The following is a 106,379-nucleotide window of genomic DNA, read 5'->3' on the forward strand; positions in this document are numbered from 1 at the left end:
CGGTTTCACGAAATGATAAAAGAATCATTCGCCCATTTCGCCGAATAGAAGGAAACTGTACAATTAATTACCAATTATTGGATAAAGTCAAATGGATATGAAACTTCGCGGGACGTCATCTAAATCTATATCATGTACATATGTAGAAGTGAGGATTCGTTTTCATGATGTAAACATGGCCAAGTTTCCCTCAATTTGAAGAGTGACACAATCCTTTGTAAGAAATGAACTTTTCACACTAGGAAACACACATGGGCGTGTGCGCAAACTCCATATTAAGGAGAATGGTCATTATGTTTTTTGTCGTCTCAGTGAATTTCTGATGCCCATGAGTGCAAGCGTAAGGGGCAGGAACTACAACTTAAACTTCACTGTTAATCGTTATAGTAGAAACGCTCTCAATCTCTGTATAGTCACATTGTTTTTTAGCACTTATTGGCACGAATTGTTAGAGAACAGGGGAGACACACACACACTCATAATACATAATAATATTTAGAGAGTAATACATGCATGTACAGCTGTACAGATAATCACATGTTGTGCACGGTATATGCATGCAAACGTAATAATTTTTTTTTCCATATTTCATAATTATTGTCATATAATCAAGACGTACATACAGAATATTTTTACTACTTTCACTGAGCGTGACAGGTAGATCTGCCAAGCAAAAGATACTCAGAAAATATACCTTAGTATTTTAACAGAAATTTTAAAAGAAATAAAAAAAAATCTCGCCTACCTTATTCTTCGCGGACAAATGCCGTACCTTGATGTTCCGATGCCGACCTGAGAGAGAATCAACAGGTCTTTCTGTAAGGTGCCTGCAGTATCCGACCGCTGTTTTCCGCCAAACTGATGCGCTCACATTCGATCGTGCCGGTGTATCTTTGCTCGTCTCTCCTCCTCCAGCCACGCCAGGCAGCGTCAAGTTTCAGCAAGGCGCGCCTGCCACGCGCCCGTCTTTCTTCATCTCGTGTAAAGAAATCTAGAGAGGATGATGGCGCGAATTGCTCCAAGCGGGAGAACTATTACACGTCGGGTTTTTAATGAATGCGGAGGCTCCGGGGAAAATTGATGAGTTGTCTACAGAGAGGCATGGAAAGCCGCATGATACTCCTTCTTTTTCTTTCTTCCTTTCTTTCGTTCTTTCTGTCAGTCTTTCTTTCGTTCTTTCCTCTAGCCGTTAGAAAGGGATGGTAGACTTGGGCAATAATCCAGATCATAGTAAGCACTCGTTTGCGATGACCCATGGAACCACAGACTTTACAAAACATTGAATAGCTTTTCAGAAGACCAGTTGAATGCAGCAAAGCAGAGAGTGGTAATTTACATTGTAAGGGCTGCATTCAGAATGTCTTTAATTGATTTGGTTACAAGGAACACGAATTCATCTGTCATGTCTGTACATTCCGATATGCAGTCCTTTATGATTCATGAATGAGTGTTTGACTTACTTTATTATATTGACTTCATGAAAACTAATCCCGTATAAAAATGTCTCTGTTACAAGTTAATTTCTAAAGAAAGTTTGAAATAACCTTTATCTGCACATGCTCAGATTGTAACTGATGTGAATTGGCTTATTTTATACCTCTGCTGCATATAGTCTACGTCTGCTCCTCAAAGCTCATTTGTATAACCCAGAATATTGAATGAAGATAATGATTGCTGAGTATCTCCCATCATGTATATAAATCATTCATTACACAATTACTGACACAATTTTATCGCAGTCATGGGATTTGTGTGACACTCTCTTTGAATGACAAATTTGTATCTTACACATTACTCAATAGTCATGAGACTATTAAGATTAATTTTTATACAGAGTACAGTATGCAAAAAGTAGACATCGGAGACACCAAAGAATGCGCTTTTTTTAATTAATGAGAGTGTGCGTTCAAAGTATTTGTGTTTTTTTAATCACATTATGCAGAAGTACATGTCCGTGACATTTACACGCTACATTCTACAATCTTTGTCTTTTTAGTGGGTCCCTCCATTTTCACACTTTGCGTATTGTTTATTTTCATTCCTATCACATCAGTTTTCATGATAATGTAATAATCACCAAAAGGCTCCACAATATTGCATGCTCTTTTCATTTTACATTGCTTTGCTTATGAAACGTTGTTCTGTGTTATTAAAAAAGGGAAATATATATATTCTCGTCGAAGAATGAAATTAAAAAAAAAAAAACCCGATTTTTTTAATTTGAAGGAACGCTAGGTTTTGGAAATGGCGTATCAAATTACTGTATAATATCATTAATGCGGATTAAAAAGATTCCGAAGCCTTTAACGTGCAAGTCCCCTGACAACGAAATGAGATCAGGAAAAGAAGGCGACATAATCATTTACACACACACACACACACACACACACACACACATGCAAAAAGATATTTACTATATATATATATATATATATATATATATATATATATATACAGATAATATCGTCGTGCGCATGGCAGATTGTCGGTAGGGTGTGGAAGTGGGTTAACAAAAATCTGCAATGCCCAGCAGGGAAGCGCATTAACGACAATCTACCATGCGCACGACGACATAATTATTATGTATATATGTATATATATCATTTTTATATTCATGTTTATATTTATATTTATATTTAGAGAGGTCACTGAGTTGATTGGTTGACTTGGTTGGTTGGTTGATTGGTTGAATAAAGCAATGACCCCACCTTGAATTTTCCCTTGATATTCTGAATAAGAAAACCCGCTAGTAGATCTAGACATCCGGTATTTTTGATAAGGACACACTTTTCTCTAAAAACGATGAGAGCTATCATAAAGCTATCTGACTTCCACCCGTGAATAAAGCTAAAACTTCTTTCTTAATCAAACAAAAATTTTGAGCATTGTCAGGCAAAACAAATCCATGTTATTTGCCGTGTGCATTATAATTTTATGATGAATAATGTCAGTTTGTTTGTTTGTTTGTTTGTTTGTTTGTTTATAAAGTTTATATCACCAAAAGAAAAGAATGATTACCGCGACTCAGTCATAATGGCGTATACCTCTTTTCTAACATTGATATTAGTATTTGACTTGTAAATCGTCATCTTTGGATGAAAAAATGGATGAAAAAAAAAACATTTTTATGAATAGGACATCAATACGCTCGTGTTATCTCACAACATCATGCATTAACAACAGAAATGGATCTTTCTGGTATCGTTTTTGCAGCAAACGAATGTCACGTGATTGGAATGACAACGTAAATGATGCTGTCTCGAGGGCTATGAATGTTAATATGTGTAGATGTTCAGAAAAATTACGTTTTTGGAGAACCTCTCTTTAATCTAATCCTGTTTTCATTATAGTTCCCATTTATCTTGCAGCAGATAAGTGTGGTCATGTTAGAAATAATCATTAGATAAAGATATATATGTAAATATATCATGTATGTATACATATATATATATATATATATATTTATATGTGTGTGTGGTGAATTTTTGAGCAAAGAAAATGGGTTTTCACTGTTTATCATTTATTTACGGTCAGTTTGCCCTATCTTTGTCTCAATATATATAAATATATGTATATATTATAATCTGATGTGGATATAAACACATACACCATTGTATACAAAAAACACCCCGTGAATTTTGCAAACACGTCGAGCGATTCATAGTGAAGAGAGAAAGGAAAAGAAGTCGGAGACAGCTCAAGACGGGGCTCCTGCCGGGCGAAGTGGGGAAAGTGAATGCCGTGGTTTTTGTTGAACTTGTCTGCACTATGCATACAGAACCACCAGCCCTGATCGATACCACGAGAGATTAATATCGCGCCTGATCGACAACGGGTCTCGCCCGCTAGTTCTCTTCTCGCGAGGAAAACATCGACCGCCGTTTAATTTTCCCCGAGTTTCTCTCTCTGCGCGGACAAGAAACGCGGTACACGTTCGAGGTAAATTTCCCCAGGGTAACTTTCCGCGCACTGCCCCGGGATAACGGATTACAGATATCGCGGTTCTCTATCCCCCATCTATTGATGACAGGATAGCAGGAAAAAAGCTATGTATGTGGGCCAATGCTAGGAAACGATTTTTTTTTCGAGCCTTCGTAACCCATGCTGTATTTCGAGCCGACATTACAAAGCAGACACAGGCAGGCACTTTTTTCTGCCGTTGATCCTTCTCGAAAGAGAATGGTCAATCAGAAGTAATGAAGCAGTCTATGATGTGGTACTCAACGATGCTGGCTTTCAAATCACGGGGCAGTTAATGCCTAACGAGTGTATGAGGAAACCTACAAAATGAGCAACGAGGAGAGCTTTATCAGTGAGGGCGCAAGTCCCAAAACGAAGTGCAGGAACCTCCCCGATTAGGGGTTGATTAGATACGTTATAGGTCTCCTGGGTTAAAGGCCGGAGAATTTTATTTCCGAAATTGAAACGTCATCTTTATTAGCATTCCAATGAATAATTGTCAAATTTCAATCAAATTGTCCCACATTTGTTTAGCCGGTTAAAAAAAAAAGGAGAAGAAGCATAGTACACAGTGTATACACGAACCAGTTCCAGTACATAATATGCATACATACCATCCTCCTTGTGGCTCATTTTGTAGGTTTCGTCATATCATGCACCCGTCATGCATTAAATGGGTAGGATCTAAATGGAGGTTTGTCCTTGTTACGTTAGGATCATCTTTTTCAGTCTCTCCTTCGCTCCCTACCACCTCCTTCTCTCCCTCTCTCTCTCTCCCTCTCTCTCTCTCCCTCTTTTTCTCTTTTCTCTGTTTGAGTTTCCTCTCTCTCAATCTCTCTCATTACTCTGTACGTGTGCAAATGAATGAATGAGCAGTGCAGTTTCAATATATCGAAATTGAGATCGCCTTTGTATACCAGCGTGTGATGTTAGCGAGCATACCGTTGTGTGTCTGTGTGTCTGTCTCTCTGTCCGTCACTGCGTAGCGATGCAAGGTGTCGCTGTGCAAAGTGCATGTATTTACATGTTTTCACCACAGGGAAGTAGGGCCACCTCCTTGTTTTCACACAGCAAATAATAGCTACTGTACAATACACCAGCAAAGGTGTATATATAGGTCCTACCTCACAGATCATGCAGTATTGTGTATCAGGTTGTTTACGTAGTGAACGTGCCGATGTTTCGTATTCTCATTTCGTTCCTCCCTTTCTTTCTTTCTTTTTTTTTTCTTTTCTTTTCTTTTCTTTTCTTTTCTTTTCTTTTCTTTTCTTTTCTTTTCTTTTCTTTTCTTTTCTTTTCTTTTCTTTTCTTTTCTTTTCTTTTCTTTCTTTTCTTTTCTTTTCTTTTCTTTCTTTTCTTTTCTTTTCTTTTCTTTTCTTTTCTTTACTTTTCTTTTCTTTTCTTTCCGTTCTTCTATTAAGGTCCCTACAAACAAATAGTTTCGAAGTTCAATCCGCAAATATTCTCCCTCGTGAACACTAATTCCAAACCATTTGACTTTACACAGTGAATTTGGTACACGGCGTTGAGTTACAGACTTACCACGTAAAGAAAAGCTTGACTTGAAAATTAGAAAATACTGGGGGTGAGGGGGAGTATCGCTTGCATGTCCAACGGATAAGTAATTGTCTAATTTCTTAATTCATCAGTTGGTTCAATCAGCTGCAGAATCAATCAAAAGTTCGTAACTATTTTCTTCCATGATTCAGGAAACGCTATGACATCTTCGAATTTGCCAGAATTAACAACAGGTAGACGGGTATATCTCGTCTACCACCACACCGGCCATCTTGCTTGCTGTCAACTGGCGGCTCTCGTTGAGGCTACTGCCCTCTCAGACCATCAAAAAGATGCAATATGCAATGTAGACTCAAAGCTACGTCGCGCGTATACAAGTATATAAACTGTCAATGTATGCATGTGTATGATATATATATATCTTATACAGATATTGACTGGTACGGGGTGGAATATTATACAGATATTGACTTGCCCGAGGTGGAATATAACATTTGAAATGCTCGCGGGAATTATATTTTTGTCGAGGATTATTATATTTTTCCGAAGCGCGTAGCGCTGAGGAAAAATATAGTATTCCGAGACAAAAATATAATTCCCCAAGAGAATGAAAATGTTATATTGCTACCCAAGGAAAAAGTCAATATCTGTTATATCATATGACCTTCACCTTCAAAGAATAAAGGGTTGTAAAAAGCGAATACGAAGCGACTGTCGGGGTTCCGAGCCAGCCCACGCGGCCTGTACGCGCGTAACGCGCAGTAAGTCAGTGAATGCGCAATCGAGCAGGCCACACATCATATAAAGTGTAACTTGAATCTGCAATGTATCAAACATCGTTTAGCTTGCTTGGAAAGAGAGCATCAAGAGATAACTCTACCTGATCGATGAACAGGCTCTGTCCTCCACCATCGTTCCGGAAAAGTAAAGTAAGTAAGATCTAACACGTTACACCTGAGCTCAGATCTAGGGCCTATAAAGTATACTAATGCAAACCAATGTGACAAAAAAAAAATGCAGAAAAATGTACAGAAAATACTTGTGAAAACTTACCATTGGCATTGTAGCTTATGCAGATTGCTGATAGACCTATTGATCATCAGTGTCAGAATACTCGTAACTCAGATGTTAAGAAATCCAACAAGTTTTGCAACGTTTTTCAGCTGGTAAACAAACACTCCAAACGCAGTAGAAGTTTCTGTAAATCCAAATTCCAATGTCAACTTTGCGATGACCGTCGCAGTAAGGTGAAATCTAAGTAGGAAAATAGTCCACTTGAAGTTGACGTCAATTAAATTCCAACTCCACAGTGAAAAAATCGAATTGTAACGTTAATATGAACAGTTGAAACAGGAAAATGCTGATCTGACCACCGTCAAGTAGACCATCAACGTTATGTAACAGTTAGAAGCATAGCGTTGGGATGTGTAGGCCTACAGCTAACGAATAAGTCTCTGTAATTATTAATGCAGACCTAATGTAACGTTAGATGATAGATCTAACAGTTCTGTAACTTCGATCTAACAACGTCAGATCTAACCTTAGATCTAACGTTAGACATATAATATAGGTCTGTCTAGACCTAGATTGACCACCGATATTTTGTCATGACCCTATAAACGTTAATTGTAAAAGTTTACCGTACAATGATAAAAATTGCACTGCCGCTTCTTGTCTAAGGCGAGCTTGTTTGACAGAACATTAATTTGTGGGGATGACTGAGTCTGACTCTGCTGAGATTGAGAGCTCTGCGACAAAGCAGTCTCTTCTGCATGTTGTAACGGTACTGATACGAGAGCTGTTGATCCTTGTCCCGCGCTAGTAGTAGACAGTGTAGAACTAGAACTAGGCTTAGGAGGAATTACAGTAGTCGAAGGTTCCTCATCACTTACTGATGAAAGGCATCTACTCATCCGTCTTTTTTTTTTTTTTTTTTTTTTTTTTTGCTTCATCGACGTAGGCATAGTGTTTGATGCTACTTTCGGACTTGTGTCCGGATACTGACATAATGTGTCTGGCCTCGAATCCACTGGCGTCTAGGACACGAATCGATGTTGCGCGTAGGCAGTGATTCGTGTATATTGTTTATGTTTGTGCTTCAAGGGATATTTTCCTCATTTTGTCACCCAAAGTGTTCTTACCGACGGGAGCATTGCAGTACCACACTTGCTCGTCACTTTCCACGTTCACTTTTGGACGTTGAAAAAAAAATCGTCATTAGCTGGATTGAGATGGGAAACATAAACTTGAAATGCTTCAACTGGACAGTCTGGTTTGTGGGTTTCATACATTCTTCCTTGCTGACTATGGGAGTCATCCAGTGATTCTCCACGATGATTTTTATTCAGTTTGTCACTAGCAAGGTAAACGTATCTCTCATTTGTTGAATCAGTCGCGATGTCAAAATCTGTTTATGAAAAATTGCGTAAGTTTTCTCTACCGCGATTGCAAAGGTGCAACATAATGTCAACGAACACTTTCTTCTGAAGGCCTCTGGGAGTACTCACATCCAGTGCTGATGACGATTTGATTTTCAACATGTCCTCCTGTGTAATAGGATCTTTGTGCACCACAGATCCTTTGCCTTCCTTCTTTAGTTTAACGAGAATTGCATGAAACATTTCATTTGCCTCCTTGAATTGAGGGTCATTTACAACATCGAAAGCACTCACTTTCTTGAAATGTCTCTGTAGTCCATATCGCAGAGTTATCATCGATCTCTTACTGTAGAATTCCCCATTCGATCTGCGAACTTCAGCGTAAAATGAACGGAGAAACTTATTCAGTTCTTGCGCTGTTATCGTCTCGGAAATGCTTAATCCTTTGGCTTCTGTGTAAGCTTTCAATATATTCTCCGCTAAGTTGATGACTCTTTTAGTAGATTTGGAGTCTTTTTCATCTATTAATTGCTCCAGATCATCCTCTCCAAGAGATGCGAAACGATTTGTCGAACACGCCATTTTGGCGAAAACAAATGTAACTAACGTTAGTTAGGTCCCTATTGCAATTTCATATTTCGCGCTACGCGCTTACGCGCTTATTACATTGTACATTATACTATATAGTAATGTGCATGTTACTGTATGGTAAGTTGCAAAGCATCTGCGCGAGAGCAGACGTTTGTTTTTGATTCTATTGTTTACGTCACTTCTCGTGATATAACGCGCCTGTTGTTTACATACGGGGTTATATTTCATGATTGTACGTAATTTACGTCATGTTTTGGAAATATAACGCTTCTCATCCTCGTAACCCTGGTCACGTGACAGCATTTTGACCAATCCCGCATTGGTATCTATATAGGTCATAACATTCTTTGGACCGCCAGGAGTTATATTATCCCAAGGGAAAATATGATCACGAGGGAAAATATAACTCCCTGGCGTTCCAAAGATTGTTACATTCCACCCCCTACCAGTCGATATCTGTTATATTAGATGGCCTTGCACCTGACTGTGCTTTACAGAAGAGCCTACATTAACGACGCATAGCCTAACCGTTCATACGCTCATGTTAGCCCGACCATACGCTGTGTGCGCGCTGTCGCTGTCGCGATTTTGTACAATCTAGCGGCGACTGGACTGTGTAGTTGCTAGTACGGTATCTACTGTGTAGGCTCATGTCCTCTCAAACGACAGTAGGCCCGATAGTAGGCCTACTAACGTTAACGTTAGGCTCAAGTCAAGTACCGACGCTTTAGGGCTCTATTAGGCTCAGGTCCAAAAGATCTAACGTAAGAATCTACACGGTCTAACGTTACGTAAGTCTAAACAAACTCTAATTTATAAGTCTAACGTTAGAGATATAAGTGTCTAGAAGGGCCTAGGACATCACATGCGTCCAAATTCATGCCTCCCCAGTCCAGTGCATCATCTTTTTCTAGGCCTAGGCCCTACCCTGTGATTTTTTAAGTCAATTTGTCTTGTGCCAGGACCGGTATAGACGTACCGAGACCTACCTTTTGTCATCAGGAATCTGCAGCAATTTCAAAATCAGTCTTTTTTCCCCTCTGTTGCAGAGATGAACATTGTAGAAACACAGTGATTTGCAAAGCAGTCTGCACGGTGTCGTAGTCCTCCACTTGTGGTTTGTTCGATGTAACGTTTATAGGCCTGGATCTAACGTTAGTCTAACTCTAAGTTAAGTTGCGTCAATACAAAGATGCATGAATTGTCCTCGTTCTAAGAACTAAACTGAACAAAATGTCTCTAGACTATTAACTCGCTTGTTTTAGGCCTTGTTTTGTGGAGTTAGAATCCTTATCCTCCAAAATCTTATCGAGCTCGTCGCAAAACGGGGTTCCATTTTGACGTGTGAATCCAAACTTCGTGGCCGAATGATACAGTACGTGCATACGTAAAGTACCGCGGGTAGGGCCTACAGTACCTACGTTATTACACTGTATATGTACGGTACGTAACGTTTAGCTTCCCGAATTCCATCCAGGCAGGCCTAGCGCATTACAAACGCTAATTTACTCCGCGCCGCGCCGTGCCGTCTACTCTCTCACGTATCGTGTGTGTGTGTGTGGGGGGGGGGGGGGGGGGGGGGGGGGGGGGAGGGTAAGTGGGAACAGATTACATCGATCCAGACTGCAGTTATCGATAGTAATCGTTTGCTCCACCCGCTCCACCCAGTTACCGACGTGGTCCCACACCCTTATATTGATGTAATTGTTTGTATTTCAACCGTAAGAGGGCGACACAGATGGAAAAATATATTCATTTGACCAGTTGGTCAATATAACGAGCTGGGAAAATATAACATTTGCGATCCTCGCAAACAGCGTCACGTGATGAGCTCTCGACCAATCACATACCAGAAACTGTCTAAGCCATCTAATATATATATATATATATATATATATATGCCTGCTTAAGCATAGTTATTATCTCTCTCTCTCTCTCGTTATTGTATACATTAGCATTGCATACAATATTATATATATATATATATATATACACATATATATATATATATATATATATATTCAATCATGCATGCAACTACAGGTAGATAGCATTTATTGTTGAATTGTAGGGGGCAACGTACGTGTTACCAAAACTATGTTTGCATCCTAAAATCCTAGTAAGTATTGTTCATAGTATCAACATCATTATATCAATTAGTAAAATGTACAATAGTATATAGAAGAATTTAAAATGAATATGTCTTATTGGTATAACAAATTGGTGCTGTTGTTGTTTTGTTCCAGTGTTCCACGTTCTACAAGCGTGGCTTTTTTAGTGGAACACTGTTTTCCATCATTGTGATTATTTACTATTTTTGTTGCCATGACAAGTGCATTGTTTTTTTTTTTACGACATCATTCGTGTATAATATACTTTATATTGTATTGAAAAAATCCTTTATCGGACGAGTGTAAGAGAAATGAAAAAAAAAAGTATCACTTTGGATTATGTCAACTTTTTCTTTTCTTTTCTTTGTGATGATGGAAATAAATAAACTATCGAATTGAATTGAATTGAAAACTCTCACATTACATGTACTATGTGTAATTCGATGAGCAAATGTTGTAAATGAAGTAAATGAAGTAAAATTAAGAGAACGAAAATTCTCATAACACTGTGTGTTTGGAGAGTCGTAAGATTAATTTGCTACTACCTGATAACACTATGCACAAAAAGAACTGCGCGAACGTTAACTCCCTCAGTAAATCAGTACCATGTCAAAACGCCATTCAAAGGGCTTGTATGCCGCATAACATGTATAGTTCCCTGATGGCACTGACAGAGAGAAGCCTGCGATATCCGAGGCGGCACAGTGATGACGGTTGTTCGAATATTTCATGTGGATTCAAAAATACATGTTTTCAATACCGCTCATACCAGAACTTGGATTGACAAGAAAATTTCGAGTGAGAACGGCGGTTGAGTGCGCAACAGAAGTGATGGCAGAAAAAGGGGCCGATGACAGTACGTAGTGTAAACCATATTCAAGTATGAGGAGCGTTCATGCTCTTTTCCATATTGTATTGGTGTTTCCAAAATTATGCGTATGGCTAAGCAGAAAAAAATCACTACGTCAAGGTGACTATGATTTGAATCGTCCATGTATTATCATCATGTGGTTAACCTTGTCAAACATACAAGTCCCTTGATATGAGGATTAGCAATGTGCAGATTACAAGGTCGAGAACCCTGTGCTTCGATCAGCAGAAAGATTTTGCACCAATCAATAAGAGCATACCCTGTCAGACTTTACCCTGTCAGACTTTACCCTCTAGCTCAGTCAATAGCATCCTGACCTCTTGGCAAATAAGGGATGACCCGGCATAATTTAATAAAGAAGACAAGTTTCAGTTTCAGTTTCAGTTTCATTTCAGTGGCACTTCTTTCAAACGAACATAATTATGCATAAGTACAAATGGCAATGCGATATGACGCACATAGTATCGTGGACACCCAAGGGGCACATCGCTTTAAAGAATTTGTGGCGAGTGTGCCCCAAACATGAAAGAATGATATTGTAGCATGTAGTTATATACGGCATTATGAGAGACAAAGATACCGAAACAGAGATAGCAAAAAGGACAGGGACAGACAAAGAGACAAACGAAGACAGAGACGTACATAGCCTTAAACATTGACATAGTCAGGGATGTGAATATGGAATTACGTATCAATAACAAGAAAGACAGGGGACATGGCAGACGTACAACACAAGGGAGAGGAATGGAGAATGGAAACATCCATAAGGCAGGACAACAATGCATAATTGATACAACTAGATTGACAATGAGAAGAAAATAAAACATTCATGCAAAACATCTTAGTGTTATCAATGAAAGGCCCAGTTTACCTTTGGGAGCAGTGATTTAAAATATGTTCAAGATATCACAGTTGATGCATACGTGTAGGTCAGTTATATCACGAAACATCCTACATATGAAATTTGTGCCATAAAGCCAAAAAATATAAGGAGATATCACTATTTTTCTCATTAAACCATAACTGTAAACGGTTTGGTCTGGAAACATTTTTATTGTGACTATTGTTCACATTTTGTATACATGTATTTGACAATACTTAAAATCGACTATACTGGTTCAAATTTTTACATTGGTTGTTTCTATCCCCAACTCACATTTTAGAACTATTTTGAAGCACTAATGCTTTTTTTTTTTTTTTTTGGTTTCATCTACAAATGGTAAATTATGCCTTTAAGAAAGGTACCACGTAATAAGATCATCATGAAGCAGATGTTTCATAACGGACCTATGCAACGCAAATGCATGTTGATTTGTATTCGTTGATGATACCCTGGTCATTATATCATCATGATCATCATATATGATAACTTGCTACTGTTTTTCTTCTGCGTACTAAATCAAGATCAAGTCGATGACATCATCATTGATCACTCTCTCCATATACTTATTATTCGAAAACAAATTAAATAAAATCTTAACTGTTGAAAAAGTATTGATTATCACAGTGAATTCATTTCATACGCATCATACTAATAACCATGCAGACTTTCCTTTTTTTCCCATTCTTTTTCATTTAGGTAGATTGTAATTTAGTTGGCATTATTTTTCTGTATTCTTTTTTTCTTCTTAACTCTGAGTCTAAAGAGGTAGGCCTTATCTAATATGCAAGTTAACTGAACATGACATTTTTACCTTTCTTTTTTTTGTCTTTATTTTTGTTAATTGTCAATATACACAGAAACTGAATATCTTTGTTATACCTAGTTCTGTTTTCTAGCATGTTTTCTATGAAAAGCATCCAACCTTAGGACTAGTATTTACAAACATTGCTTTCAGTTGGTTCCGTCATAATGGACTTACGCCTTGGCTTCATCATTCACTTAAAGATAGCAGATGTATATCTGCTCTTATATCATTGCATTTATTTTTGTAACTACGTGTTTCCATGTTTCGAATAGTAATCTGATGATTTTTATGTTTTTGTCCAGTGATATGTATCGAATTTGACTTTCATTGGCTTTATCGTGAAATGTGAAAATGAATTCATTTCAATTTAATTCAATCCAATTTTGTTTAATTCAATTCAATTTAATCTGTCACTCACAGCCAAAGTATCAATATGATTAACAAAAGGAATGCACCCCCCCCCTCTCTAGCTGTCTACTGAGACTAAGCCTAACGTGCATGTTTCCATGCAATGTAAAGGTGATTGTGAAAAAAAAAAGTTACCTGTATTCAATATCTGAATGTTTTTATTGTCACTATCACATCAAATACATTCCTGCAAACGTCTTCATTTCAGTAGCATTAAAATTACATAATGCGTTCAATGTTGTAACCATGCCCATAATTTGGGTAGTGGTATTTGTCTTGTAATACTGTAGTTTCACTTGAGTTTAATTTCGTTTTGGGATCTTTGGTGAGTAAAGGAATACTTTCTTATTTGTCATATTTGGCACAGCCAACAAATTCAAAAACTCTTTGAAAAGACAATCATTTCCGTTCATGTCTTCTTTTGTTAATCAAAATTCAACTAATCCAAAGTTCATCTTATTAAACATTGAATTACCATAAGTGTTAAAGTTCAGATGTTGTTTATGCCACTAAATTGCGGATGACTTGAAATTGTAGAGGCGAAATTACATCATAAAGAAGAGAAATTCTCTTTCCCATTCCTCCAGTCTGCCTTTCTCTATAGCTTCTTTTTCTAGCTTCATCTCGTGCCTTTTGGCGGCAACAAAACACTTGATGAACTCTTCTCCCAGTGCAGACGTGATCACTTCATCAGCTAACAGAGCTTCCACAGCCTCCTCCATATTGTCTGGCAGTGCTGGTGTCAGTGGTGGAACGTATTCGTCATCATACGCACTGCTCGCCCCGTCTATACCTTTGGGTAAGGGTAGCTTATTGACGATTCCGTCCAGTCCTGCTGCAATTGTGGCCGCCATACTTATATAGGGATTGCATCCAGACGCACCAAGTCGATTTTCGATGTATGTGCCTTTGTCTCCCTGGATCTTGATTCGGATGGCGCAGGTGCGGTTGTCTGGACCCCAGGTAACGTTATAGGGGGCAAAGGAATGACGCTTGAATCTTTTCAAGCAGTTGACCGTAGGTGCCATCAAAACTGATATAGCCCTTGCGTGAGCCAGGAGCCCTGCCACCCAGTACTCTCCAATTTTTGACAGGCCAGTTGAACTCGAAGCATCATACAGCTTGGAGACCTTTCCTGCTGCATCCCACAAAGAATGGCAGTAATGCGCAGAACTACCGTGCTCCTGAGGCCACGGTTTACTCATGAAACTAGCTACATAGCCATGCTTCAACGCTATTTCCTTGATGCCTAGTTTATATGTGTAAGCTGTATCGGCCGCCTTTATCCCAAACTCTGGTCTGTAGGTGACCTCCATGTGACCTGCACACGTCTCGAACGTGACGCACTCGACGTCGACCCCTGCTTTGGGCAGGTCAACCACGATCTGTTGGATAAAGTCTTCATCTGCAGAGAGGCGAAGCGAGGAGAACGCGTACGATTCGTGATCGATGGGCTCCATGGTATCTGCCTTCACCGCGTAAAACTCATGTTCATGTGCAGACCACAGGGAAAGATCATAGTCAGCTAAGCGATCAAGCTGACGCCTTGCAACAACTCGTGGGTATATAGGAACTTTTTTTCCGTTCATCTCACCCTCCACCAACACACGAGCTGTATTTTTCATCCAAGGTAGAATCGCGAACGTGTCCAAGTCGGGAAACACCCGACAGTCTTCGTAATGAATTTCTTCTCCATAGCCACTATTTTCGAAGGGATATCCCCTTGGGTCAAATATGAGTAAACCCTTGGAGAAGTTAACACCATGCTCCGCCGACGTCTTGAAATGTTTGAGGGGAACAGCGCGACACTGTGATATACCATACATATCAATCTGCTCGAAGCGTACAAGAGTAATGTTGTTCTTTTCGAGAAGATTCAAAATGTCATCCATCGTGATAAGGTGACTCCTTTCCGTTTTCCACCTCAGATACTGAAAGATTGAATAGCAATAAAATATGTCTTTATGGTAACATGATTGTCGGTTGAAATATACAGGCTATCAATACATCTCTTCTTCTTAAACGTGCATAACGGCAAGGTGTTTTTCAATGTGGTCAAGCCAGAAAAAAAAAGAATAACTAAAGAAAATAACTGGAATATCCAACTTAGATATTTGCAAGACTATTTCCAAGGATCATCTTATAAAATGAAAAATATACCAGAAACATTTACATTAAATAATTCCATGACATTTGATCTTGCGACAATTGCTCCAATGAAGTATCTGCATCCGTAACCCTAACCCTAGCATCTAAACCAAACAGAAATTCTACTCACTTTAGCCTAACCCTAATCCTAATCCTCACTTCAAACTAAACCTAAAATCCGATCACAACCCTAACCCTAACCCTAACTCTAATCCTAAGTCCTTGAGGAAAATGAGACCGGAGCAATAATTGTTGCAAGAGCAAATGTCACGTCACCCATGAAATTCCTGTTGATTCCAAAGCTGTTCAGGGACTTAAAATATGAACACATGTGATTTAATGTGTTTAGATTTATATCTCTTTTGCGTTTGTTTTGAATCAACAAATGAATTTCTTTTTCCAAAGGAAGTGATGTAGAGTAATGAAAATATCAACGTAGGGCCTGTACAGTGAACCATATACGCTGTAGAAGAAAGAAAGATGCAGTGTAATGATAAACGGTTGAGCGGCCTTGCTCTGTTTCACCCTAATGGGAAGTGCTGTCCCGCAATCTACTTTTGCCCCTTTCATTACCTTTGGCACATTGTGTGTGTGCGTGTGTGTGTGTGTGTGTGTGTGTGTGTGTGTGTACAAGGTCAAGTGCATTCTAAAGGTTATGATCTTGTATGGGTTAATGCCTGTATTTCAAGTTTTCGTTTCATGCAATAATGTCAACCAATATCATTCAAATGCATCCAGTTTTTGTGTGTAGTTATACTTTTGGATACAATTGTGACAATATTTATGGAGAAAACGTAGTCTGAGCCATTTCTAGTGTAAAAATTAGTGCATGGAGAAGCGTCTTCCGTCGTATTGTCGGTTTTTGTTTTGTTTTGTTTTGGTTTGGTTTTTTTTTGGGGGGTGGTGGTTAAATTGTGTCTGTAACCCATTTTCATAGCCACATGACAGCAGTGTCGAGGAAACGTGAGGTTGATCGGAAGTCCGTGTCCGTTACCGCTATCACTATCGTTTCTGATGTCACTATACATTTCGTCATTGTTAAGACTGTCGAAAATCTGTTCTTGTACTTTTCCAAGAGGTAGGGTAGTAGTAGTGGCACATGATATTATATATATATATATATATATATATATATATATATTTACCCTTATGGAACAAACACACGGTCACACAGTGTGGTTTATGTGGAAATGTCCCAATTTCACATTGTAACTATGTGAAATTGGGACATTTCCACATAAACCACACTATGTGACCATGTGTTTGTTCCATAAGGGTATAAACACCTGTACATATATATATATATATATATATATATATATATACATATATATATATATACATACATATATATATACATACATATATATATATATATATATATATATATATATATATATACATATATATATGGCAATAATAGCGTCACAACAGTGGAATGCATTAAATGCCAATCTTGATTTTAACGAATAATCCGAATTTTCGAGGATCCTTCCTCTTCAGGGATGACAGTGCGAATTTTCACAGTGTCATCCCTGATGAAGAGGAAGGATCCTCGAAAATTCGGATTATTCATTACAATCAAGATTGGCATTTAATGCATTCCGCTGTTGTGACATTGTTGTTGCTATTTCTAGCACTGCCAATACGCGGAGCAACTACAATAATATGTACATATACAGTTGTACAGCACTAACCAGTAATAGTTGTTGCATTCAATACGTCTGTATTGTAGGCGGAAAGAAGCTGATAATTACCTACCACGGGGTTCCAAGACGACATTTTCTCATTTGCCTCATGCATGTGAACCAGAACCCCATTATTACAAGGCTATATCACCATCTCTCTCCACACACACGACATACATGAACGTGTATCGCTTGCGATAGCCATTGTACCTCAGCCATTGCCTCGCAGCTGAGACGTTCTACAGTTGCGCCTTCCAAGTGCAAGGCTATATTACTTGTGAGTAACCGACGATACCGGTGTGCCCAATGCAACAAACTGTTTGATTCCAAATCCATACAAAATACCTTCCCATCATTTGTTAAGCATACATTATTATCATTTTAAACCAGCAATAGAGGAGTCTGGAAAGCGATTCAAACTCACCTGCTTTTCGCAATTTTGTACACATACACATTCCCCTGCACGCCAGAAATGCAGCGTGCGAAGCGAGAAACGAACCGGTGGCAAGATTTGTTTGTGCTATTTTTAAATGACACTTGACCTTTGGACTAAACGCTCGAGGAGATTCGCTTTCCCTCTCCGTGACCTCTGTTAAAGCTGTCCAAAACTATGACAGAGAAAAAAATATGACGTTAATTGTTAACTTGTCAATGTTATTGACGAAGTGATAAAGGTGATTATTTATGAGGATTATTTAATCTTCTTAAAAGCAGTTCCTTTGGTAATGACGTTCAGATCAAGGTTCGATTGAAAGCGTAGGATAGTTTCTTTTTTTTTTTATTTGACCTATTGATAGCCAGAAGAATATAGATTTGTGTGTATAGGACGTGTATAGGACGTAGGACGTGGGAAGGATAGTTAGTGTGCTGATATTTGTACATACTAGTATATATCTTTATAATGGATATACATTTCTATGCAACGCATTATCCACTTTTTTATTGCAACTATTCCAAATATTGCACCTAAAAGTGTGTACCAGATTATCAAATTGCAATTATATTTTTGTCACTTTGTTTTGAGATGTAATATAATGGAGAGTTTGATTCTTTAGGTCATTTCTGTTTATGAGCTTCCCTATCCGCATCAATTACCAAGAGTTTGATGATAATTGAAGGTACATGTATTTATAATTCAATTCAATTCAATCTATTTTCATATTTATCAATGAAGGAATCTACATCAAATGTAACAAAGTAAAGTGAAACACAATAGGCTATCCGGCTTGGATGCACAATGAATTACACAAACATAAAGAATATGGCGGTCAATCTTTGTAAGTTTGGCTCTATGTATGAATGCTAAAGAAATAAGATGGAAACTACTTTGAAGCAAGCTTGTCAAGCGTAGGTTCAAATTCTGAACCGAGTGTACAGATCGAGATAAGGAGCACGGATGCAGCAGATTATATTATGACCAAAATATAGAAAACCAAAACAAAAGACAAAAATACCCGGGGATATAGCAAATTGTTCTGAAATACAGATAGGGAAAACAAACAAACCACATGCTTCCGACGTATGAACAATAAATTGTTTAACGGTGTTTGAACAATTAGAAAACTCGACATTTGGGTCCTCAAAAGAGACGATGGAAGTCTTGGTAATGGAAACATATAAATGTACTAACAATTGACGAATGATTTACCAGCCAGTATAGCAATGAAGTGAGTACAACAAAGCCAGCTGTTAAAGCTCCCCGACATCTTTAGAGTAGGAATGAGAATGCTGGTATATTGAGGAATAAAGACAGTGACGCTCAACTGAATTACATGACAACAACCAAGCACAACAGCAAAACGTTCATAAACAAGAAAGAAAGGAATTTCAATGAACTTACGCGATGTAATTATTCAATAAGTACTGTCTTAATTTGTATTTAAAGGCTGACAATGATAAACAACCAGCGATTTCTACGAGGAGATCGTTCCAGTATTTCGGCCCTTTATACATAATTGGGGGTTTTTTTCGCAGAAATGGTTAGGATACGTGGAAGATAATGCCCTTTACCACTCAGTCTGCCCATGCTCAAAAGGCATGAAAAGTCTCTCACACAGCATAAAAGAGAGAAATTAAGAAAAGAAAGAAAGACGGAATTGTAGTCATCACCTAATGAAATGCTTATGAAATAGGTGTGTTCTCAGGAGATATAGTACGAATGTTTAAAAGAAGCTTGTTCCAGAGAGAGGATCCTGTGTGAACTAAAGACCTGTCACCGAACATGGTTTTTGTTTTTGGAACTGATGAGGCCAGTATCATGCAAATTTATACATATGCGCCGTATGTGTGCGTGTGTGTCTGTCTGTCTGTCTGCTTACGTGTGTATGTGATTTTGACAAATCAAATTATGTTACAACTGCTGCTACCTGCTCCACAGTACCATAGTACTGTTGTATCCAAGTGTAAGTGGTAAAAGGAGAAGAGAAATGATGGATGAATGAGTTTCGAGATATAACACGAGGAAACTGGTATGTAGATTACATAAATATCTCGTGACATTTGTTGTCCTCTACTTTTGCACAGAAACGATGTTTCATCATAATCACACCAGAACTTTGTAAGCCAACTATTTGCTGACTTCATCCATATTACTGCATCAAGCAAAAAGGAATATGAAATTATGCTCAGAATTTTTAAACCCTGACAACCTGCCTGAACACACCATGCCCTTATTGTTATGTTATGCGTGGGGTGAGAAATGACATATTACTGATGATAGTCAAATTTTGGTTGATCAATATCACCAGTTACTAGGAGCAACATCTAAAACAGAATATGAAGTGTTTCGTTTGACCATTCTTTTATTTTAAATGAAATAAAAACTTCATTTCGTTTCACTGACGAGAAACTCAATATGGGATACCAATTAACTTCAAGATCACACGATTAGTACCCATGTAAATGAGGTCACCGAACATTATTCTCATACTTCTATCTCCTTGCACATGTGGAATTGAACAAGAAGGGTTTGCACGAAGCAAGTGTTTTGGTGTTTTGTCAGTGTAGTTTCTACAACATTAACATTGCCAAGGCGTTGAGCGATTTATTCAAGCGACATGTACTTATGTATACAAAACAGATAGATCAAGGAGGAAGGCCATCCAGTGTTTTTCTCTTGCTTTACACATTTATATATATATATATATATATATATATATATATATATATATATATATAGGTTTATACATACATACAAAAGAAACTTAAAATTAATGGTGTGAAATCATGTTATGCCTATTACCAATATATTTCATATGTCAGTAGCTTATTACTTCAGTTTCATGATTTGGAAACAAATGAACTTCAAATCGATAACCACTGCACTAATGGTATCTTGTAAATATTTCGGGCGACGGGCGCGTTACACGGATGATGTCTCTGTAACCAACGAAGAATCACCGATAAAACACTAATGAAAGATGACTACCAAAATCCAACCAAATAAATGCACTATATATCTCAAAGGTCTCAAGAATGCATAAGTTATATACATCAGCCAGGTTTGGTTTCAGCATCTTCGAAATAGGCTACACCCATAAATGTATCTTCATTCTCATGACCTGGCGGGGAACCAGGCGGGGTGCTCTGAGTTCTGCTCTTACTTCGAGCAGATTACCAACAATTTTCATTATTCAGTATAACTAAGTATTGCCAGTCAATCAATTTCACTCTTTAGAAGCTGCGGGACGTGTCTTATGGAGGGTTATGTTTGATTCGACCAGATAACCTTGCTTCTGATTTTGCTGTTACTCTTCAAATGACTGGTCTTGGTAGCCATGATACACAGAACAAGGTCTGACATGACATCCCTGAATACCCCTTGACATCAATTGACTTCTTCCCTTTGTGCTTAACAGCTTCTGTTAGTACATTCTCTACCTTATAAAAAACACTCACACAAATAATGGTAAAAAGAAAAAGAAAAAATCAGCGAATTCAGAAATGTGGTGCGAAATAGTGTGCGGAATCACGAAAGAGGGGTTTCAGATATTCGGCAAAATAACTTTCCATCTTATTGGCTTGATGACGGGGAAATGTGCTTTGACAATTAAGGAACGTGAAGTGTGTACCCAAACTAAACTTACGCGATTTAATTACAAAATCAATGGTTCTCAACATGGTGGATACTTAACGGCAGCCTCATTGTCAATAACTCACATTCAGTAACCATATTTCATCACTCAGAAAACTTATCTTCCTGTACTGCTCAAACGGAATGGATTTGATGTTGATCACTGCAATTATTAATGAATTGTCTCATATCAAAATCCAGCAATTTGATTGACAGGAACCGAAACTTTCCAATGCTTTCACAGGTAGTCTTGGTTCTGCTCGTCACTTTCTCATTATTTGTTGTTAGAAACAAAAAAGTAGTAGGTCTATACTACTGGACGAATACACATACATTAAGCCTATGGTTTCATATTTCACTAAAGGCGACAGACAGATTTTTGTTTTTGTTTTTTATTGTTCCATATTCCACATTTCAACAAATACATAAAACATAAACATCACAATACAAACGCCTGGATGAACTGTCACGTACAGCTTATAAGACAATAAAACATGTGAAATATGAGGAATCTACATAGAAGCATTGCTTGTAGGGTGTAGATTCCCAGATGCGGATGTGAGATTATTTCTTACTTGGGTATGTAATTAAAGGAATGACAATTTCTGAATTGGAGAAATATAAACGCCAAAAAGTAAAAAGAAAAAGAAAAAAGAAAACAATGAAAACAATGTCCGCGGCACAGACTTCTTGAGTGTTGCGTGATGATTGTTATATCATTATTAAAGAATGTTAAAGAAAGATGATTGTTATATCATTATTAAAGAATGTTTTCCTTTTCAGCACATCTGCCATGCAAACGTAATATTGCAAAGTTAGTTTAAAATTTGGCTAGCTGACGGGGAAATGTGCTTTGACAATTAAGAAACGTGAAGTGTGTACCCAAACTAAACTTACGCGATTTAATTACAAAATCAATGGTTCTCAACATGGTGGATACTTAACGGCAGCCTCATTGTCAATAACTCACGTTCAGTAACCATATTTCATCACTCAGAAAACTTATCTTCCTGTACTGCTCAAATGGAATGGATTTGACGTTGATCACTGGCAATTATTAATGAATTTCCTCATATCAAAATCCAGCAATTTGATTGATAGAAACCGAAACTTTCTCATGCTTTCACAGGTAGTCTTGGTTCTGCTCGTCACTTTCTCATTGTCTGTTAGGAACAAAAAAAAAAAGTAGTAGGTCTACTACTGGACGAATACACATGCATTAAGCATATGGTTTCATATTTCACTAAAGGCGACAGATAAATGATTTTTATATCATTATTAAAGAATGTTTTCCTTTTCAGCACATCTGCAATGCAAACGTAATAATGCAAAGTGAGTTTAAAGTTCGCGACGTGAACGTGATAAAATAGTTTAACTTTAGAATAGAGTGCATAAGATATGCATTGTTTAAACTTTCACAGATTTTTTAATAGCCCGCTGGTGTGGCATGAATTTATCTAGTGACTTATTCTAAATAGTGTATCTTTAGTCCTGAAATTTTACATTCGATTTACGACACATCAAACTCTATGAAACCATTCATAAAAGAAAATGATCGTGCGATCCCCAATTCCTTCCAATGGATTTGGGATTCTAAAAGCAGATGAATATCAGTAATAGGTCAATAGAACATAGCTAAATATTCTAAATTCGTCGGTTGAGAATGATAAGGGCGTTAAGTTGCCACTAAACCCATAGTGTTCGAGACAACTTAACGCCCTTCTCATTCTCAACAGACGCTATGGTGTCCTTCTGAGAGTGACTTTTGATGATTTTAGCGTTGGAGAACCATAGAGCAGATAATAAAAAAACACATCTGCCAAAGGTAGCTCTACATCATGAAAAAGAAAAAGTCTCTTTCCCATTCTTCCAGTTTGTCCTTCTCTATTGCTTCTTTTTGTAGCTTCATCTCGTGCTTTTTGGCGGCAACAAAACACTTGATGAACTCTTCTCCCAGTGCTGATGTGATCACCTCATCAGCTAGCAGAGCTTCCACAGCCTCCTCCATGTTGTCTGGCGGTGCTGGTGTCAGTGGTGGAACGTATTCGTCATCATAAGCACTGCTCGCCCCGTCTATTCCTTTGGGTAAGGGTAGCTTATTGACGATTCCGTCCAGTCCTGCTGCAATGGTGGCCGCCATACTTATATAGGGATTGCATCCAGACGCACCAAGTCGATTTTCGATGTATGTGCCTTTGTCTCCCTGGATCTTGACTCGGATGGCGCAGGTGCGGTTGTCTGGACCCCAGGTAACGTTATAGGGGGCAAAGGAATGACGCTTGAATCTTTTCAAGCAGTTGACTGTAGGTGCCATCAAAACTGATATAGCCCTCGCGTGAGCCAGGAGCCCTGCCACCCAGTACTCTCCAATTTTTGACAGGCCAGTTGAACTCGAAGCATCATACAGCTTGGAGACCTTTCCTGCTGCATCCCACAGGGAATGACAAAAATGAGCTGAGCTGCCTGTCTTGTCAGGCCATGGTTTGGACATGAAGGATGCAATGTAATTATGTTTCAAAGCAATTTCTTTGATTCCTGATTTGAAAGTATGAGCTGTATCGGCAGCTTTTAACCCAAACTCGGGTCTGTAGGTGATCATTACATGACCCCGGCCGGCTTCACTGGTGACGCATTCGACATCAACCCCTGCTTTGGGTAAGTCGACCACAGCCTGCTGGATAAAGTCCTCATAGGCAGAAAGGCGAAGTGTAGAGTAGGCGTACATTTGATTGTCTACGGGCTCCTTGGTGTCTCTCTTCACCAGGTAGAATTCATGTTCATGGGCTGACCAAAGGGATAGACCAAAGTCAGACAAGCGGTCAACCTGACGTCTTGCTACATCTCGTGGGTACGCTGGGATTTTCTCTCCGTTCTTCTCACCGTCTACCAAAACTCTGGCAGTCTTAGTCAACCAGGGAAGTATTGTAAATGTGTTCAAGTCAGGAAATCCTCGACAGTCCTCTACGTGGATTTCCATGCCGTACCCACTGTTTTCAAATATATCGCCTCTCGGATCAAATGCGAGGAAGCACTGAGAAAAATTGAGACCGTTGAGGGCGGCTTCCTTGAAATGCCTCGCGGGCATTGCCCGGCATACGGGTATGCCGTACTGAGTTGCTTGCTCGAAACGGACGATTGCGACGTCATTTTTCTTGAGCTCAGATATGATGTCATCCATTGCAACTGAGTTTGAAACCTGAGGTGGATATATGAAGACATGATGGCTAATATGGCTTGTCTTATTATCATTCTCTTAAATTAACAATGAGAAGAACTAAACATTATCTTTTTCTTTGCATTTTCTGGTCGTTGATAGAGTAAAGTATTATCATAATGGGAAAATTAATTCCTTCAGTCATTAAATGAATAAGTCACTCACGTAATATCTCGTTTCTTACTCCAGCTCCAAGGGCAGTTACATTTTAAGGGGACTGTACAGTACTGGTTGAGGTAGGGATTCATGTTTTGAACATTCCTAAGTGAGATAATGAAAAGCCTCGTATGAAATATGAAAGAGCATGTAATTTCAAGAAGGATTCAACTTTTATTTGATGGCAATTGGTTTTCAAATGGCTGAGATATCCAAAAAAGTGCTAATAATAAAAGGCGACGTGCCACAAATTTATTAGGATCTCTTTGTTTTTTGGGATATCTCAGCCATTTCAAAACCGATTTTCATCGAATAAACTTTTGATACCCCTTAACACTGCATGTTCTTTGACATCTCAAAGAGTGGTTTCTGCATATCTCGCAAAACGTTAAAAGCTAAATCTACACCTCGACCAGAACTATACACACCCTTTAAGGATTGAAAATACCCCTCTCGACCCCTTTTTTTCCTTTCCCGAAAACTGCTGTATTTCTCCTTTTCTCGTTGTTATTGGTGCGATGCATGAAATTTGCCTGTATTCCATGCTGTATGATTGCAAATATTGTTTATTACATGATTCGTGTACCCATGGTCAACTTATTTTTGGTGATCTATTCATTTAGAATCTATTTTTGGTGAAAGTTAATTACCATGCTATGTCATCAATATCATTACCCTTTCTGGGGGGCATTTCATGAAGGAACTTGTCGGATAAAATATCTGACAAGTCAATTATATCCGACAAGTTTTGAGAAATTCTTTAGTCTGATTGGCTGATTTCTCTGAACTTATCGGATATAGTTGACTTGTCGGACATTTTATCCGACAAGTTCCTTCATGAAATGCCCCCCTGGTCCTCCGTGCGCGCGTGTGTGTGCGTGTGTGTGTGTGTGTGTGGACACGAGCGCGTTTGTTAGTGATTATAATATGTTAGAGTGATGAAAGCAAGGTACAATTCATCATCGTGGAAATTAGTGATGTTATACAATCGTACTTATTTTGTTACGTAATAGAACTTCACAATACATAAAAAATGTAAATGTTGCCATACGGAGAATGAATAAATGATGAAAGCAAGGTACAATTCATCATCGTGGAAATTAGTGATGTTATACAATCGTACTTATTTTGTTACGTAATAGAACTTCACAATACATAAAAAATGTAAATGTTGCCATACGGAGAATGAATAAATCAAATCAAATCAAATCAAATCAAATCTTATTTATTGCTATTATCATTATTATTATATGGGCTCTTGCATGGAGACTCTTTTTTCTTTTCTTCTCCTTCTCTGTGACAATGATAAAGTTTGACCTGTTTATGAGGGTTAATAGGTCCACATATTTTGATAAAAAATATTAACAACAATGCAGACGACAGCATAGTTACAGAAATAATTGCTAGCTCATTTCTGCGTCACAGATCCCGAGTCACAAGAGCTTGGCCGGCGGAACCGGAGGGCCGGGGGGGGGGGGGGGGGGGTCTCGGGCCCCCTCACTCTTCGTGTACCATACAAAGGAATACATAGGGTGTCATCACTTTGGCCCCCCCCCCCCCCCCACTTTTCTTATCCCGGAAGTACGTAAGTGGCACTAAAAAGAAATAGATAGAGATCTTGAAGTGTGAGCGCGATAAGGTTTTATGACATCATTCAGGAATATTTTTATAGGCCTACTTTATATTGTATTTTGAAAAAAAATGCCTTTATCAGACGAATGAGAGACGAATTGAAAAATTGTACCACTTTGGACCATGTTCCTTTTTTTTTTTTTTTTTTTGATGATGGAAATAAAACTATCGAATTGAAAAAAAAAAAAAGGTTATGTTTTTGCGCTGAAGAAACCCGGAAGTGGAAGGGGAATGATGAGCTTAGGACATTTTTTTTTTAATTTGCTTTTCAGCTGAAGAAACCCGGAAGTGGAAGGGGAGAGATGGGCTCCTTTTTTTCTTTTATTTTTCTTTTTTGCTTGTTAGCTCATGAAAGCCGGAAGTGCCCTCCCCCCCCCCTCCACACACACACACACACACACACACACACTTTTGAAAACACTCCGCCGGCCCTGAAGAGTTCCAAACAAAAGCAATAACAGCGATAACATAGTGGTAATATTTGGTAATTGAAGACGATATTCTGACACAATCTTTGTGGTGCCGCAGGAAAACGTTACTACAGTGCTCAGTATAGTCATGGAGCTGTTGCTATCAATGCAACGAAACCACATCGTTCTACGAAGCAGCAGCTTACCATTGTAAAGCTTCAAGGATTTCGGTGAAGCTGAAATTACACATACTGTATGTACAGTAATAAGCCCGTAACTTACAGAATTCAGCGTGCAGAAGGAAGCTTTCCCAAGATGTCTTCACAGCATGCGAGTACAGCGCGTGGTTGCAGCTGTATGTAAAGAAACTGCAATATCCACACTATATGCCTGACCTTTGGAACTGCTTTGACAAAGGATATAATGCTATTATTTCTCAACGCTTTCCTTTGTGCCGTGTTACGGCTTGGCTGGTACGCCCAAAAAAAGCTAGCCAAAAAAAAAAAAAGCAAACGATAAAAATCAATGCAGGAATTGTGAATTCTGTAACAATATGCACTATTCGTGATAGCTCGACATGTATAGAAATCAACGGTTTTCTGTGGGTCGTGATGCGCTCGTAGTTTGGTTTGGTGAAAGAAAAAGTTAGAAAAGTTAGTCAAAAGTAAACAATCTACATATCAGTGCAGAAATTGTGAATCTGTGACAACAACACTATTCGCGATAACGCAACATGTAGAAATATAGTGACATTGCACACCACCAGCGTAAACAAGGGCGAAAACAGGACGGCAGACTGTCAACATACAAGTAGAGCTTGATTTGGATGAGGACTCATATTGTACAGTTTCATAACTATACCGTTATATATCATATATAATCATAAATATTTCATTTCTACTGTCAACGACTTTTCCTGATTAATAACATCCATAATTATCAATAATTGCTCGAAAGCAACGGACACAAACCTGTCTGTCTTGCAGGGGCTGAAGGAATGAGGAGAAAAGGGGATTTAGCTTACGAAAGAAAGAAGTGTGTGTTTCTGTGCTAACGACAGTGATGAGGGACAAAGGTCAAGGTATATTATATAAATGCACATTTCTTTTGTACATTCCTATACATACATATAATTTACGCGTATATGTGTTTGTGTGTATTATATGAAGAGCTTGCTCCCAAAAGGCGCTAAATCCATAATTTTTCATTTAGCGCCTTTCGGAAGCAAGCTATTCATATATAGTGAGTATCTATACCTTTATGGTGTTTTAGAGGAATGTGTTTTTATGCAAAAATGGTTATAGGCCTACATGTGTTTTCCTTACTCTGATAGCTTACATTTGAGGTTGAGTTTACTTTACAACAACGCACTTTTTGACATACGTCATGACGATAGAGTTTGATTCTTTTGGTCATTTGTTTTTTAATCATCCCGAACGCGTATCATGCACTGAGAACGAAATCAACAAGTGCTGATCATGCAGAACATCTATCTAAAACATACGTTACATTTGGCAAATTAATTGATGAGACAGCGACTACTACAAATACTTCAACTTTAAGTATTACTCAGTTATGCTAGAAAACGAGGAATGGTGGAGGAATGAATGTCTACATACGACACGAGAAGTCGTGTAATTAGATTGCATGCATCAAGTGACACTTATCATCATTTATCCTTTATAAAGAAACGATATTATATTTTCATTATAATCATATTCACCTGCTGAATTTTTATAACACGTCTGGAATTCTCATGCACCAAGAGGTTCACGGTTTTGTCTAATACGTCTAATGTAATCTGTGGGGTCAGAAGTCACACATTTTTTATTTCAATCGAATTGACCTTAGCTCAACATTTACTTGTAGAGCAACATTGTTTCAATGGCGCGAAACAAATAGAGAAGAGTATTAAAAGAACTTTAAGATGACACAGCCAAATCTAATACTCATGTAAGTGAGGTAAGTAGACAATCTGTACATGCTATCATATCCTTTCAAATAAGGACTCTACCAAGTCGATGGTTTGCACAATGCAGTGTATCAATGGTAAACATGAATAAGTGTTGAATTTTGCAATATCATCATTTTCTAGGCATATGTACGATTTTTCTGTTGTCTACAAAGCAGATAGATTGAAGAAGGAGAACAAAGACCGTTATTGTCTCTTATATTTGATATCTTTATTATAGACACACATATTTGAATACCCAAATGGTGCGAATTTGTCATCCATATTATCAATCTATTTCATATTTCAATACCTTGTTAATACTTCTCGAGGATTAAAAATGATTGGTCTTCAGAACGTTTAGTTAACCATTGCACCTCATGGTATCTGAAAATATTTAGGGCAAACGGCGAATACGGATGATCGATCTCTTTCTGACAATGATATTAAACGCTGAAATCCCGATAAAACAAATAGAATTTGTGCAAATATGCAATTCTTAAACCCCTATGTTCGACTTCAGCTACCCAATGGAGACGATTATTCAACCCTGATTTAACGTACGATTCCTCTCTGTAAAGTTCCCTTGGTAATTCACCACTGAAACATTGAACAAAGAACGCACTTTTAGAAAACCACTGGTGATAACAAGCAAAAATGCTTCTGTTCAATCACCTCCAGAAAAGGATATGACTGATCGATTGATTGATTGATTGATTGATTGATTGATTGATTGATTGATTGATTGATTTTACTTTCGGAATAAAAGACAACGGCTGGATAGCCAATATTCAACGATGCCAACGTCACATTCCTGGTCTTCCATTGGGTGACCCCAAAATTACAAATACCTCAATATGAAATATGAGATACATGAATTGAAAATATGAAAAAAAACCTGAAATACTTACATTTTGAAAAAGTCGCATATTACAATTGATACAAAAAAACACAAAAGAAACGGATACAAGTGAAAGAATAGGGATAATTCAACAACACTAATTAAAACCATACAGTTCTTTATTATTGACAAATAAAGATTGAAATAACAGGTTAACAACCAATTTTTAAATGCATCAACACTGGGTTAATCTTTATATCCAAATGAAGGTCATTATATTCCTTGGCATATCTGTATTTAAGGGATCTCTTCAAATATTCAGTTCTTCATTTAGGTAGTCTTAATCTATGTCCAAAACGGGAAGAATAAGGATGCATGAGTTACAGCTTTAAATTCATTTCTCAAATAACAAGGGTGTCAGATATGAATATGATTGAACGACGCAACAGAAACTATCTAGTTCACTAAGAATATGACGTGCTACACATGTCGTCAAACGTATACTATTGCTTTACGACATACAGTTTAATTGAGAAAATGTTCAATTGCCTCATTATCGGCCGGCGTGCTTACGGTCTCCGTTTTACATGTTTTAGTAGAGAATTTTTCTGCTCTGCAGATATTATCATCTCATCACCATTGACATGATTGACTTGTCACCACTGACTTTCACTGCCTATCTTATAAAGTTACATTTACTGTTTAAATTCGTTAAACCTGTACAAAGTGAGAGAGAAAGCTAAAAAAAAAAACTTTCATTAAGAAACAAGATTCTTCTCAGTCGCCTTGCCAGTTTATAAATCATTTAGGAATCAAGTAGATAAGTTGCCATTACAGAGAAACTTCCTCAACAAAATAAATGAAACAAAACAAAACAGATAACGTTTGCATAGCAAAAGACACCAATAAAAGATTTTTTTTTTTTGTCTACGAAACACGAATAATGACTAGCTGGAATAGTAATTAAAAGATCACGCACCGGAGCATAGGAATACAATTTTGGAGACTTCATGGGTAAAGTGTCCGTATATGGCTTACGATGTTTGCAATCTTATTGGTTGATCATGTCGCTGACGGGAATTCTTCCATGTGCGTATATCATGTGTGCCGAACCTAACTTACGAAGATTTGATTATGAAATTGAGAAATCTCAACATGTGTATACCTAACTCCAGACTCATTGTCAATTAACTCACCTTTAGTAACAATTTCATCACTCAGAAAAACTTACCTTCCTGCACTGAACAAACAGATTTGATGTGGAGCACAACATTTATTCATGATTTGCCTCATAACTAAATTCCGCATCCTAGAAACAGGAAACCTAAACTTGATGATATGCTTTCAACAATTGTCTTGGATCTGCTCAGTATTTTTTCGATAGCAAACTAACTATCTATCTTTCTAACTAGTAATAGTAAGCTAAACATATCTGCACAGTGCCTCTACGTCATGAAAAAGAAAAAGTCTCTTTCCCATTCCTCCAGTTTGCCTTTCTCTATTGCTTCTTTCTCAAGCTTCATCTCGTGCTTTTTGGCGGCAACAAAGAACTTCATGAACTCTTCTCCCAGTGCAGACGTGATCACTTCATCAGCTAACAGAGCTTCCACAGCCTCCTCCATGTTGTCTGGCAGTGCTGGTGTCAGTGGTGGAACGTATTCGTCATCATAAGCACTGCTCGCCCCGTCTATTCCTTTGGGTAAGGGTAGCTTATTGACGATTCCGTCCAGTCCTGCTGCAATTGTGGCCGCCATACTTATATAGGGATTGCATCCAGACGCACCAAGTCGATTTTCGATGTATGTGCCTTTGTCTCCCTGGATCTTGACTCGGATGGCGCAGGTGCGGTTGTCTGGACCCCAGGTAGCGTTATAGGGGGCAAAGGAATGACGCTTGAATCTTTTCAAGCAGTTTACCGTAGGTGCCATCAAAACTGATATAGCCCTGGCGTGAGCTAGGAGTCCTGCCACCCAGTACTCTCCAATTTCTGACAGGCCAGTTGAACTCGAAGCATCATATAGTTTGGGAATGACTCCCGTTTCATCCCATAGGGAATGACAAAAATGAGCTGAGCTGCCTGTCTTGTCAGGCCATGGTTTGGACATGAAGGATGCAATGTAATTATGTTTCAAAGCAATTTCTTTGATTCCTGATTTGAAAGTATGAGCTGTATCGGCAGCTTTTAAACCAAACTCAGGTCTGTAGGTGATCTCTACATGACCCCGGTTTGCCTCACTGGTGACGCATTCGACATCAACCCCTGCTTTGGGTAAGTCGACCACAGCCTGCTGGATAAAGTCTTCATAGGCAGAGAGGCGAAGCGTGGAGTAGGCGTACATTTGATTGTCTACGGGCTCCTTGGTGTCTCTCTTCACGAGGTAGAATTCGTGTTCATGGGCCGACCAAAGGGACAGACCAAAGTCAGACAAGCGGTCAAGCTGACGTCTTGCCACATCTCGTGGGTACGCTGGAATTTTCTTTCCGTCCTTCTCACTGTCCACCAAGACTCTGGCAGTCTTAGTCAACCAGGGGAGAATCGTAAATGTGTTCAAGTCAGGAGCTACATGACAGTCCGCTATTTGGATTTCCATTCCGTACCCAGTGTTTTCAAATATATCGCCGCTCGGATCGAATGCTAGGAAGCACTTGGCAAAATTGAGACCGTTGCGAGCGACTCCCTTGAAATGCCTCGCGGGCATTGCCCGGCATACGGGTATGCCGTACTGAGTTGCTTGCTCGAATCGAACGATAGTGACGCCATTCTTATCAAGTTGAGATATGATGTCATCCATTGCAAGTGAGTGTGGAACCTGAGGTGGAAATATGAAGACATAATGGCTAATATAGATTTTCTTTTAATCTTCAATCATGTCAATAAGACAGTCGTACGATCTGACCATCTCGTAAGAATTTTTCAACGCTTGTGTAAATGCATGTGGATTGTTTTGGGTTTTATTGCATTTTGTGAACGTTGTATTTGTTATTGTAAATAACGTGACTTTTAATTCCAGCAATATCTCACTGGAATCAACGTGTGCTCTCACTCCAACTCCAGAAACAGTTGCAGTTTTTTCATTGCGAAGTACACCCAAATGTCTCGACCACAATGCAGACTGCAACAATTACATGAATAACTGAAAGCACACGTTTAAGTCACATGATGTTCCAAAAGAACCGAATGTATATAAGCAGTAATAGAAATTACATTAGGGTAATTTTAAAGTTCAATATCTTCACAACATGGTGACTTTAGTTGAAGATTCTGAGACGCATATTCTGGTGCTTCACAAAAAAAAAAAAGTAGAAGTGCACGAGAAAGTTTACAAGTTAGTAATGTTTAGTATGTGCTATTCAGTATTCGTAGTATTGTCAGATCCTCCAGAATTTTGTGCAAGCTCCTCTCCCTCGTCTTGTAGAGTATTGTTAAGAGAAAAAGCATACATGATGTTATATTCAACTTATGTTACCTTCTGATTCGTCGACTGAACAACGTCTCCGAAAATGAATAGATTTTTCCTGTGCCAATGGAGAACTGATCCGACACAGTCCAAAGGAGTACCTCATTCGTTCGTACTGAAAAAACTATCTGCTGCATTGGATTAACCTAACATTCGCCAAGTACAGTGTGTTGCCTTTAGGCATGGACAGCCCCCTCAACGGTCAATAAACATTGTGTGTTGATAAAGGGTTCACAATCTAACGCAAATAACTGAAACGAGCTTGAGTGGTATATTTTACTTTACATGAGACTCTGCTACATTTAGTGCATCGTTGCGCCTTTCCACAGTCGCGCGCGCGTGCACACACACACGCACACACACACACACACACAATTGAAAAATTAAAACTGAAATAACGTTCTGCGGCCAAAGAAAATTGTTTTTGGAAAGGATTTTGACCTTTCGGTGGAGCTGAAATTATACAAGTGTAATAAGTTGATGGCATTATGGCAACTTCCAGAATTGTACGTGCAGAAAGGGTATTTTACGATGGCAGTTGCCCATGAAGAAACGGCGAATATTCATGCACTTGACCTTTGAAACTGCTATCACAAAGCATGCGTTGCTATCTCTCAACGATTTCCTCGGCTCCTAAATTAAACAATACAAGGCAATACAATGTAATCTCTAACGACACTGTTCATGTTCCAACGATCATGCGTTATTAACAAGGGAGGAAACAACATATGAGATATTGTCATCCATAAGCGGAGCTTGATTTGGATGGAGTCCCATTATTACATTTGCATTACTACGTGTATATACGTTTACATACATATATATTTACATACTTTACAGGGCATGTATTTCTAAGGCAACACGACACATTGTGGGAATAAAATTCCTTTCTTTAAATACGTGTGTGCAAATGTAGGCTTCGGGCTGTGTGCTCTGACAGAATAAAATCAATGTATCATCGATTTCATATCAGTGCGTGCGTGTGTGTGTGTGTGTGTGTGTGTGTGTGTGTGTGTATGGGTGTGTGTGTGTGTGTTGTATCATCCCTAAATGCAATAACATACATGTATTTACATCTTACATTTCCCGTCTATAGTCAAGAAGACCGTTGGGGGCGCCACAGAAGACTTCGCAGCCAGTTTCCTCCACCCCTCCCTCTCCTCTTCTTTTCTTTGTGCCTCTCTCAACTTTAGGCCAGTCAAGTCTTCCAGTCTTCCCCTCTTTCCTCTCACCGTGCCTTGTAAGATTGATGTGGCCAGACCTGATGATCTCTCTGCGCCCATACCATTTGCATTAGCGATACATGTAATATCAACCCTAAATGTAATACATTTTAACACTATGCGTAATATCGACCCTAAATGTAATAATCATGTCAACCTTTAATGTATATCAACTTTATCAACATTAACTTTATCAATATCAACTTTAATGTAATATCATCGTAAATTCTGAATGTTGATGTTTGTGGGGTAAAATTTGCGCTTGTGTGGGTGTGATTTTATGCATTTATGCAAAGAGTTACCATTTTTATAAACATTGATAAGGAGAAGAAATACGAGGGTGTGTCAAATCTGATAACATTTCTTTTAAAATCTTATCTAAGTCGACATTTTCACATTTCCCGTTTCAAATAAGTGCCTTATCAAAGTTGTATACGTGACCAGCTGTCATGAATATCGACCACCGTGACCATGATGTACATTTTGCTCAAGTCAGAGGTTACCGTCAACGTAGGTTACCTTATCCTTTACCTTTCCTCGAGTGGAACAGTTCCAAACGACGATAAAGGTGGGATGAAGGGCGACGCAACATATATCAGGGTAAAGGGTGAGGGGTGGGCAGCTATCCCTCCCATATTTTTCAACATGCAGTCTGAGTAACGATACGCGTTGCATTTCCTCTTTTGTTGTTCCTTGACTGTGATTTTCTTTTACTCGTTATGATGCAGTTTTTCCCCCAGACGGGGCACTGCATATTGTGTAGACATAGAGATAGAAACTCCAACGAGGGGGCACATTTTATGCATAAATATATCAATTAACTGTCCTTTCACTTCCGCCCAAGTTTTGTGCCCATACCGAGAAATAGGGCCTATACCACTTTGACTTATTTATGTCCATCTTTCTGTCTTTGTAGTTACTTTCTTTTCTTTTCTTTTCTCTTTTCAACCCTGACATTCGGGAGGAATTAGTGTGGGAAATCATTTAGCGCAGGGATCAGGGACGGATCTAGGTATTAAAGAAGGCTTTTTTTCCTTCTTTTTTTTTTTTTTTTTTGCTAACGTTGGGGGGTTGACACAATGACAATTCTCTCGCAAATTTGGGTGACAAGCAAGAATAATAATTAAAAAATTATGCCAACTCTTGCAACGTTGAGTTGAACCTGCCTGAGACAGAGTGCTATTGAACGCACTGCAGCGTGGGTATATGGACACATGATGGCATTTGTGCACAGCACATTTTCACTTGGCAGTCCAAGGCGAGGGGGGGGGGGGGGAGAGGGGGTATCCCCCTTTTTTTTCTAATTATTCTGAATAGCGTTTCATGAAACATGTCAGTCACTGACAAGTGTTTTACTCTATTTGGATTATTGCATCTGATCGGATGAGATTGAATTATTTTGTCAGTGGGAATCACTGACAAAGAAAAATGATGTAAATTGGACATGAAACAAAATTAGGGACATTTAGAGTTCCACATCCCCCCCCCCCCCCATGTGACAATGATAACAGTCACGGCTACATTTGCAAATTAAAGGATGTGATGGTGTAATAGCCTACAGATTTTCCACTGACCTTCTCACAAAGTTTTATCAGAGTGCATTACTACCTTTTATGAAATAAGATATACTATATAGGAGAAGTTGTAACCATCATATTGTAATAGATAACCATCAGTTCCTGGGGTAAAGCGCATTTCCCTTTTTGTGCGATAGCTACTCTGACGTATATTTTGAAAAAGCTATAAGAATGTATAACTAGAGACAATTTCAGGAAGTGCATTCCTCCCTCATGGGCCAAAGGGTCAATGCGCAGTATAGATTATGATAAGTATTTTCCTTGATAATCAATTTTCTAATTTCTTCCCTATACTCAGTCTTAATGACCGAACGGTGGGTTTCGCAAATATTACGATTTCTTTTAGCCTAATAAAATACCTGACTATTATTGAAGAATCAGATAAATGTTGACTTTTTATCTGATTATTATTATATTATATAGGCCTATTTATCATTTAAAGAGAAGTGAACTTGGAACTTTGGCACATTTCATCAAGATATCTTGCTAGTTTGAAGGGCGTCAAAGTCGCCCTCGTAACGCGTTGTTTGACGAGATAAAAGAATACAGGGACGGAAACCTCCTAAAAAGACAAATATAAAATAATGACATGAAAGTAGTACACTGCGATATTTTCTCTCACGAACACCAGTCCCCACAGTGGATCTGTCGGTAAATTTACACCAGATCATTGCTTTTTATGACCCAAATCTATTCGTCCGCTATAGATCAGCCGACACGTATGACATGAATACGTCTTTAGCCAGGTGTTTTCCTACGAAGAATATCAGTCTACTACTCGGAACGGGATTGAGGTGGCAGAAAAAATGTCCGGTTTCGAACATCTTGGCACCATCAGTGAAAAGGTAGGGCGGCGAGGTACTGGATTTATTCGTCTATGCGGTGCTTCAAGCCTCTGTAAAGGACGATACAGTTATGACCAGAATAAACCTGTGCCGTTTGTCTGCCATAATCATTTGATACCATTCTATCTGTGGCTGTTGTTGCAGCTGCTATTAATTCTCTATATTATGGCCTCTACTGGTTTCCTTATACACAAAACTCGGTCACATGTTCCCCCTTTCCATTTTAATGCCAAAGGAAAGGCATAATCATTCAATTCTGTCTAAACACAAGAGGTGTAATTTTCATAATATGACCTTTGATTTCATGAGACATTTGATTTTCTCGCAGTCCCTGGTAACAAAAATCGAAGATTAGTTTCTAGGTAAAAAAAAAAAAGGGCAATAAAAATGATAATGAAGTGTCTAGGTACATTATGGTTCAAGAATTTTGAATCAAATAGGTACACTGATGTACACATGCCGTTTGATTTGAAACGTAGAAAATACGGAACTATTCGATCATTGCAAAAAAAAAAAATTTTCAAGATTTGAGATCACGATTCAGCATCCAAGGAATAAGCATTTTATTCTGTAATCAGACATGGTCCATTTCTATCATTGAGCAATAATCTAAACGTCTGTTTTCAAATATTCCTGTGTTAGGATAAAACATTTTCAAAATCTCAGAGAAAGAAAGTAAAAAAACAGAGTTATATTATCTGTCTAACTATCGATAACCTTTGAGCCCTGAATTTGTTCTCTGCGATCACACCTGCTAATGGTCGCTCATCACCGTTGACATCATCTGTATTATCGTAACTGCATTGTATTCAATCAACAGAAGATGTATGTTTGTCAAACATTGTAAAAACAAAAATACAAAATAGAAATTGCACCACAGGAAAATTATGATGCATAAGATGGCACGAAACCAATGTTTTCAAGGACAAGACATCGCCTTTCAGACACAGTTTTCAAATTTGGGACCAAACTCAGAGAGAAATTCGATCCTCTTTCGCTACCCAAATGTGTATAACTGATCTCTTCCATTCACCATAATCCCTTCATCGACAAGCTATTCATTTCAATCCTATTCAATTCAATTTAATTCAATTCAACTCAATTCATTATCATTAATTTCCATCCAACACAAGTGAAACAAAATACAAAAAAAGAAGGAAATTACACAAATCACAATACATGTAAATATTTAATGTTGTGTGGATTGTAAACTTTATAATCAAATATTGTACACTGATGTATAATGAAGTAGAATAATCAAGAACAGCAATGCATGGAATGAAAGTATGGGATAAAATACATGTAGTCCACTGAAAAGCAGGGCTTGTAAAACTTCGCTCACTCAAAACGAAATACGTAACTAGCAATGAATAAAGATTATCCAAAATTCATGTATACAACAGGTAACAAGGAAAGGATTATCATAAATAGCAAACTATTTTAGACTACAAAAAAATACAAAATAAAGATTAAGCTAATTATGTTAATACCTGCAGGCACTATTCGCTGAACAATGTGTACAAAATATATACTCTCAACCAAAAAAGTAAGTCCCCCCCCCCCCCCCAGCATTTTTGGATATATCTCAAAAAGTATTTCACCGATTTTCATAATTCACACGGAAAATGGATAGGGAATTTTATTACTCATAACATGAATGGCATATCAGTGCCACCAGATCTTTCTTTTCATGAGCATACAGTGAAGTGTTTAATAATTGATGTGACCACCCGGCATCTCTTCCTCATACTGTTAACTAAAGTTTGTACTTGGCGCTGCTCAATGTTGGCCCATGCTCTCTGCAAGATGCGCTGAAATTGTTGCAGTGGAGTGCCATCTTTCACCTTCTTGCTCGCTTTCCGCTTAGTGATATCCCAAAGATTCTCTACTGGATTGCGGTCAGGGGATCTTGCAGGCCACTCCATACGTTAAATGCCATTTCCCTCAACAAACTGATCTACAACTTGAACGCATGATGTAAAATGGCCATAAGCTTATTAATGTGATCAACCTAAATTGGAATTTAAAAGCACATGGCTTCTACCCACATTTTTCATATTGAAAAGGCCTCTTGTTTAAAAAGTATGCATAACATCTCTTTAATAGGAAGCACATTGTACCTGAGGAAATTCCTGAGAATTACATAACAATTTAAAAAGACCATTTGCTAATTTGCATAGGAAATGTACACAGTATACTTCATATAACCTGAAGTGCAACTTTTTTCCCTTGTATTTTGACATAAAATGCATTTTTTTTTTTACACCAATAATGAGATATGTTGGCAATGATATGCCATTCATGTTATGAGTAATAAAATTCCCTATCCATTCCCGTTTGAATTATGAAAATTGGTAAAATACTTTTTGAGATATATCCAAAAAATGTTAGGGGAAAACTTTTTTTGGTTGATTGTAAATATAACAGTGGGTAAAACACACAATAGTACATAATACACACACACTCACTTGCCCGCATTGAAACCGTCAGCCATTTGCTGCTTGGGAAAGTGTTCTTTGGATTCCAGTCAAATGCACTTTGATCTTCATCTGCATAATCAATAATGGCCATATTCAATATAATTTGATTTGATTTGATTTGTTTTCTTCATTTTTCGCAATGTTGATATATCGTAACAAACAATTTTCCTAGTGTGATCAGACATTAGACGCTGGACAAAAAGTAAATATGTGTATAATCATTAATATATACCAATCATAAAATATAGTTTGTGTAAATTGATGTCATAAACGAACAAATGGGACAATTTGGTCATTCATTCAAATCATAAGGAAACAATATTCAGGAAACTGGCATATGACTTTGATATTACCCTAAGATAAAATGGCCATGGCTTATCTTTTACAAATAATCTGCTATGCTTGGTATGATAAAGGGGCCCTACACAAACAAAAACACTTAGGAAAATGCCGTTGTGTTTTGCGCATGAATACAATATGATAGGAAGTGATATCTTTACCATGACCCTAAATCTATCAAATGTGACCTACACGTTGAACAGTCCAACTCTTTAATACATGTACATTAAACTAAAAGTTTACGTGACCATTTATATTATGACGGACCTTTATATAGCTGACAATGCTCTGATTCTAAATCACTTACCCAGCAAGCGCATGCAGCTACTATAAATTCATTCTTATATATCTTACTGATATTGCTAGCTGCCACATTTTGACTACAATGTTTGCAAGATCTACTTGGTCATCAATGCTACAAAACCGGGAAACTTGAATTAAAATATTGTGGAAGCTAACCACTGGAATCGATACCATTGCGAATAGCTTCCAATTGGCCACACCATTATGCTAAGTCATTGGCACTTGCTTTTGAGAGGCTCACTTACAATCACCTTCATATTCAATGGTTTGTCACACCCTCGACCGAAAGCTTATTTGCGCTGAATTTTTGTTCAAATATGACCCTCACTTTTTAATGAGGATATAGCGAATGATATATGAGAACAAGTCGTCACAATTACGTTGCCTTTAAGAAGGCGGCATAATCAAAAGAAACAGGTCAAGAACCCATCTCTCTTTCAGTGGTACAACTGTAAATTTGTTTTCATTAGTATCAATTATTTGTCCCATGTCCAATTATTTTTGCTAACACAACCTTTTTCTCTTTTTAAATTGTCAGTTTTCCTGCTCCTCCATCTCCTCCTCCACTTCTGTTTACTTCTCTTATATACTTTTTTCTAAGTATCACCTGTAAGATAACCTCCAAACTTAGTAAGCCTTCAAACGTGGCAGCGAAGCTGCGATGTATTGTCGTTGATATAAAAATGAATAAACAATTAACATTATGGACATTATCACCATCCTGACCATGTCGTTTTGAAAGATTTCGACTCAAGGTGCTATTATATTCCACGAAATCAAATAAAACAAGATGGTTTGTCTTCAAATCATTAAAGTTTTGACGTTCAAAAACACGTTTGCCCTACATCTTGTGGAACTGTTAAAGAGTTGTTTACCAGTACACAAATCCTTCTATTGCGATACTTTTTTTTTATCATCCTTAAATTATGGCTCTAGTCGTTCGAGACTTATCGTTTTATTCATCATCACCTATTTGCATATCTTGCTGGAGAAGAAACTTGTGCTAGTCTCAGCTACTACAAAGCTGCAGAAGACAGCAGCTTTTTAAGGAAAACTATTCCCGATGTCTTGGACGAAAACCGTGCAAAAATCGCCCCGACAGTGACTTCGTCGTCTTTTTCCTCTGATCATGTACGAAGGACTTTCAGACAATTCAAAGATGAGGTAAACGAAAAGAAAGCCATGAAATTGCTTTTACTTTGTATATTGCACCCATCATACCAAAACCATAATGACAGTATGTTTATGTCGCACATTAGTTGTTGACATCATGCTATTGGATCGGGGAAAATGTGCATAATTTCCTTATGAAAAAGAATTCAACCAGCTTTATCTTTATTTCTTCATTAACCATTAAGAGCTATTCAAAGAATTAAAAAAAATGTACATGTTTTGGAGAAAAACAGGATAAAATAACGACGAGGTGGAGCAGGAGAAAAAGCTGACAAAAAGGTTGGTGTGTGATGATTACAAACAACTATTCATTTTTTTTTTTTAACTGATGACAAATGAAGCTTAACAAGACAGTGGTATCACTCCGGTACAATGAAAAACAATTAGAACGAGAGGGAATTCTTACATAATTATCATAAATTGTATTCAGTCGAAGTGATTGTAAGTTAGATGGCGTGAACAAAAAGCAGAATTCTTTAGAATATGGTGTTTTCTGATTTCTAAGAATTTGTTTCCCTTTACCTTGAAGGATTGGCAAGGACAAAAGACACTTTCGAATTGTGCATGACTACAGTCCTACTAAATCACACCCAATCCATGTTTCAACCTAAAGAGTTTATGACGTCAAAGGTAGTGAGTTATCGACAGTATTGAAGTTCACATACTAATTATCTTTTATTCTTTCTATTTATGTTGCACCATTTAAGAAAACAAAGCAGAAGAGGCTATATTCGTATAGTGTTCACATTGTGCTTGAAATCTTCAGGTTGTAACTGATAACTTTACATTGAATACACTGCTTCGTCGTAGGTTAACGACATAATGAGTTCAGTTCAAATACGATTCAATATTGCCCTGATATGCAAGTTATTTGTGTGTCAAAGGGCAATCTATGGACACATTGTTAAACACTTATATAGGGTATGTAATTTGATAAATGTTACCAACAGGTCTAGTATTGATTGTCACCAATCAATACCCTTTACATTTTTATGTGTTCTCTGAAAGGTTGACCGCCTCGCCCTCGGTCTGGTTCGCATCGGGGTACGCCACGGAGACCGGGTGGGAATCTGGGGACCCAACACCCTGGAGTGGCTACACACACAGTATGCTGTGGCGTCCATAGGCGCCATCTTGGTCAATATCAACGCGGCTTGTCGACCCTTCGAATTACATCACATCATGACCACGGTAAATGAATGTGCCAAAAAAGGGTACCCTCCCCCCCCCCAAAAAAAAAAAAAAACACCTTAATTACAAATTATTAGCCCGATTCTTATTAATCGACACTGTAGTGATCGTGATATTGGCACCGTGGATACTAAAATCTAATCTCATTGGACACATACCTGTTCAGCAAAGCAGAAAGACGAATCTCACAACATAGGACTTCTCACAACACATTGCTTGTTCCAAAATATTTGCATCAAATGCTTGTGTTTGATAGGTAGCTTTGGATACACACCTAAGTCACTTCATATTTGCAGCAAATTTCCATCCATTAAATGCCCGTGTATTATAAATGCCTCTCCAACTATCAATATCTCTGTCACCCCCCCCCCCCCCGCTCATCTCTCCTTTATTCCTAACCTTTGTCTCTTTTTTTTTTTGACAGTTTGATAGTTTTAACTTATGCTCTTTTGTGGTTCTTGCATCCAGACGTTTGGGCTTAAGATCTTAGAAAATGATTCTTGGCTTTTATTAAGTCAACCAGATCAAATTCTGTATCAAATTCTAATAAATACACGGTAATTGGGTAAATTTTTCCTGCTCTTCAAATATTCGTAACAATTCCATGTATAATGGCTCGTTGGCATCAGAAGAACGATGTTACATGGCATCAGAAGAGCACATGCAACAAGTTCAAGCACTTGATGTTTAGATAATTTTTGGTAAGAATGTAAAAGGTTCTTGTTTTTATGTTAAAATACGCAGAAGCGTGCGTCAACTTGACCCGCGCTACTGCGCACGCTCAGATCATGTTTTTTTTTTTTCCCCTTTAAACGTCCGCGCGTCTAAAATCTAAAGCTACCTATTATGTATATGTATATATCACGTGACAGGCAGGCATGAAGACGCTGGTCTCCGCATCATCGTTCTTGACACAAGACTACTACGAAATGATCGCTGAAATTTGTCCATCCATTACTTCATCGTTGGAGGGAAAGTTGCAGAGCCCTCAGTAAGTTGTTTGAGAATAGAATTTATAATATTTCAGTTTTGTGGCTCTTTTTTTAATACGTTACTTAAGTAAACAACATAAAAAGGGAGACAACAACAATGAATGAGTACTACTTTAACATCACAATGACTTCCAAATGCATGAAATTCTTCCGTTGAGTTGTTTTTATTGCAACTGATTAATTTGTTGATCAGTTCTGTCACGAAATGATTACAGTAGAAATGGTTTCTAGGTGAACACTTCAAGAAATTACCAACACGACCAGAATAGAATATCATTTCAATTGTTCGAATTTGGGAAAAGATTGTGCTTAAACTCTGGTTTTAAAACAGATTATTGTTTGAGTGGTGATGTGTATTGTGAGATATCACAACACTTTTTTAAAAATAATAATTTATCATGATTTTAATTCGCTTCCCTGTCCAGACTCCCAGACTTAGAATCAGTCGTCATGTACGGTGGAGCAAAGCGACCAGGAGTTTACCTCATGGATGACGTCATGACGATGGGGAGTGATGACGAAAACAATAAGATTCTAAAGGAATGCAGGAACAGGCTTCACTGCGATGACCCGAGTAACATGATTTTCACATCGGTAAGTAAATTATGATAGCATTGTTTTGATAAAATAGTAATCGTGAGCGATTCAGGTAAAATGGCAATAAATCTGTTGGTCAGAGGTGAAAAAAAGAACTTTCCCTCCCTTAGTTTTCGTCTGTTTTACTTTTATTCAGTTAAGGGAATTTGGGGAAGTTACAGTTTATCCTCTCACTTCCTCTTTACGTGCGCTTACAATGTTTTGTAATGTTTTCTCCCACAGGGCTATCTTTCATTCGTTGTCATAAAGATTAATATCTTATCGTAGGCTTTGCAACGTTAATGATTTAAAAAAGTGAGGATAGTGAATACAAAAAATTATAGAATGTATAACATAGCTGCACAATTAAGTCTCAACCAGGACGTTTGTTAATTTGTTCTACTTTTCATTCAATATCTGATATACTTCAGTTATGCCTTTGAAGTCTATACACTTTGGTTTTCCGAGACGACCTTAAAACTCTAGCAACTGCTCCTGATGACGCTCTCCTGTTATTTTCAATCATAGTTTTTCAAGAGATTAGTAACATTATTACATGAAAATATATTGATAGCACTTTTAACGGCGTATGAATAAAATGTTTCTTCTATCACTTAATTATGTCGTAATATATTGCACCTTGTATTATAGTATGTATTCAGCATACGTCTTGATATTTAAGTATCATGTTGTCTATAATTTTGTTTGTGTTTGAAAAAGAAGACATGACATTTTAAGAGTCTGCATTCATGAGTTTTCGTTCCCACAAACTAAATAATTCTGTACCACATTATTAAAACTTTAGAATCCAAAAGGTTTATTTTCTGTTCTCAAAATTATTTCCAAATCAGCATAATTTTCACCACGACTTGTTCAAATAAATATACACAATGGTAGCTTATTGCACTCCTGCCGAATAGGAGAAATTTGGTGACAAACCTTCGCACCAGAGCTTTCTATCCACAATGTCCACATTTGATCGTAATCGTCTAATTTTGGAAACGATTTTCTTTTCTTGATACCAATCTTCTACAGTAATCACTTGAAAACAATCTTCTAATCCATGCTAATACGCTTCTTGTCGCATGAAAACAATCCTGTATTCACTCTAATCAAGAGATAACAATCTTGAAATGACTGAAAAACGCCCTTTTAGTCCATCATGACTATTCTTCGGGGTGCATACTGTCGTTTGGTGCGTATTTTTACTACATTTGTATTCGAAACAGACTCTTATTTTCCTGTCCTGATTTTTTTTTCGGACTTTGATAAGTGCTTTTTGTATTCAAACTGTACAAATGGCGCTTCGAATTGAAGGCACGAAATACCTCCCGCATGCATGTAAAGCGGTACGAACACAACACACAAATAATTATGGATCTTACGGAAGACACCTTATTCTTGCATTTCATGCAATCATGTGTAGACCAATTATATGGAGATCAATGTAGATTAGTTACGCCAATCAATGTTGAGATTTCTTCTTTGCGTAGTTTTTCATAGTCTTCCTCACCCTTCTTGACAGATGCTCATAATAGGCGATATGTGTAGAGATCTGTGATTATTTCGCGTTCAACTTTACTATTAGATTTCTCGTTTATGATAGGTTTACATTTCAAATGCAGAAAAATATCAACATCAATCTTGCTTTCTAATCCAGATATTCGAATTGGGTGGATTTGTGGTCGTATTTGTTTGCATTGTTTCATACATGAGTTTATTATTCGCAGCAAGTGTTAAGTTTGATGTAGTTTATTTTTGCACCATACTCGGCAGTGAAAATAATGTCATGAAGGGAAAATGACATATATACCATGTGGACACGTATTTCATGCAAATTTAAAGACGCACTGCAAATGATTTTTTTTTCACAGTTTTTTTAATTCCTCGTTGTGACAACTTTTAGGGAACAACTGGTTTACCAAAAGGAGTATTAACTACGCACTTCAAGACTGTCAACAATATCTACCACACCGGTCTAAGGATGCGTTTGGACGAGATCGTGAGTTCACAAGAAAAGAAAAGAAAAGAAACGAAAAGAAAAGAAAAGAAAAGAAAATCTGATCTCGAGTGGATGATATCCCTTTCCCGTATTCTTCTTTCCTCTCTTTCCATGCAGTTCTCAATTTCCCATCAAAGCCTGAATTCGGATAATTCTGCTGTGAGAAAAAAAAAATCATCATCGTTAACATGATATTTCAAGGAAATATAAGCTGAAGTAAAAATGTATACATACATTTGCAAAATTGAGAGGTAGATAGGAATGTTCAGTTGATGGAATATGTTGCCGATTTAAGGGTCAGATGTGATCTTAGAAACCAAAAAAGCTCGCGAAAATTCTGCAAGCAACATCTCCCAACGTAATGTGAAACAAAGCTGAATAAATAGATATACTTTGCAAATCTTGGCTTAATTCTGTACATTCTGAATTCGTTGTCTTGGGAATCATTTAAACTTGTAATATTATAGATAACCCTTTGTGTCCAAAGGTCTTGCTCATATCAAATAACATTATCATATCCGTTAACATGTAGTCTGGTGGTAGTTTTTCTATATGCACTTCCTATATAGAGACATACATCGTGTGCCGCGGTACCGTTATCACACATATTTGGCACAGTGATCATCTCACTAGCCCATGTCCTGTTCGGTCTCAAGCTGGTGATACCATCTCCAAGTTTTCAGCCGGGACCAGTCATTAAGGCCATCAACGATGAAAGGTATCATAGGTGTTATGATAGCTTTTCTTCATCTCCTTTCTCTCCCCCTCTCTCTCCCTCCCCTCCAATTTGTCACTTTCTCTCTCTTTCTCTCTCTCTCTCTACATTATATATATATATATATATATATACATATATATATTTCCAGCCATGAGGGATTTTTTATAAAAAGTAAAAGTATGAAAATATTCAGAAAAATTATGCATTAATATGGGTTCAATGCAGAATCAAACTGAGAAGAGCACAAAGTGCATCTTATACCACTAAATTCTGTATGTTAATGAGAAAATACAACTCTTTTTTAGAAAAAGCAGATATATCTAAATTCCCTCAATAACCCGTTTTCTCTGCATATTTAATATATACACCCATTTTTTGCATCCCTGCCAATCTCTCTGAAATTGTATTAATGGTACAGTCCTAAATCTATACACACTATGTCATCTGTGCCCTACTATGGAATAGTCCTGAGGCCCCAGACCAATGATAAGACTTTGAAAAACATTGTCAAACCCTTAAGGGGAATCCCAAAAAAAAAATCCCCTTAAGATGAAACGAATTCCCCTTAAGATGTCTCGTTTCAAGACGTATATTCCCCATTTGAACCATTTTATATGTGTATAAATACACACACACACACACACACACACAAACACACACACATATATATATATATATATATGTATATATTTATATACATAATATATATATGTATATATATATATGTATATATTTATATACATAATATATATATGTATATATATATATGTATATATATATATATATATATATATATATATATGCATATTATATATATTCGTCGATGGGGTGACAAGACCTTGTATCTGCAATTTTGGTGAAAATGACTTTTTTGGATTAATGGTCACATAATCAGTTATGTGATGTCCTGTCCAAATCCTACCTCTCTTACCTCAAAAATCAAACCACCACAGCAAGTCAAAGGAATGTCTATCGCATTTGATATAGTGCTTTGGCTGCCATGTTTTGTTTTGTTTTTTGCTCTCCTGAACATTAACTTGACATTTTGTAGATACGAGGTCTTGTCGCCCCAGCAGTGTGTGTGTGTGTGTGATGCGTTTTTTTTCTTTTGTTTTCGATTGATCTGTTTCCGAGATATTTCCTATGTAGAGACATCCTTCCCAATGACCTAAATTCACCGCCTCATTTTTTTTTTCTTTTATCCAGGAGAAATAGCCAGCGTCAAGGGATCTCGATCAAAAGGGGATTGGATGGAAATCAGTTCACTTTAGTTTGGATCACAAATCATGTCGGAATTTTGTCAGGATTTAGTCTTGTAATGTCATAATTTCGAATTCAGTAAATGCAGAAAAACACTGAAGAAAAAATCGGACCATCCATTCAAAGTTATGAGGTTTTACAGGCTGGCTAAATCCATGTGCCGTAATCTCTAGATTGGAGCTACACAACAATTAATGGTGTCACGACAGAAGAAGAATGTTACGTGAATTTAAAAAAAAAAAATTGACCTAACAAAATTTCACATTTCTAGACATCGTAACAGCATTCGACCCCTCTTTCTTAATTTCATGTTTACATTTTAAAGATCATAATCATACCCTGTATCTGTATTGTTCTGTCCAAGCATGGAGCTACTTATGACTTAAGATGAGGATGCACATTCATCGAGACTTCAATTCATCGGAACCTAAACTCATAAATTGCTCTATGGTTTTCCTCTAATTGATGCTCATGTTGTTTCTGGTTTGTTGCTCTGTGTGTATGTGTGTGTGTGTGTGTTGTTGTTGTTTGTTTGTTTGTTTGTTTGTTTGTTTGTTTGTTTGTTTGGGTTTTTTTCCACTGTGTACGACGGACGTATGTGCTTCTTTATACCTCCTTCACTACTCAAAGCTAGTGCATGTATACTACGCCATTAGAAGGACAGGACTTTCAAATTAGTGGTTATGAGTTAAACTTTTTCCGACAACCCACACTGCTTGCAAAATAATGCTTGATACAGGTGCACGATGTTTTATGGTGTTCCCACGATGTTCATCGCCCTCCTCAACCACGAGTGGATCAACCGGTATGACATCACCAGTGTGAGGTCGATCTTCGTCGGAGCATCGCCGATACCGCCGGAGACCATGAGGCGTACCAAAGATGTCATGGGACAGGAAGAGCTCGTGGTTAGTTTGTCTTCTATTAAATCCAGTATCATTGGTGGAAGACATTTTGATGATTTGTGATCACATCGACGAAAATAGAACAAAGATAGCGGTAGAAATACAACAGTGAGTCAGATGGTATGTAGCTGATGTGACGGTATACCAGGCTGTGAATAAAACCCGTATAAAGATATTGTACTCATGTCGCTGACATTTGACCAGGCACCCCCCCCCCCCCATTAAGGTATCGTGTAAAGCAACGCCAATGTCACTTGTGTTTGGCATTGGGTTATCCCACGAGCTCGACACCCACGAGCCATGCAGCCCACGAGCTAGACACTGAAAAAAGATACATGAGTCATACACCCACGAGTCATACAGCCCACGAGTCATACACCCACGAGTCATACAGCTCACGAGCTAGACACCAAAAAACCAAGCCCACTAGCTAGACAGTAAGTAGAATAGACCCATGAAATATACACTAGGGTTGTTGCTCATGACCTCGACACTAGCCAAATAAAGCTAAGAAGCTTGACACTTGGCAAAAAACAACAACAAAGGTCTACGAGTTCGACATTATTCATGATGAAATGTCGAGCTTTTAGGCCTTATTTGCCTCGTGCCTATTACAGCTCGTGGACCTTATAGCTCGTGATGTCGAACTCGTGGAGCCTTGTTCACTCAGTGTTTGTCTCGTGGGCTGTATAGGACTCGTAGGCAGTATGACTAGTGGGTTTCGAGCTCGTGGTGAGCAGCCGTTCGTATGACCACCATTTTTTTTTTTTGTTCTGTATCGGTGAATCCAGAGTGCCTATGGTATAACGGAAACTTCTCCTATGATCTCGCTCAGCTCACCGCATGACTCAGAAGACCAACGTGTCAACACCGTCGGAAAAGTTTTGCCCCATCTAGAGGTAATATCATTTTCAAGTAAAACTTTGTTACTTCTCTCTCTTTGATCTCATCAAATGGAGAAAAAAAAGAAGATAGCACTAACGACATTGTTACCTGGTTACCTCTCATTTGTTTCATTATTTGTTTGCTTGCTTGCTTGTTTGGTATCAATATCAAATACAGATAATCCATGGGGTTGCATTTTACTTTGCATACTTTGCTGCTCTTTTTTTTAAAGATAGCAACTGCAACAGAGCACATTCATAATGTCAACACCCTGTTTTTCAACCAGAAAACGCTTAGCTGCCATGTTTGTATAATACTCCATAATTATGTCAGTTCAGCTTTGATTATTTGAATGTGATGATTAGCAACGCTCTCTGTGCATGGGACATGCTACCAAATAGCCGTCGTACAATGTTAAACTTAGGGCTACCAAACATGTATTATGATTAATTTCTCTTCAAAATATGTTCATTCTAAGAAATAGCATGACAAAATCACGTGAATTTTCGTGCATAGTGTATAGTTAACAGATGATCACTATGCAATTCTGTAGTTTCCCTCTCAAAGGCAAAATGTGTTTTATTCAGCGTAATGTGATAGTTTTGTCATATTTGTTCTGAATCATCGCATCAGAACAATGTTAAACTTAGGGCTACCAAACATGTATTATGATTACTTTCTCTTCAAATATGTTCATTCTATCTAGGAAACCGCTTGACAAAATCGCGTGAATTTTCGTGCATGGTGTATAGTGACAGATGATGAACTGATGAATATGCAAAGGAAACCGCGTGACAAAATCACATGAATTTTCGAGCATGGTGTATAGTTAACAGATGACTATGCAATCCTGTAGTTTCCCTTATCAAAGGCAAAATGTGTTTTATTCAGCGTAATATGATAGTTTTGTCATATTTGTTCTGAATCATCGCATCAGAGCCGTCAATAAGTCAAGAAGGTCAAACTTTTAGCGGTATACTCACAAGCAAGCAAGCAAGCGCACACACACTTGCATACGAGAGAGATTTAACACATGGGATATGCTGCTACATGCGTAAATAGATTATGTTGATATTGTGATGTCAAGTTATCTATGCATTCATGCAGGCATCTATTCAACATTCATAAACATCGAACGCAATCGGCTCTTCCCTTTTTTTCAGGTGAAGATCATAAGTCCCGAAACCCAGAAGACAGTTCCCTTGGGGTCTCCAGGTGAGGTGTGCGTGAGGGGCTATGCCGTCATGGCGGGATACTGGAGAGAGGAGGCAAAGACAAGTGAGGTTATTGACGACGAGAACTGGTATCACACCGGGTAAGCTGATTGCCAATAGCAAAGCCGAAATATTTCAAGGGAAGTTGAATGATCTAGACAACAATTTTCAGCGGATGATAGGAGCAGGAGATCGAACAGATTAATGATATTATTTGCATTTCCAGTATTCTCTGTGCCTGTCTGTCTGACTGTCTGTCTGTAGCTATCTGTCTTTAGGTCTGTAAAGGGAAAATTTCCCCAGACATTCGTCCACTTTTCTTAATGTATATCGGGCTGTCTGTCTTCCGAGTGCATATCTATATATGTGTGTGTGTGTATGTGCGTTTCTGTGTGTTAAAGTGTCCCTCATTAAAGGATGTTTACAGGCTTATCCCACAAACTTGTGTGATTCCTTTCTCAATATTCTTTTTAACTCCCTCTATACATCAGGCATTCCATGTGGAGAGAACTGCGTTGACAGGCCCGTAGCCAGGATTTTTCAAGGGGGGGTGCGGTCACTAAAAAAACGGACCTTCGGTACCAATACCAATGATGACACACACACACACACACACACACACACACACACACACATACACACACAATTATATATATATATATATATATATATATATATATATATATATTCTTTGGACGACCGAACTACAAAAGTTGTATAAGAATTTGCGCGCGAAGCGCGCCGCAAATTGTGAATTTTAACTGTTTTAATGACGTTTTAAAGTCTCGAGGAAATTTGTATTTTTGTCTGTTGCATGCAATCGCGTTACGGTATTTCATCTAGGAAATAGTAAAAACTCATTTTGCCAGGAAGTTGCAAAGTTTAATTGTGTTCGAGAGTCTGCGCGCGTAGCGCGCCGCAAAATTGAGAATAGTGATTTTCCTGGTGTTGTTTTAACTTTTATTTTTTCTATTGTATACCCGCGTTAGCAGGCCTGAAGCCAGGATTTTTAAAGGAAGGGGGGATTGCGTTAATTAACAAAACGGTCCTTTGATACTGTCCCGGGAGGGGTAGCGACAATTAAAAGGTGGACACCATGCTCATACATGGACTTTCAAAATGGCCCCTAAACGAGTAATGATCATATGATTTTTTCGCGCCTTATAAATGTTTCCTGCACCCTAAAGAAGTACTTCATCATGATTGAACAATATACCATTGTCCCAAATTTCGGCCTTTTTGATACCCTTTGATTATATACGCTCGTACATCACACTTTCCATCTAATCCGTGAGAAAAAAACGACCCCTATTACGCGTTTTCTTTAGCGAGTATGGTCACGGTGTCCACCTTTCAGTTGGAGTTTTCCATCCCATTGGATGCTGTTTGGAAGATGAAACATTCACTTTACTATACAGTATATCAGCCGTTGGTATGCGAGTTTGTCAAAAACGAAAATAAATAAGAAAATTTTAAAAACAAAATGAATTGTAAATTTGAACCATTTATATTTTGCCTCCTTGTGGTAGGATATTTCCAGCACTTCCGAACTTTCAAATAATCATTTTAGATTTAATGATATTAAAGGTAGTAGATCCGATTCGCAAACATCTCCAATATCAGTCAAATGTCATATTAACCATCATGCTAAGAAGGTTTTCTTTGTGAAATTTGGAGGTCAGTGAAATTCAAAAATTAAACATCCGTTAGCCATTGGAAGAAGTTGAGTGCAAATTCAGACCTCAGGCTTAGTGCTCAGATGTTTTCCTATTTGATTTGATCTGTCTTATACTGTGCACACTAAGATACATACTGGAATGGTTATTTCTTATTTATTAAATTATAGTAGCATATTTGGTTACTAGCTGTCTCTAGGCATTTTCGAATTTGGGCTGCAAAGAGATCCACTACCTTTAAGTTAGAAGAGAGATAAGTAAATAATGATAAAATAAACAAACAAAAAAGAATGAGTTTCTTTTGTAATACTATCTGACAAACTTTTTACTTTACTATTTTACTTCATAGCTCAGCACTTTCCATTCTCTCTCATACCCTCTTACCCATTACATTTAAATGAAATACAACTAAAATGAGTTTGCGTGCCTGCATAATACTCTTTGGAAATTATAAGTGAGAATGTTCTTAGGTTTTGGCTCACTTTAAAATGAGAACCAATAGAACTGTCACAACATGAGAAAATGTATAAGTAATAATCAACAGTACATTTCCGAATTTGGCCTGCAAAGAAATCCGCTACCTGTAAGTTAGAAAAGAGATTAGTAAATAATGATAAAATAAACAACAAAAAAGAATGAGTTTCTACCGCCGTATCCAGAACAGAGCCTGAAACGGTGCAGGCTCAAGAAATCGTTTGTACTAATACGTCTTGTTTTTAAGACAGGCCTTTCATTTTGTTTTGTCTCTCCTGATCGTTCGTAAGAAATGCTAATTCATGACCACCTTTTCACAATTTGATTGGAGCATGCATTCATAATGGAAAATAGTTGACATAATAATCTATCCCCAGGCATTATCATGCCAACATGTACTTATATATACATGTACTATATCTTTGTGAGACGTAGATATAAAATGTCTCAGGTTTTCGATTATAGTAATTTAGAGGAAATTTCTTTAATTTTTATCATATATGTAAACTTGAGGTTATTAGATTTTCATCCACTTACCTCTGTTCCTGTGAAAAAAATGCAAGTGTCAACCTCAATGTCATCCACGAATCGCACGTACTCGGGCGGCCAGTGGAAAAAAAAAAACACCGGTCACACGCGCCAAGGGCCATGGCATGCAGTGCCAATATAATAATAGCTCGCACAAATTGATACATAATCCCATTTGTGTTTGTGTGCATGGGGACGATCCGATGGTTCATACAACAAAAGGGTATCGTACAATCATTTTTAACATTGTTAAACGTACTCTTCCACATTTACGTAGCATATAATGTGTCTTTATATTTATTTGGATTGTTATCTTGAGAATTGCTAAAAACCGTTATTATGAAAAAGTGGACCTTTCAGAATTTGGGGGGGGGGGGGGGGTGCGTACGCACCCGACGCACCCCCCCTGGCTACGGGCCTGGTTGAGTTTCCCCTTTCTACATCTCTTTAATACTTTTGTGCGACTCGAAATGTGCTTCTTACATGCATGTCTGATTTTAAGATTATGAAGAAGATCGGTATTAACTGAGCATATCAACTTGGCTCTATCTAAATTAAGGCATAGTCACGGATGACGATGTACATGAAAAATCTGTAAACGTCACGACAAGTTTAAGGCGATCGGTGTCTGATTTCACAGGAAGTTGAAGGGACGGTAGACAACAAGTCCTTCGGATGATCGACTCTTCCCAGCTCAAATCAATTTGAATCAATCAATCAATCAATCAATCCATCAATCCATCAATCCATCAATCCATCAATCCATCCATCCATCCATCCATCCATCCATCCATCAATCAATCAATCAATCAATCAATCAATCAATCAATCAATCAATCAATTAATCAATTAATCAATCAACCATTTCCGAGCCTCCTTACATCTTTAATGCCTCTCTTTGTAGCGATATTGGAACTCTGGACAGAGATGGATACTGCAGGATCATTGGGCGCACCAAGGACATGATTATTCGAGGAGGGGTCAACATCTACCCTACAGAGATTGAAAATTTCATTCACACTCATCCAGCCGTTCGGGAAGTGCAGGTGAGACTGATCATGATATTGAGTATAGTAATGATCTGAAAAAGAGTATAGTAATGATCTGAAAAAGAAAAAGAAAAACGAAAACAAAACAAATAAACAACAACAACAACGAAAAGATGCTTGGCTTCTTTCCTGAACTTGTGATGATAATTCCCGGCTTTCCGTGTGTGTTTGTTTTCTTGTGTATAGCAGAGAACAAGCCTCTCTCCTCTACCAACTTGATGAATACCAATTAGCGAGGGAGAATGATAGCGAGAATCTATGTCGTTTAGGGCTGATGTCATGTCATTCTTGTGGATTAAAGGTCTTGAACTCTGTTTCTAAAACAGCTTCTCATTGGTGAATGTGATCATTTCGACATCGCTCTACGTGGTTGGGTTAAGGGCACTTCCTCCCTTCAGGTACCTTAGTGTATCATCTTGTGAAAACTGCCTGCGTCACACTTTATTAAACAGACAATGCACATCTTAGAATGCACAATTTATTGAGGATTTATTATTACCTCAGTGGTATTGGTTGATAACATTCCTTAAGCCCCCGTTCCACTATGCCGTTCTCGCTACGATTTGACAATTTTCTCAGGTCGGGAAGGATCGGGTAAAACCTGAGCCGATCTGGACACAGTACGATGTTAGAACGCTCTAAGTACGCTGCAGTTACGACTACCAAGTGCTTGCTACGCTCTTACTACGATGATCGGGAATTAGACATCGCGATCTCTGCCGCTGCCGGTACGCTTTAGAACGATGTAGCTACGCTGTTAGTGCGATGTTGCCGATGTTATCCGACCAATGCACGCTGTATCTACGCTCTGAACGATCTATACGATCTTATCACGCTGTTACCCCGTTCAGAGAGCTGAAAAGTGCCCGATGTGCCCCGATGTACCCCGATTCGACTGTGGGTCAGCAGTCAGTCAACTTATTAGCATGCAGAACCGAAGAAATATACTGTGGACCTCGAAGATTCATTCTTCTTTTTTTACTTTTGATTTTCAAAGTTGTTGTTGCTTCGTTATTCTCACTTTTCTTCATCAGCGAGCCCGTGCTTCTGTGCCTCCAGTGCCCTGGTTATGACCCACCATTTCCCTCTCCTCTCCCCTCCCCCCCCCCCCCCTTGTCCACCTCGGACTTACTACCTTCTTCACTACTATATCTTTCTATCCTCTCATCAAGTTTTTCCTTACAAGAGAGCCGCCATGTGTTTGTTAATGTGCGTCCGTATGTGTGCATATATGTATGTATTACTCTGTCTGTCTTTTTTTTTTTTTTGCTACCGCTTAGGGAAATTTGTTGTTGTTGTTTTTTGCAATTATATATTTTTCTCTATGAGGGGACTGCATTCTAATACTACAAGCTCTGCTTTTTAGCAGTCCCCTCCATTTCCAGCAATATTTTGTATGCATTTACCACAGTGACGTAACTGTTATTTGTATCTCTGTTGATAATTTGCCTGTATCTCTTTTACAATGTTATTCTGTTCATCGCATTGTGGTATTGATTTCATGACGTCTGTGTATATGAGCGTTTCTTTGTATTTTTTATTATTTCTTTGTTGGAAGTGAAATAAATCAACTTGAACTTGAACTTGAAGAGCCTCCTCAACTCACGGTTCTTTTGCAGCAATTCATTGTATTAACAAAGACGTGCTGATTTTTCACAGGATTTTTCTTGATGTCCTTGCTTTTATAGTCCGTCTTCCTCCAGTTGTAGATGATTTCATATTCTTCAAAATTCTGCTATGTCCTCTTCCTCCTCTTTCAGCATCACGTGCAGTCTCTCTTTCTTCGCCTTTTGGGTAGCTGCTTCGCTGCTTTCTTCTCTTCTTTTTCTTCATCTCTTCTTCTTCTTCGAAAATTACAGCTAAAATTACTTCCCGTTCTTGTGCCGATGTTACTACGCTCAGAAAGTTACTTGTCATGCGTATACTGCCTATGCAGTTCATGGTCCAGGTGAAAGTTTTAATGTATATTTTTGCTTGTATGAATTTGGCACGAACACGAATTCATTTATGTATGGCTGAATTGCCCTCAAAACGTGGAGGAAATGCAAGCGATTATCATACTACAGATTATGCTTTATAGCTCACCGTAACTTGATCATCATAACATTATCGAAAGGCGATGTATAAAACTAGCTTGCTATTTGCTGAAAATACCGATATTTTTTTTTTAATATACTTGGTATCCATGGATTTTTCGGCTGATATCAAACACGTGGGATGTTATTCTGAGAATTCTTGTTCTCGTTTCCGAACCGCTGATCTCTCTCGGAAGATCAGTGTTCCGAACTCTCACGGTAATGGTTGTCACCAATAGACCACTAGAGGGCATGCTTTCTTGCTGTACGATGGTGTGCGATTGAGTTTAGAATCACCTCTTCTCCACAATCTGTCCACACAACAGTGAAGGCAGGAATATTGCTATCTCTTTCCCCTCCCTCTCTTTCCCTCATCTTCCAACTTTCTCTCCCTCCCGCCCTTTCTATATTTCACTCTCTTTCTCTTTTTTTTTCTTCGTCGCTCTGGATTTTACTCTCTCAATAATTCTCGTGATTACTTGAATGCAATTGACGATTGGATTGGGAGAAGAAATGGATAAAAGTATTGTGTTATACAATAATTAAAAAAACATCTTTGATTTCCATTGAATAAAGCAAACCCAATATCGTTGTTAAAAGCTACATTTGCACCTTTCCAGGCTTGCCAAAGTCACAACCACATGGCTTAGCAGTCATCATTTACCAAGGCACTCCTGAGATTAATATAGGCCTACCTGCCGTATGTCATGTAATTCTCCCAATGTCTTAGCTTAAACACGTTCAAAGCACTTATTGCCATACAGCACAAATTACAAGGTATACAGACTTACTGCGTAGCATGTAATGGGAGATTCGTTTCAAACACAAGGAATATATTCGTCGCATCATGATCATTATGTTATACATTGTAATATATTGCGTGGCAAAGTGTCGACAGTAGAATTAACTATCAGTATTGTATTTCTGTTTTCAAGATACTTAATGACTTAGCACTGTACCACCTGAATGATCTTGACACAAAACGTCCTATATATTATGTCATCCGTCATTTTACTCTAAATCCACTGTTCATCCCGAAGCCCAACATCGAATTTAAAAAAACGATCCTTTTCTTTCTTAGTGCCCAGTATTTACAACAAACTCTCAACCCATATTCAAATGGCGACAACACTCACTTCTTTTAAGACCCAAATACAATCAATTAACTTCTCAGTGCAGATTTAATACAAATTCTGGCTTATTCTTCTATAGTTTTGTGTACCGACTGAAGCCACAACTGTTGTGTGGCACGTTGATTACACTGTCTTGTTATGTAGAATCCTTGTTCTGTTATGAGTTTAGTTTGTTTCTGTTTGTTTGTTTGCTTTTCCTGTTTAGCTGTTATTGTGTTGACTTGGTATATTTTGGTTTTGTTGTAATATCTTTTTTTACACTGTGCAAATAATTATTTCCAATATGTATTGTATATTTATGTTAACAGGGCTCTTTTTTAAAGCAGGCCTTTTGGCTCTGAAAAGACTACCCTGTTTTTGAATAAGACTGAATAAATGATAAGTAAATAAATAAACATATAATAATAAGTATAATTTGCCACTTTGGATGTGTAAGAACTCCACGGATATCTCAGCTTGTATCGTAAACTGATTACATAAACGGCGTACAATATTCAGTATCTCATTGTATTGCCATGTGTGCATTTTTACTATGAGGTAGAAGGGATATCCATGTAATTACAGCCATTCAGGTTTGCTATTATTCACACCTAGGTTATCCATCCTGGCGTTCAACCTACTGTAAATTGTTTCAGTTACTTCCATTATGTGTGTGTGTGTGTGTGTGTGTGTGTGTGTATGTGCGTGTGTGAGCATGAGTGTGTTCAAAAGTCAACGAGTCAGATATGATTATAATCCAGAGGATTGATCTGTTTAAAAATGACTGTAATCATACCCATTCAAAATGTAATTTGCTGTCACGCGATAATTTCTATACTGCTATGCCAAGGTGGTTGGAGTACCGGATAGCTACATGGGAGAGGAGGTGTGTGCATTTGTTCAACTCAAGCCTGGGATGGAGACTACGGTAGAAGCCATCAAAGTCTTCTGTAAAGACAAGGTAATGTTTATCAATGTTTCAATTATAGATACCCAGTAACGTGCCTTATAATTGCAGCTTTCCCTATTTTTATACAAAACGCATTACAATCTCGGGAATCCATTGCAGTGAGCTTGTTTCGGATCTGCGAAGTCAAGCAATTGCCACCGGCAAGCTTTCTGAATGCAAGGAACCATCTCGTAGATGGAAATATTCGCAAACTTACATAAGATTTCAGCCGAACCAATTTATTGTAATATCTCGGCAAATCACACGTGTTTATCCAAGCCTTTTTAACCATGTTGTGCCTCATTGAAGGTGCAGTCATATCATTATACAACGGCCTAAGGTTTAATGAAAATCGCTAAGTTGTGTATTTTACCTTAATTTCGCTGAATAGGCCCCTACTTGCTCGAGAATACGTGATGTTCATGCTTTCTCATCCCACCAGATTTCACACTACAAAATCCCGCGATACATCCGCTTCGTCCGGGAGTACCCGATGACCGTGTCCGGAAAAATCCAGAAGTTCGTGCTGAGAGAGCAGTGGAAGGCCACAGCAGCGGAAGAGTGACGTTTCTTGGAAGAATGATTCAAGATGGCTGCCGCTCCCTTGATAACTTATTTTGTAATGATTAGAAACGGCATCGAACTTTATCTAATCATGGTTATGACCAACAAACGCAAGTTTCATTCGATTTAACTGATCCCTGTTTCATAAAGCTGTTCGTAAAGTTAAGCATGATTTTACGAACGACCGGTATATGAAGTGTCAACATGTGTGGCCATTTTTCCCTTACGTTTGCAACAAAGAAAGACTTCATATCAGTACTCCATCTACACTTTGGGGCAACCACTTTCAACTGAAATTTTGTTTTAACATGTAAGAATGAGCATTATGATCTGCAAATTTCAACTCTAGCTATTGAAATTAACAATGATTAGGAAACTCACTTGGCTTGCCATATCCAAGTCGTTCGTGAAGTCGTGCGTAATTTTACGAACAGCTATAGAAACAGGTGGCTTTTCCAGAGGTGCTGGAGGCGTACGTCTTTGAACTGCCCCACATAAAGTCCCTCATCCTCTTTCCTCTCTGTATCCCGCTGGTCTCCTATACATTCCAATGAAATAGTCATCTTCAGAAAGCTATGTTTTGACGTCCCACTGCTTGGCCTAATACTTGACATTGCGGTGTCGATGAGTCTATTAGATTGTGACAAAACTAAACGATCATATATAGGCAATATAATTTGTGACTATGGATCTTCGCGCAGTAATTTGTTGACTTTGTTTTTCAGACTCCATCCAGATGTCAGCAGACATTATGGGTTGAAATGATACCCATCAAGATTAAAATGTTTGTCTGCTTTGTTCAGTGTAGCTGCCATATCTCTACAGATTCAGTCAGTCTTTCGTTTTTTGAAGGTCGTATGATAAGACTCGTATTTGGGGACGGAATACAAAATGTAATCTTGACTCGCCGAAATGTAGGAGGGTGTATTGCCCAATTGATAAATGACTTACAGAATAGGCTTGTCAGTAATGTCAAATGTAAATTTTGATCGTGTTATGTCTTACCGGTACACTCTTATGCAGTTTGAATAATATTGATATGCCATGTTTGCGATGGTTTTTTTTTTCTACACAAAAAAAAAAAATACAACGAACAGAAAATAAGTCTATGAAAATGCACTTGGCCCTATATTAAAAAACAATTTGGAAAAGTATTTCCCCGAGGAGATAGCACTTAGCTACTCAACTCATCCGTCCATGAAGTACAATTGGTAGTTTTAAAAGGCTGGTGAGTTCAGTTTGCACATGGAGAGTCCGACAACCCTTGGGCCAGCTTTCTGAGGTTGATGAAAACGAACGCTTTATGAGTTGTAAACACTGTACAAGCAAAAAGACAGCATCGACAGCAGAGATCCAACATAGATCGAGAAACAGCCGGGAGCGTTGACTGAACGCTGCCTGCTTGTCCTCATCAACAAAGACTGTAGCGTTCGGAGAAAAATCCATGAAGGATCAGACGATAGATATTCTTGTTTTGCTTTGTTTTGTTTTTAATTTAGAGGACTATACACTGTAGCTTTAGCCCGGGCTCGGAATAGTCAGAACTCATCGACATGGCGATCCACTGTGTGTAGACAGCAAGACTTCTCATGAGGTTCCCGCCAAAGGGGATGCTGCATAGCACTGATTCCTCGCCGATGAGATATACCAACGAGCTTGAAACACAGCTCCTTGGGTATACCAGGGAGAGCTGGTTCACCTAAATGTCCCTGGTTACGCACCGACGTGCCGAGGGCCTGAAGTGTGAGGTGGTGAGAAGGTCCACTACTATAGCACCAATGCGTCAGTGTGCTTTCTCGCATCGGTATCATGTCTGAATGTCTTGATTATAACAGTTTTGACCACTATCGCGGACTTTCACGATGTGCGTGTAATATGCGCTTTCACACTGTGAATGCCTCTTGAAGCCCTCCACGGATGATACTATTAAAACTATCCATTCCATACACGAAACGTCCTTACGAAAATATGTTCTTGTATAATAGTGTATCTGTCCTGGCAAATGGCATTCCAATAAGCATGTTATTTTTCTCAATGTTCTCCTCTCAGATAAGTAGACCCTCTGCGATGCGCTTGTCTGCAGGTAATGTAACACGGGTTGATCACCTTAATTTTTTCAGCAACGTACAAAACATGTTATGACGCATGATATTACCGTTTCTTAATGTGAAAGCGGTATTTCACAATTATATTGTATACCTTGATTGTGGTGAGATAATTTACAATTATATTGTATACCTTGATTGTGGTGACATAATTTCAGTGTCCGGGCACTAGCATTGGTATTCTATATTTTTTCCCAACCGGTGTATCTCAAAATAATTACATGTATATTGTTATAGAATAGTATATCATTTACTCATTATTTATCTAGCGATCCACGTCCGACAAGCTTTGCTTTTTAGTGGATCACTATTTTCCATAATCGAATTTATTTTCCGCTCGCCCACGAAGTATTTATACAGTGTTTTTCCTAAATATTGTACATGTTATATGTTGTTCTATAATTTGTCTCGTATATATATTACATGAATCTTTTGCAAACGTTTGAACAATATTATTTCATCACATGTATACTTTGTATTATGTTTTTTGATTTTCGATGATTGGAAATAAACTATGATTGATTGATTGATTGATTGATTTCAATCGGAGTATTAATCTCTTCATCATAGACATTGGCGACAATGATCTCTGTCATTTGTTGATGATATTGTCACTTTTGAAGTTGACTTTCTATATAAAGCAGCATGGTTGATACATTACATTTTGTTCATCATGCAATTTTGAAAGAGATGTGGGACATAAATATTGAGAAGCAATACCTCAGTTTCTGTGTCATCATTGGTGTACATGAATAGCAGAAAATATTTACGGTATATTCCTTATCATTGGGAGCAGTGATTAAAAAAAAATGTTCGAGTTATCACGTTTGATGCATAGTATGTGTAGGTCGATCAGTTATAATATCATAAAACATCCTTCCATGTAAAAAGTTTGCAATAAAGACTAGAATATAAAGAGATATCACTATTTCTCTCACTAAACCATAACTATAGACGGTTTAGTCTAGGAACAATCTTATCGTAACTATTGTTCACATTTTTATTCAGCAATATTTAACATTGATTACACTGACTAAATTTTTTTTACACTGGTTACTAAACCTAACTCACTTTTTAGATCTATCTTGAACCGCCCCCCGCCCCCTTGAAAATTTAATAGATGAAAGAGCATACCTCACTTATTTTCAGGTTACCGAAGATGAAACACCTCATTTCTCCCAGCTATTTTACAGATTTTTTTTTTTTTTATTTAGAATTTTAACACACGTCTCTATGGGGAAATATTTATCCGTGTGAGCCCCATAGAGTGTGCATTTAATACACACAAGTCAATGGAAAGTGTCGTACGCACAAAAGTTCTGCTGGATTATGTTGATCTATTCTGCCAACTCTCCCCCCCCCCCCCCCGTCTCTCTCTCTCTCTCTCTCTCTCTCTCTCTCTCTCTCTCATTCTTCTCCTCCTCTCTCTCTAACTCTGCTTAACTACACTTTGTTTTCTTTTACGTTCTTGTGGTAGTAGATCTTTAAATTCATAAATAAATGGAGTGGTTATCATCACACACGTTTGAATGATTGTGGTATTTTAATGCATTTCTTTGTTTTGGCTACCAGCGAAACATAATTCAAAATACATGAATTTAATCTGTTTGATAAATGAACGTCTTGTACAGTACTTTGTATACAATAAGCTAGGTGATCATGATTCCCCCTTATACAAGGATAGCAGCATGTATCTATATAATTATAGAACTACATCAACACTGAAAGATTTATTTTTGAAAAACCCCAATGTGCATCATTTACAAAGTGTCCCTTTAAGCAGCTTTACAACCCTTTAATGTGCTATTTCTCAAATTAATGATGTAGGTCGAAATATCGTGAAAAACACAGTTGTGATTCTAAAATTAGTTAAGAATTGCCACCCTCACCGGAAGTGGCACCAGAAATATTAGTTACCCACCCCCCCCCCTCCCCCTTTACAGAATTCCTGGATCAGCCCCTGTGTCATGCTGTTGTTAGCGTCACTCGTACATAACCATGCCGACATTCACATAACAGAAAAGAATATCATTACATGTACCAACAGCTGTCTGGAAGAGAAAGATAATTATACACGTATACTCCCATTCCCGGAGCTTTCAGGCAAAGCCTTATAAATCAATCAATCGAGTCCAAAACATACCAGCATTTTCCTGCACATCGTGAAAAGTAGTGTTTGTTTTGCGCGACCTCCGTGCGTTTAGCGAGATAATGTTCTTAGCACGCCTTTCGGTTTTTAGCAACGAGCACCAAACACCAAACCAAACGAGCCCAAAACTTATCACAGGGTGAGTTTTTGTTTTGGCTATGCAGTTTTACTTACAATCTGAGTCGATCTATATTACATGCTTGAAAATATGGACTTCTTTCCTAATTGTATTGTAATGTTATCAGGGCATAAAATAATCATGGCGATAAATCTAACCCACGTCGGATATCTTTTGTAACTAGTAGCAATCGAAAAAGACATGGTCGCCACACATTGCGACATAGGAACAGACTGAGTACACAAAGTGCATTTAGTAAGTAATATCAATAAAAATCTTCCAGTGGAATACTCAGTAACTTGAAAATTAGTTGTTTGAATGACTGCTTGTACTATTTATTCATCAAGTAATTATTGAGTTATACTGAAAGGAACACTTATCTGTTGAACATGGGCGTCAATTCTATTTCAGGATGGTGGATAAACGTTAACTTGTATGACTTACAGGGGGTATTTCTAGCGAGCGAAGGGAGTGAGTGGCGGGAGGGTATTGGAGGAGACCTCCCCCCCCCCCCCCCCCCCTCCACCTCTGGCTAAATACGAGGATGATATGCAATTAATATTGCACCTGTAACGTCAAAATATGACATCTTCACCAATAAGATTTAAGTTTTTCGGGGGGAGGGGGAGAGAACCGCTCCTGTCCGATTATAAAAGCTAATCCTAAGCAACTGAGCCTGCCCGCCACCAAAACAATAAAAAAGTTGTACAAACAAATGCTCTCATGATACAACAGGTTTGATGACAACGTTTTAAGTATCTTGATTTTAAAAAAAAAAATTGAGTGTAGAGTATCGCGTCCATAGCCAGATGCAGGACTGTTACCCATCTTTTTTTTTTTCTTTCTTTTTTTTTTTTGGGGGGGGGGGGGGGGGGGTAAATTACAGCTGGCAAGAATATTTTGTTCAATATTTGGGGATACACTCAAGCGAAGGGGTACATGTTTGCTCAGTGCGCTTGTAGCTATACGCACACTGCAAAAAGTCCGGTGTTAAATATGAAACACCGAGCTGGTGTTAAATTTCCGGTGCTCATTCATGGTGTTAGATTAACACCTCCGGGTGTCATTTCAAAATATAACATTGTTTTTTTGAATAGTTTCTTAGTTACTGCACTTCTTGTTAATTTTGAACTTCAACAAGACGATAAAGAATTTTCCGATAAAGTACTTAATTTTTGAAAAAAAAAAATGCAGTAACAAAAGTTGGTGTGGTCTCCTATTGAAGCTGGACGGGTGTTATACCATTGAAATTAACACCACCAATATCAAATCAACACCATGCGGTGTAATTATTGAATTAACTCTAGCGCAGTGTCAAAAATATCACCAGCCACATGTGTCAAATTAACACCACTAAGTGCCAGGTGAACACTTTTTAACACCGTCACAATACATTTTCTACACCTGTGGGTGTGGTCCTCTATTGAAGCTTGATCGGTGTTAGATTTAACACCTATGGTGTTAAATCTAACATCGATGTTTTTACAGTGCAGGGTGACGATATCAGGACCCCTGACGAGGTGCGAGTACCTCACTATACTTTGCATATCCGAGCGGCAACCGACCTGGCCACTATACCTAATCAAGCGGTCGCCGTCGAGAGATTTATTGAATAAAAATTATAAACATAAAAATGGCAAAAGCACGAAAGAAAACTATAAGGGACTAGATGGGGAAGAGGAGCCAGGGCAATCTGGAAGAGACAGGGGTAGGATATAAGAGGTAAGAAAGCCCCACCAACTTCTCAGCTCTATCTGACATTCTGAGCGGTATAGCCCACACAGAAGAGGACGCGGCTAGCAACAAGGGGGACAGGGAAGACAGGGACAACCACTTTAGGGCGAAAGAGATGAAAGCCTAAAGTTTAGGTCGTTATATCGACATAGTAATATACGGTCATGTTATTTCATTATTCATCTGAGTCTAAAGATATTTTAGAACATTCTAATCTAGGAGTGATTACAGAATTTGTTTTTATCTTGGGATTTCCTCCCTTTTATTTGATTTTCTAATTTCTACCTGTTGTTTAGGACTATCTGTGGTTTCACATAGCTCTGGTTGAAAGTCCGTAATTTGATTCTTAAATATTTTACTTTCAGCTTATCTTTATTAGTTAATCAATCAAGCTTCTAAAGCGCCTATAACAAATCAATGTTTGCGCTTTACAATGCCTCTTACCATTTTACACTATTATCACAAGAGATTTTTTTGCAAATGACATTCAAAATAACAATAGATGATTAGATGTAATCACAAGACACACAAGATGCTCAGTAAGCTGTATGCGTTAATATACGTAACTTATAACAAATATTACTTTACAAATAAATGTTTATGGCCAATAACCTTTATTTTGAGAAGAATAAGGTCGGAGGAAGTTGTTTGCTAATTTGAATACAGTCTTTCATGTATTCATGTCTTCACAAAAATACTGGGCTTGCGAATCTCGTTGTCGTGGTCGTTGAGGTAGGATTAGGAGCATATCGTAGACCTCGTTTCCCTGTCAGATTGAAAGCAAAAGCATTGTTGTTTGATGTGCCAGTAGGTGTATACCCAGGTAGCTCGTGAGGAATTTCCGGCAGAGAGCGGCGGGCCACGGCCGGTACGCCTACAGAACACCGACAGCTGGCCAATCGATCACCGGTTAGTTGCCAAGCGATTTCGTAAAAATCGGCCCATGGCCGATCGGTCGGTGGGAGATCGTACAGTTGCCGGTGGTGCATCGCTCAGTGACTGTTCAGACTCTTCAGAAGATCCCCCTATTTCGCAAATTTTTAACCTAAATTCGACCGACCGGATATCGACAGGTCATTTCTCGGGCATAGCTTGCGTATTACAGCCTGCTCGGCATCTCCAAAAATCGCTGGGCGGTGCCAAATTTCCAGCGGCGACACAGCAAGCTGCAAATCGGTCGGTCGCCGCTCTGAGTTGTGACAGTTAGTCGGGTACCTAAGGGGGGGTCACCGTGCATCCCCCCCAGGACTCCTCGAAACTTACATTTTCAGGATCCTCATGACATACCAAAACATAATCAAGATGTTAACAGGAACAAAAAGTGGCTGTTCTAGGTGAAATTTAATGTATTCTATTGTTTTTCATAATTTCTTATGTATTTCTTTGTTTTTCAACTTTTTCAACTTTTGCTTTTTCTTTGTTTTTCTATCAGAAATTGTCACTGACCACTTTTCTATCATAATTAGCACAAAACTAATCAATGAAAGTGATTAATTGTAAAAATAATCAGGTTTTCATGACTTTCATGACAGAGCACTGTTTTCCTGAGGAAATGTACACAAAAGCACAAAATTGTGCTCGTTTGGGGACGACATTCCGCTACAAAAATGGGCGTGACTTCGCAAAAGTATGCGGGGAAGTTGCAAATTTGGTCTCGAAAGTTGTGCAAGACTTGAACAAAACAAATTCAAGTAATTTTCGAGGAGTCCTGGGGGGTGTGCACAGTGACCCCCCCCCCCTTAAGTACCCTACTATGTAGACCCTATCATGTAAGCACATACATAATATACATAATATGTAGCACACCCTGTTGTCGTGGAAACAGAAGAAATACATTTATGTCAAATGCACCCACGAAGTTAAGTGACTGTCGGTTTATCAAAAAGAAAGATATGGATAAATACTTAGTAAAGCATACCACCTCCTTAAAAATGAGATTATGTGAAAATTGATTTTTTTTTTCATGCAACATTAACCATTTAAGGACGGGGGGGGGGGGATCCACCCCCCTCCCTCAAAGTTTCGCGCTATAAATCTGTCGCGAGGCTTCTTGACTTTGTTTGTTCAAGTCTCGCACAACTTTTGAGACCAAATTTGCAACATCCGCGTATACTTTTGCGAAGTCACGCCCATTATTGTAACGGAATGTCCCCCCAAAACGGGCACAATTTTGTGATTTTGTGTACATTTCCTATGGAAAACAGGTGCTCTGTCATGAAAGTCATGAAAACCTGATTATTTTTACAATTAATCACTTTCATTGATTAGTTTTGTGCTAATTATGGTAGAAAAGTGGTCAGTGACAATTTCCAATAGAAAAACAAAGAAAAAACAAAAGTTGAAAAAGTTGAAAAACAAAGAAATACATAAGAAATTATGAAAAACAATAGAATACATTAAATTTCACCTAGAACAGCCACTTTTCGTTCCTGTTAACATCTTGATTATGTCCGGTGACCCGTGACCCGTGACCCCCCCCCCCTTAGGTACTCGACTAAGTAGCCTATTATAAGTCTATGGAAAGTGACAAAATAAAAGGCAGCGAATTAAATGCTGACAGTTATCCATGACTGTATCCATCCTTACAAGGCCATGTGACCGACCATGACCTGGCATACAAAATTGTTCATCTACACCTGGGTGAAAAAAAAAAAATGATATATATTTTGTCATGTCCTGCTGATCAATAATCCAAGTGATATAACTTTGTGTAAACCTTGATGAATGTAAACAAACCGCTCCTTTATTTCTCCCTCTCTTCTATGCTATCGCTACGTAAGTCATCCCTCTTTTCTATGTTTTTCTATATGTATAAGACTGCCAGAAAACCAAGCTACGTTTTAGCTGGAGCACTTCTGTATCGTATTCATGGTTTCGCTGATACATTTTCTTATAACATTTTAAATCCAGTGGAAACAAAATTACTTTGTGAACTTATGTTTATAAAGGTGTGATGTACACGTGTAGGCCTACATGTATGTAAATGTACAACGATCCGATAACGCCGGAACCAATAAATCAAACGAAATCAAATTGAAATCAAATCCTAGTCTGAACTATTAATTGTGAATCATTTTGAATCTTTGCCATAACGTTGCACAGTATATTTTCCGTTATTAGCAGATTTAAATGGGGATGTATACAGTACTGGTTGAGGTGGGAATTCATGTATTTTACATTCCGATGTGAGATAATGAGAAAACTCTTATGAAATATGAAAGAGCATGTAATTTTAAGAAGGATTCAACGTTTATTTGATGAAAATTGTTTTTCAAATGGCTGAGATATCCCCAAAAGTGATGATAATAAAATACTACAGGCCACAACTTTATTAGGATCTCTTTGTTTCACCTTTTTTTTTATATCTCGGCCACCTCAAAACCGATTTTCATCAAATAAACTTTTGATACCCCTTAGAATTGCATGCTCTTTTACATTTCATAGAGTGGTTTCTGAATATCTCGCAAAACGTTAAAAGCTAAATCCTCACCTCGACCAGAACTGTACAAACCCTTTAAGATTCAAATGTGATGCCCATAATTAGATTAGAATATAAGTTGTGAATTTAGAGCCATAATCTGGTTTAAGGGTGGTTCGAGTTTTACCAGGATCCAGTATTTTACAATAAAAATAAGAAGGGCTAAATACATCTCACTATCGCGAAAACTGACTAATGAGCATGTTGATGATGCCCCACTGCCCCACCCCATCCCCACCATGATCGACGCCCTCGCAATTGAACAAGTTACAACAAATACTTTTTGATTAGTGATGGCACCAGTGTCTTTACTTTATTCATCGAGCGGAAGCACACAAATAACTCTACCAGAAGTGGCAACAGACAGATCTGGCTTTGGAGCTTCGCTGGTTATCCCTTTCCCATCCGGGCCTTATTTCAGATCTGTAGACCGCAGTGTCAGTGCTCCCTGTTAAAGAGTGCAACTCGAGGCGTGTGGACATGCAGCACATTAGGATGGCTAAGATACTTTTGAGATCTACAGTCGGCCCTGTACTCGGGAGAAGGCGAGTAAGAAGCGGGCTCCTTTGCCGCGTTCGAATTTCAAACTTTCTAGTTCATCCAGCACAAAGGTAAGCGACTCGTTTCATATAGCATCCACCATCAAACACTACCTGGTTAACCCAAGGAGGTACTAAGCGTTTTAACAGCTCTAATTCTTTCATTTGACACTGTCTTGTCATCCGATCATGAGACAGCAAGCAATGTGTGATTTCCCTTTGAGATGTAGGCCTAAATTCATTAGCAGGCATATACGATCGAATTAAAGTACGGAAAGTATGCGTCGTGGATATACTTTGAAAAGGATTGAAAGTTGTTCTCACTGAAGTCAGTCTCACCTGCCTATTGAAATGGAGAATGCCATGGACATACAAAAACTGGGTGCAGAAATTGACGACACTTAATAAGCCGCGCGCGTTTACACTCTTTTGACGGTCTTGCCAACGCGTCAGCATTCAGTGACATTTTTTAATCTATGTCTTGATACATCGCCTGAGATTACATTTTTAAAAGTTTGCACGAAACGGGTATCACATAAACATGATATACTGACGTTTTCCCCACTCTACTGGTATCTTTGGTTTTAGCCAAATCGTAATACGTCATAATACAATGTATCACCAAATTTTTTTTTAGCCAGTACCCATTTAACAGGACTGTCGATCTTTCGGGAGAAAAAACCCCAGACGCAAAATTAACAATGGCGATGCTTGTATACCATTAAAGTGACTACTTGGTCTAGAATTTCACAGCTAGCTCCGCGATGCCCCAAAGTCCAAAGAACAAATTACGGTCATCGTCATCCATGTTTTGGATAATACATTGCCATTGTAGTGGCATGTCTTTGACCACAATATTCACCAGCTGGGACATGCAGTTCAACATCGCGTACCACTGCCATTCTAAAGGGCTTTTTACACTTGTAAATTTTTGCTTAGTCCCGTACCAACGGTGGGGCTAAGGGGGGCCTTAGCCCCACCGTTGGTACGGGACTATCCTTAGCCCACTTTCTGTTTACACTCGTTTTTGCCAAAGTGGGCTAGCCCCACCGATAATCCGGTACTATCTGGCCCTGCAAAATAGCAGGGTTAGCACCGCAATTGCGGTGCCAAGCAAGTGAGTGTAAACAGAACGAAAAAATAATCCTGGGCTAAGCGACGGAGACGAAGTCCGACCCCCACTGACCAATCAGAAACGAGGTAATCAAGTGCTGCCGGCGCGTGCGTGTGCGTGTACGTACACAGCGTAATCATGAATATTCATGTGGTTTGGAAAGTCCGGGGCTAAGAAATACGAGTGTAAAAAGGTCAGTTTTCTCCTTAGCCCCGGACAAGAGATAGTACGGGACTAATTGGCGAGTGTAAAAAGCTGAAAAAATTGGTACGGGACTAACGATAGTCCTGGGTCAGAGAAAGTCCGGGGTTAAGAAACACAAGTGTAAAAAGGGCTTCACTGATTTACGTTAATTTGGAGATTAGTGGATTAGGATGACAGGTGACCGCTATATACTTGCTAAGTCGTAATCACTTCTCAAAAGCAAGGAGAAATTTCTATGCAGGGTGCATGACTGTTGAGTGCGAAGAAGATTCATCCCGACTAGGTTCCAGTAGGACCTATTGAATTATACATTGTCTTGAAAGGGAAAAAAAAAATCAGTGAAATATACAATTATACGGGTGCGCAAAGTCTAAATTTCGATACTGTTATTGGTGTCTAGTTCTAGTGGAAGAAGAACGGAGACCAGCCTTAGTTACTGCCGAGCGTCGCCAGCAGACAACTGTGCTGCGAAACTAATCAGGAAAACTATTCCCGACGTCTTAGATGAGACTACGGAGAAGTATCCTGACAAGGAGTGTGTCGTATTTTCTGCGGACAATGAACGAAGGACGTTCAGACGTTTCAAAGAGGAGGTAAGGAAAGTAAGAGTTTGCATGATTTCGCTCAATAAATATCATTCCATGCTATGATTATATAGTTTTATATGTTTATATTGACTCCTGACATGTCCTGTATTTTTAGAAGTAAAAATGATAGGCAACTCTGATAAAATAACGAAAGCCCTTCTTCATTGTAATGCAAATATCGAGACAACGGCACCCTCTTTCTAATATTTCTAATTTTCTGATAGCATGAGTCGACAAGTCTCCCGATCACAGAAGTCAGAGAACTAGCACCTTACCATGCTATGCAGGACAACAGCCGACACTTTGGTCAGAATATTACATGTAGACACATGGTAAAGAGAGATGAATGGCAAACAGATGGATGGAGAGATAAAAAGAATACAAGTGGAAGTATAGAGAGAAAGATGTCTTGTTGGACAAATTTGTCCAATCAATCTGACCATTTTGCAATATTTGGTGTTGTTGTTGTTGTTGTTGCTGCTGCTGTTAGCGCTCCCTTCCTTCGACTACCGGCTATTCACTAATTAAGAGTACAGGTCAAAACAGAGGCTAATTACCTTGAATGCCATTTCAAATAACTTCCGTGGGTGCTGTGACGGAAACGAAGTATAAGGTTTTAATTATTTTCTCAGTACGAAATGGTATGAGAATGATAATCTGTTGATCCCATCCTAGTAGATGTGGAAGAGAAATATTACACCTCCCTGATGGTCCTGATTCGGGACTGTTTTTCCTTTTTTGCATCCTCATTTGCGTTAATCATCACTTCTAATTTGAAGTGGACTCAACACATCAATAACACTGCTAATGAAACCAATAACCATTGACAATGTTCGTGCATTTCTAAGACGTAATCTTCGCATGACTTGATGTCATAGCCACAGCTTACCAACGTTGCCGTTGGTTCGACCAATAAATTGACCAATTGTATAGAGTATGCTTCCTCTGTTTGGGATGCAGCTTCCAAGAACCTCATCCACAAAGTGGAAATGGTCCAGAGTGTCTCGGAATCGCTAACATCCACATCAAGCGTCATTAAAATGCTGCAAGAACTTGATTGCACCACTCTGCAACAGCGCAGCTGTACATCATGGTCGGCCTGTCATATTCTTTATAGAGAATATGACAGGCCGACCATGATGTACAAAATACACAGTTATCTTGGTCATCTTTTGGCACAGGACTATAATATCAAACAGGTTACTTAGTGACGAGAGCCACCCAACCACATTCCTATCAGTTAACATACTCGAGAACTGAATCGCATCGTCATTCGTCCTCTCCGAGAACATGAAGAGCTGGAATTCCCTGTCCTGAGAAATACTTGCAACGCCACCAGTGGAAACATTCCGTAACCGACTAACAGTGATAGCAGTTGATAACAGTGGCTAGTCTTTGTTCTTCATATTTGTTATGTGTTTGTCAATATTTGTAAATACACTGTATTATAATGTAAATAACACAGTCCGCAAGAGTCGTCACCTTATTGAAGAAGGCAGACGTAATCAGAAAAAGAAGAAAAAAAGAGTTGGGAAAGATTGTGAAAAGCGTTCTTCCGCCAAAATACGATATATTCAAAGCATTAAATTGTCCGCTTTTCTTTCGTCAGCCCAACGATTTATGAGCCGACCATAGACCGATTCAAAGTCTGTATTCATGGTTTACGTGACTCTCATAGTACACTGTCATGGATGCACATGCATGTTGCCATGGCTACGAATGAGGGCGAAATTTCCGTCGGTGGCGTCATGTCATGTTTGTTTGTTGTTTGTTTTTGTTTTTTTTTTTCATTTTCTCACATTTTGTGAAAAGGTTGACCGACTTGCCCTCGGCCTGGTTCGCACCGGGGTACGCCATGGAGACCGAGTAGGAATCTGGGGACCCAACACCCTGGAGTGGCTACACACACAGTATGCTGTGGCGTCTATAGGCGCCATCTTGGTCAATATCAACGCGGCTTGTCGGCCAGCTGAATTACATCACATCACGGCCAAGGTGAAAGGATGTGTACGAGGTTACATGTTGATAGTCTTTGAAATATACTCTTCCAGTTTGTAACCTATCAAAACTAAGTTGTACTTGCAGCCGATCCATAAGTCAATCATGGCTGTAAAGGAAATTACTTCAATACTGCTGACATGTCGTATTTCTCTACCGCCTACCAAACATTGATGGAATAAGTAGAATGTAATATTCAGCTGTGTTACGTAGACGCCACCGTGAACTCATACTGCATGGCGTCGGCCAATTTTAGCCTCGAGTGAACAACATGTTAGCAATCGACTATATCCGAAAACGCTTCAACAAATGCCTGAACAGTATGACATTATGTCAGAAGTATAGTCGTATCAGTGTGACGCACAGTGTTGTTTTTGTTTTCTAGATAACGCGAGGAAAGATAAATTTCAGACCCAGGGCCAGGAAATATCCCTCCAAAGAAAAACAAAATAAAACGAAACTAGATCTAGATAAATAAATAAATGAATCAATAAATAAGTGATAAATGAATTGATAAGTAGGACTAGATAGACCAATGAATAAAATTGAAACAATGATGGGTTCATTGTAATGTACTGTGTGCGCCATGCCGTCAAGAATGCGACTTATATACATTCATGGCGCATGTCACCAAGCCACAATAAGCCAGTTCGGGGTTCCAGTTTGAGCATGAGCAGAAAAAGGTCATTTGTACCGAGAGACAGGTTGGTTTTTAATTTCACTGAGATAAGAATCTGTAAAGCTATGATTAGTCATGGAATCCTTATAAATGGTGCCTGCCAGTACATCCACCTGACAACAAGCCTGGTATTTGGCAATGTTAACAGAAAAAGTTTGTTAATGTATTCAAAACAGCACAATGAAATAGATGCTTCCCAAAGTGTTGATTGACAAACCATTCTGGTCACTTCATCTACGCAGGTTCATTTTTTGTTAGAATACGAGTTCCATGAATTGCTATGTTGGGCAAGCTGCTGCATTATGTCGCTTTAAATTGAGTGAAGTGCCTAACCAACTGAGAAAAATGAAAGGTCATTTGTACCCATGTGCACATGAGCTATCTCCGAACTGGCTTATTAAGGTAGACACTCTATTGAGAAGATCTCCATCTATTATGTCTATTCGTGATACTGTTTTGATGCTTTGGGGATTGTTGTTTGTTTGTTTACTTGCTTACTTGTTTGCTTGTTTATCTATTTTTCAGGGGGATGTTACACAAAACCTGTGCCAAAACCAGGGCAGAACCAACTTTCCTTTCACTCCTGAAACAAAAAGTACAAATGGTCCATCGGTTGTTTTTTAATGTTGAGTTGTCTCGCTTGAGTTGCTTTCAGTCTTAGAGGCTGAATAAAGCCCAAGTCTTTATGTACGCAAACGTCATTTTACTTGCATAAATCCGATTTAGAGTCCCATAAGACTGTTCATTATAATCACACGCTTAGGCAGGTGTGAAGACTCTGGTGTCTGCATCATCGTTTTTGACACAAGACTACTACGAAATGATCGCTGAAATTTGTCCATCCATTACTTCGTCGTTGGCGGGAAAGTTGCAGAGCCCTCAGTAAGTGTAAAGCTGAACAAACTACGTGAGTGTATGTGTGTGTGTGTGCGCGCGCGCGCGCGTGTGTGTGTGTGTTTATGACTGCATTTTTTTAAGGAGAAACCTTTTGAGTCTTGCTTGGAGAATAGTTGATGCAGTGAAAGACTGAGGTTAAAAGATAGCTAACCAACTTATAGCTACCAAAGTCTGACCCGTGAAGAAATAGGTGAAAACAGATCGAATGATACAATATTCATAACATTTTCTTCCTAAGATCTGATGGACATATCAATGTTACGTTTACTGCTATTGCTGAATTACGATTGAATGATAGTCTCAACGAGGCAGCACTAGATAAAGATTGAAGCTCGTTTGAAGATGTTACTTAAGCAAGTAAATTTTCCCGCGGAACAGCTCTTTTCGTCAGAAATATGAGAGAAGGTGCCATCTATATCTATCTTTTTAATCTGTAAGATCATTACTATCTTGACAACTCTCAAATACAATGGTAGACTGTCATAATAATATGTAGGTTTAAGTTTTATGACTTCTGCGTTTATGTATGCAGCCTGCCTGACATGGAATCTGTGGTAATGTATGGAGGAGAAAAGCGACCAGGAGTCTACGTCATGGATGACGTCATGTCGATGGGAACGGATGAAGACATGAAGGTCTTAAAGGCATGCAGGGGCAAGCTTGGATGCGATGACGCAAGCAACATGATTTTCACTTCTGTAAGTGTATAAGAGATGTACCGAAATATACACACAGATGAGAATATCCATGAAACTCGATGCTGTTGCTGTTGCGAGTCCCTGGCAGCAGCGGTTGCGCCACTTAGCAACGTATAATATTCCCATGGCGTAGTCCTTTCGAGGGAACTTCCAATCGTCGGTCCCGTAAAAATAGTCGTACTCGTCTGCATGCAGCATATCATTGATTACTACCTCAGTGGCCACTTTAGAGTCCACGCAGAAACAGGAACCATGACGATAATTCACTTCTATGGATGAGTTTTCTTTTTTAGGTGGACACTTCTCTTGCCTGATGCAAGGCCAGATTAGAGATAACATCTATACTATTATTATGCCCAGATCAACAGTGAAAACTATCCCCCGACACTGCTGCAAATCGCTTACTTGAATTCCGTAGTTTAATGACCTACTCCGATAAAACATAAAGCCTTTACTTTCACAAGGGTACTCATAATCAGGGCAGCGCAACAAAAATTAATGGTAAAATCCTTCAGCGCTATTGACGCTTCTGCATAAAAAGAAAGTTTTTTATGTTTTCTGAGATCGCGATTGGACTTACCTATGCCAGTATTGATTTGGAGACTGCTTGTGGATTTAGGCCATCTTTTGTTGTTGCCTTTCAGGGAACGACTGGCACGCCGAAAGGAGTGGTCTTAACTCATTTCAAGTCTGTCAACAACATGCATCATACTGGTCTGAGAATGAGTTTTGACAAAATCGTGAGTAATTGTGCGGACAAACTGTTGACTGAAGACACGTTTGTTATCCTTTAGTGTGAATATCAACACTTCATTAACTATACACTTGTTTTGATTCAGCAAATTTCAGTTCTCCTTTCATCCGTTTCATCTTCTCTCTTAGTTATCCTTTGCATCTCATATCACTGATAAAAGGCGTAGATAATCAAGGTTTTGTACTTTTCCTCACTTTTCATAAAACAGGATCACGTTTCTTGTGCACCGGTTCCTCTGGCACATATATTTGGCACCAACATTGTATCACTACTCCACATTTTGTTTGGTCGAAAGATGGTGTTTCCATCCCCAAGTTTCCAGGCAGGGTCAACCGTAAAGGCTATCAATGACGAAAGGTAGTACCTGTTTTGTTTTGGTTTTGTTTTGGTTTATTTTTTGTCGTGCTCCCTCACCCTATCTCTGTCTGTCTGTCTGTTTTTCTGCTCTGTCTTTCTGTCGAACCCCGTTTACCTTGAAAGCCAACCTATAGGATGATGGAGGTACTCCGAGCTCTAAGAAATGTGCGAAATTTGGTCTGTTGTCCAAAGCTCTGTATGGAAATAGGTTCTCCTGTGACATAAACTTTGTAACCGTAACCCCCAAACTATTACAAAATTTGGTCAAATGCCCCCTGTTTTGTCCACATTATGACATTTTATCATCCTAACCCCCCTCACGACCCTTCGCATACTATTGCAAAAAACTACAATTCTGTATTCGGAAATTTACCCACTTGTAATTCTTGTCCTCAAAGAAACAAACTTCCTCAGAGACATTGGAAAAGTAATCCTCAGTTGTTTTTTTTTTCCTTTGATGTCTTTTTCTCATTAACAAATTTATACTGAAATGTACACTAGTTAACGTGGAGGAGACATAATGGCAATTGCCTACAGTGCTGTTATAGGCTGCACTGCTTTAGCTGTACGTGTTTATCGTTACCTTGCCATATTCGAGACAGTTCACACTATCAGCGTTGGATGGTCGCATGCTGGGCAGAGTGATTGTTTAAAAGGCATTTGTAGAATGATCAGTCTGCATTGCTGTGAATTTGACTGTCCTCGGCTTCCAAAACTTTTCCAGTGCGGTGAATGTCGATTATTTTAAGTGAAAAGTACACCGATGCTAAAACGTGCTCATGCAACCAACACTCACCACATTCCTACCACCCCTCGTCGGTCAGGTGCACGATGATGTTTGGAGCACCGACGATGTTCATCGCGGTCCTCAACCACGAGTGGGTCAGTCAGTATGACGTCACCAGTATGAGATCGATATTTGTCGGAGCGTCGCCGATACCCCCCGAGACTCTGGAGGAGGCTAGGAAGGTCATGGGGCTGGAAGAAGTTATGGTGATTTTTCCTTTTCCTCCTCCCCCAGCCTCCCGTGCTCGTGCACGAACTCGACACCAACAAGTTACACAGCCCAAAAGTCATACAGCCCACGGGTCATATAGCCCAAAAAATATACAGCTCACAATTCCTATACAGTTCAAAACACTAAGTGAACAAGGCCCACGAGCTATAGACACTTATGAGCGTATAAGATCCCCATGAGCTCGACATTAAAGGCATACAATGCCCACGAATTCGACACTAGGCGAGAAAGGCCAAAAAGCTAGACATTAATTCACAGGGATATACGTAATGTTGGTGTAGTGTTGAGATCATTGGCCTTATTTGCTGCCTATTTTCTAACTTATGAACCTACCTTTCACCTTGTAGCGTCTAGCATGCGGGCCTGTTGTACTTGGTGTCTATGCTCGTGAGCTGTATGACATCATGGGTGTATGACTCATGGACGTATTTTCAATGTCTAGCTCGTGGGCCGTATAAATAGTAAGTGTCGAGCTCGTGGGATGCCTCCAACTTTCCTCTTCCTCTTTCTTGTCTTGTTTTGGATGCTCTTATTCAAAAGGATATTGGGAAAGTGTAGTTTCAAATGATATCTCAGCTTCGAAGAAGGAATTACACTTTACCTATATGTATACATTAATTCAAAAATTGTCAATAGATCGAATTTACAGTATCCACATGGAACTACTGTTGTAGCTCCATGGTATCCACATGTCGCATGATACAGTACACAGGATTTCTAAAGAATGAATGATATTTCTTTGGTGCGTGTTTATTCAGTTCATTGGAAATCAGATTAACCATGATAGCTTAAGGCAAGGAGAGTATTATAATACAAAGAAAATGACCATAATCGTAATTTTTAAAAGGAATATGTGGAAAATATTGAAACAACTTCTGTGCACACCCACATGGCGTTTTAAAACAAGTACATAATGTGGTCTTGGTGGTGTTACATTTAGTTTACCCCTTATTCCACTCTACTAAGATAGAATTGGTGACACTCAAGACCCAGTGGGGACTTAATGTCCCTCTCTTCCCCCTTACTAACCCACTTACAGTGACTTATACTTACTAATCCATGCTTGCAGATACCATACAATACAACACCCTCGGTTCACACTGTCCACTGTTGTATGTTGTTCTCTAAGTTTGTTTAGTTTCATACATCCAGAGTGGTTACGGGCTGACAGAAACTTCACCAGTCGCAACGATGACAACGCACAACGATACGGAAGAGAAACGTCTGTGCACAGTCGGGAAACTGTCACCTTACCTGGAGGTTTGTCTGGTCGTTCTCTAAGCTTCTTGCAGACACATTTGAACAACAACTCGACAGTAAAGTCGATCAAAAGCTCTATACCATGTGGATGAAGAAGAAAAAAACATGAAGCAAGTGCATAATTTAATATGAACGTTCATGTAGAGGGTCAACATAAGCCTTAATAAGCCCAACTCTTCCGTGTATTATACATTTAACTAGCAGCACCCGTGGAAATCCACGGGTCTGAGGGCCCCATATTTTTAGATTTATATATATTTCTTTCGCCCCGTTTTATTAGTTGAAGCGAAAGAACTTCGTGTTTGTTTATGTTTTTTTTTTAATATACATGAGTCGATCCTCTCTGGCCCCCACAGACACACATCTTTTCTCTTCATTCGTAAGCTTGAAAGAAGCTTACATTGTATATCATGATTCATACTTCTTTTACCACATTTTCATTATAAAATCATTTTCCCTCCCAACGCAATCCCATCTAATAAGTTGTCGTCCGTTCCTAATGTTAATACACCTGTTTGATCGATCATTACACACACATAACACACACACACACACACACACACACACACACCTTTTCGGTTCAATAAAAAGATGCAAATGGGTTATATATCATCATTTATATCCCTTTTCCGACGTTTTTATTTGAAAAACCCGTCTGTGCTCCTTCCACCCGATGACAATCTCATCTGACGGTTATGACTTGTTTCTGAACGAAATGCACTTGATGGATCATTCATTGTTCCCCCCTTCTCTCTCTCTCTCTCTCATTCTGATGTTCTTTAATTTCCTCTCGAGAACATGTGTCTATATAGACAAAGTCAGACTTTTCATTAAACCACCCATTCATGTGACTCGGACTTTTGTGGTATTTTCTTACTTCATGTTTTATATATTTCATGTTTGTTTGTTTTCATCAAAAAAATTGTGGTGTTTTGTGTTTATAGAATTTTCACTGGAAGTACGCTAAGTATTCCACTGCTCAGTTGTACAGGATAAAAGAGTGTGAGAACACGTGTCTGCATCAACGAAATAAGACCTTTTAGAAAATGACCCTGACTCGGATTTTTGATGATTTTTGTTTTTGACTTCAAATAATTTTTTTCTATTTCCTTATTTTACTAATTTTCGTGTTTTGTTTGTATTGTCATTTTTTTTTTCTGTTTTACCCCCTTTATTTGGAGGAATAGGATCGAGAGGGTCTGGATGTGCATAAAAAACAACAACAACACACACACACACACACAAAAAGAGAACAAAAGTATACTATAGGGACGAATGATTATTCTAGGGAAGGGAAGGAAATAGTTCATTTGTCCATGACACATGTCCGAAGTCATTATGTTAATAAGTAGGCACCCGTTGGAATCCATGGGTCTCAGGGCCTCGTATTTTTCTTTAATATTTCTTTTCCCACTTTATGGGGGGAAAGAAAAATATTTTTGTCTTCATTTGCTCCCTCTGTTTTATTTTCATCACCAAAACTTGGTTTGATGGACCATAAAGAACCACCCATTTTATTTCCACTTGTACGGTAATTTCAAAAATAGGTGGTCGGCAAAGAGAGGTTTTCCTCTACGTCCGCACATGTCTTATGAATATTCATGTTAAAGCAGCTATGACGAATGGACAGCGGCGCGTGTAATCTGAAATGGAAGGGCACGATCGGCAAGGATAAAAATTTAAGTGGATATTTAGCCGTCCTAAACAGTCTGACAATGATACCCGAAGTGAGAGCAAACTAAATGACGTACCTGAGCTGCAGAGTATCCTGTAGTTGTGCAAAATACAATAAAATAGCAGCATTCACTGTTTTCATTTGGGCACGCCAATGGCGAACTGTACGTAAATGCCCTTGTATGACCGAGCCGTATACTGTATTACCATATGAGAGCCCATATCAACGTGCACGCAGATAGTGTGTTTCGTGTATATAAACCATCGTCAATACACATACACACACAGGCGCAGGCCTGTAATCTGATATGGAAAGGAACGATCGGCAAGAACAAAATTTAAGTGGATATTTAGCCGTCGACATCACTGCTAAACGGTCTGAGTACAATGATACCCGACTTGAGAGCAAACTGAATGACGTAGCTGAGCTGCAGAGGATCCTGCAGTTTTGGAAATAAAATACGGCATTCGTAGCTTCCCGTGTACCGAGTACGCATCATGATATGCAATAAATGCAACACAGCGACAGGCTCAATGCATACACATATCTCTCTGCGATATATTGCCTGTACCCGGTACCCATAGTGTGTGTGTCATGTCTCCGCGAACGATCAGCGAGAATGCTCACTGTGCTACCGCCACAGATTGTATAGAGTTCTGTGTGTGCGACCTGAGCCTGCGAGCTGGCGCGAGCTGCATATAACCCTTTTTTATATATCGTGTGCGTGTGTGTGCGTCCAAGAACGATGATAGAGCTTTCGCCACGCACTGACGCGGGATACCAGCGCGCAAACGCTGCATGTCGGTGTTTGTCTTTTGTTTTTCTTTGTTTTTTGTACCGCTCTCGACGTCGACACGGAGGAGGAGCGCGGACGAAACCCGAACGGGAAATAGAAGAGACCCTCCCGCTGCCGACGGCACCGGTCTCGGGGGCCCGGAGCCGGCGGCTTCGGAGGAGATAGCCGCACAAAATAAACCACGGGAAGGCATGGGGGCCATCCTTACGCGATTATAATATAGGACTTCCAGACACATCGAAACGATTTCATTCATGCTGTACATTCACATCTGCGTGATCGATAAAATTGGTTATTTCGATTTTGCTGCTCCGACCCGCTTTCCAAGAAATTATGAACTGGTAGTAATGAAAAAATATTTTGAAAAATTCTCTGCTGCCTGAACAATATGACGACTACGTCAAACGATACTCGTCAATATCAATCGATCAATTTAGCGTAGAAAATTTTTCTCCCCACAACCGGATAACTTAGGCCATATTCTTTAATTCCGGACAGATGAAGATCATAGATCCCGAAACACAGACGACAGTTCCCTTGGGGTCTCCAGGTGAGGTGTGCGTGAGGGGCTACTCCGTCATGGCGGGATACTGGGGACAGGATGCAAAGACAAGAGAGGTCATTGACGACGAGGACTGGCTGCATACTGGGTAAGGTCATATCAGAAGAAGGAGGAAAATATTTAAGTTTTAATGAGTAGTTGGCGTATGCTCGGACATGCTTTACCTGAATTGCTGAATTCATACTGCTGATCAGAGGAGCGAATATGCCCGTGCCTTTTGGACAAAGGTGATAGTTGTCACACTCCCAACCCGACTTTGCTAGACACAGGGTTATCAATAGGCTATGAAACAGTGAAAACTTGCTCATCCGAACACTGCTAAGATCTCCCGAAGGTTTCGCCAGTATTTTAACGACCGCAGTATTGCACCTACAATCTATAATAAGATATTGTACTACCAAGGAGGTACCAGACGAGCCTATACCACATTGGTACACCTTGGTCAGAGGGGGAGTATTTAAGGGAAAAGGCATTGTAAAAAAATGTATGCTAAACCTGCCACTCAAACTTTGAAACAGATGCTGTAGAGAGTCGACTCTCGAGCACTTTTCCACTTTACCATAGTACTGTAAGTAATTCTTAACCCCACTTTTGTTTGAGATGTCATAACAATTGCAGAACACTTACGGAATATCTGGTTCCGCGAGCAACGTCAGAACCTTCAATATGTTACAAAGTGTAATAAAAAAAAAAAATAACCTCTCGAAGACACAAAGGCGCAAAAAAAAAAGTTTAAGATTCCCTATACGTCTTCTTACAATCCCATGTTGAACAATCGATACACCTTTAGTAGTTCGAAGGAGGCGCCTGAATGAGTTTGGAAAAGGCGCCTTCTCGTCATGCTCGCAGCAAGTTTTTTTGGTGGATATTTTGGTGGATTTGTTAAATTCTGAATTAAAGAAATTGTTTTGTTGGATAAGGTCAAATAAGTTGTCTATAAATCTTCTTAAAACTAAATGTATATTATTCAGTAATACTTTAAATAATCTTCCTAATAATATAAAAATAGATGATATAGTTATAGATGAAGTTGCATCAATGAAGTTTTTAGGTTTGGTTATTGACAATAAACTTTCATGGAAGTCACATATTGATAGTATTTGTCACACAATATCTCGAAATATTGGTGTTATTAATAGAGTTAAATATTATTTCTCTATTCCCACCCTTTTAATGTTATATTCAGCTTTGATTTTACCTTATTTGAATTATGGCATCATAGCTTGGGGGAACACACATCCAACATATCTCGACAGACTGTCCCGTCTCCAGAAAAAAGCTCTTCGAATAATTTGTCATGTTTCTTGGAGAGCCCACACCGATGTTTTATTTTCTGAAAACAAAATTTTAAAGATAACTGATATTTATTATTATTGTCTTGGCCAATTTATGTATAAACTTTCTAATAATTTGTTGCCGTCTGTCTTCACAAGCATGTTTGCGAGAAACCGCTCGTTCCATAAATATCCAACTCGTCACTCAGATGAATTCCATCTGCCTCAGGCTTTAACTAGAACAATGTTTACACAATCTATATTTACATTTGCTGGACCTAAATATTGGAACAACCTTTCTAACAGTTTGAGGACATCTCCAAGTTTAAGTTCTTTTAAGAGTAATCTGAAGAAAAATATTTTGAATAGTTATAAGAATTGTTGATTCTTTATTGGTTGCAAAGAAGTGTAAAATCCAACCTTATATTCTATTGGAATTACAGCTAAGCGGCCCCATCCATCCACTACCTCTCGTGTCCTTCTATTTTTTTTTTTTTGTCTTTTATCTTCACTCCACGCATTAAGCTGCTTTCTCTCCCCCCCCCCCCCTCTCTCTCTCATACACACACACACACACACACACATACTATTTTGTTTCTCTCCTCTCTTTTCCGGCATGACAGCGACTTAGTGTAGGGATTTGTTCAGGGTTTTTGTTTCGGATAAGTTAGGTTATAGGTCTTTTTGTCTTAGTTTCTTTGTTTCATCCATTTTCAACGCTTATCAGTCTATCAATCATATAATTTCTTGTATTACGTGTGGGGGGAATGCAGCCTACAAGCTCAGCTTTTTAGCATTCCTCCCCATTTCCACCATTTTCCTATACCTACAAGTTTTCTGTAAATTTATCCTTTACTTTGTATGATGAAATTTATGCACTGTATTCAATTTTTGTAATATATTTATATGTTTTTGTTGGAAATGAAAAATAAATGAACGAATGAATGAATGAATGAAAGTTGAAGCGGCCCAAAGAGATTAGTTTAACGGTACTATTTACCATCGTGAGCAGTGATTTTTTTTTTTCTTCAAGTTATCACATTTAATGCATATTGTGTGTAGGTCTGTTGTATCACGAAACGTCCTACCATATAAAAAAATCACAGTAAAGCCTATATCGCTATCTTATCTAAAGCCATCACTGTAGACGGTTTATTCTATATAGAAACAATTTTATCATAACTATTGTTCACATTTTGTATATTCTGCAATCTGCATTGATATTCTGCAATTGATATTCTGCAATCTGCATCAATCTGCATTGATTGATTTCATTCATAAGGTGATCTGTGCAATAGACAACGGGAAAATTTTGCTGGGCTTATTTTTAGACCTGAGCAAAGCATTTGACACGCTTGATCATAATATTCTTTTAGCTAAATTAGGTCAGTATGGTATTCGTGGAGTTATTTTAAATCTTTTTAAAAGTTATTTGAGTAATCGTAAGCAGTTTGTATCAATTGATAAGAATGTTTCTTAATATAAAAACATGAGATGTGGAGTGCCCCAGGGATCGATCCTTGGCCTATTTTATTTCTTTTATACATAAATGATTTGCCAAATGTTTCTAATATTTTACAATGCATTTTATTTGCCGATGACACAAGCATATCTTTGGCTCATGATGATATGGATTCTTTACAAGAGGTTTTTCATAAGGAATTGCAATATGTTACAAGTTGGCTGCGAATGAACAAATTATTAATTGATATGTCAAAAACTAATTTTATGATATTTACAAAGAAAAAATGTAACATTGACACTGTATCTATTAATATGTGTGGTTCTCAAATCATGCAAGTTTCTTCACTGAAATTTCTTAGAGGTTTTGTAGACAATAAGTTGAATTGGTCTAATTACATTAATTGTATTTGTATTTGGTGTAATGTTTAAACTTAGTTTTATTTGTATTATGGAATAATTGTTTGGGGTAATGCTCATGAATGTCATATTCAAAGACTATTACTACTTCAAAAACGTGCAATACGAATCATTGCCCATGCCTCTTATCTTGCCCATACCCCACCACTCTTTTGTATCCCTGAAAATATTGCAATTGAATGATATGTATAAATACCAAGTGGGGATTTTTATGTATTTATGTAAGAATTTTATATTACCAAAAACTCTTTTGAACTTTTTCACATACAATAATCAAATTCATAATTACAATACAGTACGCGAAACGCGAGTGATTTTCACCTACCTTTATCTCGTACATCTTTTTATCAACGATCTATTCCTTACAGTGGTCCTATTCTGTGGAATTCTCTCCCCTTTGAAATACGCAATGCTAACTCTTTGAATATATTTAAATCTGCTTATAAAAAAATTCTCTTCAATAATTACAACCAAATTCATTTACGTTAAGAGTATCAGTTTTTATCCTTTATGTTATGAGACATCAGGTATTTTGTTATTGTCGTTGTGTGTTGATTGTCATGTCTTAGTCTTGTCTTGTTCTTATGTTTTACTTGCTTCGAACACATTGGTAACAGAAATTTAAAGAATGTTTTTAGGTCTGCCGAAAATAAGGGACATTTCCTTTCTGGCTGCTGCCTACCATAGCAATTCCTTTTACACTGTTTAACTGATATTTTTGTAATTGTATTTTAATGTTGTTGTATGTGTTTGTTTGTTTTTATATCTTCTTTGCTTGGTGAAATGAATATTGATGATACTGATTACCATTTTTGCATTGGTTGTTTATATCCCTAACTCATATGTTAGAATTATTTTGGAGCACTAAAGCTGGGTTTTTGTTTCATTTGCAAATGGTAAATAGTGTTTGTAACCTTAATGCATCAGAGGACACATAAAGACAGCCCGCCTTCCAGAAAATCATTTACTAGTATTATGTAGATGCATACGAAGACCATGATACATAATACTCGACTTCTCTTCCTTTCAGTGATGTGGGTAGTATGGACAGTGAGGGATACCTTCGGATTGTGGGACGCATCAAGGACATGATCATTCGAGGAGGGGTCAACATCTACCCCACGGAAATCGAAAATTTCATCTACACTCATCCAGCCGTTCAGGAAGTACAGGTATCCCAGAGATGAAGAAATAGTGTTATGTTATATAAGATCCGGAACAGAGATTTGTTATTCCATCTCCTGTTTTTCTCATTCTTATGCCAATAATATTATTAAACAATATCAGTCCAAAGACGCAAAATCTCAGGAAGTTACAACTTGTAATGGGAGTACTTTCGATATTATAAAATGATATGACAAACTTATAAATGGTAAATGACTGCACATTTTCGAACACACGGTAAAGCGCAGAACACTGTGGGTACCAAGTCTTCTTCAAAGTCATTGTATTATCTTTGAGGATCGCGCATCTTTAGGTTAAGCTTTTGCAACCATAACGTTTGTGATGTTATGTAGATCAGATAGTTCAGAATTTTTCATGAAAAGTAGAATAAATCATTTTGTCTTGTCTAAATCAACATTCAAACTTCACACTGCAAGAAAAAAAAAAAATCCGACAATGATAATTCAGTGTTGTATGACCTATGCAGCGTAAACGTGTATTAGATGTATGTTTGTATGTATATTTTTTAATAGACTTTTTTTTTATCTTCGAAGAGGAAACTTTGGGTTACACCGTTATTGACTTTTCCAGGTGATTGGCATACCGGATAGCTACATGGGGGAGGAGCTATGTGCAGTAGTGAAGCTTAAACCAGGGGAAGACACAACAGCTGAAGACATTAAGGCCTTCTGTAAAGGAAAGGTACGTCGACGTGATGAATAGCATATAAACTCAATGTCCCGAATTTACGAAGGTGGTACAATCTTGTCCATGGTTTAAACCATGGACAGAGACCATATAGTTTTTATGGGGCGCCCAGTGACGCATGACCTATTTCGTTTCGAAACCAGTCCTTTCGTCGACGAAATTATCATTTTAAATAGGCTATGCGACTCTTGCCGCCCCTTAAAACAATACAGTCTTTGTCCATGATTTGAACCAAGGACAAGATTGTACCATCTTCGTGAATTCGGGCCATTTAAGGCTAGAGCATAAGGCAAGACATAAAAGACAACACACTAACACTCCTGTGGATTTGCAATAGTCCGTAGATGGTGAACTCACGCATGCAAAAACTTGGATGGCAGTGACTTTTCATGACTTTTGTAGTTGTTTTGCTGTTTGCAAGAAATCGAGTTTCCATGTACAATTGAACCCATTCACGTAAACTGCGTGAGACAATTTTATTTTTGTTGTGGTCACTTGTTCCTTGATACGTTGCTGATGTCCATCATCAACGTCGTTATTTCATCCCACCAGATCTCACACTACAAAATCCCGCGGTACATACGCTTCGTCCAGGAATACCCGATGACCGGGTCCGGCAAAATCCAGAAGTTCAAGCTGAGAGAGCAATGGAAGAACATCGATGAAGAATAACTTCGTTAAAAGAAAACAAAAGGAGTTCATTTGTACTCCATGAAAGATGATTTAAGAGGTGTACTCGGATAGTTTTTGTTGTAACAGCAGTCATGGCGATCAAAGAGTGAGTCAGTCATTTTATGTCAAGGATAGCAAAGACATGATTTACGGGTTGTCTCTCCGTCCGTCCCTTCCACATCCCGTAATTGCGATTTCAGAAAATACGCTCTACTAATATTGTATGGTAGGTACATCTGGACAGGGTATCTACAAGATATTTGTAGCACTGCTTTGATATTCGGCAATATCCTTCAAAGTCAAAAGTCAGTGACCTTTAACTACTGTATACATGAAATGACGCTCTCAGTTGTAAATTCATTTATTCCCACTGCAAGACAACCGAAAGGCAAGAGACTCTTAATTTGCTCCGTGGTCTTTAATCAAGATTAGTAAGAGATTTGTGTTTCACAGTGTGAAATGATATTGATGACAAACCTATTTTAACGTTCTAATAATGTCTCATTAACTGAATTATATTATAACCTCGTACTTAAATTGCGCTCGAACAAGTGGCGCGAAGAAATGAATTACTGTATAATGTATTAGCTAAATATAGCATGCACACATATTACGTGCGAGACGATCATCTGAAGCCATTGCACAGACAGTGTGATGCGACTAGCCTTTATTTAGATAAAACTTCAAAGAATACTTCAACGAAAAAGCATGATAATACTGTAGTTATACATTTATAAGAGACTGTTTGAAGTGGGAAAGAAGAGAAAGGGATGTTTTGCTGGTAGGGCCCAGCGTGGATAAACATGCTTTTTCAATGAGCTTTGTTCTGATAAGAAAATGGTTGTACAGCTATAGGCCCTACTTTCAAAAAAAAATGTTGCTTAGTCTGCAAACAAATTTTTGATGTGTATGTAGGGGACTAAACTGGAGCTGTACATGTGGATTTCATTTTATACATTTCATTTATTCACTTCATTCTCATTTTTCTTTAAACAAAACATAACACAAAGTAAATAAAAAATTCATAAGCATAAAGTATGACAATCAATGGTAATAAACAAACTAATAAAGATATGCACACATACTGGAATTACAGAGTTATGTTTGAAGGGTAAAAAATGAGAACTGAGAGGTCCACTAAAAAGCATTGCTTGTAGACTGTGGACCACTCTATCTTCAAAAATACTTATTATAATTACAAGTACATAATACATAATACAAAAATAAGACAAAATAAAACAAACAACAGAGACACAACATCATGACATGACTAAACTGAGGGGGATGCGATTGAAAGGAATAGAGCAAAAAAAAAATTAAAGGAAGAAAGGAAAGTAAGAAAGAGAGAATGCCTACATGCTGAACAAGAGAAACGGAAGAGGGGATTGAGGAAGTATTTCGAACAGCTGGTGACTGCATGCAGCTGTGGAAAGATTATGGAAATAAATTGCCGAATTTCATTTTTTCACCTTATTTTTGCTGTAACCTATATACAGATAATGAAAATAAGTATCTCAGCCAGAATTTAACAAAAAACATGTCAAATTAGGCTTAAAAGAGTATAACGATGTAGAATTTTTTACTTCAGGACTTAATGAATTCCAAAATTTAGAGCCGGTGTATATAAATCTATTCTGAGCGAATACTGTTCTCTTAAGGGGTAGATGAAACTCATTAGCAGGGATGTCAAGTTCAAAAAAATTTTATGAGTGAGATTTTCATGACTCGGCATCTCGGCGCGCGAATGTGCGCGCGAGCAAGGGTGGGAGGGGTTTTTTACCCCTCCCACGGTAGGGATCAGCTTTTTCAATTTTTAGCTCTTATGGTGCGATCAGGTGCATACTTAAGTGACTATTTTTACTTATTTTGAAAGACAAAAGGGAAATATACCTTCAATCGCAACTATCACTTTGATCCTTTGGGCTATGCTCATTATTATAGGCCCAAGTTGCAGACTTTGCCCAATGCGTGAGAAAAATGGATGCCATGCGTGAGATCGTGAGATGACCCCTAAATGCTTGAGTCTCACTCAGAATGCGTGAGACTTGGTAGCTCTGCATTAGACCGCCTAGTAGGATAATCATGAAAACACTGATTTCGTGAAAACATTGAATTCAAACTATTCGGGAGAGCATTTGTTTTGTAGTTGAACATGATCATTGATCTAGTTCATATGACAACCACTTGTATTATGTCGTTTTATGTTTTCATTTGTTTTTGTTTTTCTATTTGTATATATGTTACCCGATATTATTTGTAATTCGTGTTTGATTTTGTACCCTTTGTATGTGATGCAGGGCTCCCTTGCAAAGCAGGCCATTGGGGCTCTGAACGGGACAACCCTGCTTTTAAAGAAAACATGAATAAATAAATAAATTACCTAATAAAATTTGATGGGCGCTGCCCCATGCTAAATTTCCGTAATCTAGATAATGTAATATTAAAGAAAATACAATGTTAACAAAGAAGACGATGGAATGTGAAACTTAAGTCTGTTAATAATACCAATATTACATGGAATTATTTTACTTATGTTAATAATATGAGGCCTCCACGAAAGTTTATCATCCAGTGTGATACCAAGAAATTTCATATGGGATACAGTTCTAATCGAGTATCATCAGAAATAATATCTGTGCTTAATATTTCTAAGGATTTACTAAAAAGCATATACTTAATTTTCTGAAGATTTTATGAAGATCTTATTCACTGAATGATTTTTTTCAATTCAGAGTGTACGGTGTCTACGAGAGTAATTGGGCTTTGATGAGAAAAAAAAAACATTTGAATCATCAGCAAAAAGTATGAATGAGAATATGTCAGATGATTGGCAGAAGTCATTGATATTAACAATAAAAAGAAAAGGACCTAATATACTACCATGAGGGACGCCACATTTAATTAATCTAAAACTTGAGTTATTCTCGTTTAGAGATACATATTGTTTTTCGGTTCTCCTGAACCACTCCAAGGCCTTCCCCCGTATGCCATAATGAGACAATTTATGGATTAAAATTCCATGATTTAACGCTGTTGATTTTCAGCTGTTATAACTTGAGATGAATAACGTTTTCCTTTGTATCCTTTTCTCCTTGATTTTCTCCTTCGCACTTTCAATCTCTTCTTTATTTTTTATTCTTAGTTCTATGGGGTTTTTTCTCCGTTAGCCCACAGCTTTTACCCTTTTTTTCCTTTTTATTTATATAAGTCCCATTTTGGGGTACATTAAACCATATTTCTGTCTGTTTCCTGTCAATTCATGTGACAGGTAGTTTACGAGGTATTTTCATGTTCTCATTTCTTTTAATGATTATTTCTGTCTATCCCCTTGCCACTATTGGCTTCACACATTTGGCTTTCGAATTCGTGAAAAGGGCATTCAAATTGGCTGGTACTCTACGTTCATTGAAGTTCGCCATCACTCGTCGAAAAGGGTATTTGAGTCATTCAATTTCGCGAATGGACAGTCAAATTCCAAACATTTTCATTCAAATTTACGATATGTTATTTCTCTTTTGAAAAGGTGAGAACATTTAAACGTGTATTTCTATGTGACCTTTTGTTCTATTCATAGAGTGTTAAGCAGTCTATTCATACACACTAAGAAAAAATGATTCATTCTTGCACCTTTTAAGGGTGCAAAGTGATGTCACACTGGTGGCTCCCTATGGGTGTTATCTTGCACCCTCAAGAAATTGGTGCAAAAGTAGCACCATGGTGCAATGGTATAATTTTGCACCCTGTGGGTGCACCTTTGCCCCTCCATAGAGGGTGCAACATTGCACACTTTATTGAGGGTGCGAAGTTCTTCCCTTGGGTGCATATTTCCACCCACACTAAGTGGTGCTAAGTTTCACCCTTTTCTTGAGGGTGCATCTTTCCACCCACACTAATTGGTGCCGAGTTGCACCTTTCTCGAGGGTGCGATCTTTCTCCCTTTAATTTTCGGCGCAACTTTGCACCCTCTCTTGCCTCTACTTTTGGTGCAACTTTACACCTTTCGTGAGGGTGCAAAGAAGCACCCTAAGTTCCAAGATTGTAGCCTCTCTTGAGGGTGCGATTTTGTGCCATATTATATAGGTATAATGTTGCACCTATGTGGTGCTTATTTGATCCATGACTGCAGCAAAATTGCTTCTTTAAAGGAGCCAGTCAGTGTCACTGTCTACGCCTTTAGAGGCGCAATGTTGCCCAGTATAACCTCAAGTGCACCTTGAGATTACTGGGCAATATTGCGTCTCTAGAGGAACAGGCAGTGACACTGATTGGCTCCTTTAAAGAAGCAATTTTGCAGCAGTTATGGATGAAATAAGCACCACATATTTGCAACATTATAGCTGTAAGGTAAATATACTTAGCATCACATACCAACGTACAATTTGGTTACTTAACTACTTTAAACCTTGAATAGTGCGAACTAATGCAAGCCTGTTTGCTCAGTATATCAAACTTATGCTGTTGTTGCACTCTGCAAAGTATTAAGATTGGTGTAATTTGGATCCTGTGAATCATGAAATGTGTGTGTGGAATTTGTGAGTTTTGAAATGTTAATGTAGAAGTTAACTTATAGTTGTGTTTAAATGACATACTAAAACCAAATATTTACCCTATTACCTTTCCAATGAGGTGAGCACTATCACTATCTATCAAATAAACCCTCTAGGCAAGAGTATACATCTGCATGAAGGAAGAGGTAAAAATATGATATACATTTGTCTGGATACGTTTTATTCAAAACGTACTTGAATACGTACTTATTTACATAATCTATAAAAATAAGATATGCTTTCTACCAGTACACAAAGCCTCAAAAAACAAGAGCATGCTACGTACATTTCTAAAGTATGCACCATATCTTTAAAAAAAAATGTAAGAGGATTTAACAAGTTGTTTGTATGCATTTAAACGAATAGGCCTACATATTTCCATGCGTACAATATTCATGTAACAGTGACGTCATCATGAATCATCAAAAAGATATGTTTCCAGCATAGACATGAATTTATCTAAAATTTAAAACATGTCTTACAATGCACCAGTTTCTGTTTCGTTGTTCTATACATAGAAAGTTGTTACGTTTTCCAATCCTCTGTAGGCACACAGGGATTTGCAGATCACCTTTGGCTATAACGCCATGGTCGCGTGCAAAATGATTGCAGCTTATCTAACTTGTAGTTTCCGAATAGGGGACTACCGTGCATATACATATTAATCGGATGACAGACCCCGTCAAAGAGTAAATTGCGGATATCGTATACCATTGTCAAATCCACTTTTTGTTCTGTACACAGTTTCACTGGACTCTTATGAACCACTTAAGCATTACCAAATCATGGAGTATGAGAATAATCTTATGTTATTTCCTTGAAACGGCTGCATTTGTATGAGCGGGAACAGTTTGGCATCATACATGACTAAATGCATGCATTATACAAGGTTTCAGGACACTTTGAACCGTGCCCCCCCCCCCCCCAAAAAAAAAAAAAAACAAACCACAACAACAACAAACAAACAAACAAACAAACCACAAAACAAAACAAAACAAAACAACAACAACTATTGAAATGTTGTATACCCTAGGCCCATTAATGTATGATCTTTGACCTTTGAATACATTGCCCATATTTTTCAACGAATAGGCATCTGGATGCAACGTAGGTATATATAAAATGATTTTTTTTTTAAAGGAAAATACATTTAACCACTTCAGAAATAACTATGGAACAAATAGCATAATATTGACACGTTCCCTTATATCTAAATGACGTGACAGAAAACTTTCCTCACCGAAATCATTCTGTCGTTATTCAAGTACAAGACATTGATGATTATATACCTAGTTCGATTGAAAGTATACATGCATGGAGTCATTGCAAAAGTATCTAATGAATAGCATGCTTCAGAACTACATCATTGTCATTTATTCTATGACGCTAATAATAGAGTAATTGTTCCGCCATACTGCCTGGCAGGTTGTAGTCCTCCTACGACGTTTGTTCAGCAAATAAGGCACAAAATAAAATTTTGCGAATTTTACACGCTGTTGCCAAAGTATCTTATCTTCTTTACTACTATTCTCAGACATAAGGTATGCTGATGCTGTATGAATTAGAAACGGAAGCTTCACAAATATTCACCATCTAACAAGGTAAAAGCGAAATGATGTCTTGCCCACATATCGAATTTGTGATTACACTGATTTTCAAATGTAAGCTCATTGACTTTTTGACTGTTGACGGAGTCGGACTTCACCAATATCAACACTTGACAGCCATCTTTAGATGATCTGAGGAGTGAATTTGGTGGTCATATAGCTCAAAAGTGTGGAAAGTAATTAAAAGAACACCACAATACTATGTCGACAGTGCTTACAAGGTGAGATGCAAAGAAAGAGCACGAAATGACATTGTAGAATTTGACAATGACCTACAATATTTGACCTTGAACGCTGGCACCCACAAGGTGGTAGAAGTAACTTCGTCCAATCGTACATACATATGCAAAGTTTCATTTGGATACCTCAAACAGTACTTAAAGGGGAATGAAACCCAAATGTACCCGTGGATTGGAGCAATATCATAAGAACACATAAGTGAACATGGAAAATCGTATGATCCAGTGGAAGTTATGCATTTTTTAAAGTTTCAGTGTCACTTTCATGTATGGAAACGTATATGAAGAAAATATCAAGGGAATTCCATAAAATCTGATTCTAAATGAAAAGTACAAATTGCCTCCACTTATTTGTCGTTGCCATAATGTTAAGGGTAATATTACCCCTCCCCCCCCCCTTCTGGATGAAGGAAATCAAGTGCTCCTTTTGTAATGCTAGAAACGTGAAACTATGCCTATTTTCTTTACATTTCTTTATATAATTTTCCATGCTTGACGTCAAAGATGTAGCTTTCTCATCTCGTAATGGCGGCACTGAAACTCTAAATATATGTGTATATATGGCTCTTCAACGGATTTTCCGATATTCCTCAGTTTGTGACGATGTGTTCAACTGCTAAAGTAATCTCCCTGCATTAACTTGTCCACTTGTACTTTTCGTTTCATTTCCCTTCGTGATACAACGTTGCCATAATCGATAACAGACTGATGTACGAACGGAGGGACAAGCTGAACAACATCATTTCTCTGGTGACAATTCCTTGTAAAAGTATACACCATGAAAACTTTAGGCTGGTAAACTATATCAAGACAATTATTGAACAATATTGTTAATGAAATGCCGTAGGTTTTTCTTCGTGATAGTTGCCTGTTCAGATCAAGGCTTGCAATGTACTGCTGAAGTATGCATCGGGTGTTTCTGCCTTGTCTGGGATACTGAAAGCCACAAAGCACAGAAGGCCGGAAACATTGTAGCGAAGGAAGACACGATTGTATACAGGAATTCGGGCAGATTTCACAACCATCCAGCCAAATAGTGATGTCACTAGTGCGCAGCATTCACAGTGAAGATTGTGGGATTTAGTCCTGTCAGGTTCTGAAAGAGATTTTGGCATGAATAAATAATGACTGAATAAAATTTCGAAGGAAATAGGTCGTTTACACTACGCAGTTATGTTGCTTACATAAACTAACAGGTTGCAACTATGACCATTGACCAGAAAATGGAAAATTAAATTGATTGCATAGATCTACTTCAGGTTTCTAACGTCTTTTGCTGAAATAATGAGAAATGGTTTTGAAATAGCTGCGATATCCAAAACAGAGCAATAATAATATAATATAGGACTCACTTTTTATCACGATCGCTGCGTTTTATTCTATTTTTGGATGGCTCATCCATTTCAAAACCAATTTTCATCAAATAATCTTTAGAATTCCTCTTAGAATGGCATACTCTCTATTATTTCATAAGTAGGTTCTTGGTATATCACAAAAAGTTAAAAGCCCAAATCCTCACCTCCACCAATACTATACCATCCCTTTAAGCTTTGATATTGGTTTCTAAACAAATCCGGTCGGATAGATTTATTTCAGCTCTTTGTCATACAAGTAAAACATGATAATGTTGCAAAGAAATATTCCTCTTATATTTCTAGTCACAAAGCAGAATGGAATTCCCGTCTCCCATCAAAAAATAAAAGTGCAGCACTTACTTTGTCACAGACATACAGCATGTCCTCTCTAGGCAGACGGGGAATTAGGAGACAGCATGCCGACATCACTAAGTTAGAGCTGGAAAAAAAAGAAGAATAGATGTGGAATAGCCTGAGTAAAGTCATGTTGAAAAGAAAAATGTGGCGAATTTGGACTGAGATGAAAATACACACCTTTTATGTAGGCCTGCATACATTTATGACATAGGGCATATTCAAATATTCTCACAGTTTTCCTGACCAACTCAAAGTCTTCATAACATAAAATAACAAAGTAAGACAACATCAAATTACATGCCAATTTAACATCAGTTTGCTGTATATTTTACACAGTTAGGAAAGGAGTAAGACTTATAGACCTCAGCCATTCAGCCGCTGCTGAGCTTGCCACAGATGATGGTCCGGGTGCTGGCCATGGCAATGGGTGTAATGATGCCCATTATGGTTGACACCTCTAATCCTCTACCACACACACAAAAAGTGAAAATATAGCCCCCTCTACTTATTCATAACATTGATTTGATTTACTTTGATAATACTGGTTACAGAAAAGAAGATTACCCTCCCCCCAAAAAAAAAAAAAAATAATAATAATAAATAATAATAAAATAAAATAAAAATAAATAAATAAATAAATAAATAAATAAATAAAAAAGAAAAAAATGAAGATTCTTGCGGGGTAGAGATGCTGCCTGTATGAGTTACAATCCATCATGGAGTTTTCAGGAAAAAGTCAAAAAAAAAACTGAAAAGACGTAGAACGGAAAAGGCAAGAATGAGTGATCGCAATGGTCCACTTGAGTAACATATCTCTCGATTATAGATGGTATCAAAAATTGCACTATAGTCTTATCAAATTTTCTGCAACCCACTAAACGGTGGCTACGTTATAGTAACTGATAAAACTGCGTTCATGTGTAATAATAAGCTTTAATATAATATACTTCACGGATATCACATGCTGAAAATCTAGATGAATCAATAACCTGAAAATACATATACATGTATTACGGATTAATCCATTAATGAAACTTACATATTCTGTTGAGGAATCACTCTGTCCTTCAGAATTGCATATAAGTTTACGTGATCAGGAGAATGCGCGCAACTTCATCATATTGTATCTTGCTCGAATACCTGAAAAGGAAAATCAAGTGTCATGAGTTCAAGGCCACTGTTCATGCGTGTGTAATAATTTTGCAGAAGAGCTAACTTACGTAAATGTGACTACATAACTCTCTCCATGGCAGCTTAATGTATAGTTCAATTCTTATGCACTGCCTTGCTGCATACAGGGTGAACTTAAGTCCACCACTAACACTATACCTGACTACAGAGAATTATCCCAGCATAAAGATAAGCGTGCAATGTTTGCCATTATAAGTTTAGTTAGTACACTGGTCTATTTATCCATAAGTTTATCAACAATTATTCATCAACTTCCGTTCCTTTTATTCGTTATTAATCAAATGTGGTATGGCACGACGCGATGAATTATCCTTGGGGATGTGTGTGTGTGGGGGGGGGGGGGGAGCTGGCGTAAAGGTTATGTTAAGGATACACTTCCTATAGGAATATCCGATTCCACGTTTGTTTTGTTGCTGATCGGTAAATATAAAGAATTACTTGAAATTTGTGATTATGTATGTGTTCACTGTATTGTGAGTATAAATTATGCTTGTATAATTGTGTATGTAGTGAAAATTGTATCATTTATAATGTGTACATGTACATGAATATATGTGAGTTTATGCATGTATGTAGATATTCCTATGTGCACGCCCATGTACCAACAAAAAGAATTTCCTAAATGAACAATAAATGAATCTGAAATCTGAAATCGGAATGCCATGACGTCTTTAGCAAGACATTTTATCGCTAAAGCTGCTCTAATTCCACAGAATGGTTACGAAACAAAACAAAATAGAACAGAAAACAGCACGCATAAAACTAGCCAGTTTTAACAGAACTGGATAAAATGAACATTTTAATATTACTGCCTGCAAGCCTACATTATAAGACATGGCTATACAACCAAAAACATAACAGATACAAGAAATTTGATGAAGGGTAATATCGAGAGTAAGGCCTTGGTCGAGAACATTGTGGATATTTCAAATCATGCTTTACGATGATGTTTTAACTCACCATTTTCCACGTAGTAGGAATCTGCGGGGTCTTGATATTATGAAGTGGACAATATAATTTTGAAGTCAGAGTTGCAGTAAGCCGCTACGAAAAGCCTCAGAAGAGCTGATCTGCTGTGGAAATGGAATTTGCGCTAGATGCTCAGCTCAAACACGCATGAACGAGCTGTACAATGAGCCATCTGGGAGTCAACTTATGTGCACATAAGTTTGCACGACTCAGCAATTCATTGAATTCATAAATCATGTTCAAGAAAAGAATGAACATGCCCACACCAGGTGACCAAAGTACTGGGTTCGTGAATTGACGCTTTAGGAAACATCCATGTCATTATTTTGCATCGAATGTATTCTATGGATTAATAGGCGTTTAAAAAAAACATTTTCCACTTTTGATTCTTAATAATTCAGTAACTATATATCAGATAACACTATCATTGATATGGGAGATAGTTGTATAGTGTACAATTTCGTTGGAGGTGGTTTAAAACACAAATCAGTTTCATGAAATCCATGATCAATTTCACAGTTAGGTTACAGATTTTGCTCTATTTCCAACCCTCTGTACAAAATTTTCACTTTGCACAGGGGTCAATGGGTGTGTATGGGAGTATGTGATTAACACCCTGACAATGGTGTTGAACAATGGCCAGGGTTTGAATGCTTTATTATTTATTCATGAGAAATTCCACTATCACAGCTAGTCTTTATTCATTCTAAAATGTGGTGTTTGCAAGCACACGGAAACATGTGCTTACATTTTTCATGTGCATGCATTTTACCCTTATATGGCTTCACCGTGCATGAATCCATGAAAAAAAGGGGGAAAAATCAACCCTTACAAATAAATCGTGTAGTTTGCACCCTTATATATCCGCGAGTTTGCTCTCTAAATGACTTTAGTTTATCATTTCCTTTACTTTCACTTAATAAAATATGCATACATAAAATGTGACAATGGTATGAATAAAATGACAATGTGACAAACAAACAAACAAAGCAAACAAACAGCAAAAGATATCAAGTGAAGGGGTGAGTGAGAAGGCAATTGGCCTTATTTAAAACTAATCCCGGAAAAGTAAATACATTGTATATACAGAGAAAAACATTGGCACACACACACACACTCACACATACACACACATGCATACACAGACAAAAACATGGACCAGCGCATATTAGCAATACACAAGATGTCATTTTCACAAACACACCCTATCTTGCTAGTCTCTTATAAATTCGTAAAATGATATTGGGATATTAAACTTCCAGAAAACCTTTCAAGTAAAATACGTTTGAAAGCTTTCTTAAAACTTTGTGCCGTTTTCTTACATTTCACATCAGAGTGGATGGAATTCCAGATTTGAGGGCCTTGAAAAAATATTGACTTTTTTTTCTGTCACGAGATCGAGTCGCAACGAAAATCTTTAGCGTGTAGTAGGGTTTGACTCCATCATCGCACAGTAAGCATGCAGGGAATGCTGTGACATATTCCATTTCGATTGGTCAATACCAGACGAGCAGTCAAGTATTCTTCGTTAGCTTGTTCGCAGACCCTTTCATCAAAGACTCAACTTCATTTAAAAATGCTCCGATGAATGATTATGAAATTATAAGAGAACATCAAGTTTTATGATGTCTTTAAAAAAAACATGTACATAGTAGCACCACGACAGTATGCAATATTGTATTCAAGTGTCGATCAACACCATATGGGTCTTTCTTTGAGACTTGTTATGGGCTCAATATTGCACCTTAGCAAGAATGAACCACAAACAGGAAGATATGTCTTTGTAATGGTAATTACGTTTCGACATCCCAACCAATAAGAGATAGGTTAGGTGAATGTTAAAGACACGGGGATACACGAACAGAAATTGCTCCAAAAAAAAAATGAAATAAAACGAACATTATTCTAATAGGCATGCCTGGGCAGTAATCTGATGTTTCTATTGATAAAGAATTCTATTTGAAGATTCATATCAGTTTGCTTTGTCAGAATCATGAGGAAAAGTGATAAAATAAACCGGCTATCCAGGGTACAGTTTAAATACTTTCACATGTAACAGCTCTGATTAACACTTTTGCACAATAATATTTATGTTCAGAATTGACTTTTGTTTTATATGTTTTTATCTTAAAGTATAGGATTTCATTTGAAGCAAAATATAGCCAAAATTATGTAAACGTCCAAAATGAATCTTCAGATTGCTCAGCGAGACGGCGGCATCGAATCCCGATCAGCGAAGGCACAAATGCACCTGTGGAATTGTTTTATACAGCAATAGAAATCTGACGACTATTTGAATAATTACATCCAGTTGGAACTTCATCTGTTAAACCTCCTAGGTTATGTGTACAATGTGATTGGTCAATACCAGACAAGCAATCAGGTATTCTACCTTTGTTTTTTTAGTAGACCCCTTTCATCATGGACTCAACTTAATTTGAAAATATGCTCTCGATGAATGATTATAGAATATGAAAGAAACTTAAGTTTCCTGATATCAAAAAATATATGTTCATAATATCAGCACAAGGATATGTATTATTGCATTTTAGTGCCGAGCAACACCATAGGATGGCCTTTGTTTTGAGACTAGTTTGGGGCGTATTATTGCACCGTCAATGACCGTGGCAAGATCGAACCCAAAATGAACCATACAAGAAGCAAAGTTCCACCATTTTCTCAAATTGTGTAGTTTGCACCCATTTTCGCGACTTCGAACCATTCTAGCTCCCTTATTGAACCTTTTTTTCTTAGTGTGTAGAGTGTTAAGCAGTGAAAGTATCATATTTATCTGTGATCTTATGTAATTCGAGTTTCTTGTTCTGTAACGCCTCTTTTCTTTCACACAATGTCATGTGATGATAGGCCTACATATACAGGTACTACAGATTAACTACAGATGGTCTTCTTGCAGTCATGACAGCACAAGTTAGATACAGACGTATATCTGAAGAAGACAGAAAGAATCATAGAAACATTGGAGGACCATAACCTTGACTTCAGAACTGGCCGACACATTCGGAATAAAGCGCTATCTTCGGACTGGGAGACTCAATAAGCACATTGAAAAAAAAAATGTTGCCAAAATAATGTAAAATCTCCCTGAAATGTAATGATGCTTACAAAACAATACTCACTAACTGTGATTTTAAAAAAAATAAAGAAAGAAGCAAAAAATCGCCAAAGCATAAACATGTGTGCTAAATTGACTGCAGAAGATGTTAAATTGGATGACTAAAAATGAATTCGAATGAAGGAGCGCAGCATATACGTGATTATACATGTATATCATTCTAAATTGAATGAACGAATAACGAAATGGTGCTTGTCTTACGATTTTCAGTTGAAAAGGTGTTAATTACAATGAGGTTAAAGGTAATTTGAACGCTCCAAAATGAATTTGAATGAATAGATCAGAAAATTGAAATACTGAATATGTCATCTACGCTAAATTTTGCTAAATTGAATGCAGTAATAAGGAATTGGACTGACATAAGTGCGAAATTGGCCGGGAAAACCTACATTAATAGACAATCATCAAAGGGGACATCCACATGATTTTCAGACTTTTACATTTGCACAACTTCAAATTACTTAAAATGAGTAAAGAGTTGCAGAATTTATAGTGATTGGGATGAGGAAGGAGAATTTTTTCAAAATTTACAACATATTGCAATGAACGAGGATGATGACATGGCAGTCTCACCATAAGAATGCATTAGTTGGGGCTCAAGGAAGCAGAACAAAAGAAAAAGGCATGCATACATTCTTTCATAGGTGAACTTGTTGAGCAAGCAGTATTGTAAGTGATTACATTGCTACATTTCTTTGATGTCATCAACACTGTTCAGTGTAATTTCTTCAAGATTTTCAGTTAATTGGTTTCTCTGCTCAATGACCACAATGAATTCCACAAATCTATACATGGAGCTGTCAATTTATGTACAACATGATGTGAAGTTATGAAAATCGTCTGAAATGCCCCTTTAACATTTGCTAAAAGGTAATTTGCAAACGAGTTATTTCCAGTCACTGCTTCAGCTAGAAATATCAAGTGGTGATGCATGTTGGAAAGAGTATAAATTAATGAAATGGCAATGATAAGTGTGAGTTTGAAGGTGATGCCAGATCAAAGGTCACTGCATTATGGTGAAAATGTCTTTATGCAGAAATGACTCCACTGAAATAGGAATTTTCACAGGGAGTATTATCTCGTCAGAAAGATAACCATGAATAAACAATATTCGTAGCCTGGAATTTCACCAAACAGTAACTTAAATGTGTTTTTGTTTGCCAGGAATTTACACTTCGTTTAATACCAATGATAATGTTATTTGGTGTCATGGATAGAAGTAAATTGGAAGATATTTTCATTAATAAAATTCCTTAATACTGCCATATATAAGTTATTGCAATGTTGTGTGGAAAATTGTGGTTCTACCAAAATAAATTCTATATTTAGATTACAAAAGAAAGTTGCGTATTTGAATTTTTTTAGCTCACACTGATTCGTTATTTCAAGAACTTAAAACACTAAGGATTTCTAATTTGAATGTTATTCAAGTAGCAGTCATTATGTGTAATTATATTCACGATCGACTTCCATCATCTTTCAATATGATTTTTAGGTTTATCACTATAGTGCATTCGTACCTTACTCGTATACGTAGAAATGTCCATCTTGCGAATCCCAAATTATTAGTGACACACAAATCTATCAGACATTCGGGTCCGGATATTCGGAATAATCTTCAGGACAGAAAAAAAGTCGTAATCAACTATTAATTTTCTAAAAGCTGTATTTGATACAATCATAATGCTCCCAACTCATTACGTTAAGAAAACATACATGCACACACAAAAATACACACTACACTCACACACACACACACACACACACACACACAAACACGCCAACATGCACCCCTCCCCCGCCCGCCCCTATGCATTCAGCCCTCAGGTTTCAGGTTTTATTCACACTTGAATAACTGACTGACGTGTACTAGTAAATTGCAATTTTTTTTTTCCTCATACAACAAAATACAACCTAATCATAATGTGGAAGTAATGTGGAAGTGGTAGAAGCAATGAAGAGGAAAAAACGTCAACAATGTGACAATAACTTGCAGATACGGTAAAATCAAGACAGAAAAAGAAAATCACGTCTCATCCTCGGCATTGTTTATATTTCACTTTAACAAATGCATTCCAACTTTTCCTCTGTTGATCGCTATCTTATCTTTCTTCTTCTTTACACATCCTGAAATACTGAATAACATCAGTAAACTCATATTTCCCAGTTCTTCTAAATTCAATTTCTGAATAACAATTTGCCACAATTCCTGCACTTGAATACACTCTCCAAAATAAATCTGAATATGTCTCAGTGCTTTTCCTTTCTTTTTAAAGCAACACACACACACACATGTATGTGTATATATAAATATATATATATATTTATCTATGTCACAACAGAGGAATGCATTAAATGCGAATTGCCTTGATTTTAATTCAAAATCCGAATTTTCGGGGGCCTCCCCATTCATACGGGATGAAAGTATTAATCATTTATGTATTATATATGTATATATATATATATATATATATATATATCATTTTAAAGACTTATGTCAATGAAAAATTTGATACGTGACTATATAGTGAGTGATCTTAAGTGCCTGAGTCTTGGCTTCTTTTCATATTTCAGGACATTGAAGTTCTGCGTAACATACGTACGATACCCTACAGGACAGTATAGATTTTATTTCAGCTTTTGTGATACCTCAAAATATTGTATTTCTTAAACTTTTAGCGATGCTTACTGGATTAAAGACAAGGGTATGCCATAGGGGAATTTATCAGCGTTAATCAGTTCAAATCTGATGTGTATTCGCTTTTCAAAAATACCAAATGGTCCCATTAAGATGAGCAACCTTCAAAGAATTTCATTGTATTTCCACGCTAAAGAGCAATCCCTGATTTCTTTGTCAGTACGATTTTCGACTGTTTCTTCCAGACGTCAGAATTTTCAATATTTTACCTCTCTATTTTTTCTTTTTTTTTTCACACACACACGCACACATTCACCTTCTCTTATGTATGACCCATGGAGATATTGGCGTATAACGATATGGTGTGAGCAACTTTTTCTCCGAGGAATAGCGTACATATCGGAAACAAACGACTTGTCACCAATGCAAATGTTTAACAACCTCAGTCATTGGTTATCTCTACAGCTGCTGACATTCACATAACAGAATATCAGTTCAGACAGCTGTCTGGGAGAGAAAGATAATTATAGACGTATTCCCTGTGTGGCTTTCAAGCCATAGCCTTATACGTAAATCGTTCAGTCGAGCTAAAAACATACCAGCATTTTCCTGCATATCGTTAACAACAGGGGGTAGATCAGTACAACAATAACACTCTCATGATACAAAAGGTTTGATGAACAACGTTACAACTGTGCCAAAATAAATATTGTTATGATGTAGTGAGTACCTTAACGGAAGGTGCTGGTTCTGTCTCATGTTGTAGGTCAAAAACGTGCTACCATCAACGGATACCGTCTGTCGTATACACAATAAGTTTGGATTCATAATAAAAAGTACTCAGTCACCTCTTAGCAGGAAATTCTACAACGGGATTTTTTTGGGGGGGGGCGGGACTGTGTGACTATGTGACGCGCATGCAAAACATTGCGTCCGTGGCCGTGGGGGGGGGGGGGTAAATGGGGGCAAATTCACTCTACAGCTTAAGGAAAATGGATATAAAGGAGAATAAATGTGAACGGATTAAACATGGAACCCGTCAAATCCAGTTCGGCGTGTGAGTCTTCAATGCGTACACGTACCTGTAATTCTATGAATGTGGATGGCGCTCACCGGGCCGAGGGTGAGGTGACTTAAAAAGGCAGTGAATGAAGTAGTTGCAGATATCCATGACCGTGTCCATCTTTACTTACGTTATCATGAGGATTATGACCGACCATTACGTGACATACAAAACTGTCCATCTGCACCTTGGTGAGAAAATTTTGTCATGCCTTTCAGTGAGAGAGAGTGCAAGAGAGAGTAACCTGGTTCAAAAATTACCAGATCCTGTATTTTGCAATAGAGCGCAAAGATCAATTATGCCTTCGCGAGAAAAAGAATAATGAAGCTTTTTGATGTATTTCGAAATGCTTATTGAAAGGCAACTACCCCACTGCCCACCCCCTCCCCCCCCCCCCTCCCTTATTGCCTACTGCCCCCTGCCAGGATGGACGCCCTTGCACTTGAAAACGCTACAACAAATATAATTTGATTAGGGGTGGCACCGGCCGCGTCGTCTTTACCACATTCATCGAGCGGAAGCACACAAAGAACTCAACCAGAAGTGCATTTATATCAGATCTGGCTTTGGAGCTTCGCAGTTTATCTGCAGACCACAGTGTCAGTGCAGCTCCGGCCCTGTGAAATATTGCAAATCGAGGCATGTTGACATGCAGCACAGCAGGATGGCTGAAACACTTTTAAGATCAACATTCGGCCCTGTACTTGGGAGAAGGATAGTAGGAAGCGGGCTGCTTTGCCGCTTTCGAATTTCCAACTTACTAGTTCATCCAGCACAAAGGTAAGAGAGTCGTTCCCTTTAAGCATTCATCATCACACACTGCCTGGTTAACCTCCACTAAAAGCTACAAACACGCGTTAAAGTTCATCACTGACAGCCCCAAGTTGTTCTTTCGTGCTATTATACACTAATTGTCGTCTGATCATGTCACAGCACGCCATGTGATTCCCATTTGAAATGTAAATTAATTATCGGGCATACACTTTCATACAAATTACAGTACGGATGGTACAAGCCATGGATATACTTTGGAAAAGACTGAAAGATGTTTTCTCTGAAATCAGTCACACCTCCCTGCTGAAATGTAGTACGCCATGTACAGTACATACAAACACTGATGCAAAAAAACGACGACAGTTTGTAAGCCGGGTTTGCACGCTTTTGTTTTGCCACCGCGTCAGCAGTCAGTGACAAATTCTTTTGATCTGTGTCTTGATACCATTGCCTGAGAATAATTTTTTTAAGACTTTGCACGAGACAGGTATCACATAACCATGATAACGTTTCACTATGATACTGTTAGTGGTTTAATTTTTTTAGGCAAATCGTGATATATAATATCACAAAATAAATGTTATTTAGCTTAATGTACTCATTTACAGGATTGTCGATCTTTCGGCAGTAAAACCCCAGAGACGCAACATTATTAGTGGTGATGCTTGTATACACTGTACAAACTGATTCGTCCGTATTGAATTTTCACCTCCGCTGCCCAAAGCCCAAAGAACAGATGGTCATTGTCATCCGTGTTCTAGAAATGCATTGACATTACAGAGCATGTTTTTGACCACAGTAGGTACCTATTGACCGGCTGGGACACGCCGTTCAATTCACGTACCGACGACATTCACATGACAGCTTTACGCATGGGAAA

At 38.1% G+C, this 106,379-nt stretch overlaps 6 protein-coding genes and 1 pseudogene across 7 annotated transcripts in view; 2 read left to right on the forward strand and 5 right to left on the reverse strand.

The window, feature by feature from the left end:
- Positions 1-872, reverse strand: part of LOC139743794 (lengsin-like) — a 5,291-nt gene extending 4,419 nt beyond the window's left edge. The window contains exon 1 of the mRNA XM_071654248.1: positions 746-872. The gene's annotated coding sequence lies outside the window, so the exon portion shown is untranslated. The remainder of the gene's footprint in view (positions 1-745) is intronic.
- Positions 873-7,383: 6,511 nt separating this feature from the next.
- On the reverse strand, positions 7,384-8,519 carry LOC139743782 (uncharacterized; annotated as a pseudogene).
- Positions 8,520-13,581: 5,062 nt separating this feature from the next.
- LOC139743795 (lengsin-like) lies at positions 13,582-27,170 on the reverse strand. Of its 2 annotated transcripts, none has more exons than XM_071654250.1 (2): positions 27,052-27,170; positions 13,582-15,456 (listed from the first exon to the last, which is right to left on the reverse strand). In XM_071654250.1, the coding sequence occupies exons 1-2, from the start codon at positions 27,052-27,054 to the stop codon at positions 14,071-14,073; spliced, it is 1,389 nt and encodes a 462-aa protein (XP_071510351.1). In that variant the 5' UTR covers positions 27,055-27,170; the 3' UTR covers positions 13,582-14,070. The 2 variants fall into 2 exon arrangements, with proteins under 2 accessions (XP_071510351.1, XP_071510352.1); XM_071654251.1 differs by lacking the exon at positions 27,052-27,170 and adding an exon at positions 17,786-17,818.
- Positions 23,259-24,611, reverse strand: LOC139743796 (lengsin-like). The gene has a single exon (XM_071654252.1). The coding sequence runs from the start codon at positions 24,609-24,611 to the stop codon at positions 23,265-23,267; it is 1,347 nt and encodes a 448-aa protein (XP_071510353.1). The 3' UTR covers positions 23,259-23,264.
- A 3,912-nt stretch (positions 27,171-31,082) lies between the features above and the next one.
- On the reverse strand, positions 31,083-32,429 carry LOC139743783 (lengsin-like). The gene has a single exon (XM_071654237.1). It carries the CDS (start codon positions 32,427-32,429, stop codon positions 31,083-31,085), a length of 1,347 nt encoding a protein of 448 aa, XP_071510338.1.
- A 2,360-nt stretch (positions 32,430-34,789) lies between these two features.
- On the forward strand, positions 34,790-59,206 carry LOC139743784 (medium-chain acyl-CoA ligase ACSF2, mitochondrial-like). The gene is made up of 13 exons (XM_071654239.1): positions 34,790-34,925; positions 40,857-41,026; positions 42,044-42,226; positions 43,099-43,217; positions 43,644-43,812; positions 45,701-45,796; positions 46,366-46,514; positions 48,514-48,682; positions 49,471-49,578; positions 50,728-50,879; positions 54,361-54,502; positions 58,543-58,653; positions 59,084-59,206. Exons 1-13 carry the CDS (start codon positions 34,790-34,792, stop codon positions 59,204-59,206), a joined length of 1,827 nt encoding a protein of 608 aa, XP_071510340.1.
- Positions 59,207-65,246: 6,040 nt separating this feature from the next.
- LOC139743785 (medium-chain acyl-CoA ligase ACSF2, mitochondrial-like) lies at positions 65,247-87,626 on the forward strand. The gene is made up of 13 exons (XM_071654240.1): positions 65,247-65,299; positions 71,047-71,239; positions 73,046-73,228; positions 74,674-74,792; positions 75,340-75,505; positions 76,150-76,245; positions 76,468-76,616; positions 77,441-77,609; positions 78,787-78,894; positions 81,864-82,015; positions 86,113-86,254; positions 86,838-86,948; positions 87,507-87,626. Exons 1-13 carry the CDS (start codon positions 65,247-65,249, stop codon positions 87,624-87,626), a joined length of 1,761 nt encoding a protein of 586 aa, XP_071510341.1.
- Positions 87,627-106,379: the final 18,753 nt, after the last annotated feature.

Source organism: Diadema antillarum, unplaced genomic scaffold, assembly GCF_040938485.1.
Source record: "Diadema antillarum isolate AM-2024a unplaced genomic scaffold, OU_Dant_1.0 seq00001106_RagTag, whole genome shotgun sequence".
Lineage (NCBI taxonomy): Eukaryota > Metazoa > Echinodermata > Echinoidea > Diadematoida > Diadematidae > Diadema > Diadema antillarum.

What these genes read in the sequence shown, in the direction of transcription:
- LOC139743783 (XM_071654237.1), bottom strand. Translation starts at nt 32,429, where the DNA reads ATGGATGACATCATATCTCAACTTGATAAGAATGGCGTCACTATCGTT.
- LOC139743785 (XM_071654240.1), top strand. Translation starts at nt 65,247, where the DNA reads ATGGGGAAGAGGAGCCAGGGCAATCTGGAAGAGACAGGGGTAGGATAT. An exon ending in GAATGAGTTTTGACAAAATC is followed by an intron (nt 76,246 to 76,467) that starts GTGAGTAATTGT and finishes TTCATAAAACAG; the next exon opens with GATCACGTTTCTTGTGCACC. An exon ending in GAGGACTGGCTGCATACTGG is followed by an intron (nt 82,016 to 86,112) that starts GTAAGGTCATAT and finishes TCTTCCTTTCAG; the next exon opens with TGATGTGGGTAGTATGGACA.
- LOC139743784 (XM_071654239.1), top strand. Translation starts at nt 34,790, where the DNA reads ATGATGTACATTTTGCTCAAGTCAGAGGTTACCGTCAACGTAGGTTAC. An exon ending in GAGAACTGGTATCACACCGG is followed by an intron (nt 50,880 to 54,360) that starts GTAAGCTGATTG and finishes CTCTCTTTGTAG; the next exon opens with CGATATTGGAACTCTGGACA. An exon ending in AAGTCTTCTGTAAAGACAAG is followed by an intron (nt 58,654 to 59,083) that starts GTAATGTTTATC and finishes TCATCCCACCAG; the next exon opens with ATTTCACACTACAAAATCCC.
- LOC139743796 (XM_071654252.1), bottom strand. Translation starts at nt 24,611, where the DNA reads ATGGATGACATCATATCTGAGCTCAAGAAAAATGACGTCGCAATCGTC.